The sequence below is a fragment of the Myzus persicae genome, unplaced genomic scaffold (assembly GCF_001856785.1).
Source record: "Myzus persicae strain clone G006 unplaced genomic scaffold, MPER_G0061.0, whole genome shotgun sequence".
Lineage (NCBI taxonomy): Eukaryota > Metazoa > Arthropoda > Insecta > Hemiptera > Aphididae > Myzus > Myzus persicae.
In genome coordinates this window covers 447,658-591,836 of record NW_019100847.1, presented here as the reverse complement: position 1 = coordinate 591,836, position 144,179 = coordinate 447,658, and the positions used below count along the sequence as shown (strand labels likewise).

General features: G+C 28.4%; 10 protein-coding genes and 1 pseudogene across 22 annotated transcripts in view; 5 read left to right on the top strand and 6 right to left on the bottom strand.

Annotated features, from left to right (window-relative positions):
* Positions 1-34,834: 34,834 nt before the first annotated feature.
* On the bottom strand, positions 34,835-35,722 carry LOC111026439. The gene has a single exon (XM_022304535.1). It carries the CDS (start codon positions 35,720-35,722, stop codon positions 34,835-34,837), a length of 888 nt encoding a protein of 295 aa, XP_022160227.1.
* Positions 35,723-40,744: 5,022 nt separating this feature from the next.
* LOC111026413 (T-complex protein 1 subunit delta) lies at positions 40,745-56,188 on the bottom strand. Its single transcript, XM_022304486.1, has 10 exons — positions 55,920-56,188; positions 54,541-54,593; positions 53,910-53,999; positions 52,954-53,301; positions 52,731-52,892; positions 41,648-41,884; positions 41,345-41,583; positions 41,048-41,282; positions 40,867-40,980; positions 40,745-40,786 (listed from the first exon to the last, which is right to left on the bottom strand). The coding sequence occupies exons 1-10, from the start codon at positions 56,023-56,025 to the stop codon at positions 40,766-40,768; spliced, it is 1,605 nt and encodes a 534-aa protein (XP_022160178.1). The 5' UTR covers positions 56,026-56,188; the 3' UTR covers positions 40,745-40,765.
* Positions 42,664-44,888, bottom strand: LOC111026412 (lysosome membrane protein 2-like). Its single transcript, XM_022304485.1, has one exon. It carries the CDS (start codon positions 44,338-44,340, stop codon positions 42,703-42,705), a length of 1,638 nt encoding a protein of 545 aa, XP_022160177.1. The 5' UTR covers positions 44,341-44,888; the 3' UTR covers positions 42,664-42,702.
* Positions 56,189-61,302: 5,114 nt separating the features above from the next.
* On the top strand, positions 61,303-69,808 carry LOC111026430 (proton-coupled amino acid transporter-like protein CG1139). 2 transcript variants are annotated; one of them, XM_022304522.1, is made up of 10 exons: positions 61,303-61,591; positions 61,708-61,785; positions 65,449-65,540; positions 65,888-66,040; positions 66,692-66,842; positions 66,919-67,125; positions 67,185-67,460; positions 67,532-67,713; positions 69,032-69,204; positions 69,425-69,808. In XM_022304522.1, exons 1-10 carry the CDS (start codon positions 61,586-61,588, stop codon positions 69,670-69,672), a joined length of 1,566 nt encoding a protein of 521 aa, XP_022160214.1. In that variant the 5' UTR covers positions 61,303-61,585; the 3' UTR covers positions 69,673-69,808. The 2 variants fall into 2 exon arrangements, with proteins under 2 accessions (XP_022160214.1, XP_022160215.1); XM_022304523.1 differs by lacking the exons at positions 61,303-61,591; positions 61,708-61,785 and adding an exon at positions 65,039-65,163.
* A 6,437-nt stretch (positions 69,809-76,245) lies between these two features.
* On the bottom strand, positions 76,246-78,687 carry LOC111026416 (DET1 homolog). 2 transcript variants are annotated; one of them, XM_022304497.1, is made up of 6 exons: positions 78,312-78,427; positions 77,461-78,235; positions 77,250-77,399; positions 76,927-77,060; positions 76,659-76,865; positions 76,246-76,578 (listed from the first exon to the last, which is right to left on the bottom strand). In XM_022304497.1, the coding sequence occupies exons 2-6, from the start codon at positions 78,148-78,150 to the stop codon at positions 76,383-76,385; spliced, it is 1,377 nt and encodes a 458-aa protein (XP_022160189.1). In that variant the 5' UTR covers positions 78,151-78,235; positions 78,312-78,427; the 3' UTR covers positions 76,246-76,382. The 2 variants fall into 2 exon arrangements, with proteins under 2 accessions (XP_022160189.1, XP_022160188.1); XM_022304496.1 differs by having other exon boundaries at positions 77,461-78,687.
* A 170-nt stretch (positions 78,688-78,857) lies between these two features.
* On the top strand, positions 78,858-87,622 carry LOC111026414. 3 transcript variants are annotated; one of them, XM_022304489.1, is made up of 13 exons: positions 78,858-79,040; positions 79,643-79,696; positions 81,088-83,594; positions 83,652-83,830; positions 83,889-83,954; positions 84,017-84,236; positions 84,312-84,467; positions 84,541-84,693; positions 85,354-85,524; positions 85,586-85,745; positions 86,005-86,273; positions 86,362-86,498; positions 87,405-87,622. In XM_022304489.1, the coding sequence occupies exons 3-13, from the start codon at positions 81,099-81,101 to the stop codon at positions 87,562-87,564; spliced, it is 4,167 nt and encodes a 1,388-aa protein (XP_022160181.1). In that variant the 5' UTR covers positions 78,858-79,040; positions 79,643-79,696; positions 81,088-81,098; the 3' UTR covers positions 87,565-87,622. The 3 variants fall into 3 exon arrangements, with proteins under 3 accessions (XP_022160181.1, XP_022160180.1, XP_022160182.1); XM_022304488.1 differs by lacking the exon at positions 78,858-79,040 and adding an exon at positions 79,495-79,505; XM_022304490.1 differs by lacking the exons at positions 78,858-79,040; positions 79,643-79,696 and adding an exon at positions 80,774-80,883.
* LOC111026438 (serine--tRNA ligase, mitochondrial) lies at positions 79,750-80,880 on the top strand. The gene has a single exon (XM_022304534.1). The coding sequence runs from the start codon at positions 79,750-79,752 to the stop codon at positions 80,878-80,880; it is 1,131 nt and encodes a 376-aa protein (XP_022160226.1).
* LOC111026437 lies at positions 87,510-96,398 on the bottom strand (annotated as a pseudogene).
* Positions 96,399-97,782: 1,384 nt separating this feature from the next.
* LOC111026415 (protein numb-like) lies at positions 97,783-132,487 on the top strand. Of its 5 annotated transcripts, none has more exons than XM_022304493.1 (10): positions 97,783-98,239; positions 128,970-129,149; positions 129,376-129,426; positions 129,659-129,730; positions 129,795-129,872; positions 129,929-130,069; positions 130,138-130,363; positions 130,494-130,769; positions 130,831-130,998; positions 131,946-132,487. In XM_022304493.1, the coding sequence occupies exons 2-10, from the start codon at positions 128,991-128,993 to the stop codon at positions 132,449-132,451; spliced, it is 1,677 nt and encodes a 558-aa protein (XP_022160185.1). In that variant the 5' UTR covers positions 97,783-98,239; positions 128,970-128,990; the 3' UTR covers positions 132,452-132,487. The 5 variants fall into 5 exon arrangements, with proteins under 5 accessions (XP_022160185.1, XP_022160183.1, XP_022160184.1 ...); XM_022304491.1 differs by lacking the exon at positions 97,783-98,239 and adding an exon at positions 108,149-108,725; XM_022304495.1 differs by lacking the exon at positions 97,783-98,239 and adding an exon at positions 123,468-123,472.
* Positions 132,488-137,269: 4,782 nt separating this feature from the next.
* On the top strand, positions 137,270-140,348 carry LOC111026424 (protein numb-like). Of its 4 annotated transcripts, none has more exons than XM_022304515.1 (5): positions 137,270-137,594; positions 138,661-138,839; positions 138,944-139,105; positions 139,734-139,874; positions 139,945-140,348. In XM_022304515.1, exons 2-5 carry the CDS (start codon positions 138,729-138,731, stop codon positions 140,008-140,010), a joined length of 480 nt encoding a protein of 159 aa, XP_022160207.1. In that variant the 5' UTR covers positions 137,270-137,594; positions 138,661-138,728; the 3' UTR covers positions 140,011-140,348. The 4 variants fall into 4 exon arrangements, with proteins under 4 accessions (XP_022160207.1, XP_022160204.1, XP_022160205.1 ...); XM_022304512.1 differs by having other exon boundaries at positions 137,274-137,594; positions 139,962-140,348; XM_022304513.1 differs by having other exon boundaries at positions 137,274-137,594; positions 138,649-138,839; positions 139,962-140,348.
* A 302-nt stretch (positions 140,349-140,650) lies between these two features.
* The window catches only part of LOC111026423 (tigger transposable element-derived protein 4-like), an 8,469-nt gene continuing 4,940 nt past the window's right edge, over positions 140,651-144,179 (bottom strand). For both annotated transcript variants that reach the window (XM_022304510.1, XM_022304511.1), the window contains one exon: positions 140,651-142,399. In XM_022304510.1, coding sequence (XP_022160202.1) covers positions 141,489-142,399 — 911 coding nt within the window. In that variant the 3' untranslated portion in view covers positions 140,651-141,488. The remainder of the gene's footprint in view (positions 142,400-144,179) is intronic.

The window sequence follows — 144,179 nt, the reverse complement described above, 5'->3', positions numbered from 1 at the left end:
TCCCATTAAAGACGTCATCTTCAATTACATTTTTTTTTTACCTAATAATAACATTTATAACATTATGAGAAAAAAATACATCGCCGATTTGAAACAAAAGTAGGTATTTATTCAAAATAAAAATATTTTTACTTTTTAGCATTATATTTAAATAAGGGTACAAGCGCCCTTTATCATATATGAAAAAATAAAAAAATAAGAGCTAAGCGCCAAAAAATGGTAAATTTTAACAAAATCCATTGTGTATAAAAATTAACGATACATTTCAGTATAACTAATATCAAGCCATCAAGGTAACATAAAATGAAATACAAATTTACATTAACCTCATTCCTGGAGCTTAATTAAACACCGAAGCCCCAACGCCAAAGTTGAGAACACGTGAAAATTTTGTTTTTGCTCTCCCGAAAAGTTGTAAAAATGTCGCTTGGCCCCTTTTGCCTTATACCAGTCGATATTTGGTTTATCACTGTAGTTTGTATGGTATGACACTCGCACCTGTTCAAGTATTTATAGATTTTGAGATTGCGATCTAACGGCCTGTTATCGAAACGAAACCATCCTCCGATGTCGGGTAAAAAACCGATGGGTCAAACTCTGTAATTTAAAAAAAATAAATTATTTTTTAAGCCATTCAAAATGTATTATGAGATATGACTTTTAAATTTGTATGGATATTTCTTTAATCGAATGTACGTTGTACTTAGTTGAATATTATTGGTAGTGCTTAATTTTCTGAAACTTATATGTTTTTTTAATTTTAAAATTTGAGCCACTACTTTTGACATAATAAGAGTATCTACCTTCATACATTTCGACAATTCTTTAATGGTCTAAAATCTAAAATTGCAACTTACGGTATAGCGTTTCTAAGTTATGCAGTAACTAACTCAGGAGAAAAACTTTCATCAGCGTCATCATCAACTCCAACTGCATAATTCCTTTTAATTTCAGCAGGTACAAAACTTTTATTGGTACAATTATAATTTGAGTTCAATCGTTTTACTAACGTAAATGATCTTATTATATTTGATTACATACAATATCAAAATCTATATATTTTAAACACCGTAGAACACCAAATCTGTATATACGTACATATCAAAATACAATATTTATATCAAATAAAAAATGATATTTATATAACATTTAGACTGGCAACTGTAGCCTTCCATAAAGGAATCACAACAAAAATATCCCGGAAAAAGAAAAGAAATTTAAAATAATGCAATTACCTTACATAATAATATATTAATAACATATCTTTCTTAATATTGTGTCATGACTTACGGCTGTACAAGTCTGAGGTCGGAGAATGTTTGATACAATGATACATCTTCCACAAAAAGTTCGAACAGGCAAATCGCTACGTAGTTTAGCTTTTTGGACCATGAAACATTGTATTTTTGTCGTAGAAACAAGATTATTATTTCTTGCATGCACATCATGGTTATTCACAGACATAAAAATTGAATGAGTTATGTTTAAATATGCAATTCGACTTCGTCGGAACGCCGGCAGTAAGAATCCTCATATCTGGTAGGTTGGTAGGTACGATGATGAGCGGCCGTAGTGCGAAACTTAAAATCATAATAGTATTAGTATTAATAAACGAAAAAGATACTGAGTGACTAGCATAAAGTGACCTCCCATGTTTGTAAAGTAAGTTAATATAATGTTTCATTATTTTTGTTATTATTATCAGTATTTTTAAATGTATTTTAATGCTCTATGTAACTATTGGTTAGTACGTTGTGTCAATAAGTGTGATATTATGGTAACTTATGTTTTGTAGGCAGCTCGTTTTAAATTAATAAAGTTGTTGCACACCGATAAATAAACTATATTTATATTAATCTCTATAATGTTCGGAAATAATGTAAAGCTGGTATAATGTAAAATTTAGATAAAATAATAATAATATGTTTTTTTCTTATGCTACACGGACAGTTAAGACCTTCTGAATGCATCCACCATACATTTCCATCATATTCGTCCTATTTTATCATCCAATCTCTTTGTTTCGTTGGTATTTGAAATATCAATTTTCAACATGTTTGACAAGATATTCTGTTTTGTTGTTTTTTTGATAAATTTCTGATAAGTTAATCGTACAAGACTTTCACATATTTTTATTAAGTTTTCGGAATAACAATATCAATAGTTTCAATTTTTAAACTTCAAACTTCTGAGCAACAATGAAAGTCCAGTGGTATGAAAACAGATTTGAATTTTTCGTCAAGATTACTAGAGATCGACTTCCCCACATTTGTAATTATTTGATTTTTACTTATCCTAAGATGAAAATACGACAATGTTTAACTACTCTTTTTAATACAACAGATATTCAAATGTGGAGGATAATTTCAAAAATGTATAAGAGTTAGTCTCAAGACGTATAGTCTTGATGACAAATTCAAAACTGTTCTTCAGTTCTTATAGCTTCTTTAGATTAATACTGGTACGTTTGCAAAAAACACTTCTTAATTTTTGTGTCAAGAGTGTGTAAAAAAGGCAGAAAATTGCGGTATTTAAACCCCATAATATACGTTATTATTATAATTTATATTGACCTATTGTATCAACAAGCGCGGGGTGCATGCCTACAATATGTGAAGTAACCTTAACACCTCAGGCGACGTCGAGTTTCTTTTAACTCGTTAGACAGCGCCCCCAAATTTAATACGTACCTATTTTGCCTATCCTATACGCCGTGTAAGAGTTAAGGTTTAGGCGAAATATTAAAAACAATTTATTATTAATCTTTATTTTTTATGTATACTTTATACTTATTAGTATTTATGTTACGGACAAAGTGGGAAATTCGGGCAATGTATACAATGCCCGGGCATTGTACATAGTGACCGGGCATTGTATACAATGTCCGAGGTATATTGTGAAGTATTTATATAAATAATCTGCATAATATATTTTGTTAGATGATCCTGATAAACTAATATGAACTTATATTCGCCATCTGATTGTGCTTGCATGTCGATCAAGTCAATTTGACAGCGAGAATTCATTTTAGAAGATATGATTGGTTTTACAACCAACCCTTTTTTAGTTGTACTTCCCTTCTTTTTATACAATTCACAATTATTTAAGTATAACATTATTACATCTCTAGTTATAATTTTGTATTTTTATTAATCTCGTGTTCCATTCTATTTCTACCTCCATGTCCAATTTACAAATGAACTTCATGTATAATATCATATAACTGAACATTATGCACATAATATTTTATTGCATTACCTTTAAATACGTTTAAAATTTAATTAATTAAAAAAAAATTGTAATACTCTTATATAAATAACCATAGATACGAGTATAATTAAATTAGTATATAAAATCATTGATTAGGTAAAATAATATTATGCAGATTATTTGTATAAATAGTAAATACTTCACAATTTACATTGCCCGAATTTTCCACTTTGCCCTTAACATTTACACCCATTAAAGAGTAGTTTGTACTTTAGACATTGGTACCAAATATTTTACTATACCATTTATAATAAATCACCTTACCTAATATAAATTGGTTGTTATCAACTCACGAGTCACGGTCTCACTGTTTTTCAGAAGCAGATTATTACTAAAAACCTGCACGGTTGTCGTATCAATTGCTACTTTAACTATCAACACAGGAGACATAAAATAGGAATTATTCATGTTTTTAGAATTATCTAACGATGAATGTTTATGAATTGTACTTATTTCATAATATTAAGCATTCATAGCTCATACATATATATATATCATATTGTACGTTATACTTCAGAAATCTTGTATGATTTAAAAAGCATGAATAATTTAATTTATCAATTAAATATCACGGGCATTCATTTTATCATACTGTGTCTAGGGTCAGCTTTAATATTTTTTGTAATTGTATGTTTTTAAAAGTAAAGTGTCATAGATTTATTTGACTTATTTCTATCATACATTTTTATCAACCTCATAGCATGCATTGGCGCAACAAGGGGGGTGCAAAAGAGTCTTTAGCACCTCCAAGTTCCAATTTAGCACCCCTTGATTTTTTAGATCTTACTATTATAATTATAATGAAATATGTACTATCAATTGTATGTTTTTAATAGTATAGAGGTCTAATTGGGCTTATGATGAAATGTTAACAGATTGGAAATATACAATCATAATTTTAAATGATTCAAAAAATTTGTTCTAAAAAACTAGAATAAGTAACAACAAAAAATATTTAAAAACAATATGTAAAGAAATAAAAAAGGTGCCTATCTCTAATTTTGATATTTTAATCTGCATTTTACCAAAGTAAATTTCGAGATTCTCGAGTATATTTAACACTTAGCAATTACTAATAATTTCATAGTCACCACCAGGCATCTATGTGTTCGCTGCAAATTATTATTAGTAAGGCAGACTTAAATCGGTTTGAATAGGTTCATAGTATAGGTAACCAAGTAGGTTAAAATTGATTTAAATACTTGTAAAATTACATTATGCCATTATGAAAACTTATAATTGACATTGTATTAAATTTCAAAGTATTTTGACCAAACATTAGAGTTATATTGACATCCGAAGAATTTAAAACAAATGAAATTCCAAATTTCAAATATCTTTAAATAACTCAAAAAAATCAGAAAATTTTTAAAAAAAGTTTAATTCATGATAAATGATAAAAATAAAAATGTTATGATAATGTCAAGTACCGACTTCCGATTTATAGTTTTTCAATAACAACAAAATATGAGAACCATTGAATGGGGATTTGTTTATTCACTGGTGAATATCCAATGTCCATTTTCGAACGCTTGTAAAAATTAATTTTAGTGTCCGTTAAACTGTTTGTTTGCAAAATATAGGATAACTTATGGAGAATCTTGTATTAAATTTCAAATTTTTGATATACGTAGAACCAAAGGTGGACAAGTTAATGAAAAAAAATTAACTCAAGTTAAGTTAAGAGGACACAAGATCGATAAGTTAAAAGTTAACAGTTAACAAATTATAAACTTAACTCGATAAGTTAAAAGTTAATATAGAAAAAAAAATTAACTTAACTCAGTTTAAAAAAAGTTAATCTATTTATTTTTTTAAAGTAAATCACATAAAGAGTGAATGTGTCTTTCTAGTTTCTAATTTATAAATTATAAATCAATATGATTTAACTTTTATCATAATGTGCACTTTATACCCTTTTACTTTTTTATTATTTATTAAATTAAACTATACTCATCTCAAATTACTAATTTAACATTTAACAAATAAATTGTTTTATAGCAATTGAATGTCATAATACGTGAAGCCGAGTACATGACCTTCCTATATATAAGTTATATTAAAAACATTATTGCAACTCGCATACTATATAATTTACAACATAATTTCTTTATATTTAAATATATAAAACAAAAACTTTAAAACCTTTAATAATATTGTATTGTATTATAGTCTACAAGTATAGACCAGCATAATATTATCAATTATCATGTATATATTATACACAACAATAACGTCTATACTCTATACCTATTTACTTTAAACGATAATTTAGTTTTCAAATTATTTTTAGAATTTTCTTTCCAATTTTCAGAATCCGGTGGTCAGCTGTATTTCTCTTATCGATAATAAATTATTGTTATTACTTATTTGTACTGCAAACATCTAATACTATAAAATGATAATAGCTTGTTGCCTTTTTAATAAATAAAATATATTAATATACACAAAATTATGCTATCAAGAAAAAGTACAGAAATGTTTGTGTTATTATAGTATTGGATTATTTTTATTTTATACTGATAAAGTAATATTTACGTATAAAAAAAAAATGTCAAAATGTTTTTAACTTATTGGTTTTTTTTAAAAATCAACTGAGAATAGCTAAGTTATTTCAATAGTAAATTAAACTAGTTAAGTTCATAAGTTAATTAGAAAACAAACTAACTAGTTAAAAAGTTAAAAAAAAATTAACTTTTTACCTAGTTAATGCCCACCTTTGCGTAGAACATTGTTTATACATTTCTAAATCAAAATAGTTTTGCTAATTTTCGTGGTTCTGAAGAATATTATCAATATTTTAACTTTATACTATCTTGAAAAATGATTTGCGAATTTAACTTCAACCTTTGTTTAATTTTGATTAAAAGCCACAAAATTCTCGAGTATTTCAACGAAAAACTTTTTTCTTATTAGTTAACCAGTATTATAATGTATATTAGGCGGTACTGTTATTATGTATATGTATTGCGAATTGCGATATACACAACATGCAGGTATTACTATGGCAAGTTAAACTTCTTATGACATTTTTTTGATATGATTTTATTTAATATTCCAACTGTTAATAACTTAACTTATACGCTACATAAGTCATATACCTGCTGCGTACCGTAGAAAATTTTAAATATGTTCACGGTATAAATGAGTTAAAATTGATCTAAGTATTGTTTAAGCTGTATTATGCGCAAGGTTGTTTTTTCCATACAAACGCACACTTTTCAACCCACAGAAGTCTAATATAGTGTATAGACATTTTAATTTTGGAAACAGATGTAAATAATCGTTATTATACGTGGCTTAATGCGATAGGTTAAATTCGTTATTTGTATAAATTAAAATAATACACTTGAACACTTGAATGCACTACAATTTTCAAGTACCAAACTACGAGAAATTAAAAATACAATATATCGATAACCAAATCCCAAAAGCTCCTAATGGCTAAAGAGAAACCACCGCAGTGATCATTTTGCGGTGTTTACTTAACCTTTAATCACTTAATAACTGAATGCCATAATTTTAAAGAAGTCCTCACATAACATGACATCCCAAAAAATGTATACATGGATAAAGGTCCCGGCACAGAAGACATCAACGACATGATAGACTTCAAGAAAAACCGCCCTGTTCAATAAAATATGAGATAAAATTAGAAGATTAGTATCACAACACAACTCCTTACTGCAGAACTACATATCGCATTTAAGTGTAATTAATTGCTTTTTAGCAGACGTAATTAAGATCAATAAAAAAAAAATGTCATAATTTTTTCATGTAATTTAATATAAACATAAATAGAAGCACATTAGAAAGCTTAAGAAAGCTCAATTTTTCAATGTAAAAAAAAACAAGTTGTGTGTGAGATATCCACGCAATTTTTTTTTATTTTAAAGAACGTTATATGACAATTATGTATGGTATATAACATCGTTTAAATGTCCACCACGGCTTTGCTTGGTGGCACGTTATCGGGGTGGTCCAATTTTCTACTACTTTGTTGCATAAATCTGGTTGAATTTTCTGGATGGCGTTGGTTATGTTGACTTTGAGGGCATCAATTGTTTGCGGTTTATTTGCATAGACCTGTGATTCTCCGACCTCAGAAGTGTACAGCCGTAAGTCATGACACAATATTAAGAAAGATATGTTATTCAAATATTATAATGTATGGTATAATTGCATTATTTTAAATTTCTTTTCCTTTTCCTAGAGTGAGCTCTTTTTCCGGGACTTTTTGTAGTGATTCCATTATCGAAGGCTACAGGTGCTAGTCTAAATGTTATGTAAATATCGTTTTTTATTTGATATAAATATTGTATTTTGATATATACTTATATACAGACAAGGTGTCCTACAATTTTTAAAATATATAGATTTTGATATTTGTATGTAATCAAATATAATAAGATAGTACGTTAGTAAAACGATTGAACTCAAATTATTATTGTACTAATAAAAGTTTTGCACCCGCTGAAATTAAATGGAATTATGCGGTTGGATTTGATGATGATGCTGATGAAAGTGTTTCTCCTGAGTCAGTTACTGCATAACTTAGAAACGCTGTACCGTAAGTTGCAATTTTAGTCTCACAGAATACTTCAAACGGATTTTCCACCTTCTTAAGTCCCACTATGTCTACAACATAAATTGGTATTAGATTTTTTGATTGGGTTGATTATAATGAATCTAGGACAAAATATCCAAGGAAAAAATATCCTGTACTAAAATATCCAAGTCAAAATATCCAAGGTTAAAATATCCAACGGATAAAATATCCTGTACTAAAATATCCAAGTCAAAATATCCAAGGTTCAAATATATCCAACGGATAAAATATCCAGGGATAAAATAATCAATATATGGGACAAAATATGCAAATAAAAAAAAATCATAAAAATGTATTATTAATAATCATATAATTTTTTTTATTTGAATTCATTATATTGTTGTTTTTTGAATCACGTTTTAATATCATTTAATATCAATAATACTTTATAATACAGTAATAAAATAATAATAAAAATAATATGTTGCGTTATATATAATAATTATATCTTTAGTTATAGGAATTGTGTATTACACTATATCATCTAAAAGTTTTTAATAATATTTAAAGAAAATTGTTTGAAAAGAGGTAATAAATTATCGTATTATATTTGCTATTGCAATTAAAAAAATATCTAATTCTTTTTCACCATTAATATATTCAAGACAAAGGAGCTTAAGTTGTATTATTATTTTTACTATTATTATCTTATTACTATATTACAAAGTATTATTAATGTTAAATGTGATTTAAAAATGAACAATGTATCTAAAGAAAAAAAGGGGGAAAAATATTTTTTTATTTGGATATTTTGTCCCGTATATTGATTATTTTATCCCTGGATATTTTATCCGTTGGATATTTTAACCTTCGATATTTTGACTTGGATATTTTAGTACAGGATATTTTTTCCTTGGATATTTTGTCAAAATAACAATTATAATATTGAATAATACCTCAAACTCTAAGATTTCAACTGTATACCTAGTAAATGTCATATGAGTAGTAATTTTTACAGGAAATTATACAACATTTTATTCAACGTAAAGCGATTGAAATTATTATTTTTCCATAATATTCTGAACTCGTAAATATTAGAATTGTAAGCGAGGTCTCGAGCAACTCGTTCATAAGTGGACTGTATGTGTATATTATTAAGGCCCCTGCAAACTCTATTCATTGTTCATCAAATCGACCTAAGCGACTGACAAAAATTTAAGTACTTCTAGTTTTTCGATTAAAAAAATGTAAAGATGTTTTAATTGGTCAACAAGTGTACTTTGCATCAGTCGGACCATATTTGTGATATTTTTGAAAATATTCAATACTAACAATTTATAAATTTATAAAATGTAAAATATTTATTCTCGTCAAGAATTTTTCTAAAATTGAAAAAGTGCTCCGACCGATGCAAAGTAAACTTGTTTACCAACACCAACATATTTACATTTTTTAAACGGAACTTATAACACACCAAGAAATATAATTGTACGATATTACAATACAATATTACACTATTAGAACAAAACTATAGCAATGAATAATGAAAAAAATATAGCAAACAATTGCTTAATTATTATTATTATAAAACAAATTCTTACCACGTACTGCGCCACTGCAACAGCCGACAATAAGTTTTAAGCGGCAACCACCAACGTAAAATAGATGTCACGAAATAATTATGCGGAAATTTCCAACGCAAGAAAAACATGGTGACTAGCCACTAGACAGACGTAGTAGCCTGTATATAGAGACCACCGTGAATAGATCAAAAGAAGGGAGGGGGTGTCGCGGTGACACAGGCTCAACTATAGAATGATCGAGAATATTCTCGATCATTCCAGCGCTGTACACAACAAGTATACTTATGTCTACAGCCGTGCACAAGATTTTGTGTGGCGCGCTCCTTACCTAACCTTCGGACCAATAAGTGCTGAGAAGCTCACTTTTTTCCCGTAATCAAATTGTCTTAACTCGTTAATAATATTAAAATTACAAATAAAATAGAAAAATCTGTTATGAGATTATGACCTATGGGCATCTATTTCGAATACCTGCTCTGGTTGATTGTTTATATAACTTACAAGTTATATTGCTCTTTTGATTTTGTTTCTGTATTATGTATATGCACATCTAATATGTACTTCAAATTTTTCCTTTCAATATAAAAAACTTCTATTTTTAGGCTTATACTGATAAAATATTCATTATATTTTTTGAAAAATATAATTTTGTGAATTCATAAAAATGTATTATTTTTTATTTCATTAACATTGAATATCTATAATTTAATTTAATTTTAAATTTAATATTTGTTAAATTATTCATTTTTTGTAAACTTTTCAAATAAATATCCACCGCCTGCCCACTAAACCCAAAATAAATAACTAGGTGGTGCGAAAGCAGGATTCTATACAACCGTGCGCTCACCTATATATATATATATATATATATATATATATGTCACCCCTGGGGTAACTTGTATATCTTGTTACTCGTCATTTACTTGACATATAAAAACCATGAGACAATTCACACCCAAAAACCCATTGAGGTTAAATATACTCAACAGCCAACAACGGGAAAGCAATAACTGGATTGCAGCTTTTATGCCTTATCCAGTATCTCTAACAATAAAAAAAATTGTTGAATTGTAGACCACTGGTTGACACAACGTACCAAACTCAGCGAAATTAAAAATACGATATGTCAATAGTCAAATCCTAATCTCATATTTTTAAGTATTCAAAATTCAAATTTGGAAAACACGTATAAAAATTACCTAAGCATTTAACATTTAAAGCGAGGAATATCCTGATAAACAGTTCATGATGTAGGAATTTAGCCAAAAAATGTTTAACCACAATAATTGTTTACAAACAGTTTGAGTTCAAATTTGGGCGTAATTACATTACAGAACCCAGAATAATTATTTTAGGTATATTGTTGGAGCTTAAAAATATTATTCGTGTTTTCTTGAAACTTCTAGTGTATTCAAGTGTATAATTTTAATTTATACAAATAATTAATTTAACCTATTGCATAACCTTAAGTAGAATAACGATTATATACATCTGTTTCAAATATAAGCTGCTTAAATACTATAATATGCCGCTAAAAAAAAGCAAACTAACAATGTAGAATTCCTATAAACATAATACAACATTAAACTTTTTTAGATTAATTTTAACTGACTTGTACCATGAAAATATTCAATCCGTTCTAAGTCTGCCGTAGTAATAATAATTTACGGCTAACACATAGATTAGACTAGTAATTGCCTAAATGTTGAATATGCGATATTCAATAGCGATGTATCAAATTTTCAATGTTTTCAACATGGTAACATAAAAATTCATCAACTAACGATATTGAGTATACTTACCAGCTAAGTAAATTATAAGTTTGTAAATTAAACATTCCACAAATAGGCTTAAATAAACAACTTGTTTTGAACAGAATTTTTTTTATGCTGAAGAATAAATTAGGCATTTTCATGTCTGAAACACATATATATATTATAATCGTCTTTAAACGTGGTGTAATGCAATAGGTTAAATACATTGTTTGTATAAATTAAAATGAAACACTTGAATACACTAGAAGTTTCAAGGGAATACGAACAATATTTTAAAATTCCAACAATCTACCTAAAATCGTTATTCTTGGTTCTCATATGTAATTACTCCCAAATTTTAACTCAAAATTTCTATAAAAAATTACTTTGGTTTTATATTTCATATTTACATTACGAACCGTTTATCAGGATATTCCTTGCTATAAATGTTAAATACTTAGTTATACCAATGTTGAAAATGTACGAAATTCATATAAATGTTTTCAAAATTTGAACTTTGAATATTTATTTTTAAATAAACAAGGGGACTATAAATCTGTAATGCTAGAGTGAACTGCTATGATAACAACTTATAATGAACTTTGTATGAAAATGCCTAATACTAAAATGTGCCTCTACAAAAAGAAACAAACAATAAAAATAATGTAGAATTACTACTCACATATTACAACATATTATTATACAAAATATTATTCGTGTCCCCATGAAATTTCTAGTATATTCAAGTGTATTATTTAAATTTATGCAAGCAATGTATTTAACCTATTGCATAACACTAAGTAGAATAAAGATGCTATACATGTGTTTTACAATGTCGCTTGAATATGCCACTAAAAAAAGCAAACAAACAATGTAGAATCCTATACACATAATACAACATTAAACATTTTTAGATTTATTTTAACTGACTTGTACTATGAAAATATTCAATCCGTTCTAAGTCTGCAATATTAATAATAATTTACGGCTAACACATAGATGAGACTAGTAATTGCCTAAATGTTGTATAAATGCGATTATCTCGAAATTTTATATGTATTAAAGTTGAAATTGGGATTAAATCAAACCTAAACAATGGGGTATAAAAAAAATATCGATTATATATTTTGTGTGTAATAATAACAATGTTAAAATCATAGAAAGCGCATTATATTAAATGTTCAATGTTTTCAACAAGGTAACATAAAAATTCATCAACAACAGAAATCGAATAAACCTACCAATTGATTAAATAATAAGTTTTCAAATTAGACATACCATAAATAGATATAGGTAAACAACTTTTTTTCTACATTATTTTTTAATTTTTTTCTGTGTTGATGAATATTATGGATTAGGAATGGGACGATTATAAAAGAAATCGAGAAAAATTATTTTCCATCATTTCATGTTAGTATTCACTTTGATCAACGTTCACATTGTTTTTATTATTTTCTAATATTAAATCAAAATGATTTCTTTCAAGCATACTTTAATAACGTTTACTATTTTAACTGTTGCAATTTGGGTTATGCCAAGTGTTTCTGACTTGACCATTCAGCAGCAAATGGGTAAGGCATAATTTATTGATTAAAAATGATTGTATTTTATATTATTATATTTATCAGCAGTGATTTGTAAATTCTTATAGAATGCATATATAAACTGAAACTAAATAATATCATGGCATGAAATAAAATTTTAGGACAACAAAATATGTTATTTTAATTGTATGCATTAATATGGTATTGGTAGACAAATTATTAGGGATAAACTTTTTTTTAAAGTTTTATATTTTATTGATTTAAGAGGAAACATGACTAAGACTCATTAGGACTAATGTAATGTTTTATTTTTAGAATATTGTACAGGTAATATTTTTAATTAAAAATTAATTAATGGTGCCCAACTTAATATATTTATGATATTCTGCATAATAAAAAAAGTTCAAAGGTTGGTGTATTATATATTATGAAATATTGGTTTATGTTAATTAATAATAATTGTACATTTATTCTTTCAAAATGTAATAGGTCTTTTATGTTATACTAATTTTGAAGGTAAGTTAATTGTAATTAACAGATAAGTAAATTGTATTATCATCACATTCTTTTTTTGAAGCATTAAAACTTAATTCTAATAATTTTATGAACTTAAGGATAGATTTAAAATATTTAAGTTTGACATTATAACTTTATATTTTTGGGCTTATCATAAAAAAAATAGTTATATTCTGACTCTAAAACATTGCATGCGAGGTAAAATATATGCTGTTTTGCGATTACGTTAAAATTATCGTCCATCATTTGTAAACACAGAATTAAGTTTATTATTTCATCAGTATTTAGATTAATCTATAATCGAAAATCCGCATTTTTTACACAATTCCTTAGAATATATATATAACTTACAATTATTTTAATGTAATACTTTAAATGAATTTTTTCCCAATTCATACAGTTCACCTAATCTCACTTTTAAAGTAAATTTCTAAGATACTTAATTTTATTATTTTTTTTAGTTATTTATAGTATCTTCATTGGTTGCAAAACAGCAGGTGCCGATTACGCACGTAATTTATAGCATTTAAACCATCGAAAATGTTTTGTTTAAACTAAAGTTTAGTAATGTGTAAAAGGTTGAAAAATTGTTGGCCCATTAATTGGTTGGATATTATTATGTATTTATTGCACGATTATTTGTTTTTGGTCATAATCGGGGTAAAATCTAAATTTATCTCAAAAACCGAAAGTCCGGATTACAGAGCGTTTTCCCTACATTATACACAACTCTAGAAATCACTTATACTCAACTAGTATCTATAACACAATTTCTAAGCGAATATTCTCAAAAAATGTAATCTCCAAAAATCGATTGAGAAAAAGAATTTATCAGGACCGTTTGAAAGTACTACATAATATTATGTACCAGTGATAACAACCAGTTGTATACAATAAAATACTCATTTTTATAAGTTACAGCTATTACTAGTGTGGTCTGTATCAATGGAAATGATTTATAAGCAGAACACATGTATTTCTATTTTCATCCTTAATGCTGGCATTTGCCCATTTTTGAACTCTGAATTTTATAAAAATGTTCATTAGGCACCAAACCATGGTGGGATGAATGTACATTGAAAATCTTAAGCCTTATGCTATCAAAATAATTGCTTTTTGCTAGCGGAGCGAGCTGCTGTGTGTTGCTATCTGTTTTAACTATTTTCTTAAGTTTGTACAATGCATTGGGTGGGTGGGCTTGTTTAGAATTGTATCACCATTTTTAATGAACTAGGTTACGGCGAAAATCTTTTGTTACAGTAATGTAGGTACGTAGTAATGACAGACCTTCATCACTCAGAATCATTTTTCGTACATATAAATGTTATTAACTACAAATAATATTATAATATTACATAATGTTTTAACAATTATTGAATGAGTAGCTATGTCACTAGTGCATTGCTATATGAAAAACATTTAGATAAGATAAAAGATAACTATATATTTATCTAAATATATCTTAATGGGTACTGAGTACCTATGTACTAATAGACTAATAGATGATTATCATCAAATTTCAGGTGATCGTAAGGATTACGATAAACTATTTATAAAATGTTAGTATTTGAAATTTAATAATTAATCCGATTTTATGAATTTAATTTAATAAAAAAGCAATAATAAGTTACCGAATTCTATTAATTTAAATTGTATAATCAATTTTGAGAATTAATACATTATTTATTGATAACTTAACATTTGAATGTTATTTATTTAACACTTCAATGCATCTCTATTTTATACAAATGTACATTTTTAGTATTGTAATTAATTGGTTTGATTTGTATTTTAGATGGCATATCAAGTAGGTATTTTCATAGTTTTATTGTTGTTAAGTTATATGAATTAATATGTTGAAATCAGTTTCTATATAGTTCTATAACAGTTTTCCGATTACAGTATTATCATATCTCAGTATCATGTGCATATTATGAGCATGAGTGTGGCAATCTCACAGTATAATATCAACAGTAATAATAATTTATATTATAAATAACAGCTAAGAACTACCCCATAGTCCCCATGTGGTGATCACGATTAATTGCCTGATATGTTGTCCCCTAAATAAAAGGAATTGTACCAAGGTTTTTTATAAGGTTCATAATTTTTGTTTACAAGTAATTAAACTAATAATACTAACAAAAAGAGCAGGGTGGCCAGTGGTTTGCTGCCCCCCCCCCCCCAAGCAATCCACTGCCGAAAACCTTGGGCATGTAAATAACCGCCATTTGAATTGATTGTGAATACAATTGATCATGTTTACGGGAAAGATGTATTTAGTCATAATTTTGATACCTAGTTCATTTATAATGAACGTAATATACATCATACAAAATAAATAATATTGAGGGCATTTAGGCTAACAACATTTATTACTTTTTATATTCATTGTTCTTGTTCTTATTAATATTTAACAGTACTTTTTTAAATGACTAATAAAGAATTAAAACAATTAAGCAAACATCTATTCCCACCGTTCAACAATACATCCGTGTTGACCGTTGACTACTATTCTCGAGCCACTGAGCGCTCTCTCAGTCGACCGACTATAACAGTTAATCATTTCTAGTAATATTACACATAATCAGTGAAGACGACAGGAATTTAATGTGGAGTAGGGCGGGTTGTCATAGAAAAAAGAGTGAGCTATATAAAAGTGGCCACGGATGTATTTACGAGACACAACTGCAGGGGGTCACAGTAAGCACTGAGAGTTTATAACGCCATCTGTAAAACACACAGAATAAGGTACAAAAATAAATTTGACGTCCATAAAACCACCGCACCGGTTGCGCTGGAAACATTCGGTATCTAGAGTGAGAAACGTTTTGCTGGCCGCCTCCATAACCAAACATTTTTTGGACATAATATATAAGAGTTAATTCAAAGACTCATAACTTATTATACATGGAATTTCCATTAAATATTCAGAGAAGCGTTGTGTATACAATACTATTTGCCAAAATGTTAAACCATTTTTGAACTGTTTATAGTCATACAAATTATCTAACAGTTTTAAAATTGAATTCAAGGTTCCTTGTACATTTTCATGATATTAGCTCGAAATTATTAGGTGTAGGTACCTACGAAAAAACAAAAGATGGGTTTTTTCAAAACCATTTAAAATTTAAAGTTCGACAATATTTATCTAAGTCAATAACATTTGCTATGATTTTGTATTTAATAAATCTGTAAAATGTTCAATTTTTATGGTTAAAATATTTATATATATTATATATTGTAAACAAATATAATAAAGTAATTATATTTATAACTATAAGTACTTAATGTTTTAACTTTTATTGTATAACTACCTTTTTCACTATTGCATCAATATGTATGTAGGAGATTAGATAGAAGATAACTAAATATTTATTCAGACATTGAGTATATAATATTTGAACAATACAATTTCAGCCCAAGATAACGAAAGCACAATAAGGGCAAAATGCAAGTATTTAAAATTTAATAATTAATCCGATTTCCTTATTTTAAATTAACACTTAATATTCAGAAACCACTTTGAAAATGTTTAGAGCCACGAATAACTAAAACATTTTATGTATTATAATATTCACCCAAAATCTGTTTTTGTCTAAAGAAATTTATTTATCTAAAAATATATGAACCTTTTTATTATTGTGATTAAAAAGTTTTATTTATTTTTATTTAACATAGTAACGAGTATGTATTTTCATAATTTTTTTTTTTTTTAAGTTTATTAATTGATTTATATGATACAATTTATTATAGTTTTGCTACAGTTTATTAATTTACTGTATTGATTATATTAATAAATAAAACAGGTGATAACACCTATTGGTGTGTATACGATGATATTTAAAAAATATAGAGTTGACTGCTGCCTCCACCAGTGGCGACTGGCGAAGCGTCATAGGAGACCATGAGACAACGTCTCCCTTCTTAGAAACACGGGACACATAAACAATAATTTTGTGATGTAAAATTTTTAAAAATTTGAATTTATATTTCATATTATAAGTATGATGTATGTTTCAATATCTGTTATAATCGGTTTTTCGTTATACAGTTATAGAATTCTTAACTTAGATTAGAAGCGCGCGATACGGCTGAGCTTTGACGCTGGTCATTACGGATAATATGGTATTACATCAAAATATAGACTTTTAGATGCAACGTAGTGCGAATATGAGGGAGCGAGTACGGCGGGTTTTTAATGTGAGGGGGGTTCACCATCTATGCAGTGAAACGCGCATCGTAATAATACCTGATGCATGATATCTCGGTTAGGTTATGTTAACCATCGTGGTAGGTACATCGTACGTGTTTCTTACTATTTATTGTTTTTATATTGTAATTTTGAATTTGTCGTCACGATTTAACCATTTTAAACGGTGAAATTATTAACTAGTCATGAAAAAATTTGAATTAAAAATAAAAGACCATGTCCCAATTTAATGCCATTTACTTATTTTATAAGACAAAAATAGAAAAATAAATTTAACTTAAATTTAAATTAAATTGTGTACTAATACATAATTAAATTATGGGAGTTGCATAAATACAGTATATTATATTACATTTTATTTTGTTTGGTACAATAAATTATTATTTTAAGAACAAATATAATATTTCATTTGGTTTTTTTGAACATTTATTTCTTATTGTATACATAAAATAGAAATAGGGGAGTCCAGACGCATTAGTGCAATTTTTTTCAGTGTGTCCCTCACTCCTTGCTACTGGATTCTACTTCGTGGTCCAAACAACTGACTATTGTGTATGTAAATAATATTATATAGTTACATCTTTTGATTGATGTATAATGCGTTCAGTTATGTGTTCAAGGGGGCAAGAAATATTAACCTAGGGAGGAAAAGTCAAAAATCTCCGATAATACAGCACAAACTATTTTTTCAAGTGATTAAACCAAGAATAGTAAGCAAAAAAGCAAGATGGGTATAACCGCCTCTAGCATTCCACTGTCGGAACCCTACGTTCTGTTGACCTAAACGAACTTTCTAAATGTGACATAACTTAAGGCTATATTTTATAAAGTACTCTTAAGTCTTGACATTTATTGTATAACTACTTTCGTTACTAAAGCATTTATATGCAAGTACCTAGTAAATGAGATAAAAGATAACTAAGTACCTATTTATCAAGATAAATATTGAATTTATAATACTAGAATAATCAATTTTCAGATGGAAAGATTGTGAGACCAAGTAAGTATTTGAACTATACTCATTAAAACAATTTTATTCCAATAAATGTCTGTAATGAAGGAATCACAAATTAACAAATACCATTATTTCAAGTTTACATTTAATATTAAGATAAAATTTGAAAACTATTGATCCATGAATAATTAAAACATTTGAATGTTTTAAAATTATATCCATAAATTTAAACATTTATTTAACAATTCAATATTATAATATTCACTAAAAATCTGTTTTTGATATAAAAACAAATTTACCTTTTTATTATTGTAATTCATTTTTTTTTTTGTACTTAGATATAAAAAAACGTAGGTATTTTTATTGTTATATTGTTAATTAAGATGTAAGTTTTATGAATGAATATGCACAATGTAGTTTTATATAGTCCTATCTTCTATAACAATTTACTATTTATACTATTAAAGTATCATCATTTCTCCACATTTAAGACACGTTATTACACCTATATGTGGCATGTTTTTATCATGGCGAATCATATACCTTTGAATGGTTTGTTTTTTTTTTATTTTAATTAATCAGTTATAAATACAGTACTAAGTAATTTTTATAATATATTAATGCATAAAGTTCCCTATTCAATTAATAACCTGTATATTACTAAAACTGATCTTCAATGCTTTTGTGTAATTATATCATAAGCCAATGGCTCCCTCAGAATTATAAGCCTAGAGGGCAAAATTAAAAGCTTATGTTATTTGTCTAAATAACTTGTATCTATATCAGTGCCGACGGCAGAAAATTAATGTTTGGTATTATAGTAGAGGTAAATTGCACAGTTATATTCAACTACTTTTAAGTGCTTATACCCATAAATTAATTTACCAATACACCACAGCCTATATGCCAGTGGCAGATGGTTATATAAATATGAATTACAAGTTTACTATAGTAATGATAAGGCATTTATAGCCCTACCCACTACTAGAGCTTTAAAGATGTGGTGAAAATATCTACTAAAGAATCCTAACTTTATAGGACCACGGACAAGCGTACAAATGAATACGGCTTTTTGGTCTCTTTTGGCTTCTTTTTAAATGGCAGATGTTGGCTTCACGTATTATCACAGTTAACAATCTGGATTATTCTATGTATTTGTGTATAAAGATTACTAAAAATATATTGATATAAATTGTAAAATCGATGCCATACAATCTACAATACTAGTTAAACTTCACATTATTATTAAACAATTTAAAGGTATCAATTTACGGATGAAATAACCGTAATCGTAATCTCGAGTCGCGACCCATGGTTTGGGAGTCAATAGTCTAAACCTCGTCCAATGTCGAACCCAAATTTTAAGTTCTAAAATAAAATCACTGTCAAATATATATTATGTTGCTTTTCAGTTTGCATCGTTAATGTCAACTATAAATTATTTATTACTTTTTATAGGTTTTTTCATGTTAAGATACATGTCTAACATTTTTCATATATTTTTTTAAAATTTTATTCTGATTAATATGAAAATGATAAATAGATCATATTATATATTTGTATTTTTTCTAGAATTCAGACGTAAGTGTTGTGTTTTTTAATAATATACTATTGGGTATTGAACTGTTTAATAATAATAATTACTAATTAGTTTATATAATACGTTTTTCATACTATATTTTTTGATGTGAATTGATGATTTTTTCACCTTTGATATTCAAACTACTCAAAAACAGAATACTTCCTTTATAAATAAATACAGTCGTCATTTTCGTTGCACTTCTGTTATTATTGTTTTTAAATTTGAATGCAAGATTTTCACAATAAAATAATTGTCCCCTATTTTATTTATTTAAGTAAGATTTTTTCAAATCACATAACAAAAATAACCTAAAGTAACTTAACTTACGACATATATTATACATCTAACTTATGTTAATGAAAACAATTATTTTAATACCAGCATTTCTGAAAAAGATTATTAAAAATTAAATTTTAAAATAAATTACCTTTATTGACATTTTTTAATTCAGTTTTCTATGATAATGCATAATAATGTATAATTAAAATATTTTTTTCCAGTGTATACTTGTACGTACATTTTTGTTTTGTTCTATATTATCAAAATGTAATATTGTATTCTGTGTATGATTTCAAGATTGTATTATGATTTTATAATTAAATATTAATTATTTCGTTCATAAGAGAGCTGCAATGTCCATTTAAAGATAATAATATAGTTAAAAAATAAGAGTGAATCGACGTATTTTGAAACTTAGTAGTTGGTGGTCAAGAAAATTATCTGTGTTTGTATGTAACAAAAATATTTACTACCATATGAAGTTGTGTTTAATGGGTAGGAGTGGATTGCACATGGTACCATATTTCCCCATACATCATAAACAAAAATATAAGAGGTGCCGTGCAGCATCCTCTTAAATAACTATATGAGACATTCTTCGGTATTTCAATTTTAGTGTTGCTATTTTTAATGATTCTATAATATAAAAATAAATAATAAGGTGGATTCCATAAAATAAATTTTAACAGCATACTCCCTTCAAATGTGAAACACACAAAATGAGAACAGTATTTTAACAATACTCTCAAATATGCTTAACACAATAATGTAAATATGTAATATAGTCAATATATATTATTGATATCCACACATCAGAATTCATACATTTTCACCAGTGGTGGAGAAAATCAAAGAGGACCATCACATTCAATGTCATGTTGTACCTATGTATAATATTGTATCATTAGAAACTACCTATTTTATATTCTATATATATATATATTGCAGATGAAATTCGTAAGTCTATATTTTTTATTAAATGACATATTTTTAATTCTCTTTTCTGAAATGACGGGAAGAAAAATCAAAAATCAGTTAGTTAAAACATAGTGTTTTAAATTGGTCAGATTCTTATTCATTTGAAACACAGTACTTCCTTAGATGATTAAAACGTCAGAATATAATATGCTATTACAAATCTAACTTTGTTTTAACGGACGTTAAATAACATTTAATATCATAGTTTAGTGTTTTCATCCACTAATATCTTATAACGAACATTTCAATTTTTTTTTTAAATATCTAAGATCCAATACAATGTATTTCTTAATAAGGCATGAGTACTCTGTGGATCGTTTAGTATTGAATAGTTTGTTTTTATTAGTTTTGTATTTTATACATTGTCATTTATTGTGAACATAAAAAATCAAAATCCATATAATACGCGGAAAAATCAAAATATGGTCATTACACAATATGATTTTAAAGTATATAAGTACAGGGACTTTGAGCAGTTCAGATTGGTTTTAAAGCTATAGCTGGTAGGTATAACTCTTGGAATCAGATGTGATTGATAATTTCAAATATGACTAAAATAAATTTTAATAAATATTCATTAGAGTTGTCACTTATCAAAGTTGAATAAAATAACATTTTTTACCTATAATATAAAAGACGTTTTCCTTTAAATCTAGAACTCTTATAGCTTAAAAATAAATTACACATATGTATATAGTCCATTGTCCATTCATTTAAAATATAATACAAATAACTAAAATAAATTAAATATTGCCGTTTACAGAAAAAGCATGTACGTATAATTTACTTCTTTTTTATAAATAGTAATATTTTTAAACAATCAATGTATTTCGAAGTTTTCACACAATTATCGACCTATAAGACCAAGAATAAAAAATGTTATTCTGCACTTTTTTTAGAAATATTTCAAATTCATACATAAATAACAAAAAATTATAGTTCTGGTATTTTAAAAATTTCATTGAGTATAATATAAAATTATAATTTAAATATGTGATACATATTATGTTTTATTTTTCTGTAATCAATATTTTTTCTTCAATCACTAAATAAAATAAATTGGGTGAAAATAAATCTGTATTATATAGTGAATATGTTTGAACTGTTCTATATCAACAATCAATGTATTTTAAATTTTTCATACAATTATCTACCTTTAATACCAATAATAAAAAATTTTAGGTCAATTTTACATCAAAATATGTTTTATGACTCCAGTGACTGTAAATTTATCACTTAAATAGGAATCGAATTGCGTTATTCGAATAAAAAGAAAAAACCGAAATGATTACTAAATAAGGTATCCAAATAGTCTCCAAATAAGTGCATATTTTTAAAATTTGACAATTCATATTAACTCATAATTTACACTAAGGTATCACATGTCATGACTTATAGGAGTAACAATAGCATAACATTTTTTTTTTTTCAGTAAATAAAAGTAAGTAAATTTATGGTTTGACCGTATTTGTAGTTTTAATAAATTATGTGTGAGAAATTTCAAATTTGTATTTTAAATTAAATTGTGTGTGAAAGGGGAAAACAGGTGCTACATATTTAGTTTTTATTAAAATCCATTTTTTAAATATATTTTTTTATAACGGACAAACAAATTCTAAAATGGTATTTCTTAGCACTATCAAGAAACAAAGGTACAAAAAATACCCCCCGGACACTCGATAACATAAACACGGGGCTAACCGTTGACTTTATGGAAACACATAAATTATTTGTTCGAACCCACACTGACCATTCAGAACCAAAATCTAATGAACAATAATTGAACACGCCCAGAAGCTAGAAACCTGGTACTATATTATCAGACGACCAGCACAAAGCAATGCAAGCACAGGACACGAACACATCACTTCTATGCAAATTATTCAAATTTTCTGAAACAGTAGAAATATAAGCATAAATAATAGCACTATCAACTAGCAAGCATTTTTTGTTTTTGAACCAATGCAGCTGATATAGCTAATGGGTTCAATGGGCTTAGGATATATCAATAGGGATGATATTTTTTGGAAGACGAATGATGGCGAATCAGCAAATGTGCTTGAAGAAAAAAACTTCGAAATAATTTCATAACAAGTGCAAATCCAAAAATAACAAAATGCTGCGTTTAGAAACGTTAGGCACCACTCGTGCCATAACTTAGTCACAATCTACAACAGAGTAAACTCCCTAAACTAAAACGTCTGGCCTAAACCACCATTTACTACCGCAGAAAAAAAATTCTGCACCAGTCTCTCTTTAATCTTCAACCAGTAAACATCAGCTTAAAAGACCAAACGATCCGAAGAACTATGGCCATTGAATCCAGCAGTCGATAAAGCCGAAGACGTACAAAGTAGCCGAACGCCCAAAAGTGTGGACGACGACCTGGCGGAAGCAGTACCGGAACCAGCGCCGATACTAAAAATAAAACACAAGCCAAAGAGAAAACTGAGGAACGGGCATACACAAGCCGCGCTATGATAATAACTGTGCCAGGACAATCGACGGAGAACGTACTACCCGAGGATACCCGGTCTCGGCGAGAATGGACGCCGATACGGACGAAGCATTACCAAGGACGAGGACAGTCGACTCGCAGCACCACATCCAAATAGCAATTGCAGACCAGCAACGCCACCACGAGCGACGAGTAGCGACGTACATGACCCAAACCAAACCTAATCAAATTGTTGACGTTTTTTTCAAGTCAACATTTAGCGGTCAATTGGCAAACATTTTGAAAGACGATTGAAACAATTTGCAAGCCATTGATCTACTTAATCATAAAACCAAAAAATCTTAGGGTGTCCGCCCATACTATCAACACAAATTAAAATAATTATTCAATGTGGTACTGGAGTCATGTGCGAATTTCGGAAAATTCTCTTGCGGACGAAAAATTGCTTTGAAATTATTATGACCCCCTTGGAAATCGTTGCTAATTGGCTGCTAAATTATGGTTCAATAATTATTTTAAAATGTGTTTTCAATAATACGGATGGCTTTGGACATGAGTCTCCAGCCCCACCCTTAGATTTTTGGTTTTATTATTCTTCTAAATGGAGACTTGATTAATGAATAATTTCAACATTTTGATTGGGTGGTGTTGAGGACATGAACATACCAGTCCACATACCTGAATATCGAAGCGTTAGATTAACGTCCCGTTGTTCCGCAACGACTATTTGTTCTAGTACCACGTCACCGAGTCCGATTTACCGATCAGCAGCAACTTCAGTGGTGGTGGTCCACTCCATCCCATATATCAGTATTATCCACGAAGATCATCGTCTTTGCATCGTACTGTAAGAACCGGCTCGCCAGGACAGTCGTGTACGAGCCTCTATAATAGTCTGGCCAACGCACTCACGACACTCGATGCTCCAACATCTGTTTATACTTTATAAATTCTACATAAATACTCATCAGATATATGGAAAAGAATTCCAACGACTCTTCATTTCCCAAGGCAACCGGTCTTTCAGACCAAACTACTTCAGAATATTTATTAATCATTTTTAAACACATAAAATGAAATGATATTAATATGATTAATATTAATCTTGTTTTTTTTTCTTTTTATCCAGTTCATGGTATGAAACATTTTTGGTGTTTATTCTCTCATCGATCTATATAAATCATTTTTGTTAGAAATTAATAGTCATTTTTATTTCTTAATGGTTTTTTTTTAATCAAATGATAATTTAATTAACTTTCTATTTGAATTACTATTGTATAGTGATTATGATACCAAGTTGTATATCACACAGAAATACAAAAAATATAATTAATCAATAAAATAAGAAATTGCAATACAAATTAAAACCAATTTAATTATTTCGATCAACAACAGAAATGGCTTAAATATTTGTCTTCAATTTATTAAATACTATTTACATAAATCACTAGATTTATTATAAATCGTAATATTTTATGAATATTTTATAATTTTGTTATTAAACTTATGAATTATAACCGAGTATTTTCTTTTGAATAGAAGTGGGTAAGTTATTAAATTTAAATAACTATGAATTAGCGTATTCTACAGGGAAACAGCTGGTTTAAAACACATATTGTATTAGCAACGACGGCGGGTGTGTACACCCAGTGCGAATAAGCGACTGAATGTAGACAGACACAGCGTTTCACACTAAGTTTCTTATTCAATTTATTTTTAGCTATTATTTTATATTATTAAAAAAATCTAGATGAATCTTACATGTGTATAAACCATAAAGTGTAAAACTCCAATGTTTACTGTTTTTTAATATCAAATATAATTTAGATAGTACCTACCTGTGCATTTTTTCAACATTCAATTTTCATGGCTTTTAAAATAAAAAATATCTGATTAGCATAACTAGATAATTCAATTTCAAAATTGGTTTTAAACCATTGTTATTTTTAAATCATTCTATGGTTTTAGAGAAAAACAATATTATAAATATCTTATAATTAATAATTCTAATTAAAATCAAATAAAATATAAAAACAACCTACATACAACTTTTATTCTATTACAGACTACCGTAAGTTATCTGCTTATATATTATTGCCAACAGCTGATAGTATTTTTGTCCTGTGAAATTCAGCAATACTAAATTAAGGCCGTTAGTGAGTTGCGGCCCGAGTGATAATCGATTAAATCATAATAGTGTTTGATCGTAAATGATTAACTAGATCTCAAAGTCTTGTTACAAGCTATTTCTCATCACATGATATTTTGGAGTACCTATTTCATTTTATTCAAGATCAGGTTAGGTCAAGGCCAGGGTCTGGTAAATGTGTGCCTTTTAAATGGTCATTATAGTGTGTGCGGCTGTATGTAAAAGAAATAGCGAAGTGCACCCGCGTGGGGTGTAGAAGTCGACGATTCTTGGTTGAAATAATTGTCCGTTAGCAATCCCTTGCATAGATGTAAAGTGTGAACTATTATGGCCGCGATTCGGACGTCCCTCCCATAATCCTCGGCGAAATGCATACATTCCTTTAATAAACGAGGGTCTCAACTCATACTTGATTTAGAAATTGAGCTGTAACTCATTATCACCGAAATTAAATTTTTTTTAGTTTTTCATTTATCAATATTTTGATCAATTTCGATTCCATTAATTTAACTAAATACTCTGTATCTAAGATTTTACGGTAAGACCATTTATAGTATCACATAAATAACAAATTATTATTTATCTTTTTTACTAGCAATACTAACAATTAGTACGTATAAATTCAATTTATTTTAATGTAAAATGTACCTATTTATCTAACCATTTAGTTTAATTTTTAACTATGAAAACCATAAAAAAAATTTTAAAAATTTTAATTTATTGAACGGTGATATAATTTTAATAATTTAATTTAAAATTAAAATTATTTGATTATTTAATTTGATGATTCGTGTAAACTGTCCGTAACAATCAAACAATAATATTTACGTAGTACAATTTTGATTTAGATAATAAATAAGCAACTGGAAAGAATACACACACTGGATAAATAAATATATTCTAATTTAATATTATTCTCTGTTTTAACCAATAAATGCATATAATAAATACACAAAAACATTTAGTATTATTTCCTGTTTGATACAATTCAGTATGGAAGTCATTGAAGGGATATTTATTACCTACTAAACACTTTTAGTATAACATTAAAATTCTTTACTATAATTTATTTATAATCAATGGTATTAGCTATAAATAAAATATTAGTTATCATTATGCGTAGGTATAGCCAAGTAGATTATCATTGGATTTTCGTTTTTTCATTCCATAAGCTTTATTCGGTATTTGGCATATGCTAATGGTCTACTACCTAAATAGGTACTAAGGTTACTTATACTACCTATGAGGGTAACTAAATAAAAATGAAGTTAATAATATTTTTTGAGTCTGGAGGTAATTCGTAAGCGCCCATTCTAACGGCCGGTTATCGAAACGAACCATCCTCCGATGTCGAGTCAAAAACAAATGGGTCAAACTCTGAAATTTAATAAAAAGAAATTGCTTATTTTTTTAAGCAATTCAAAGTATATTATGAGTTATGACTTTTAAATGTTTATGGATATTTCTTTAATCGAATGTACGTTGTACCTAGTTGAATATTATTGGTAGTGCTTAATTTTCTGAAACTTATATGTTTTTTTAATTTTAAAATTTGAGCCACTACTTTTGACATAATATGAGTATCAACCTTCATACATTTCGACAATTCTTTAATGGTCAGTATAAATAAATAATTATTCTCTAAATTATTCTCTATAACTCTAAAAAACCGATAAAGTCGAACTTTTCTATAGTAAGTTTTCAATGAAATAGATCTTTTAAAATGGTATACTTAAGAGAATGAATCACTGAGTGTTGCTTTAATATTGCACTATTTGAGTTCACACCAAACGAAAAACTATTCTTAGTAGAGACAGACTCTAAACTAATAGTGAAGTATAGGAATATATTTATAGACTTTGATGTTTAAAAATACATTTTGAGTTAACTTCTAACAATAATGTAGAATGTATATGAATCAAAATAAATTAGAATTTCTCACAATAAAGTTTATTTTTTATAGAAATTGCAACACAATACTGTATGAAGTTGATACAAGGTATGTACAAGAAGTGTGTATTAAAAATAAAAATTGATTATAAATACCGTAATAATAGTATCTACTTATATTTCAAAATTGCAACAACCTATGTAATGTCTATATAATATATTACCAAACTTTAGTGGCTGGTTTTCAGAGGAATATGGTGTTAGAATACTGATGTTATTTATGTTTATATTAAATTACATGATATTATCAGGTAATTAATTTATAATCAAAAGTACTCAATTCTACAGTAGTTATCTGTGTTGTGATACTAATCATCTAATTCTATCTCGAATTTGGTTGATCATTTCGGCTTTCCTTTGGAATTTGATCGTTTTGTTTATTTTTTTATGTCTCCTGTGTCTACGTTGGTTCCGATGTTGAGTTTTTCGAGGTGTTCTTCAAATTTATGGCATTCAGTTATTAAGTGCATAACTGAGCAGACACTGCAAGTTGATCACTGGATTGCTTTGTCTTTAGCCATTAGAAACAAATGAGTTTTCCATGTGTGACCTATAAGGATACATGCCTAGGTGTACTGCTGAAATCTAAGAGTTTGCGGTATTATTCAATATTATAGTGAACCCAATAAAAAATCTAATAAAAAATTATGTTGCAGACGTACGGTTATTTACTACGGTGGACAATCCGTTTCAAGTATTCTGTGAAAATAAAATTACAACTTACGGTACAGAGTTTCTAAGTTATGCAGTAACTGACTCAGATGCACCACTTTCATCAGCATCATCATCATCATCAAATCCAACGGCATAATTTAATTTAATTTCAGCAGGTACACAACTTTTATTAGTACAATAATAACTTGAGTTCAATCGTTTTACTAACGTAAATGATCTTATTATATTTGATTACATACAAATATCAAAATCTATATATTTTATAGAAATTATAGGACACCTTGTCTGTATATCAAAAGACAATATTTATATCAAATAAAAAATGATATTTATATAACATTTAGACTGGCAACTGTAGCCTTCCCATAATGGAATCACAACAAAAAAGTCACGGAAAAAGAGCCCATCCAGGAAAAAGAAAAGAAATTTAAAATAATGCAATTACCTTACATAATAATATATTAATAACATATCTTTCTTAATATTGTGTCATGACTTACGGCTGTACAAGTCTGAGGTCGGAGAATGTTTGATACAATGATACATCTTCCACAAAAAGTTCGAACAGGCAAATCGCTACGTAGTTTAGCTTTTTGGACCATGAAACATTGTATTTTTGTCGTAGAAACAAGATATTATTCTTTCTTCAATGCATATCATGGTTATTCAGAGACATAAAAATTAAATGAGTTATGTTATATGTTTAAATAAGCAATTCGACTTCGTCTGAACGCCGGCAGTTAGAATCCTCATATCTGGTAGGTTGGTAGGTACGATGATGAGCGGCCGTAGTGCGAAACTTAAAATCATAATAGTATTAGTATTAATAAACGAAAAAGATACTGAGTGACTAGCATAAAGTGACCTCCCATGTTTGTAAAGTAAGTTAATTATCTTTTATATTTGATGCAACATCGCACTTTCTGGAAAAATAATGTTTTATTTTATTAATGGAGGTAGTGATAGTGGATTAAAGTTCCAATATCTCGACTAATTTTAATAAAAAATGTAAACATATTAATTAAACTATACAATATATTTACATGATTCTATTATTATGTTGTTAGATTTTTGATCTCTCGGCATTGATGTATCGAAACATTTAAGCTAATAACAATTCACTGTCTTACAGGTTCAAAATGCATTGTGTTTTAATGATATACCAAACATATAACTATAGTTTTTTCGTACATAATGATTAACAAAAAAAAAACAAACACTCATATGATGGAGAAGAATAATGTCCTTGTCTTAAACTACGTAACTTGAAATAATTATATCTTACATATTACAATTAAATATTAATTTACAACGATACTATTACTTACATATTGTACCACAATTTACCTATTTCAATTTATAATGTTTCATTATTTTTGTCATTATTATCAGTATTTTTAAATGTATTTTAATGTTTTATGTAACTATTGGTTAGTACGTTGTGTCAATAAGTGTGATATTATGGTAACTTATGTTTTGTAGGCACCTTGTTTTAAATTAATAAAGTTGTTGCACACCGATAAATAAACTATATTTATATTATTCTCTATAATGTTCGGAAATAATGTAAAGCTGATATAAGGTAAAATTTAGATAAAATAATAATAATATGTTTTTTTCTTATGCTACACTGACAGTTAAGGCCTCCTGAATGCATCCAACATACATGCCCATCATATGCGTCCTATTTTATCTGTTAAGAACAACTGAATACTATTAGTTATATTATTCTATAGTTCTTGTAGTATAAATGTAATAATATTGTAAACTGATACGTGTGTGACACAGGCGAGTAGGACTCCCTTCTCCATACGACTGGTCTAAGGAATCTGCTGAATAAACCCTTTTTGAACGGGCGACCAGCTCGTATGCGGGGCTCGCACACGTAGTAGTTAGTGTTGGTGTTACAACAGACCATTACAGACCATTTTCAGAGTATTTATTATAATTAAACGTCATTACAATTAAATAAAGAATATTATTTTGAGCCAAAGTAATTTAAACTCGTTTTATTTTATTTGTGTGGAATCGCTAAGTGGTGCGTCCATAACATATCATCCAATCTCTTTGTTTCGTTGGTATTTGAAATATCAATTTTCAACATGTTTAACAAGATATTCTGTTTTGTTGTTTTTTTGATAGATTTCTGATAAGTTAATCGTACAAGACTTTCACATATTTTTATTAAGTTTTCGGAATAACAATATCAAAAGTTTCAGTTTTTAAACTTCAAGCTTCTGAGCAACAAAGAAAGTCCAGTGGTATGAAAACAGATTTGAATTTTTCGTCAAAATTACTTGAGATCGACTTCCCCGCATTTTTAATTTTTTGATTTTAACTTATCCTAACATGAAAATACGACAATGTTTAACTACTCTTTTTAATACAACAGATATTCAAATATGGAGGATAATTTCAAAAATGTAAAAGAGTTAGTCTCAAGACGTATAGTCTTGATGACAAATTCAAATCTGTTCTTCAGTTCTTATAGCTTCTTTAGAACAATACTAGTACGTTTGCAAAAAAACACTCCCTGTGTCATGAGCAGGGCTAGGATTTGTATGCAATAAAAAATTGTAAAATATGCATTTATTATTTACCAAAATATGCAAAAATATGCATTTTAATTTTTATAAGATAAACACAAAAATATAGTTACAAAAAAAAGATTTATTTATTGAAATACAGGTTGGCTGTTTGTCTTAAAAATAAAATAAAATAATTTAAAATTTATAAAATTTATAATTCGCATTGACTACGTGTGTTACATGCTACAACCGCATATTTTTTCAAATTTTCGAAAATGAATGCTCGGCGATTAGATCGTAGTATGGCTTTGTATTGACTGAAGCTCCGTTCAACGTCACATGATGTAGTTGGCTCGTATTTAAGTAAAGACATTTGTCCTGGTGTTAGGTTACAACTGAAATTGTCCTCATCCGATTCACCATTTAATATTTTATTTATTGATTGTAGAGTTTTAAATCCTTTATTTTTTTGTAAAATCAAGGTTAATTTGTTCTTAACTTTATCTGCGACTCTTCCGTTACACTCAAGAAGTCGATCCCTTGCGTTTATTATAATCTGTAGACTTTCATGAAGTGTTAAACTCTTGTTTTGTAGTTTAATTATAACTTGGGATAAATAGCAAAAATTACTTTTAATATATGCTAAATCATTTTTTAAATTTTGATTATCAAATAATTCTTTAGCTTTTTTTATCGAATCTGATTCGTCATCTAATTCTGAGATCACAGATTTAATTGAATTGAAATTATCTACATAATACGTTACTGCAGTCAACCACGTTGCCCATCTTGTCAACACTGGTTTTGGAGGTAAAGGTAAATTTGGAAACATTTCACGTAAGGTTGATGACTCATGAGTGTGTAAAAAAGGCAGAAAATTGCGGTATTTAATCCCCATAAAATACATTATTATTTTTTTTTTTTTTTTTTAATTGATCCTGAGCCCGGCAACTGTGGCCATAAGCTATTAGTAGGTACTGTGGGTTTTTGTATTGATGGTTTGTATGTTTTTGGTACGGTAGGGGGAACACGTGTGTGTTTGTTTTGGCAGAATTTCGAATGGGGCACCCGTAGGTTTCTGCCATGCCCCGGGGGTGGGGGATGGCAGCACTTGTTCTCCGGTCACCGCGACTTGTCCGGAGAAAAATGCCGCCCGGTGGCCGAGGATCGAACCGCGACCGGCTGCGTCGCAGCGGAAGAGTCAGACCACTCGGTCACCTCGTCCCCCACATTATTATTATAATTTATATTGATCTATTGTATCAACAAGCGCAGAGTGCATACCTACAATACGCAAACTCGAAGCAACCTAAGCACCTCAGCAGTGTTGGGAAATATCTTGATAAATTTATTTAGGTAAAAATGATTTTTCTTTTATCTTATCTAGATAAATTTTAGAAAAGTTATATTTATCTTGTATCTAGACAGAATTCTAGTTATCTATGAGTACATATCTAGATAATTTATTAGTGGACTTCCAACTCCTATTACACGGGAAACAAACGTTTGGTAATATGTAATATCATATCAGGTATTCCAATAAGAATGTTTTTTATAATACTGGAATCTCACATCGTAAATATTGAAACGATCTAAAAGTATAAAATTATAAATATGTCATGTTTCTTAGTAACTTTAAAGAGCAACTAATAATAGCAAAATCGAAAACATCTATCCCTGCTGCCCGTATGACGATGGTCGTCTTCATTAGCTGATACTCATTTCTTAGAATTGTGTATAAAATGTAAACAAATAATAATTATCAATAGGTACTCATTGTGTTGAGCCGACGAAAATAAAACAACCTTCATGGACACACCACACACAAGCATAATATATTTATAGACTTTATATACTTATATATTTTATATTTATAATATCTACATAGTGATCATTACTCATTAGTGGTAGTTATTTATATTATTCCCAGTATTTAGAACTCGCCGTTCTCAGTTATCAACAAACTCAGTGACTTACTTTCTTGATTCTTCGTCGGAGAAAAATTGTTGAAAAACTACGATTTTCTTGTTATTTTTATTTCGTTTATTTGTTTTAATTATGAAACGGCTTGTGCAAGTTCTAAATGCTGGCCCATCAAAAATCCAAAAAAAAGACAATGATTCAAGTACGCAATCAACCGAAGAATCAACTAATCATCTAATAAATACTTCGAAATTGAAGTATTTCTAAAATAAAATACTACTATTCCATCCTCAGTACCAGTTTTGGCAATCCAAGTTTTGACACCCTGGTGTAATAGGTCAAACAATAGAACTTTGGATATGATTTTATGTTGTAGATCAAATATGTTATAAACCATTTTTTTTTTCAAATGTAACCTTATTTCTGTAATTATTTATCAAGTCAGAGAATGGCTCTTATTATATTCCTATGGAGTTTATTTAAAACATAAATTATTTTTTGTTAATTTTTAAAATGTTTTAAATGAGTTTAAAAAAGACATTTATTTGATTTTTTCAATAATATTATCCCATTTATTTAACTATTTATTAGGTCAGAAAATGACTCTTCGTATATTCTTATGAAGTTTGTCTATAAAATAAACTAGGTGTACTGTTTTTTAAAATGTTTTAAATTATGTAATTCTCTTTTTAATACCAGTACCACTGAATATTTTCAAAATTAAACATGAAATTTTCAGATATTTATCTGGATAAATATTTATTCATTTTTATCTTTATCTAGATAAAATTTAGTTTAGTTATCTTTATATTTATCTAGATAAAATTTAGTACTGTTATCTTTATCTAGATAAATTATTAGTTATCTATTCCCAACATTGCACCTCAGTCGACGTCAAGTTTCTTTTTACTCGTTGGTCGTTAGACAGCGCCCCCTAGTATAATACGTACCTATTTTGCCTATCCTATACGCCGTGTAAGAGTTAAGGTTTAGGCGAAATATTTAAAACAATTGATTATTAATCTTTATTTGTTATGTATACTTTATACTTATTAGCATTTACACTCATTTTAGAGTAGTTTATACTTTAGATATTGGTACCAAATATTTTACAAGTATATATTTTACTATCTAATATTTTATTGTACCATTTATAATAATTCACCTTAAAACCCTTTGACGAGTGGATATAATTTGGTATCGATTGCTCAGAGAGTGAATTTTTTTTTTTTAAATATTGGAATTTTACTTTAATTAAAGACGTCATTTGACGTTTTAGGTATTTGTGTTATAATAGTAAAGACGTCATTTGAAGTTTTAGATATTTGCCTTCAAATAGTAAAGACACACAGCTGTGTTTGACTTATTTCTATCATACATTTTTTCTCAACCTAATGGCATGTTAACAGATTGGAAATATACAATCACTGTTGTAAATAAGTCAAAAAATTTGTTCTAAAAAACTAGAATAAGTAACAACAAATAATTTTTATAAACAATATGTACTTAAGTATTAAGAAATAAAAAAGGTGCCTACCTCTAATTTTGATATTTTTACCTGCATTTTACCAAAGTAAATTTCGAGATACTCGAGTATATTTAATATTTAGGCAAACTAATAATCTCATAGTCGCCGCCCGCAATCTATGTTTTCGCTGCAAATTATTGTTAATAAGGCAGACTTAAATCGGTTTGAATAAGTTCATAGTATAGGTAAACAAGTAGGTTAAAATTTATTTAAATACTTGTAAAATTACATTATGAGTATTTTAAGTATTTTTGGTATTTTTTTACTTGCAATTGCACACTATTCAACTGCACATAGGTAATCTACGGTATTTGTTCGTTTTTTATTTAGCGGAATATTATACTATTTAGGCCTTTTTGTTTTTCCTTTCCTTGTTTTTATTTTATTTTTATTTTTTTCTCTACCTGTTTAATGACGGTCCGTGATAATTCCCAGCTGACGCGTCGAACACTACGCGTAATTTACTATCATCAACTTCCGGCCGATACACGGCGTGGTGCGGGATATAATACGTGCCCGGTGACGTTGCAATCGACATGTGTCCTAATGATAAATAATCGCGCATGAAACTAATATACAATTCCCGGAGTTTACGGTCCCGCGATAACTTGCGCTCTAGCGATTCGAAACGTCGTACAGCAGTGTCCCGTGACCCGACGAATACGTCATCGCATACTGGAGCACGAAACGGTAACGGTACCGAGAACCGACCCGACGGTAGGCGCACGTGTTCATTGCGGAAAATAGACTCACATCGCCCTTCATCTGTAAAACTCTCGGGTGCGGTAACCGGCTCCTCCACGTGCCAGAATTTTTCCATTAACCCTTCAATAGATACTGTCAAGGATACCGGCATTGAGTGATAGGTAGGTACATCGACATCAGATACGGGGCCAATCAGTACCCAACCAAAAACTGAGCTAAACGCTGCGGGAAGATTTTCGTCTACCACCACTTTTCGACCGTCCATTATCGACGGGAATACGTCCCCACCTAACAACAAATCTACGGGAGAGGGAACGTCGAACGACGGATCGGCCAACGCTAGATTTGTATAACGGCCCTTCTCGGTATGAGGCAAAGCACTGCGCGGCATATCAGCCGTAATCGACGGTAACACCCATGCATGTATTGCTAATACGGGTTCAATCGCAAAACGAGGTTGTACGGACAATTCAACACGACCTTGTACATTTACAATAGGCGCGCCACCTAAACCAGTCACCGGGGAAGTCCACCGCTCACATTTTAAGCCTAGACGGTCAGCACACATCACCGTAATTGACATTTTGAAAGACGATTGAAACAATTTGCAAGCCATTGATCTACTTAATCATAAAACCAAAAAATCTTAGGGTGTCCGCTCAAACTATCAACACAAATTAAAATAATTATTCAATGTGGTACTGGAGTCATGTGCGAATTTCGGAAAATTCTCTTGCGGACGAAATATTGGCTTTGAAATTATTATGACCCCCTTGGAAATCGTTGCTAATTGGCTGCTAAATTATGGTTCAATAATTATTTTAAAATGTGTTTTCAATAATACGGATGGCTTTGGACATGAGTCTCCAGCCCCACCCTTAGATTTTTGGTTTTATTATTCTTCTAAATGGAGACTTGATTAATGAATAATTTCAACATTTTGATTGGGTGGTGTTGAGGACATGAACATACCAGTCCACATACCTGAATATCGAAGCGTTAGATTAACGTCCCGTTGTTCCACAACGACTATTTGTTCTAGTACCACGTCACCGAGTCCGATTTACCGATCAGCAGCAACTTCAGTGGTGGTGGTCCACTCCATCCCATATATCAGTATTATCCACGAAGATCATCGTCTTTGCATCGTACTGTAAGAACCGGCTCGCCAGGACAGTCGTGTACGAGCCTCTATAATAGTCTGGCCAACGCACTCACGACACTCGATGCTCCAACATCTGTTTATACTTTATAAATTCTACATAAATACTCATCAGATATATGGAAAAGAATTCCAACGACTCTTCATTTCCCAAGGCAACCGGTCTTTCAGACCAAACTACTTCAGAATATTTATTAATCATTTTTAAACACATAAAATGAAATGATATTAATATGATTAATATTAATCTTGTTTTTTTTTCTTTTTATCCAGTTCATGGTATGAAACATTTTTGGTGTTTATTCTCTCATCGATCTATATAAATCATTTTTGTTAGAAATTAATAGTCATTTTTATTTCTTAATGGTTTTTTTTTAATCAAATGATAATTTAATTAACTTTCTATTTGAATTACTATTGTATAGTGATTATGATACCAAGTTGTATATCACACAGAAATACAAAAAATATAATTAATCAATAAAATAAGAAATTGCAATACAAATTAAAACCAATTTAATTATTTCGATCAACAACAGAAATGGCTTAAATATTTGTCTTCAATTTATTAAATACTATTTACATAAATCACTAGATTTATTATAAATCGTAATATTTTATGAATATTTTATAATTTTGTTATTAAACTTATGAATTATAACCGAGTATTTTCTTTTGAATAGAAGTGGGTAAGTTATTAAATTTAAATAACTATGAATTAGCGTATTCTACAGGGAAACAGCTGGTTTAAAACACATATTGTATTAGCAACGACGGCGGGTGTGTACACCCAGTGCGAATAAGCGACTGAATGTAGACAGACACAGCGTTTCACACTAAGTTTCTTATTCAATTTATTTTTAGCTATTATTTTATATTATTAAAAAAATCTAGATGAATCTTACATGTGTATAAACCATAAAGTGTAAAACTCCAATGTTTACTGTTTTTTAATATCAAATATAATTTAGATAGTACCTACCTGTGCATTTTTTCAACATTCAATTTTCATGGCTTTTAAAATAAAAAATATCTGATTAGCATAACTAGATAATTCAATTTCAAAATTGGTTTTAAACCATTGTTATTTTTAAATCATTCTATGGTTTTAGAGAAAAACAATATTATAAATATCTTATAATTAATAATTCTAATTAAAATCAAATAAAATATAAAAACAACCTACATACAACTTTTATTCTATTACAGACTACCGTAAGTTATCTGCTTATATATTATTGCCAACAGCTGATAGTATTTTTGTCCTGTGAAATTCAGCAATACTAAATTAAGGCCGTTAGTGAGTTGCGGCCCGAGTGATAATCGATTAAATCATAATAGTGTTTGATCGTAAATGATTAACTAGATCTCAAAGTCTTGTTACAAGCTATTTCTCATCACATGATATTTTGGAGTACCTATTTCATTTTATTCAAGATCAGGTTAGGTCAAGGCCAGGGTCTGGTAAATGTGTGCCTTTTAAATGGTCATTATAGTGTGTGCGGCTGTATGTAAAAGAAATAGCGAAGTGCACCCGCGTGGGGTGTAGAAGTCGACGATTCTTGGTTGAAATAATTGTCCGTTAGCAATCCCTTGCATAGATGTAAAGTGTGAACTATTATGGCCGCGATTCGGACGTCCCTCCCATAATCCTCGGCGAAATGCATACATTCCTTTAATAAACGAGGGTCTCAACTCATACTTGATTTAGAAATTGAGCTGTAACTCATTATCACCCAAATTCAATTTTTTTAGTTTTTCATTTATCAATATTTTGATCAATTTCGATTCCATTTATTTAACTAAGTACTCTGCATCTAAGATTTTACGGCAAGACCATTTATAGTATCACATAAATAACAAATTATTATTTATCTTTTTTACTAGCAATACTAACAATTAGTACGTATAAATTCAATTTATTTTAATGTAAAATGTACCTATTTATCTAACCATTTAGTTTAATTTTTAACTATGAAAACCATAAAAAAAATTTTAAAAATTTTAATTTATTGAACGGTGATATAATTTTAATAATTTAATTTAAAATTAAAATTATTTGATTATTTAATTTGATGATTCGTGTAAACTGTCCGTAACAATCAAACAATAATATTTACGTAGTACAATTTTGATTTAGATAATAAATAAGCAACTGGAAAGAATACACACACTGGATAAATAAATATATTCTAATTTAATATTATTCTCTGTTTTAACCAATAAATGCATATAATAAATACACAAAAACATTTAGTATTATTTCCTGTTTGATACAATTCAGTATGGAAGTCATTGAAGGGATATTTATTACCTACTAAACACTTTTAGTATAACATTAAAATTCTTTACTATAATTTATTTATAATCAATGGTATTAGCTATAAATAAAATATTAGTTATCATTATGCGTAGGTATAGCCAAGTAGATTATCATTGGATTTTCGTTTTTTCATTCCATAAGCTTTATTCGGTATTTGGCATATGCTAATGGTCTACTACCTAAATAGGTACTAAGGTTACTTATACTACCTATGAGGGTAACTAAATAAAAATGAAGTTAATAATATTTTTTGAGTCTGGAGGTAATTCGTGAGCGCCCATTCTAACGGCCGGTTATCAAAACGAACCATCCACCGATATCGAGTCAAAACCCGATGGGTCAAACTCTGAAATTTAATAAAAAGAAATTGCTTATTTTTTTAAGCAATTCAAAGTATATTATGCGTTATGACTTTTAAATGTTTATGGATATTTCTTTAATCGAATGTACGTTGTACCTAGTTGAATATTATTGGTAGTGCTTAATTTTCTGAAACTTATGTTTTTTTAATTTTAAAATTTGAGCCACTACTTTTGACATAATATGAGTATCGACCCTCATAAATTTCGACAATTCTTTAATGATGTTGGTAAAAAAGTCTAATTATTAAGGCGTCTACTCTAAAAAACCGATAAATTCGAACTTTTCTATAATAGGTTTTCAATGAAATAGATCTTTTAAAATGGTATACTTAAGAGGATGAATCACTGAGTGTTGCTTTAATATTGCACTATTTGAGTTCACACCAAACGAAAAACTATTTTTAGTAGAGACAGACTCTAAACTAATAGTGAAGTATAGGAATATATTTATAGACTTTGATGTTTAAAAATACATTCTGAGTTAACTTCTAACAACAAAATATTTTTCACATTTTTGTGATTTTGGAGAATTTCAGCAATGCAAGCTTTTGTAAGCTTAAAAAAAATGAAAAACACCAATAGGTGTAATACTGCTGTATGATTCTGATATTTTTTCTATTGATTTGACTTACAAACAAAAATTTTAACTATCAAAAAATGATTGTAAACAATGCTGATGGTTTTAAATTTAAATACCTGTAAATAGTACCTATAGAGAATCAAAATATTATGACAATTACATCGTGTTTATTATTGTATTATGTCTATCAATTACTAACATAAATATTAAAAGAACATTTTAAGTTAGTACCTTGACAAAAAAATCGTTTCCTAAATATTCCTTTCTTTCTGTAATTTAAATTAACCTTCCAATATGGACGGTTTTCTATTTACTATAGGAATCTTATCTCAGAGTTGACGATTAAATAACTTTTTAGTTTTACCAATTTAAGGTGAAGAAAAAAAATTATTGTAAATTCAATACTTTCGTGGCTCTCTATTTTTCTTACATACCTCGTTGGCAAAAAACGCAAAATCAAACTAATCGGTTGTCAAATCGTTGTACTAATTCGCAAGATTTTTAAATTTCCTTTGTAATCTATCTCATATAGTAACAATCATCCTATACACAGATTACTTCAACAAATTAGTTTAGTTTTTGGCCACTATCATAACCTTTTGATTGTATCTAACAGTTTATGATTGTTACACAAAGCGTGTAAATATATTTGTCAAATGCTTTATAACGAGAAAATAAAATAAAAAAGGTAATGTATTTTAATTATTGAGTTATAAATTATGTTAGTAGTTTAGTACTACAAAAAAGAATAATGTATTATTTTATAATGCTTTTGAAATTATTTTATTTTTTATGTTTCAAAAATTAGCAGAAATTAAATAATGTAATATTTATTAATCATTAAATTCATAAAATATACATTTGATCATAATAATATAAATAAAAAAGGCGCTACACAAGAAGGACATAAATAATAAAATATTTAGATAAATAGTAATTTGTATGTGTATTGTTATTAATTATTATTAAGTAAAAAAAAATTCCAACAAAAAATTATTTGCACAGGGCAAACTTATTAATTATTAAGCTTGTGCTTAAATATTTTACTTTTGATCCAATTAGATTATTAGGATGTTAGTTATATTATATGTGCAGTCTTTCCTCTGGATCTGAAAACAAAATTTATTGTATAAATAAGAATTATAATTAAATAGTTGCATAAATTGTTACTTACCGGAGAAATTAATACATAGAAACTTTTAATATCCTCTAGTATTGACCTAAAATAAATTAAATTATTAAGTAAACAACTATTCAACTATTAATTGAGTTATGTTTTTGTACACAAATCATTACTTACAATATCATCAATTTTCAAAATGCTGCGCACGGTCTCTGAAGCCAAAGTTATAGCACTAATGGATACCAACAACGGTTGTACAACATTTTCTTCTAGAATATTAGTTATTGCTCCCTCCAAAATACAATTAAAAAGTTAGTTTATGCATATACTTCAGATATTTATTATTTTTAACACCTACCTTTCGGACATTAATACCCGCAGTAACTTCGCCTTGAGAATGTCTATTACGCAACTCAGTAACTGTGGTTATGGGGTTAAGACCAGCATTTTCAGCCAATGTTAAAGGTATGACTTCTAAAGCTTGGGCAAAAGCTCTATAACAGTAAGCATCGACCCCAGTAACTAATCTTGCTAGTTCAGCTAATTTTAAACTGATTTCGATTTCAGGTGCACCACCTCCAGCTAACAATGCTCTAAAATGATTCAAAATTCATACAAAAATACAAAATTGATAATACACTCTTCAATGACTCACCTGTGTTTCACTAAACATCTGATAACACACAATGCATCATGAATTGATCGTTCAGCTTCTTCCAAGACCAATTTATTAGAACCTCGCACTATGATACTAACTGTTCTACCTGGATTGTTGATGCCAGTGATTTGTACAAAATGACTATTACCAGTCATGACATCTTCCACCAGGTCTGCTGATACAAGGTTTTCAGCGACAAAGTGATCAAGACTTGCAATTGGTCTACAATTCAATGTCTAGAATATAATTATAACAAATTATTTTCATACAGATTTATTTTTTTAAATTTCAATAATATACCTTGCAGACATAATCAATATCCTCTCTCTCTATATTGTTGATAACCATACATTTAATCTTGTCTAAGAAATGTATAGCCAATTCAGACAATGCATCACGCAGTATTGACTTTTGAATCAATAAGACATTACAACCAGCTTTTTTAATTTGTTTAACAATGTTCAAAATGTAAGCACGTTCTTCACGTAATACACGATCCATAGCAGTGTAATCGGAAACCACTACATTATAATCCATCTAAAACAAAAACAAAGTTAATTATTAAAACATTGCTTAAAATAATCATTTAATGACGTACAAATTATATAACCTGATTACATAAAATAATATTATTTAATAATTATAAGCAATTATATTCACTTAAAGACTCAATAATAAGTAATAACTCCATAAATATTTTAAAATATTTTTAATGAAATAAAACCTCAACCAAGATAATTCTTCTAAGATCTATATCTAAAAGTTAGTACTCCGATTACGTTCAGGAATCAAATAAATAATATCAGTAAATACAATTTCTAATCAGAAATATTTATCTATTTATTTCGTCGAATTATAACATGGATGATTTGATTATCATGTCATGTAATTAGTAATTTATGATAAACATTATGTACATTAAGTAATATAAGTTAAAATTAAAATCATTGATATAACAATATCAGAATTTATAAATTCATTATCATTGAAATAATAGCTTTAAAAAAATGGATTATTATTTGTTCATTGTATATTAAAAATTTTTTTTATAAATTATTAGTTAATATATTATGTATAATCAATTTGATCTAAAGTAAAAAAAAATAACAATAACAAGTTCAACACAAAAAAACGCATTTTAAAAATACAAAGATATAAAATATAACAGTTTTTACATTACCATAAAATAAAAAGATCAAAATCATAGCATAGTTTGAAGTATCACATAATTAACTACACATGAATACAATATATTACACAATTACGTAAAATGTAAACTATTAATGCATTTACATTCAAAATAAATAATATACAAATTATAGTAGATAATACATATTTTATTTAGTACATAACAATTATTTATTCATAGGTAAAATTTGTTTCTCATTAGACATAAAACAATCTTTTAATATGATTTTTCTGACCAAAAAAACCATTGACAATGTAAGAGTCAATAACGACGTCCACTTCAACAATATCTCACCAAGGTTGATACTAATAGAAGTCTGTTGAAGAGTTCTCTTGATGTCGTCAGGAAGTTTGTCAACTTTCACTTCTATCCATGCTACTGGCAGTATTATTCCCTGCTTGAAATTTTTGAAATGTGATATCCCATCGGCTTTCTTTAACATGATATTGACTTGAAACCTGGACCGACCTCCCAAGGATACTCCTAACTTCGAATGAATATCAATAAAGGTCTCGTGCAGCTCAGGATCTGGCGACAGCCCGAGAATGTCTCTTCTCAGCTCCGGGTCGCCCAAATAGAAGTGCGGGAACGACATCATTACCGGAGCGCCGTTGCATGGCGACGAATTGAACACTCCCGATGGAGGAGACGTTTCCGAGGTGTAATAACAGTCGTTATCCGGGTTTGTGTTGGGTGTATCAAACACGTTTCTGGGCGCCTGGAAACGGAATGCTGTCACCCCGGGCACCGTTTCGATGTCTTCCTTGTAGACCAGTGGGAACCGACGACACAAGTCCATGTGGAACACGAACAGTTTCGACTTGCGATTCAACGTGGTCGGTGGAAACTGGGACCCATCGCTGCCGTCCAACCGGTTGCACTCGTCTGTCTTCCACACGTCCAGTGCGTCCAGCCCGTTGTAGCGGGTGATGACGCCGAGCTCGTTCAGGTTGCCGACTCCACTGTGGATCGTGATCCGGTCGGACGACGCGCCGCGCCGCCCAGTAACTATGCCGAATTTGGACAGCTGGGCGTCCCTGTGCACTGTCGACGCCAGGCTTTGAGCCAGAGTGTATATGCTATCCTCGTAGCCCCAAAAGTAGTCGTCAATCTTTAGATCCAGGAACGGTTTCACCTTGAACCCGTCCAAAAACAACGACATGAACTTTTGGGTAAGGTAAAACGTGTCGGCGCTCTTCGATATGGCGCTGATTAGCGGCAAGTTCGGTACGGTTATGGTCAATCGTTTCGGGTCGCCTTGCGACATCTCTGGCACGAACTCGTTACTCCGCCGCTCCTGATATGTGACCGTACCGTTGGCGTTGAACTCCACGTTAATCCGTTCGACAGTCTCTTTGTAGACGAACGGTCCTAGCTCTTGGACTATGGGCGTATCGCCGTATTTCAGCACCCGATTGATGTTGGTATAGTTGAACGGGTAAATCGACACGTAAGGCTTGACGGGCGGGTTTTGCCACATGTTGTATGAGGCGCTACCCTGCGTTATGGTCACGAACTGTAAGATTTGGAACATGTAGAACTCCGTGAACCACATGATGATCGTAAATATTCCACTCAGGCCGATCAACACGACCAGAAACACAAAACCCGAAGGTATCGAATTGCTGCCGGTTTCATAGAGCTCCTGATTTTTGGTCGACGAACGCTCGCGCTCAAGAGTGCCAATTTTTATAATACCGCTGTTGCAGAATTTCAGCTTTTCGAGTAATTTTACGGCCGACCATCCGCCACTAGCGGCGTTCATTTTTAAATCGTTTGATTTTTCACACGTTCCTTGCAACATTTTAAACAATCGAGTCTCCTACGACGTATAAATTTGTACTCGGTAAGATATTTCACGTATAAACACAACACTGTAAAACTTTCTCGGATACCCGGAATATTGCAATTTGAAGTGTTAATTCATTTTTAATATTAAAATATGTTTAATGGAACATCGTTTCTTTACAACAATACTAGCAGTCTTGTTTCAGTAAATAATAAATGTATACTGTGGTTAATTATCACTAATATTTTTTTTATTTCCTACGTGCTACATAGATAAATAGACATTGGACTTGATGATAAACATTTACAGCTCAATGACGAATGGTTCGTTTCGGAATAGCTCTCAATAAAAACAATGTAGAATAATAGTTAGAACAAAAGATTGAAATTGAAATCTTATTCAAGATCAAAGGGTATCGAGCGTACAATAATAAATTATACGTTTTTAGTCAACATTCACACCTTGTGAAGTATTTCTGTGTAATTCTATCACATGCATAAAACCAATAACTAAAATGTATATCGAATGAACATATTTAAATAGATAATTATAAATCAACATAACCTATAAAAACGTTTTAATACGAATAAATGTGAAAAATGTAAGAAAAACTTCAACCTAAAATGTATTTATAAGCCTATTATTTATAAGAAAATTTTTTTAAAAAATATAAAGGTAAAATTATTGAATTATTTACCACCCAGTCAAGTGTCACAAATAGGTGGCTTCTTATTCAAAATTTGCTTTTTAATTTTATTCTGTCATTGCATATGTATACTTATTGTGCTTAAAGGTACAAGTTGTGCATTTCTTTAAGTAAAAAAAATAATATATTTCCAATTAAATTAACATTAGAACAATGTTACTTTAGATGTAAGTTTTAACCATAAATCACATATATGATATATCGCTAATCTAGCATGTTATCATATGTTACAAACATTAAACATTATACATTAACGGTAAAAACTACAAAAAAAAAATTATTTTATTTTCAAACAAATTATTTAATACTCAGATAAAAAGCACAAATCATTCGACTTGAGTCGTAATTAGGTGTCCTAAGGCTTTTTGTCATCATTATAAATTAAAATCATAATTTTTTTATAATACACCAGATTTTCTGTATAATGTTTCTACTCAATCATCTAATAAGATGTAGTACAGGTGTCCTAAGTTCAATTCATCATTGTCGTTTTAACAATGTTAAATGTGTCATCATACAGAAATTGATTAAAACTCGTAAAATAAAAATTGAACGTGTAAAGTTGTACTTTAATTTGTTCTAATCAAGAGCTATGACAGTAATATTTGATAATATTTAAACAAGAATCATAATTTTCAAATGTCCGTCTAGCACAGTATTGGTAATAGCTTATAAGTAATAACTGAAGACCAAATTTTTATGTTTTTACACATTGATAATGGGTCTATGCAGTCTTAAAACATGTGGATGATTCGTTAAAGTCTGAGTTCGTAGAAAAAAGTTTTTTTTGTGTAGTTGAGAATATTTAACTCTATAGCATACTTTGGACTATTTTTCATAAATTGTGGAAAAAAATATTTATTTATTATTAATTTTAATATTATGGTACAAGAACATTTTTTTTATCATTTTGTTAAAAGAAACACAGTGTTATAGGCTTATAGCACTTAATCATAAGTTTTTGTACCGTTCACTAAACATGTTGGCTATCCTGCACAGTTATATTCATACTGTATAAGCATACGTGTATCAAAAATTCAAAATTCAAATGTCCAAATTTTGTTTTACACTTTTCAACTTTTATAAATACATATTTTTCCATGACAATTGATTATTAGTTTTTAAAATAAACAAATTAAAAATATCAATCACTTATAAATACTTTTAACGAAAAGTGGAACCATTCAACAAAAATACATTGTTTTAACAGTGGACAGCAATTGTGATTATATTCCTACTCTAGCTGAAGTCCAATAGTTTACCATTATAATATACATATGAATATCTCACAATTAAAACAATGTTGTGAAATAAAAATTGTTAAAAATGCATATTAAAGCATAAATTGATGTATATTGATTATTTTGGCACATATTTCAAATTTGAAGGAGAAAGTGAATATTAGAATATTAGCATCATATATTGATATAAATCAATATAAATAAAGTTTTTAATAATAATTAATTATTAATTATTGTTCATTAAGCTCATTGTTAAATATTTAATGATATAACAATTATTACTCAGATAAAAAGCAAAAATCATTCGACTTGTGTCGTAATTAGGTGTCCTAAGGCTTTTTGTCATCATTATAAATATTTTAAGGTCCATTTAATTCTCAGTTCTTTTTTATTATACGAAACACACAGTTTGACTTTTATACTGAATCATCTGCGAAGATATTTAAAAATCACAATTCATTTGACTTTTATATTACAACTAAACAACTAAAATCTTTATTCCTTGTTTAAAATAATAAATAGTTCATAGTACCCAATAAAAAATAAATATTGAGTGTATAGAATATATTATTGTTTATATATATTTATATTTAATATAATCCAAGACTGAAGAATAAACTGTAATCAACTAAAGGTTGTAATGGGTACAAATTATGTGTAAAGGGGAATTTATAATAATTTTAAATGCATGCAAGATTTCTATAGTATACACTGCAAGCAACATAGTAATTTATAATATTTAAATACTAATCACGGAGATCATAAGCATCCGCAGAAGAAAGATAAAAAAAACCAAATCTAACCCCACAAGATCCTCCATCAAAGTACTTATATAATACAGTTTTTATAAATATTTTCAGCAAGCAATTTATTTCATATTATTAAGAAATACAATTATATTGTATAAAAAAGATATTGTATAGTATTATATTATACATAGGTATATTATATATTTTTAATAATAACAGATAAAACATTTTTAACTATGGTTACTGGTTTATTCTGTGACAATACTAATTTCTTATACGATACCTAACAACAAATAAGTCCTAAAATCCTACAAATTTATTTAACAAATAAGAACAAATGAAATGGTTCACATTTTGTGGTGGAAAAACCATTTTTTTCAGTGTCTGCTTAGGTTTAAAATTATTTATTACTACGCCAGTAACAGGTTGCACTGATAAAAGATCCATCTCAAAACCAGATATTGATTAATTCTCAAGAAAGATTAGATGGACTTCTAATATGTTTATTGAACAGGATCAAACATATAGTGTTTATTATGAAGATTTCATAGAGTTTAATAAAGTATTAAATCCTACTGTCAAAAGATAAATGGATATTTAGTGAATTAAATTATTTTAAAAGGTAAGATATTTAAACTATGTTATTTTTAATAAGAAAACTATTGTTATTAAAAAAGGGTACTTGTTGAAAACTGTAATTAGTATATTTAAACTAAATGTATAGTTTGTATAGATCAATATACTAGGAATAATAGAATTACAAAACTACAGCCATGAAGGAAGTGGAGTCCAGACGCCTAGACCTCCACCTCAGCTACAGTATTGCCTCACGTGTCAAGAGAAACTGTCCAAGAATATGACTAAGATACTTATTTTAAATCAAAAAATAGTGATAATGATTAAGTGCCCCAAGGTGTATAGTATGTGTCATCTTACAGTGATAAGATAAAGCAAATAAAATGAATCAATTAAACTTAAAAACGGCTAGTCAAATCTATGTTATAAAAATCAATGACTAATGGTTGTAACATCAGAAAAAATTTTAATTAGAATCATAATTTTCATATGTCCCTATCTAGCATAATGTCATCATGTGTCACAAACATTAATAGTAAAAAAAAACTAACATATTATTTTATTTTCAAACAAATTTTTTGATAGTCAGATAAAAAGCACAAATCATTCGACTTGTGTCGTAATTAGGTGTCCTAAGGCTTATTGTCATCATTATAAATTAAAATCATAATTCTCTTTATTTATACCAGACTTTCAGAATAATATTTATACTCAATCACCTGAAAAGATGTCGTACAGGTGTCCTAAGTTCAATTCATCATAGTCAATTCATTAATATTAATTTGTAATAGTCAACATTAATCAAAAATAAATTTAAATCTATGATAGTAATTGTAATTAGGTGTTCTAAGCTTAACGCCATCATGCAGATATTGATTAAGGCTAATAAAATAAATAATTTTCTTTTAAAGTAGTACTTCAATTTGTTTTAATTAAGCTTTAATGGTAGTAATATCAGATACAATTTAAATTAGAATCATAATTTTCATATGTCCCTATCTAGCATAATGTCATCATGTCATATACAATATTGGTAATAACTAATTATTTATTATTGTTCATTAAGCTCATTAATAAATATTTAATGATATAACAATTATTTCTCAGATAAAAAGCACAAATCATTCGACTTGTGTCGTAATTAGGTGTCCTAAGGCTTATTGTCATCATTATAAATTAAAATCATAATTCTCTTTATTTATACCAGACTTTCAGAATAATATTTATACTCAATCACCTGAAAAGATGTCGTACAGGTGTCCTAAGTTCAATTCATCATAGTCAATTCATTAATATTAATTTGTAATAGTCAACATTAATCAAAAATAAATTTAAATCTATGATAGTAATTGTAATTAGGTGTTCTAAGCTTAACGCCATCATGCAGATATTGATTAAGGCTAATAAAATAAATAATTTTCTTTTAAAGTAGTACTTCAATTTGTTTTAATTAAGCTTTAATGGTAGTAATATCAGATACAATTTAAATTAGAATCATAATTTTCATATGTCCCTATCTAGCATAATGTCATCATGTCATATACAATATTGGTAATAACTAATTATTTATTATTGTTCATTAAGCTCATTAATAAATATTTAATGATATAACAATTATTTCTCAGATAAAAAGCACAAATCATTCGACTTGTGTCGTAATTAGGTGTCCTAAGGCTTATTGTCATCATTATAAATTAAAATCATAATTCTCTTTATTTATACCAGACTTTCAGAATAATATTTATACTCAATCACCTGAAAAGATGTCGTACAGGTGTCCTAAGTTCAATTCATCATAGTCAATTCATTAATATTAATTTGTAATAGTCAACATTAATCAAAAATAAATTTAAATCTATGATAGTAATTGTAATTAGGTGTTCTAAGCTTAACGCCATCATGCAGATATTGATTAAGGCTAATAAAATAAATAATTTTCTTTTAAAGTAGTACTTCAATTTGTTTTAATTAAGCTTTAATGGTAGTAATATCAGATACAATTTAAATTAGAATCATAATTTTCATATGTCCCTATCTAGCATAATGTCATCATGTCATATACAATATTGGTAATAACTAATTATTTATTATTGTTCATTAAGCTCATTAATAAATATTTAATGATATAACAATTATTTCTCAGATAAAAAGCACAAATCATTCGACTTGTGTCGTAATTAGGTGTCCTAAGGCTTATTGTCATCATTATAAATTAAAATCATAATTCTCTTTATTTATACCAGACTTTCAGAATAATATTTATACTCAATCACCTGAAAAGATGTCGTACAGGTGTCCTAAGTTAAATTCATCCCAGTCTACCAAAGCTTTATTGTCACCAAACAGTAAAAGGTTAAAACAAATGAAATGAAACAGTTCAACATATAATTAATAGGCATTCTAACTTATTCCAATATAATTGAGGGTTAATAGTATAATCAGATACAAATTTAAATTAGAATCATAATTTTTATATGTCCCTATCTAGCATAATGCCATCATCATTATGTCACAACATTATTGGTAAAAATTACTCATAAGTTATTTTATTTTCAAGTAATTTATTTAATTTTCAGATAAAAAGCATAAATCATTCGATTAGTGTCGTATATATCATATTTAATTACAAAATAATTTTCTGAAATTCCAACATTAATGAAATGTTACAATTTCACTTGAGAGATTTTTTAACCTATGCTTATAGAATCAAGAGTTAATGGTAGAATCATTATATAAAATTTAAATTATAATCATAGTTTTCATATGTCCCTAGCTAGCGTAATGTCATATCTCACAAATATTATCGGTGAAAATAACTGACGGTTTATTTTATTTTTTAGGAACAACTATTAATATAAAAACATTTGACTTTTATCGTAATTAGGTTTCCTAAGGCTTTTGTCATATATTAAATAGTTGACATTTTATTCATGTTCTACTTTATTTTAGTACAATTAAGATTTGATGGTGGTAACATCCATTAAAATCATATAATTTATGTCATTGTTAAGCATGCTGTAATTATGCGCCATGAATTATTTTTTTTAAAGCATTAGGTTTGTAATTTACAGAGTTATTTATTAATATTGATTATTGAAATACATATTGCTCAGATATAGAATTCAAACTATTACAGATAAATTGTTAATTGGCGTTTTCAAGCTAATATCTTACATAATACAATAATATCTGTACGTAATCGGTTTTAACGAATTATAAGAAGCATTTATCATTTTCATTCTTGAACTTAGAAGTTTTACTTCTATATATCACAGTACAATTATATAGAAGTACCATAGATATTTTTTGTAAGTAAAAATTAAGGTTTTTGGTAACATCACATAATATTTAAAATTTAAATTCTTTATTTAACATAATGTTACATAACTTCTTATTGGTAAAAACTATGTTTGTACATACATTTTGTTATTATGTAGGTACCTTATAAATGAAATATTAACATAATTACTTCCAGATGAATAGTGACATCACTCTATATCATTCCAAATTAGGTATTATGAGTTGTTGTAGAAACGAAAATGAATAATTAACAAAAAACTAGTAATGGTATGGACTAGAAACTTTTGTTCATTATGTATATTATTATATCTATGGTATACTAAACAATGGAATTAAAACTATTCTTATGTATGTATGAATTCTCTAGCATTTGATATTTGATATAATATTAAAATTATAAATAACATTATAGTTTATTTTACTAAACAATAATTAAACATACCTATCACCGTACTCTTAAAAGAAAAAAAATTAGTAATAATAAAAATAAGATGTTAAAAAATCTAATTGATTTCTAATTTGTATATGAAAAATGTGCACATTGTCGTCAATATTCAATATTGTAACAACTTTTGTTCACATTTTAGCTTCAAAATTTTATCATTTTTATTTGTTATAATAATTTGTAAGAGCCTTGTATTCAATTACAAAATTTTAAGATTTTGGACAGAGCATTCAAATTATTATCAACATTCATAAAAAAAAAAATACCCAAGTATTTTTAATACTTAATAAATAGCTCAAAAATATGTATTATATTTTGTCCAGAAAAAGTTATTAATAATTAATGAAAATTAAATTATGAGAAATTCACAGCACAAGTAACTTATAAATTTTCTGAATATCAAGGTTTTCACCAAGAGAAAAAGGTTGACCTCTTAGCCAAAGAAAAATTGTTTCAACAAATACATTTTTTTTTGGAGCCTTTCTTTTATTAAGTAGCCCCTTAAAAAAAACTGATCCACGGGCCTTTGGTATGCCAGACACTGGTGACTAAACTGAATTTTATAACTACTTAAAGAAAAAATAAATAGCAATTTACTAATATTATTGTTTTACTAAAGGATAAAAATATTATTATGCAGTATCTATATAACAATATCTTTATAACCAACAATTTTATAATTTTATTTATTATATCAATTTATGTTTTATTATTATTATTTATAACTAACATTGTACTTGTTTTAATTATGTTAAATATTTTCATAATCAGTATTCTTTAAAAACAATATTACTTAGTTGTAATTATGAATTCAATAGAAATAGAAAGAGTAGGTTATAATTTAAAATGTTTAATGTTTTTAAGGAGTAAAAGTTATGTTAAAATTTTTTTATGGTATTATAAGCCTTTACTTAAAGGAATTTTAAATTTATGACCTTAGATACTAAATAAATTAAAATAATAAATTATTAATAATTAATAATTATTCAAATTTTATTTATGGAAAATCTGGTCTTAAGATTTCAATATTAGGAGAAGTTATTATTTAATTATTTATACTTTATGTTAAAACTTACTTAACAATATTTATGCATAGATACAAATTAAATTGTATTTTTTAACAAACATCGTATTTTGATTGATATAATTATCAACTCATAGTTAAAAATTAGAACACTTATAGGTTATATACAAGGTTATATTACTTAATATATAATTGTTATCTTATAATGTGTCCTACGTAAATTCAGCGAAACCAATGATTTCTATTCTGATCCAAGCCGTTCTGCCGGATTATAATGCAGAATTGTACAAGGTGTTTTCTTTATCACAGGACTCGCCATATTTACGTAGGACATATCGATTACTATGTACACTATGTTACTTACATCAGTTTTTGGAGGCGAAATACAAAATTGGATAAGTCCTATTTTAGCTTTCTCAATTTTCCTAGGACCATTTACATTTGAAGATTTTTGTGTAAACACTAGACCATCAATTAACTTAGTGTCTTCAACAGTTCCTCCTAGTTTTTTGATAACTTTTATATCCTAAAACGAAAAAAAATTATGAACATAAGTTTATTTATTCACAAATTATGATTATTTATACTTTCAGATCAACATTGGTATCTTTTGCGGGATCGACAACTTTTAGAACTGCGTCAACAGCTAAAGGAGCTAATAATGACGATTGTTGAGAAACAACCTTAGAATTTAAAGCAGTTGAAGCACTTTTCACTAAACTTTCTCGGTCAGTTAGGAGTATTGGAGTAGCCATATTTTTTATAATCTCAATAGATTTGGCTGCAGCTTTTTGGAATCCGTCAGAAATTCCAGTAGGATGGATACCTTTTTGCAAAAGTTTTTCAGAAGCTTCCAATAGGGCTCCGGCAATAACAACCACACTAGTTGTACCATCTCCAGCTTCAACATCTTGAGCATTCGACAATTCAACTAACTATAAACACAAAAAAAAATTATGATACTATTTTAGATAAACATAATAATATTATATATTGTTTTAACTTGTATGGTTAGAATTATAAATACCAACCTCAATAATTAACAGGAAATCATAAACTTATGTTAAGAATCATATCTATTAATAAAATAAATTTTCCAAAAGTATTTAATTTAATATTTAAGTTATTCTTTAACAATAGAAAAATTGAGTATTCGTTTTAAATTTATTATATATTTAATATATTTAAATTATTTTCTGAAATCAAATTTTAAAATAAAATAATTATACTACAGTTTATTGTAATATTGTAAGACTATTTGAATTCATGTAGGTAGGAGTACTTAAATTGTACCAGACCTAAATCAACTTCATTAACCTAAGAAAAAATTAGGTTTACCTATTAAATGATTTGCCATTTAATTTCAGAGTTTGTTCATAAAATATCAGTTTCATAGAAATGTTAACTAAGCTCAACAGCAAATACTTTAAAGATGATTTAACTACCTACAAATAAATACTATGGTAAAAATTATGAAAAAAATAAGTTAAAAAAGTATTGATACAAATTTTCAAATTTGTAACAAATAAACATAATTAGGTACCATTTTTGCTGCTGGATGTATAACATTCATTTGCTTCAAAATTGTAGCACCATCATTTGTTATAGCTACTTCGCCATTTGCTGATTGGATCTATAAATTAAATTAAAGAAATAAAGATTAAATAATATAGTGGTATGTAAAAATTATGGGTATTTATAATGATTAAGTTATAATTCTAATAAAATTGTATTCATAAATATAATTATTTTCTCAGATTTTTGTTTCCTTATCTTTGAACTTTAATTGAATATTGTTACTGCAAGTATATGAACATGTATAGAATATAAATTACAATTGTTGATCTTACACCATTTATTTTAACATTAAAAAAACTGAAGCTAACTTGTACAGTCATACTCCACAGAAATTCATTTTTTTAAAAGGTATTAAAAACAATATAAAAAGATGTATAGATACAAAAACAAAATTAAGGATTCATCCACTAGCTAAGTATGTTTAACGTTTAAAGCTTAATATATCAAATAAATAATATATTATTGGCACGGTTATTTTAAAAAATAATATTTTTAATTACCATTCACTGAAGTAAATAAATTATAACCAAATCTAAGTAAAGTATATTAAATAAGTCATAATTATTAAATTACATATGTAGATAACATATATTTACCATTTTATCCATTCCTTTTGGACCCAAACTTGTACGGATAGCATCAGCAACAGCTAAAAATAAAAATAAAGTATTGATCATTAAATTAATAAGAATGATACATTTATTTGGGTTCAAACCCCTCCGTAAATGTACTCCTATATAAAATATCATAATACAATGCCACTAGATGTAAAAAAAACTAATTTACTCTTCAAATGGGAATCTTAGAATTACAAGTATAAAAAAAAAAATTAATGTATAGTTATTCACTTTATTAAATAATATGTAAAAATGAATATATATATGATCAGTTCTTTAGAAATAATATAAATTTAACATTCTTAAATTTATGTTTTACTGTTTCGTGTTTTTCTATGTGATAATCTTTAAATTTAGTTGTAATATTCAATAATATTTATTTGTATCTATGATTATATAATGTAACTCTCTACTACCATCACAAGCATTGTGCTTAAGGAGGTAGATACTTTATTGTAAAATTTAAATATAATGTAATTTGTTTTATTTATGTTTTCTTTACAATAAATATTTTGAAAAAAACAAAAATATACACGTTACAGCATTTCAAGATAAATCAACAGAGCCGAATTAAGGAAAAATTGCTTAAAGACAATGAGTTTACTTGTGTCCTGATAGAATAGGTAGGACACTACATTTTGAAATTAATTACCTTATTTTATAAAATCCTATGCATGTATCATACATGTAACATACAGTTATCACAATGTAATATGAAAATACATTATCAGTAAGTTATACTTATACTTCAAATATGAAACAAGTGAGTGAAGTATAAAAAATGAACAAAAGTAAGTATTTACTTTATAGCTACCTATATTACGTAATATACCTAATTAGGTACCAAATTTAAGTTGATAAATTATAACAGTATTTAGTCATATTAAAAATAATTCAATATAATACTATCTAAAAAAATGTGCATTCAAGTGCAAAATCCATAAATAAAATATTATGATTGAGAGATAGTGGACTAAGCAATAAGCATCTATTTGTTGCCTTTAAATATTTAGCTCCATATCGCTATATTGCCTATACAGCTTGAACATTACTCTGGATAATTTAGGAAGATTTTAAAACAATAAAATAGCATATTGCATTCTACATTGACAAGAAATCCAATCAACTCAATTAAGATAATTTATGTTTAGATATAGGTGCGATTTTAACTAAAATCACACTTAACTGAACTACGGATAAGTAGAAAACACTATAATTTTTTTTTTAACTACCGCTGATTGACGAGGTAACTATAGTTCAAAGTTAAAATCCCGAACACAATATTGGAGTTGGTTTCTAATGAAAAACTTGAATAGGTATTTCGAAAAATAAATAAATGTCGTATGTTTCGTTCAAACCTTTAGCAGCTGAGATGTTGCTTTTCCTTATTTCAGCCGGTTTGCTCTTGTCTTTATAGGCATTCGTCGCCTGTTTGGAATCGCCAGATCCCGAAAACGCAACCATGGTGGAGTTCAAGAACGACACTCGACGGATTGAAATGGATGAAAACTTAAAACCGTGAGAACGCAAATATTCAGTCTTTCAGTCAGTTTACTGTAGAAATGTAGTAGTAGTACAAGGCGGGCTGTAAAGGGGCATATTTTCATAAGCATCAACAAAAAAGATTGAATTAGATAACCAAAGTGAGCTACGATATGTTACGGTTACGGTTTTACGGGATGATAGTTTGAAGTTAGATACGAAATAATTGTAGTATGTTTTTAGATCACTAGATGTCGCTGTATAAACATGGTTCGAAAATAAATAATATTAATATAATAGGTATTACAACATTATAACGAATTCCTTTTAACAAAAGATGTACTGTAAATATTTTTTTTAAATATTTTTGAGAACCAAATTCATTTGATTCTATTTAACGAATTCCTCTATTTTTTTCCCCATCAGTCTTCGCAGTATGGAAATTTCACTGTAGGTATACATTTCTGTTATAACCAGGATTTTCAAGAACACAATAATCATTGAAAACTGAGAAAATGTGTATAGTGTATATCACAGGTTCTCAAACCTATTCCATCCAGTATCCATCGCTCACTGAGAATCAATAAGTTTCTAAAGCCCCCCCCCCTCCCCAAAATGTTTTAAACTTACCATCTGTAGACTCGGGGATGTATTCAAGAGGGATTTGTGAGTCAAATCCCCCTATATATAGGCATTTTTAAAATTCTATAAAATATTATTTTTTATATATGTACTTTATAGTGTAGAGAGTTCCAAGGAAACATTTTATAAAAAGGATAGAATTTTTGAAAATGTTTATTTTGTCACATCCAAGAGATGGCACTACATTATATTATTACACTATATGACTAATTAAAATTTCTCCGGGCTTTAAACCTCCCCCCCCCCTGGAGGCTACCGAAGCCTACAGGGGGACGCTATCGTAAACTTTGAGAAAGACCACAATCAATGATTTCTTTAGATTTCAAACGTGAAAGACCTATTGTTTGGTGCCAACATAGTTTTATATAAAGAAAAGGAGACGCCTGACATAGTTATTGGGGCTAACTTGAAATACGTCATATCACTCATATCGCTACTGTTTAAATTTTCTGGTATATCCAAACCTATGTTCACTTTTTCACCAGTTAATATTTTTTAAATATTACACATATATTGAAATTCTTTGTTTTTTTGAGAACTGTTTGTTATTTGTTATAAATAACAGTTCCAGCTGTACTTGTTAATTTACTAAACTTTGTTGAAATATCTTATGCAATTTCAGTCAATAATACACGTTAAATACCTGAGTAAAAATAAAATAGTTTCCATTAAACTATACAAGTCATAGTTTATATAAATACATTCAATATTTTAATGTCAATTTGGAATAGGTTAACTAAAAAAATGTAAATATTACAAAAAAAAGCATTTATACAAAAAAATTATTAAAACATGCAATTGTATGCCCTAACCCATGAAATATGCAAAAATATGCTAAATAAGATTTGGTATTTTAACAATAAATAAGTCAAAACAAATGTTGGACGAATACATTTTATTATACATTGTAGCAAAAAAAACATGTAAATGCATTAAATTCGCGGCCCTATTCTGATAAGATATATTATATTTACTGGACCGGTGGACGCTACACATAACACTCGCCGATATTCTTTACTGTTAAAAACTTAAAAGCAATGCACTTGGGATTAAATGGATGCAAGGCCGTAGCCAGAAAAATATTTCGGGGGGGGGGAGGTAATCTTAATTAAGATTAGATACTGTAGGTATTATGTGAGCTATACATTAGGTTTTACAAAAGTACATTAAGATTAGTTATCGCTTATCTAACACAATATAAATATAAAATATACCGTTAAACCGTTTTATTTTTTTATGTGTTATAATCACAGTGACACGTATCAAATATAACAGGCATTTAAAACTATTCAATATTATTTCAAAAAAAAAATTCGGGGGGGGGGGGGTCTGAACCCTAAACCCCCCCTGGCTACGGCCTTGAATGGATGCTATGCAAACTGTGAAGGTGTGTACACGAATTTAAGTAAAAATGTATTACATACATTTTTTATTTAATAAGAAGTATTGGTCTTTAATTTAACAATGTTTTACATATACCTAAGTATTATATTCGTTTTACATAAATGGTAAATAAAATATCATTATTTCAAGTAAAAACGTAATAAATTACATTATAGGTACTTGCCACTTGGCATAATAATAGTTATTAATTGAGAACAATTTTTATGATTTAAATAAAGAATTATTCACATTTTTATGAATACACTTCACAGACTCGAAATCATGCCTGTTTTCCATTAAAACTATAGACATTTTCCCGTAAAAATGGTACATTTTTTCTAAGTGGCAGTAAAAAGTCATGCACTTAGGATTAAATGGGCACTTTGAACACTGTTATAGAGTACTGTGGTATATTTCAGGCACGGTCTCAAACATTGTACCAGAGGACGGAATATGCGGTATTTCTAGACGTCACATACACAATAATTGTCAATTTGTATCTATTGTGTACCGAAACGGTAAAATCAATCTAATGTGAAAAACCAAGGTATAAAAATCGTATGTACGACATTATCGTGTGCTGTGTGTAGTCGAATAAATCATTGAATACGAAAAAATAATCTGTGAATAGGAGATTGATATTTTAAGAATAGTTTCTAGGTAATTTAAATGATAGTATATTTATATTACTATTTATTGCTAAATTAATTTCTTAATTCGGTGTAGCTTGATAAAAATAAAGGACCTGAATAAATGTATACCTATATGGTTAAAACTTCATTGCAACAACCCATTGGGCCATTGCTTTTTCCCTGTATAGTTAATAATATTCTAATTAATAGCACAGAGTATACGGAATTTTTATGTATAGGTTATCATTTTATAAAATCTGTGCTTATAGCAGTATCATTATTCTATTATATGGTAGACACTGGAATATGCTGTCCATCAGTTATTTTTAAGGAATCAAAAATCCTCAAAAGTTTGATTTCTATAACTTTCCAAAGCTTTTGACTGAAATTTTTTTAAATACAATACTTCATACATTATTTTTCTTATTTTAGTCCACAGACTTAAGCGCGAACGCGGCTTATTATAATTATAATACCTACCTATTTATTTTAAATATACCTACTTGTCCTACTTAGCATTATACATTAATACCATAACAATTATGCTGTTTATAGTATGATACAATTTTTTAAAATAAACGAAATTAACATCGCGTCATTATTGGTGAATTAGTATATTATTATAGGTACACAAACACAATACATTTTAAGTTAACAATTAATATGTATAATTTTTCGTAATTAAAATTTAAACGATAAATAATAAAATGTAGGTAACTAGTTAGTAGCTAACAAATAGAATATTTACCTGGCATTAATATTATATCATAAATAATACTAGTATTTATACCTAATCAATGGTGTTACATAATATAACGATAATAAAAAAAGAATGTATTTATCGAACAAACATATTTTATGTAAATATCAAAGAATATATAATACATCTTGTTACCTATATTATTTGTGTATTAAGGTAAATACAAATGTATGCCTGTTATTTAAAAAATAATATAATAATTAGTATTATTATTTATTATTTATTCATAATTAAAACATTAAAAATTAAAATCCATGTCAATAAGCATTAAAACGTAAATTGTAATACAAGGTTTTTCATAAGTTTAAAATATTGGAATAAGCAAAAGCAAAAATTAAAATTAAGGATTTTTTCTAAGTGCCTAATTTAGGTTAACAGAATCGCTAACATCCGTATATAATGAATAATCAATTTGTTATTGAATTAAAATTTAACACATCCATTACAACACGTATACCGGTATACCGAATGACATGTTATACTCGACACCTACCTAAAGTAGTAAGTAGCTATACAGATGAACATATTTCCGGATTTTTATAAGGTGTAGGTAAATAAAAAAAATAACAAAATAGTAGGAACATATTAAATTCATTATGCCTACAAATAGCCAATAGTTTAACAAAAATATTTGTACATCCAATTTCAACTCATTCGATTTAAAATTAGTTAGGTAGGTAATCTAGTTTGTATTGGTTGGAGGCCGGAGTTTATAGGCTGAAGCATTTTTTAAAATTTTTTCAAATAATTGTTTAAGAGTATAAGACGTTTGCAATGTTATCAATAAGTAAATTTGCAGTAGTAAGTAATTAGGTATATTAACAAATGAAAAAGTATGTAAATTATGCTCAAACCTGTGCGGCTGTGCGACGTAAAGATGCTATGTAAAGTTAACTGCTTGTTTATAAATTCAAACATCTTAACATTATTAAAATCAAATCAGGAAGAAAAAGTACCATTGGTACCATTGATGGGGTTTATAGAAAAAATTTTTTTTATTGGAAATAAAATTGTTCCATTGAGCTGAAGCCTGAAGTCCAGCTGTATTACCCTCATTATTAAATTATCGGTGTATTAGAGTCATTCAATTTTGCTATTTATTTTGTAATATATAAATAAGAAAATATTATATATTTTAATACAATAACCAATAATAAGTTCTGGCTGTTAAGTTGAGGTTACGGGACATAACTTTTATATGCATATTATTTCATAATTTATTTCCTATTAATTTAATATAAATAATAACTTTATACCATAATAGAGCATAATATAAAAATATATATTATACCCTAGCTTAATATGAATATTTTATTTATTCATAATATTTAAGAAAGTGCATTCATGATATAAAATGTTATGATTTGATGACTCAGATGACCTACTTAATTAAACAACAAATAGTTATTGTATAAAAGAATGTCCTTCCTATGTTTGGAGGCGTTTTATCATTTTATTAAGTGCGTGGGTTACGCTAGTGTTGTGGAACAATTTTAATAACTCGTCATTTCGTCATCAATCATCATACATGGTCTATACGTACTTCATCAACAATAACATATGCTGAGAGTTGAGAGTAGAGGAGAACTAAAAATAGGTCCCACAGCTCGATATCGACTATTCTATAGTTGCGAAATAGCGAATATCGAATAATAAATATGCAATACACATTATTGTACGTTACTTTAATAATAAACATGAAATAAAATAACCATAAATGCATGAAAATAATAAACAATAATCATATTATCATTTATCTCAAAGTCTTATCAAACAGCTGGTACCCTTTCGTACGCATAGATAATACATATAACGAGATAACGGAATTGGCACTTGGCAGTGTTACTAATATTATTACTATTTCATATTTGCCATTTTGATAATGCAGGAATGAGACAAAAATTGATCTCTATTGTGTTTGCTGTTGTTAAGTAAATTGAGTAATATTTTTTTTGTTCCGTCAGTACTCAGAATCCTTTTCATCGTGTGATTTATTGGTTCGTTAATGACGGAAATAAGGTCGAAAACTTCGAAAATGTTGAAATTGGTTGATATAATAGAAAAACATCATTAATAAAGAATTGAATACTTCCGAAATTTATTCAAACAATTTGTGACTTTCAATATGAATGTGAGTAATGTTTCAATATGGTATGCATTTATAATGGCATCATATTACATTGATGCTAATATACATATGTTATTGGTAACTAATTGCTAATTCACATTTGTATTATTATATCTAAGACTGAGATCAATGGGGACTTCAGCATTAATGATAATCATATCAAAGTCCAAGCAGCAAAGCCAGCGCAAGCGAGTAATGTGAGTAATTATTCCTAATTATTGATTAACTAATTATTATTGATAGTTATGAAAATTAATTAATAGGACCTACTATTACCTAAATAAACTATAATTTTTATCATCAAACACCCAAAAAAAAATACTAATTCTTAAAAATGTATACTACTTAAACATAAGTTATTAATGTAAATATAGTACATTATAATATTCATTATACAGTACAATTGACAATAGTGAGTTATGATGCCAATAAATGATTTCAAATGATTTAAGTATTGTGTATTCACTGTTCATGTTTTTTTTTAAATTTATATTAAACATTTTTCTAGTAGAAAACTCATTAAAAGGTTAAATTACGTAATTATAACAGTATGGCAATTTTTTTTAAGGTTTATATTTCATAATGATTACATTTTAACCAATAAGTAGTACTAGTAGTAGATACACAAATTCATAAATTCAACAAACCATATGCTAATTAAAACAGAGATAAGAAGCTTATTATAATAGAGTGGGGTAAAGGTTAGGATATTACCTTTCTTTATGTAATATGTATACTGTATAAAGAATATTATAAAACCAATTTCAACAATTCCTTTTACTAACAAATACAATGTAAATACATTTGAAGAAATAAATAATATTTTGTGCACAGTCTTCTAAAATAAATTATTACTTTATAATTGATAACCATCGATAAAATAATTTTTATTAAAATGTTATTCTACTATCGCTTACAAATAAAACTTTATTTTTTGTTTTTTATTTTTATGTATAATAAAGATACTGTATCAGTGTATCATTAGCTAGACACAATAAGAGTATGTGATAAAAGTTACAATTTCCTGGTCATGTGAATTTTGTTGAAAGAAGCCACCTATTGTAGACACTTTCTGTTAGTTTGTTAATTAATTAAATTGAATAAATCACAACACCACAAATAAAACTAAGAATATTTGTGTTCAAATAAAATAATTGTAATATAATTTTTTAATTGTTTCAAATGTTTTAATTTGATTTAGTTAGTAGGAACCATTATTATTGTTTTTTTAATTGAGAAAACTAACAAAGCACAATTGAAATCTGGAATACATTCACAACACTAGTTTTTGAGATGATGCATCATGTTTTTACTTGTAATTTAGAAATAAATATCCATAGACTTACCTAAATAAAAAACATTTTATTCAACTTTTGAAAATCAAGTTTTGACAACATTAGATGTTTAAACAGAAAATAAATAAAATAGAATGCTTAAAGGTTGATTAATACAATATGATGGACTGTCTATAATTTTATTTTTTATAACTGTTGTACAGCTGTAATAGTTATAATATACTATATTTTATTTTATTTCATCTCTATTGGTACATCTATGGGGGTACAAAATGGTCTTTAGCACCTCTTTATTTTTAGGTATATATTATTATTGTGTTACAATACCATCAAATGTATGTTTTTAAACTATGAAATATTTACCGAAAAAAAAAATTAAAACTTATGGCTATAATTATGACTTAAGTCATAATATTTCTTTGTTATAAATTATTAGATATTCCTATAATTGATAGCATTAAGATACACTTAACGGAAAAATTAGTGGTTTATGAGTTACGAGCTATTTTTAGCAAATTGGTCACATCTCAAAAGCACCATAATATAGATAAAAGCTGTGGTGAATTGTGTATCACCAGTAAACCTGCATGAGTTTTTTATAAATGTTTTATCAGTCAAATCTTAATATATAATTAAAAAGATGTTCAAATATCAATTATTGTAGATTTTTAACTTGTAAAATTGTTATTTTAGTAGTACGGGTGTGAGGGGCAAAGCTCTTCACACACTGTTAGACATTTACTATTATAACGCCCCGAGTTTTAGATGCCTAGTTGCTCCTATTTTAATCCTTTACGTCTTAATCAATGTAACTAATTAAAGAAACCAATGTTTTTTTTTCTTTTTAATTATGTTTATATGTATTTATAATCTTGGATCTACATATGTATATCACAAATTAAATACACATCATATCTGTATGTTTATCAATTATATTAAGGTCACAAGAATAAGAAGTTGAGAAATAATCATGTTGGCATTAATTAAGAATTAATAGTTGTATTTTTGTTTAGAAATGTTGATAGTTTTAATTATTCTTGAAATTGAAATTTTAAATATTAGAATCCAAAATTATAGCTTTTGTCTCTATTTCATAATTATTACATTGTAATCTTAGCTTATCACAAAACTGTTAAAAATAAATAAAATAGCTTTATTTTTATTTCTTTAGTATACATTATTTTAACATTCTTGAAAGATTTACAAAAAGAGTTTTCAATAAAGAGATATATTTTACAAGAATTTTATATAATTTATTAATTTTAACATCTAACATCTTTTTTTCATATATTTATTACTTTAGTATTATTGTATTTTAAGTACTCCGGTTATTTCACCAGTAATCTCATCCTAAATTAAAATATGTTAAATTATTTTTAATAGTATTTTAAGTTAAGTATAATAAGTTAGGAGTTATTTAATTTTTTCATTACTTTAAATTAAAAATAGTTGATGTAAAAATATGCGACAATCAAAATTCTGAAAAAGTATTTTGTTATTTTGATTTATAGGGATAATGATGACACTTGACCACTCAGCAATAATTTATGAAGATTAATTAAAATGCAATATTCATATACCCTTAGAAATTAATAAAATGCAATAAATTACCATAAAGTATAAAATGCCCCCACAATTACAAAAACCCAATATCAATATTATACCATTACGTTTTTCATTTAAAATTATGCTATTTTAGTAACATAATAAAAACCAATAAAAAAAAATATTACTCAATATACCTAAATTTAGGTGTCATATTCCCAAAACCACCTTATTTACTATTAAAATTTATCTATATCATTAAAGTTATACTTGTATTGACTAAAATTTACAGACCCTCAATTAACTAGACATCTTCTATCAGTTTTATTTTATTCACCTTTTTTGTAGGTGAGTAAAAAATTTTAATACTTTTAAGTTTTGTTAAAATCAATTATAGATTCTTTTAGACAAAATAAAAAAAATGTATATCACTTAATTTAAAAAAATATATATTAGATACATATTTATATAAATCATTACTAACTTAAATACTGTGTATTCATTACTAGTTTTTTCTACATTGTTCACTTACGTCACATAATATGTGATTATGATATCAAATAGGAGTAGGAGTATACAAATATTTATGTATATATTTCATCCAGTTACAAAATATAATTATTATTTGAATTACAACAGTCAAACTATGAACACTTGTTCAGATTAATTAAATGCTACAATCAATAATTTATGATTGTAATGTCTTAAAGGTTTTTTTAACAATAAATATAGAAAGTGAGTTCATTAAATTTTTTTAAAATGATTTAAGACTTAATCTTATTATATTTTATATTTATGAATTAGGATTAATGTCCCAAAGTTAATACACTATTGTAATTTATAAACAAGTGATAACTCACTTAATTAAATGTGTCCTCTATTTAATGCTAAGAATCCGTGCAAAAAATAACTTATTGTTAATTTATATAAATACTTTGTTTTTTAAACTATTTATGTTATTTAAAAAAATTTTATAATGATGATTTACATTATATTGATTTCACGCTTATTATATTTTAGGTAAATTGTGATAAAATGACTTTAAAAACTTCTAGAGTAAATGAAGACAAACCACTATTAACTGGTACAGCTACACTCTACAACCAAAATGGGTAAGTTATTACACATTTTGAACTGAATATAATAAAGATATCATTATTAAATTTATTGTGCATAGTAGTACCTACATCTATCTTTTTAAATGTTTTTTTTTATATATATTTTAAAGGAAAAACATTTTTTTATGATGTATTTTTGCACAAATAAACCTTATTGTGCATTTAAACATTTAAAATTTTTAATTATCCATAATATACTAATTTAACTTATTATGCATTAATGTAAAAATAATGTAATAGTTAAAATAATTATTTTTTTCTTATTAATATACATACACTTTCTTAAAATTAAAATTACCTATTATAAATGTTTAAAATGTTTACCTTTATCGATATTCTAGAAGTAATTTTCTTTCTCCATCTCCAAGAACATTACCTGATACAAACATTTCTAGTGGTCCAATGAATGAATCATTGGAAAAAAATGGTGCTAATGGTGGATCTGCATCAGATTATAATCCATTGCTAAATCGACAATTAGAAAATCCAACATCGTAAGTTTTTATTGACATTTAATTGTTTATTGTTAATTATTGTATCTAGTTTCAATGTCCTTAATAATATGTTTATTATTAATGACAAACAAATAATGCTTTTAAAATGAGCAATAATTGAATGACTAGATGTTATGATCTAAAATGTTTGTATTAAGTTATTTGTCAAATGTAAGCAATAAAATAGAAAAGAATACACAATTTTTAATCACGTGAACTAGGACTTATGATTCACGTGCTATTTAATCATTTTATAATAATTTTATGAAGGTTTGATATAAAGGTATAAATTACTTATCATAATGTGTACAAAGTTGAATTATTTGAATAGGTGGAAAAATTCCAATAAGTACCTAATAGTTATCAGTTAACATATACCTCAACTATTTATTGTTTATATGCAATGGGTTAATTAAGTTTATGTTAATGTGTGTGCCAATTATTATTTATCAAGAATAATTTATCTTAATTTTAAGTTGAGATCACTAAATGTGATATGCAAATTATATTGATTTTATATTGTAATTTAGTTTCCAAATTAAAAATCATTGTATATTAAATTATGTACTAAAAGTTATATTTTAGTGCATTATATGAATGTGTTTTGTTAGTTTATTTTAAATATTAATTTTCTTGTTTTTTTTTGTTAAGGAATTTTGACACTATGGTGCATTTATTAAAGGGAAATATTGGTACTGGAATCTTAGCTATGCCTGATGCTTTCAGAAATTCTGGCTGGGTTGTAGGTTTAGTATGTACAGCACTTTTGGGAGCTGTTTGCACACATTGTATGCATATATTGGTATGAATATATAAAACTAATTTCAATAGTGAATTATATTAAATTTACAATAACAAGTTGACCGTCCTTTGTTTAGGTTCGGTGCTCTCATGAATTGTGTGTCAGAACACAAAGACCATCTCTTTCATTTCCTAATGTTGCAGAAATGGCTTTTGAATATGGACCACCCAAATTACAAAAATATTCATCAGCTGCGAGTAAATTTATTAATACTTTCCTAGTTATGACTCAACTGGGCTTTTGTTGTGTATATTTCTTGTTTGTTGCCACGAATTTGCAAGAGGTAAATGATTAAAAAATATTTCTAAGAACTGATTAATTATAACTATTAAATATTTTTAGGTGATAACTCATTACTTTTCTGTAAAATTGTCTGTTCAATCATATTTGCTTATACTACTGGTGCCAATGATACTTTTAAATTGTGTGAAGAGTTTAAAGTACCTGACTCCAGCTTCTTTTGTAGCAACCATATTAACTGTGATTGGATTAGGAATAACATTTTTCTACTTACTTCAAGGACTTCCAAAAACATTAAATGTCAAAGCTTTTTCATCTTGGCAACAGTTGCCCCTTTATTTTGGAACTGCAGTATACGCATTTGAAGGCATTGGAATGGTATATTATAATTTTAAATCTACAAATAAGATTCATTCGACAGTTCATTGTAACTATGTGTTTATGAATAGGTCTTGCCATTAGAAAATAACATGAAAAACCCAGAATCTTTTGGTGGAATGACTGGGGTTTTAAATACTGGAATGGTCATTGTAACATGTCTGTATACGTCAATTGGATTTTTTGGATACTTACGATATGGAGAAGCTGTTAAATTAGGAAGTATTACACTGAATCTCCCCTCTGAAGATTTGTAAGTAAAACATATTCATTTAAACTTCAGTTAATGTAGAATAAAAGTGTTTTATAGTTTTCAATCTATATCTATCTAAGTTACATTTATTATTATAGTTCTTTTCATTTATTACTTAAATAATTAATTTAATATTATGTGATTAAAATAGAATGATTCTTATTCTTATTTCTATCTAATTCATTTGTAAATTCACATTAAATATAGTGTATGTTTAATTCTGTTTCAAAATTAATCCTTAAAAGTCACAATTGAACATTTTTTTTGCTAACCTGAATGTTAAAAACTTATAATATTAATAAATGTTTAAATTTGTTGAACTGTGTGTACAGTTTAAATATACAATCAGTACATATGGGCAATAATAGATAAATTTTTAAGTTTTAAACATCACATAGAATTGTCTATTTTTAACATTTTAACCTTTAGGCTAACCAATGATAAACTGATGTAAAAACAGTCAACTCTAAAAATGTACAGATTAAAAATATTAAATATTAAAAACAGTAAGGTTTAAGTTATATTTTTTTGTATTATTGTCCAATTAGAAATTACAAGTTTTCTTATTAGTTTTACTAATTTTAATAATTGTACCTTCAAATTGACAGTTAATTATGCAAGTACTTATACTAATTTAATTATAGTTCAGATAACTGAAAATGTACAATGCATAAATATCTAACATACTTCATTATACCAATTAAAAAATATTGTTCGACAATCTTGATAAGAACCATTTAACATGTTGTAATAAATATTTTAATTAGCATAAAATGTGTAATACATGATTAATGTTTTTTATAGTTTATTAGGATAAGAAAACTTTAGTGAGGCAGATTAAGAATTTGTAATTTTGAAATATAAATGTATAATATAAAAAAAAATAGCATTGTATTACTTTGTTTTAGCATGTTTATTCGGTGTATGCAAGGTATATTTCATATTTTTTATTTAAGTTATAATTTTTAGTAATATTTTTACTTACTTTTTGTTACTATACTATTTAGTTTGGTTTTAAAATATTTTTTTTTATTCTGAAATCTCTTAAACAAATACTATACTCTATTCCAAATAAGTTTGGAAAAAAATTACGACAAAAACACATTCACGCATGTGCCGTCCCGTTAGCTCCGTCAGTGCGCTGGCAACTACTGGCCAATCACAGCGAACCTGCCTTTCCGAGGCTGTGTGATTTTTCCAAACTTATTTGAAAAAAAAGTATAAGTTAAAATCTTTTATTATTATTATTAAACTCCTATTGGCATTTAAAAAAATTAAAAAATAATTGTTTTAATATTTATTTACAACAATGTTATAGGTTAGCCCAAAGTGTCCGAGCAGCAATGGCATTCTCAATATTTTTGTCTTATGGTCTTCAATTCTATGTTCCAATTGGTATTGTATGGCCTGCTTTAAAAGGATATTTTCATTCGCAGTCTAGTCAACGTAATGCTGAATTGAGTATCAGAGTGTTTCTTGTCACACTAACATGTAAGTATTAAATATTATATATAATATACTTATACTTTATTTATGTTCTTAATCTACATTCTTTCCGACGAAAGAACATGCCAGAGCCCTATAAAAATGGTTTGTTCCCTCGCAGGACCAAAGATAATTTATAATTGTATATTATTTATATGCAGGACATAGTTATGGTAAAACTGTACAACTTACTAAATTCTAAAAGCTCATTTTATATATTTTATAGTCGCTTTAGCAGCTGCCATTCCAAACCTATCAGCAATCATCTCATTAGTGGGATCATTCAGCAGCTCAGCACTAGCTTTGATCTTTCCACCTATTATTGAACTCATGACATTTTGGGATCATTGCTCTGGTAAAGAGTTTACACTGATGTTTGTTAAAGATATTATTATTATTATAATTGGTTTCCTTGGATTTGGTTTTGGATCGTATGCTAGTTTATGGAATATTATTGAACCCATCAGCAGTTAATTTAGTTTTGGGTTTAACAATGATTTAAGTATCCTCCAGTATTTTAATTATTGATCTTAATAATTTATTGTCTTCCTATATCAATTATAGTTTTAATTTTTTTTAATCATATGGAGTAGGAAATTATTTTTTTTTTAAGTATTTGTTTAAAATAGTCTAAAAAACCATTTTTTTTCAAATTTTTTATTTGAAACGACAATTGCATAATATTATACCTTATATCTGACAATTTTTTTAACCTTTAAGTTTTACTGGTATCAAAATGTATTTTAAATGGTATTAATTATCATCTACTATTATATTTTTAAAGTGTATTTTAAATGTAAGACTCATGAAAATGTATCAACAATTGAGTGCATGTATACATTATCAGTGCTTAAAATTGTGTTCTTTGTTTTCTTGCCTGTTTAATTTTAATTAAATTATTAAAATTTTATAAGTCATAACCAAACATTTTACCTTAAACAATATAATCTCAATTTTTTTAACCACATATGTATGTGATTTTTAGTTTTAATAGTTATTGTTAATTAAAATCTTGAATTGTTTTTAGACTAGGTAAAAGAAATCATAAGGCACTACATTCCTATGAGACCAAAAATCTATTGCTTAATTGTTATACGTTTTAATTAATATTATTACTGCATTATTTATTACTTTATTTGAGAATAATTGATATATAATAAAAAAAATTATATATATATATATATGATACAATTTAAATTATGAATACAATAGAAACTCAAAATATCCTAAAAATAAAGACGAAGAGAACAAATTAAACACATAAGTATCAAATATTTAAAGGATAATGTAATTTTAATTGAAGTAATGATTATTTCGAGATATTACATTCAACGAACTAATATAGGGAGATTACTATATTCAAATGCATGATAAATTAATGTATATTAAATAAAATATGTATAACTTGTAATCAAACTAACATAATATTTCATATTATATTGAACTGTCTATCATTATTTTCATTATTCTAGTGTTCAATGCATTGTATTATAATATAATATCTTCATTACTCTGTCCTAAGCTTTATATGTTTACCATAATATAATTAGTATAGCATAACATTTATTTTAAATTACTTTTGTTATAATAATATATAATATATAAATATAAAAATACGTTATATAGTTTATATTTAAGACTTAAACAAATTTTACTAAAATATGTTCAAGACAATTTTGTCTTTCATATTAGTTGTATTATTGGTTAATAAGAAAATCATGACAATAAATTCGCAACTAAGATATTTTTTTTTCAATTTTTTATTATACTTGTCCTTTTATTTTTGATAGTAAATTTTAACAAATATCTGTTGGTTGAAAAATAATACCTCTTTAGACAATCACAGTTATTTCTTATTAATGATTATAATACAGGTTTTAATGATTGATTTGAGATATTTGCTTTTTGTAAAATATTCTCTATTACTTATTAGATATTAAGAGACTATGAAATGTTGGAGAATTTTGTATTAATAAATTAATCGCATAGCTAATTTTTGACAATCTGACATAAAATCAATTAGTGTAAAACAAATAATTTGGGTAACAAAAAGTCAATAAACAAACAATACACAATTTTCAATAGAAAATAATTAAGCTAGTGACAAAAGTTTTTTTTTATTATTGATCTTCAGCCCAATAACTTAGGCCATTAGCTGTTTGTAGGGGGAGAACATGAGTAATAATTATATTGAAATCTCTATAATAGTTTAATATTAATCCTAATACAGTAAAACACCTAGTAAATTTATATTGACTTGTAAAACTTTTTATTTATGTTAGTAATAATTTTTAAATAAATGAGTTTTAAATCTTTAAAATTTAACTAAATCAAATTTATTGTTTTGATATTTTATTTGATGCATTTCTGGTTATGAAAATATATAAAATGTTAGAAATCTAGAATACTCTTATCAATGTCACATAGTTAATTACAAAGTTTATATTAGCTCACTTCTAATAGATTGAATATAAGTTATAAACCACTATTTAAAATAGGCTTATACTATTAACTTAAATTGTGTTACAAACATACAATTTTAATAAAACAGAACAATTATTTAATATTACTACTTTTATCTATTTGCCAAGCTGTATTTTTCTCAATTTTCTTAATTTTGACAAGATTCTTAATCTGAAAATTTTGAAAGGTTATCTTTACCTAGTTTAAGACTTTAAGAAACAGTCAGCTAATATAACATGACTCATATTAAAATATAAATAATTGTTAAGTTAGGCCAATAACTCTGTTGATGCCATCAAACAGAAAAAAAAAGTATATTGTTCTATCAAAGAAATTTCAAAATTAATATGCCTTACATATTTCATAGTATAATTCTTAAATAAGCTAATAATTATTACTAATAATTCAAAATATTTTAAACAGTTTTTATTCTGTTAATTTTTAGTAATAAAAAAATTAATTCTCGGTAAATGTAAACTGTATTAATAAATAACAAAAAAAAAAAACTTAATACATGTATTTAAATTAACAATTAAAAAAATGTATTACCACTTGGATAAACAACTCAAAATTTTCTTTGATTTTATGCTTGTCTTCTTTCTTTTCTAACTTATCTTTCTGCATTTCTTTTATAAGGCCCTAAACAACTCTAGTTTCTATTAGATTTGTTTACATTCAAATGACAATTTTAATCCTCTTGTTGATGGAAAATCTAAAGCAATAATACATCCGTGTAGTATATATTCAAACCAAAATCATATTACTGATATGTATTCATGACTTTTAAAAATTAGCAACCTACTTGGGTCTTAGAAGTTTTACAAAATCATCCACATTTATGCATACTAAGTACAATATTTCTTTTACTGACATAAATAAATTATAATACAGTATTAAGTTATAATATTGAATGACTTAAATTGTAAAAAGCGGTAAGTGGATGTCGTTGTGCTGTACATTAGTTGTCTAAGAGGTCGCTGTAATGGATAGTATTAAATTTGAATTCAACGATATTAAATCATTATATATGAAAAACAATTCTGAGCGGAGACAGTATGTCAGTTTAGGATATTTTAATATTGTTATTACTTAATATTAATATGGTAGCCGGTAAGTTGAATTCATATTATTCTTAAATTATCAGTGATGCTAGAAAAATATTAAATATACCTATGTAAAATTGGGCTGTTTTGAAACCGAATGACAACAAAATGATAACCATTATTCCTTGAGTGAATATGCAATTTTGTCCAAATTTGAACTTAAAATGTCCGTAAAAATAACTGTATTCATATATTTTTTAGATTTCTTATTTATGAGAAAAATCGCTTAAGTGGAACCTTGTTTTAAATTTTCAATCCTTAGTTATAAAAATTGAATATTTTATACATTTTTAACTACAATATAATTTTCAACTTGATAAATATTGTCAAAATTTGAACTTTAAATGCTTATAAAAAATTTACCTATGTATTTTTAATATTTTTCAACTGCTATTGTAACAAGTTATCAAGAGTCTTCCATTAAATTTGTATGCTTTTGACCCAACCAATAAAATTTTATTGACATTTATAGAAAAAAAAGAGAAAAATGGAAATGTCCATCAACAGCCTAAAACGAGTCAGAATACTTTGAAAATTGTACCAAGTATATGAATTGAATATTTGGTGTAAATTTCTAGTGTCTACAGTAATTCATTTTTGAATTACAACAAAATAAGAAAATCACTACAAGAGATATCGAGTGAATATCCAATGTTGTAAAAATTTCAACTTCAAACACTCAAAACAATTTGATTTGACTTTGTGGTAGAAATTTTTTTTTATGACTAGCTTTTGTAAGGAATCTTGTATTAAATTTTTAAATCTTAGACATAAATAGAAACAATTTTATGAATTTCTAACTAAATATAATTGCTAATTTTCATGATTTTTAAAAATGTTTTCAAAATTCTAAGTTTAAACACTCATAAATATTATTGTGGATTTATGCTCAACTTTTTTTTTTAATTTCCATTAACAACAGATTACAAGGAACATTGTATTACATTTCAAGTTTTTAGACCAAGCAAACATTTTTTTATCGACTTGGGTTTAAAAAAAACAAATAATAATTGACATTTTCATTTGCCTATAAATAGTTCAACACCAATCAAAATATTTGGAGCAACACTAATGTTCAGTGAAAATTTCATGTATCTATGGTCATTTTTGTTAGAGTTACACTAAAAACCAAAATCAATTTTTTTCGAAAAATGGTTTTATGTAAAAATTCAGCTTTTTCCTTATTTTTTTGTTTGTTTTCCCCATTGCTTTTGAAAACTATTGGGAATTTTAAATGTTGATCTCCCGAATGCACCAACTAAATTCACTTTCCTACCACGAACGCTGCTATTTAAGAAAATCAAAGCACTTTTACTGTGAGAAAACGTGATGAATAGAAAAAAAAAACTAAATATAAAAACACACATCATTGTAAAATCAATACATTCATCGCTTCGCTCAGAATCTAAAATAAATCATGATGAATCAGCCCCCAGTTTCCATACTCAAAAGCTTGCTATGTTATACTAAGGTACAAAATAAAAAATGTAGTTTCGCTTAGACCTTATGTTAAAATGATATTACAATCTCTAGTAATGGCGTAATGCAACAATGTTTACCTAACATCATTTTGAATTTAGAGCCACCTCTTACAAATTTTTAAAGGGTGATAATGAATTTAATACTTTATGAATATGATGCTGCCTGTATCTTATTTTCTACATCGCCAAAAAGCAAGAAGTTGTTAATTTTACACAAAGTGGTGTACTAAAAAATAAACAATCCTAACTCAAACATAGAATTTTGCTCATTCATAGGCATACCACACACCCGTACCAAAAGTTTACTGAAGAAAAATGGAAAATGTAATTTAAAAATATGTGCATTCACAAATATAGGAAACAAATAAAGAAATAACATGTTTAAAGTGAAAAATAACGTAACCACTTATTACCCTTACCCCTATTCAACACCAAAAATATCCTCTCTTGTCAGCAAAAAATATCATTGATAATATTATATTATCTTTTTTAAACTATACAGCTTTTTAAATTTAATGTCTTCTTGTCTTTTTTTTAAATAGCTAATATATTATCACTCATGTTTTTAATTTGCTTGTTAATACTTAACTGTTGAAACTAATTGTAATAACAAAGTTTCAATAAAAAAAAAAGTGAAAAATAAATGTTATATATACTTTTATAAAATTTTCTTTAAGAAAAACAAGTTTTGATCAAATAAATGGAAATTGGTAAGCAATGTATCACGAGGATTTGTTATAAGACTCAAATACTCGAACATAGTTTGGGCTTAAGTATAGTTCCTACATAATCAAATTGTTTAACGATAAACAAATTTATCCAGTAGAAAAAGATCAGATTAAATTCATAGAAAAACTTAAACAGAATAGAGGTAATATGATAAAAAAATGGAAAGCAAAATTAAAATTATTTTTGGAGAGTATCAAGAATATAATGATGCTAATAATTATTTTTAGTTTTAGTATGATTTTTTTTTTTTTTAAATTTTTTATTAAAATAAAGTTTTACTGACATATGTCATCTTAACTTAATGTTGATTAGATACATTTTTTTTTTAACATTTGGAAAAAAATATAACAATTAGTAATAATTAGAAAAATTATTAGTAAAAATAGAAACTATCTACTACGTTTTAAAGTATTTACAAATCGGAAGAAAAAAAAAACAATAATAATAATATAATAATAAATAATAGTTATAACAACAGGTCATGTGGGCGTCCACGCTTGAGTCGGCATACAGAAGGTGGGTCACTTAGTTTATAAAATTTCGCACTGTGAGCAGAATTGATGTGATCGAAGAAGTTGATTGTTAATTTTTTTATGTACTCTGTTATTGTGGGTGTATAATAATTTAGTTTATTTAGACTCATTCCCAAGGTATTTTTAAATAATTTTAAACCTGCGTTAATGAGATTGGACAAGGACAATTAAAATTATAAATTTTTCATTTTTTGCGTCGACCAGGAAGAATCAGCTACACCAAAACGACTACAAGGAATTTCATACATCTGGACTCGTGATTATTTAGCCAATTTTTTATTTATTTACATTTTTGTAGCTCATAAATATTTGATATTTAATATTAATAGTTTAGTTTATAATACAACCACATGGGTTGAATAAAAATACTATAATCATTAAATAAAGAATTAATATTAATATTAACAACATTTAATTTTTCTAGTCGTTAACTGATTATGTCGCATGTAGATTGTTAAAAAGAAAAAGAGAAAATTCTACAACAAAAATGTTGAGGCTTAAAAACAAGATGGAAAGAATTACAAATTGGAAACTATTAAATCTGTTATTAATGTAATAAGTTTTTCATAATATTTGTAATTATTTTGTTCAATTTAAACAATCTATTACATTTCCTGAAAATGATTACAAAATCTAATGTAAAATTAAAAATAAATATAACTTGTAACGGCATGTTTGTATTTCTTAAATAATTTGTCTAAAAATATAATTTATATTGTTCAATAACTGATAAAATTATTCAAAATACAAAGTCTAGACATTTTCAACTCTAGATGTTTTATTTACTTTTATGAGCTCTGCTTATAAAATTTTATATTACATGATCCAAACGACAATCTTACTGAATTGAAGTAGTCAACATTTTAAAATTTTCATTACTCTGGCAAGTACACCTTTCGTATATGAAAATTAACAATATACTCCAAATTATCTCTCTGTACGCTAATAGCAAAAGGATCTGTAGGATGGAATGTAAATGCTACCAGTCTTCTACGGTCTTGTGTTGGTCTATTTCTTGAAACACTAGTATATAGATAAAAGCTTAGAGTTCCCGATTCCCTTGAATAGAACCTTTGTAACATACAAATAAATAAATATATAGTGTAAATAATATAACTTTTAGGAAAAAAGAGAAAATGATTTGATCACACCTTATTGGATATTCGCCAACTACTTTAGGCCTTTCCATAGGTGACACCCACTTTTCATCGTAACTATAAAGGGAAGTATCCAAATATGGAGAGCAGGAAAATGATTGTGCTGCTATCGGTAATTGTCCCAATATTCGCTTGTTAGCCTCCATTGTACCACCAAATCTGGCATTTAACATTGTATTTTTAAATTTTTCATGAGAATCCCTAAAAGGAAACATTTAGTAAGTTCAAAGTAAACTTAATGCTGAATAATAAATTAATATACCTTGAATATATATTATTTGATGGTGAACAAGGCATGAATCCATTTGGATTTAGACAGGGATTACGAAAAGTATCACAAAAATATTCGTATCCACGTAATAAATCACTAGATGTATTTTCATAAACATTTAAAACCTAGATACAAGAATACAAAAAAATTATTATTACATGGGTGCTACAAGCAATTTTTAAAAAAATCGTTATTAATTTATTATATTTAAAAATGCAATAGTTATTATTTGTTTTAGATGTAATTATGATTATTATAAAATCATTCTAAACTATAAATTATAATGACACATTATTGTTAAAAGTTAAATTTACCGTAGCTGTAGTCATATTATAAATCATAAAATATGAAGCTTGAGTACTTGGTTCCTGTATTTTAGCTGTGACCACGTCTTCTGATGCATATCTGATGATCATATTGTCTACATCTAATAACTGCATTTTCCACATTCGTAATGATATAAACTGCAAAACAACAACTATTAATGGTTTTCATATTAATTTAGTTGTATAATATTTAGCTCACTTGATCGTAATATTGATAAAATCTCCTGAGAGGGTATTGTGTTCCAGCTACTTCAGATTCACGTTCAGCTTTTTTGTACAAAAACACCATTAGCTTGTTTTTTAAACCATTGATAAAAGATTCATTACGAGCTTTATAATCTTCTGCAAGTATATCTGTGTGCACAGATGAAATAAACGCAAGATCATTATCAAAACAAAATCGACCTATTTTTCTCAACAAATAGAAACGGCTTCGGAAAAGGTTATAAACATGAATTATTTGATGTTGAACAGATAAAATTGCAAGTTTATCTTTAAACAGGTAAACGCCTTGGTTATGAGATAAAGATATTTTATCAGCCTTGAAGTGTATGCGTTGACAAACGACCCCCTTTTTTATGTTAATTAAATGTATAGTATAATTTTCTAAGGGTAATAATAAATTAGGAGTCACTGCTTCATTATTAGTAAAAACGTCATTGTATTTAAGAATTACATTACGAGGAATAGGTCCTACAGAACCCAGAATAACATAGGAACTACGGTCTGAAAATAGACTGCATTCTCTGTTTAATTGTTCTCCTTCCGCTGCAACTAGTACCCGGAACTTCAGTTGAAAAAGACTTTCAAATATTCGCTTACGGACAACATCACCATTTTCTTGGCCAATACAATTTTCTTCATAGTTCTTTAGCAACTTAGCTGCCATGGAACATCCTAAATAAGCATACACTTCAATGTACAATTGGTCTTGAGAAAAAGCTATGAAGTGGCTGCCATCAGGAGTGAATTTTCTGAGAAAACAAGGAGGTTTCTCAACGTTTATAATAGTGCAATTGGGATTAATGACTTGATATGCAGATTTCATACAATTCATGCGTGTCTTATTGCCGTTTATTTCCCGATCGTACAAAGCATGAAGTATAGTACGACGAATCACTTTTTTTTTATTCATAATCTCGTTCTCTGGGTTCATGTTAAAAATTACTTGGATAAAATTAAGTATTTTGCACAGGGCTTAAGACATTACAAGTTTGATTATGAACTGTAGTACGTAGGTACACTAAATGAACGGTATTGAATACATTTTTGCAACAATGATCCATAAAAGATATTGTTAAATCAAAACAGTTATACAGTTATTACAAAAAAGCTGTACTTATAATTGATATTATTAAGAAAAGATTAACACCATAAGTCTATAACACATTTTAAATAAATGGATAATGGGCCAGTAAATACTAAATTGTAAAACTTTAAACTATAATAAGCAATTATTTGATAATATAATCAAATACAAATTATATTTAAAAGAACGGTCATATATAGGATCGTGTTTTGATATTTTGTATTTACCTATGTTACTAAAATACTAAGTAAGAATATCAAAAACTTTATTATACAGTATAGACGTACAGTAAATGTTAAACAGTGTAGTGCAACTAGTGCGGTGTTGAACAGTGTTTGTTATATAGCTATAATAATATAAGCACAGAATAAGACAATATAAGGATAATATCACGGACTAAGATCTCAGTCCGTGCATAATATTAAGTATATTATACAATTATGGTCTACATGATTTTGCCCTATGGACAGGTATTTAAAACGGACTAAGAATTAGGATAAATTTATTTTGACTGGGGGTAGAAACTACCTTTAATCGTAGCTAAGGCCTATTTTTTCGGCGTTTAACTCGCCATGTAAGATAACGTAAATTCATAGTATTATCAAATATAAACATACATTATTTTGTATATTTTTTTACTTCCGGTTGCACTGTAATTTTCTTAGAAACAAGTGGGTCCATATCTGATAAGAATCCTGAGACGAGTAAAGACGTAAACTGTAAAGAAAATATTAAAATAAGTAAATACTAATAACCAAATATAATGCAATAGGTAATGCATACAAAAAATAAAAAATGTAATTTTATCATTCAACAATAATAGTTATGATTATAAAACTATAGTTATTTGTATTAATATCTCAGCACGTTTTAAGACAGTTATTATTTATTAAACTTGTATTTTTGAAGAACAATAATTTTTATTTACTCAATTAGTAAGTGTAATCTTCTAATATTTAAAATAAACTTGTCGTACTTCTTAGTTGTATACACCTTGAAGACAATAGTCACTAATCCAGATTTAGGTGTTATTTATGATTAACAGTTAACATATTTTGTATTTATTTTATAGGACAATTTAAGATATATTCATCAACGTTTTTGTGGATCTATTTATTGAATATAGGTGAGTAATTTTATAAAAATTCCCTAAACATTATGTCACGTTTGTCACGAAAAATGTATTCAAAGAAAGTGGATTTTAATAAGCAATTCATGAAATTTCATTCTTGGCAAAACAACCTATCGACCACGTTAAAAACCTTTAAGAAAACAATGCCAAGTTTGGAAAACCAGCTTAACAACGTTCCTAAAAAAACTCACCCTTGTGTAGAACACATCCAAGGTGATTTTGAAATAGTTAAATCTATCGGTCAAAAACCTGTATTTAAATTCAAACCATTACCTTTAAGTATGTTGAATAAAGTCAAATATTGTCTTAAAACTGAAAATCTATCTAATTATTGTGGTGATCGCAGCTATTATTTCATTGGTCCATTAGCTAAAATCGAGCATGCGCTTGTCCAGTACACGTTAGCAAAATTAATAAAAAAAGGTTTCAAATTAGTTTCAGTTCCAGATATATTGCCAGATGAAGTAATTGAAAGATGTGGAATGGATACAGCTGGAGAAAGAAATCAAGTTTACACATTTGATAATAATTATTACGGCAATAAATGGTGCTTATCTGGAACTTCTGAGATGGCCTTAGCTGGATCTTTAATGAATAAAAATGTATCTAAAGATAAACTTCCCTTAAAATTGTGTTCAGTCAGTCGTTGCTACAGAGCTGAAGTATCCAGCATTGCTGAGGAAAAAGGAATTTTTAGGGTTCATCAGTTTACTAAGGTTGAAATGTTTGGAGCATGTCTACCTGAAGAATCAGAAAACATGGCTCTTTATTTTCGAAATATTCAAGAAGACTTGTTACAACCATTTAATTTACATTATCGCATATTAGATATGGCAAAACACGAGCTTGGAACACAAGCATATCGGAAATATGATATTGAGGCATGGATGCCAGGATGTAATAAATATGGAGAGATTTCAAGTTGTAGTGACTGTACAAATTATCAATCTGAACGACTGGGTATTCATTCAGATGGAATTCTTTTACATACTGTTAATGGAACGGCATGTGCAGTTCCCAGGTTAATTATTGCTCTTGCCGAAACTCATCAAACAGTTGATGGATCATTAATATTACCCGAGGAACTTAATGATTATGTTATAGAGAAAAATTTGTTTAAAAGTGGATCTACTTTCCCAAAGTTTACTTCTGTACAAGCACATCGATATAAAATGTAAAATGTATGTTTATGCATATATACATTAATGTTCTAAGTTATAACCTTATAGTTACTATTATATACACTATTTTAAATATTATGTTAGTCATATATATAATATACTATGTGATGTAAAGTACTATTTGTTATTTAAAAATATAAATGATTAATATATTTACATTTATTTTTTATTTTTTACTAATTTAATCAATATTTAATTTTACAGTTATACATAATATGGAAGAATTCACTATGCTACGATCGATGTTGGACATATTAAATAGTAAACATTCCAAAAAAAAAAGAGCCATTATAGAAGCTCTGCCTATACTTTTAGATACCTATAATGTATATGAAGAAATAGAGATTTATAATTTGATTGTGACTAGTGCAAAAAGCTTATGTTGTAAAGTTTTTGATCCTCAATTAGAAAGCTTAGCATGGAAAGATTCTGATATTTCATTTGATGATTTAAACTCCTTATTAGTTTATTTCATTAATATTATTAAAAAACAAAGTAGTGATGATATTATTCAGTTATTCCAATGCAGTATAGAATTAACAAATAAAATTGATTTCAAAAATTGTTCCAATGAAAGAATAAAAAATATTGGATATTATATGCAAAACATATTTATGACGTGTAACGGTAATATGGATGATAACACACAACTTAATCACTTAAGAAATACATTAATAAATTTACTTAATGAACCATACTTAAGTAAAAATAAGTTAGATGCTGTAATAATCGTATTAAACAATATTGTGTCAACTAATTATATACCAATTTTATGGAACCATATGAAATCTATGATTGAAACTCATCCTAATCGTGTTATGAATTTACTGTTCAACTTGCAAACTCTATTCTTTGATTCTTCATGTGTTGCTGTTATTTTGAATGATGACAATTTTTGGAGTCTAACATGTTATTTATTGACCTGTGAAAATAATGTTATTAGAACTCAAAATAATGTCATACTTAAATTATCATGTTCCCAATTATTAAACGAAAATGTTAATTACTTCCAAAAATTTAATAAAGAACAGTATGTAAAAGTATGGAACGATTATATGGTTGTAATGGAAACTCTGGAAAATACTCAACAACATTTAACTTTACCAATTCTGAGTACTGCTAAAAATCTTGCATTAAGTAAAACTGATGATGATTGTGATTACTACAAGTTACCCTTGAAATGGATTACAGCTATGTATTGTAAAATGTCTAAGCACAGTTCCAAATATGTAGTCTTGGCAAGTATAGACATCATCACAAATATGTCGATAAAATCATTAAAAACAAATGAACAACTTTTATTGTCATTTGTAGGTTCATTAAACAACGTTTTTTTGTACAAAATGTCCAGTGACATTTTTGTTAGCCAACCACAATTGGAAATTATATTGTCATTATGGTTTAATAAACTTATGATGTCTAATGATGGTCGTGATGTGTTTGGCAAATTTTTATTATATCTGCCAACTATTAAGTGGTCAATTGTACCTTTAACATTTTTGACAAAATCATTAGCTGATATTTCACCAGATCATCCTTTAGGCTTTAATATCATTAACCATGTGCTCAAAATAAAGTGTGTTGTTGCAAAAATGCCAAATTCATATTTGAAAACTGTTGTATTGACATTTTTATTTACATTTACTTGTAAATTTAGTTGTGACATTAATACTGAATTTAGTTGTGATTTATTTGATTGCATAGTTGTATACAAAAATGAAACACAATCTTGGAATTATATAATTAATTCAATCCAAAAAATAAATGATTTGAATTATTTAGACAAGCAATTATTACAACGCATAAATGAAAAACATACAATTTATTCAACATCAATTGGATTATTTGTTTTATCAAATATTTTTAGTAGTTCTTCAATGAGCATAAAGAAGTTGGATGAAATTTGTTTTGAGACAGTACTTATGTCAGATCTATTGGCATTTTTAGAACGTTTATTGGAAGTTGAAGATCACTTTGGCAGTTATGAAACTTGTGTAAGTCAAATATTGAATAAACATATCTGGCCACTTACAACACGTTGGGTTGACAAATGTTTTCAAGTATTAGAAGAAAATTCTTGTGATGATCAAATTATTTGTCGCTTTCTGGACAAAGTTTTATCCTCAAACCGAATAGTAAATGATACAAACTCTATGAATATTTGGCTTCATAAATGTTATTCTATTCTTATGAAACACTCTGGCAATTATTCTATTTTAACAATTTATAGCTGGATTGGTAAATATGCGACAAAACATTTATTTGAAGATACATTAAAAAACCATTGGCTATCCTTCACTAAATATTTCATTGATTCTGGATTTTTTTCTATTAAAAATAAAGATTTTTATCAATCAAGAAAACCCGGAATGCATCAAATTCCCCAATTGGATATAATTAACACATTTTTCCAGCATTCTACAGTACCTAAAGAACAAATGTTGGATATCTTTGAATGGTTAATGGATAAAACTTTGGAACGTCATGATTTAAACTGGACTATATATTTTTCAACTGCAAAATCATTTTTGTGTAAATTTCCAGTACAAGAACATTCACAGTTAATAATACAATTCATTGAAAACTGTTGGGAGTTTTTAGTTGATTGCCGGGTATCTTGTTTTCCTAATGCTATCAAAAGTTTTATTAAAATGGCATTTAATTCTAACTTGTTATTAGAAGAAAAATATACAACATTTCTCAAGAATCAGGTAAACTTTTTAAGTTAAATATAATATGGGAGATGGTTAAGATATTTTATTTTGCAGATTATCCAAAATCTTTTGACTGAAAAATACCGTTATAAATTTAGTGTTTGTTTCTCATTACTTCTTCTTCAATTTTTGGAAGAAAATCAACCCATTAAAATTTTAGAATCAATTCATTTAATGTCTGAATTTTTTGCTAAATGTATATTATTCAGTATTGATCGATATGGTGCTATTAAGTATGTTTTTAAATGAATAATACTATTGAAACTTTTTTTAATTCTTTATTATTTTTAGAATTGAATGGGACACAATTGAATATGTACGAACCTTGAAAGATTTTCCATTAATCAAAGATATTTTGTAAGCTCGTATACTAATTATTGATCAATTATGCATCATAAATAGTTCATTTTTATTTTCAGAATTGAGTGTCTACCTGATGATAAATATTTACGGTTTAATACAATTAAATACTTGTACAAATTAAATTCCATCATGTTATGGAAAAATGTTTTAGGTATAATTATTGAAACAGAGTCTTCATTGAGAGATAGAAAATTTTTTCATAACTCTAAGGCATACCGCCTAAAACAACGTGTAGTACAAGTTTTACTTATTCTTGCTTGTGACAAACAACATGAGGTACTAATTAATTATTAAAAAATGTATAATTATAAATAAATCATGAATATTATTATCTAATTGTATTTTTTTTAGTTATTCATATATGACGAAAATATATATAAATGGTCAATAACAAGTTTAAAAGAAGTTTCTCACATACATAGTGTTGCATATCAATTAATATGGTTATTGGTTTTAACATATAATAAATGTCAAAATGTTTATGACTTTTGGAAAGACTTCAAAAATGTAATTATATATATATTTTCTAAGAAAAAATAGATATAAAAACCTATGATAAAAATTTGAACTTTATTTATAGGCGCAAGATAATCATAATTATTTGTGCAGTTTTATATCCATAGTATATCACTTGCACAAAATAAAGAATAACAAACAATTCGAAATTGAAGCTAAAAAAAATCTCTTACCTTTATGCTTTTCAAATGGCTATAAAATACGATTTTTCGCTCAGGTAAATATTTTTTATTTTAATATGCCAGGTGATTCATTTAATATAGGACTATAGCCTATAGGAGTGTAGAACACTCTTCACTCAAGAAGTATTAATGTTTTTGGAAATAATTTTTTTACATGTTTTGAAATTGTTACAAAACAACAATATTTTTAAAATATTAATTTTTTTTTCAAATTTTTATCCTTAACATTTTTTAATTTTTTAATATTTTAAATAAAAACAACTTACAGTTTTAATTTCATATTCCAACGCAGAATATATTGCTAAGTATTTAGTCACCCTGCTAAATATTGGTCCACTACTCCTCTCATCTAAACTTTAAATGATTATAACTCATAAATACTCAAGCTATATTTGATTTTTATGTATCAAAATACTTAGAAAAATATTCTGTTTTGGATTATGAAATTAAAACCGTATGTTGTCATCCAAAGAAGTTAAAATCTTAAAAAATGTGAAGAACAGAAAGTATTAAAATATATATATATACATTTAATTATAATAATCAACAACTAGAAACTAAGAAAACATTTTTTTCAAACAAATTTATACTTTTTGAAATAATGAGGATCCAATGATTAAATAATGGCTCGTTATACAATTAAACAACTTATTATTTAGTATTTATGTTAGTCTGACTATTATTTTGTGTTCTAGGCAACAATTGTTAGATTATGTTCTAATAACTTTGAGGAAAATGAATGGCCATTATTGTATGAAACTATGGGAAGTATAATAAATCAAAATGAACAAACTAAAAAGTATGAAAATCCATTTCATGATTTTTTCTATCAAGAATTAGATATGATAAATTCTTTGTCTATAAAAGTAACTAAACTTTGCTTTTCTTCATTAAATAATTAAAATTGAATGCGTTTTTTGTGTATAGAATGTATGTGTAGAGGTACCTAGATTATTAAATATTGTTTATGAAGAATGTTTCCCAATGGAATGGTTAAATGATTTTTCAGAGACCACAAATAATAATGATAAATATAATTTGACACTCTGTGCAGTCTCATCTTTTATTGAAAAAAATACTGCCCCAGGTATGTATAAGTTACATATTTATATATTTTACATATCCTTTCCTTACTCGCAATGAAATATGTTATAATTAAACTAATCAACTGTTTATTGATGTTGAGTTTAAGTTATATCTGTATTTAAATCTATTTTCTTTGATTTGATAAGAATCATATTGTAGGTTCGGCAATTTTCAAAAGGACTGTTAGCTTCTTACGTTTTAATTACCTATTAAATGTTTTTGTTTCTTCTGTTTCAAAATATATATTTGTTATTTTTTAGTATCATCAAATGAAATTATTGTCCAAGATAATGCTCAGAATGCTCAAAGGAAGTATATTCCATCTCAACCTCTAGATGAGCACACAACTAAATCAATGCTAATAGTTGTTGCATCTTTGATAGATAAAGTTACTAATTTAGGTGGCTTAGCTAGGACATGCCAAGTATTTGGAGCCTCCACTTTAGTTGTTGATAATTTATCATGTGTAGAAAAAAAAGAATTTACTGCATTGAGTATGACTGCAGAAAAACATCAATCCATTATTGAGGTATTTTTATAAAAATAACTTCCCACATTATAAATAGTATTATAATTACTATACTAATTTTTAAAAATTTATACTTACACTACTTTAGGTTAGAGTTAAAAACTTAAAATCTTATTTACAAAAAAAGAAAATTGAAGGATATCAAATTGTGGCTGCGGAACAAACAGTAGATAGTGTTAAGTTGCATGATATCAATTTGCCATTTAAATGTGTTCTACTTCTAGGGTAAATATACCTACTTACTTCAAAATAATGTGCATCTTAAAGTATTGTTTAATCAACTTACTGGTAGTAATATATAGTTGTATTTAGTTTACTTTAACAGTATAGGTGTTGGAAATTATAGTAACACAATAATGAAAAAAAAAATTTTTCTTACAAATTCAAACTTAAGTATACTAGGAATTAAAAATACTGTTTTGATAAATTATATTAAAGTCGTATTTGAATAAAACAAAACATGACTTAAATACAAGTAGTTAAAATCAAATTAATTAAATTAAAAATTATTCCATGTCTATTGGAATCACTAAACACCTAACCATAGGCGTAACTAGACTTCATCTACAGCTGCAGCCTAGCTATAAACCAGCTGAATGAACCAAAAAAAAAACATATAAACCATTTTATATACATTAATTATACAATCAAATTATAATATTTTTAATATTTTTTTCATGGCACGCTCTAAAAAAAAAAAAAGAAAGGTTATTACTAATTTTGGGCACGCAGTGTTCAAAAGGTTTGCCATCCCGGCCCTGGTATAGAGTTTAGTGATTTCAATGGTAATTATTCCTACTTATTAGGCATTACCAAATTTTAATTTATATAATTTTTTTTCTTTGAAATAATAATTTTCCAATTGGTTGCTCTCCTAGCAAAATATAACACGCCTTGAATGTGTCACAATTAAATGTTTGGCCCAGCAAATGTTTAAATTAAAATTGAAAGTAAATTTTGGTTTTTTTTTCTGATCAAACTAATTTATAATTTATATTTGTAATTTACTATTGATAAATAGTTATATCTTATATGGTTTTATTTACTTACAAAACATTTTGTCTTTGAAGTAATTTTTTTTTTCATAAATTTATAATTTTGGGAAACTACTATATATATTTTTTATTTCAGAAATGAAACCTCTGGTATTCCACATGATTTGTTAAGCACCATGGACACATGCGTAGAAATAGAACAATTGGGTATCGTCAGATCATTAAATGTGCATGTGGCTGGTTCATTATTTATTTGGGAATACACTAAACAACATTGTCTAAAATTTTCTAATTGATATATTTATTTCATCAAAGATTTGATTATTAAATAAAGAATTAATAAATACACTTTTAGATTAGAAGGTGTTTGATGTATTTATTGCAACAATAATGTTTTTAATTTTCAGATTTTGAAACAATGATTAACATAAAAAATGTGATAGATTATAGTAGCCTAGCGAGGGTTGAGAGTGAGTGTAAGCAGAGGTACATACTAACTAACCTCCTACCTTCCATACCGATACACACAAGTTAATTCAGTTACCTATGAGTTTTAAAATTTTATTTTTAATAAAAACATTAATAATAAAAATATTTTATTTGTATATTAAATCGATTCTTTATGTTTTTTTTAGTGTAATCATCAGTTACATCATAATAAAATGAATTTTTGTTTTGAATTTTAGTCAACAATCGTTTCTCAATTGATAAAAAAAGACAAATCTGAAAGTCCATTTTGAGACTGGAAGCTTCCGAGATGTGTTTTTACTCTTTTTAAACAGGAAAATGAGCTTTCAACAGCTGCACTTGTTACTTAAATGGTTACAATTATGCATATTATGCTAATTTTGTAACCTGAGATAAGTTTTCTAATAAGTCAGAAGATTTTAGATACATTCAAAGTTTATGAATGTTTCCTTTATGAAATTCATTTGATGAGTATAAACTAGAAAGTTCACTTTGTAGAATTGTAATATCAAAATTTTTACCATGTTTATCTTTCAACAAATTCATTGCATTTGTAGGAAATTGATTGATGCACTGTTCAAATGTTGAAAAATTTAATAAAGAAAAAAATGCCAGTTGAGTTATGCAAATCTTTCATTAGTTTTTAAAACTAATGCTTCACTAAGACATGTTTCTGTTCTAATATTCCCAAACTTCTTTAAAGTTATTAATGATTCAATATGAGAACGATTTATTTCATGACGATGTTTTAAATTATGGTAGTAATTAGTTGCTTATGTCACTGCAAACATTCTTTGACCAAGTATTTGACTAAACACTAAACAGACAACAGTGTCCTGTGTGCGTCATGAAAAATGCTTACGAACAGTGTAATAATACCCACCCGGCGCCCCCCTTCATATCCCCCTTCATATGGTGCTTTGCTTATATCAATTCAATAGGCTCGCGTAAGCAGTTTTAATTCGAATTGCACGGCATAAAGTCATAAAGATAATTAGTAAAGTAATACGCAAATAAATCGCTGAAAGTGCTATTATGGTCATCGGCGGTGGGTGGCGGTGACAAAAAAAAAGGTATGTCAACAACATATTCAGCACAGATTCAATTTAAATCTTGTTTGAGCATCCCCATTTTACACCCATGTGCAGGCAGCCATATTGCTTTTCTCCGTCATTACTACATAGATACCTATATAGAATAATTATTATTCTATACCTCTGTGCATTACTATAATTTATTTATTACCAGTGTAATATGATAATGCATTCTGGAGAAAAAAATATATCCGCCAATATGGTGGATATGCTTATCACAGAGTTGCTGACATATCTTTGTCTTAATCATAGGCGTTACTAATTTACTACATTAATTATAGCATTTAATAGCATATAGAATTATGTAAATAACCATCAAACATGTCACGCGTCCTAAAAAATTGTTTGAAGTAGAGTTTTGAAAATCCAAGTCCAAATGCGCCCTGTAAGAAGTATTTTATTTAAAAAATTAAAAAATAAAATTTTCGAAATCGTATGACTACTGTGAGAGTTTTTCTTGTAAGGCATGAGTTTGAGAAAAATAACAGGCCACGTGCAGCGGTACAAGCCTCTTAAATTGATTATTTGACTTGATTTTATTAAAAAAACTTCATTTTGTCTTATTGTTTTTAAGAAATGCTTACATATATGCTACGCTCCTATTGGCAGTTACAATTATTTGCTTATTAGTTATTACTATTATTAGTTACCTATTATCAGGGATCGGGACTATAGCTTTTGCAATATGCAAATCTCATCATAGATCTAGTAAAACATAGCTAAGTGGCTTAGAAATACGTTTCAAGGTATAGAGAATTTAAATACTAAGTAAAATTTTGCATATTTTAGAGATTACCTATTGGCTATTGCATATTTTAAAATTGCTTGCTATATTAACGGTTGCTTAACACTATTTTCAACAATTACCACCATTATTCAAGAATCATGATCATGGATTCATGGATAAAACTGATTAGGTACCTAGGTATATTGTGTAGGCCTGAAAAATATTGCACAACAACATGATCAGCGATCGACGATCGATAACATGTAGACATATAGTGATACCTATCTAAAAAGTACACATCACAGAAAAAAGATCTATACTATATCCAGGTATACTAATTTTCCTGGGCTTCTACACGAGAATCTCAATAAGGGCATGGTGCCCAATATTCTTGTTTCTGAGAAATGAATAATAAATATAGATTGATTCTATAGAATATAGATACAAGATTGAAGATACCAATGTATTTAGTGTACTAATAAATAAAAACAATAAATGTAAATAAACATAATTTTGAACTTTTTTAAGTTTAGTCTGTACAAAAAAACCAAAGTTTGTAACATCACGTCACCATTATAGCACATAGCATTATTGTAACATAAAGTAAATATGCATATAAACTTTTTGGTTTGGCTGAAGAGCGAATAAGCCAAAAAGAGAATGGCACGATTTTGGTCGAATACGATCTTGCCCTCATGGCCTCATATATGTAGGTTCATATGTTTAATCCCACACTAATGTAAAAATATTATGTATATTCTTATATAGTTTAAAAAAAGGTGCGTATCAGTGGCGCACAGAGGTATTTTGACAGCACATGCAACTAACAAAAGTTACCCACCCACCCACCCACTTTTTTATTTAAAAAAACGTTCTTTTGAACTGTTACTAACCGTTAACCTATACTTTATCTAGGTACCTATATCCATAGGCGTCTATACNCACCCACCCACCTCCCACGAGAGCACATACAGTTGCACCTCTTGCTAACCTATCTGGGCGCCACTGGTGCGTATGTTGTAACTATGTAAGTTCATACTTCCGAGTGTTTATACGAGGCAGAAAAATATACTATTATAATATATATATTATAATTATACTTCATAAATTAATATTATATGAAGCCTTGTATATTTTTTTAAAACAAGTATAATATGTATACAAACCATATAAAATATAAAACATTTTTTCTACAATTATGAAATATTATATACTAAAATGTATCAAAATAAATTAATGTACCTACTTATAACTGTGATGTATTTTATAGTAGGTACCTATATTGAATTATAAAATGTATCAAAATTTAATATAATTATATATAATAATATTATTTCTGCCGTATAGGAACTTACATACCTATTTCACGTGTAGAAATTAAAGTATGTAATTTTTTTACTTGCTACTCATTATGTAGGAACTTACGATTTAACATATATATAGTGTCGGCACTTTTTATTTTTTAAGTCATAATTTACATAGTTCTATCTATGTTTTTATAATTATTATTTAGTGCTTTAGTGTTATAAATATCGGGTGATACCTAGTTATTTAATTTAATAGGTTTATAGGATAATGAAGATTAAACAATATCTAAAGTCATATGAGTATTAGTTGAGATATACAGGCCACAAATCAAAATGTTAATATAAAAACACTTCTGGCATTGTGAGATAATAAATAGTATAAATAGGTAAGAATGTACTTTAAATAGATTACAGTTGAATATAATATATAATATATTATATATTATATACCTACGGGCTACGATGTATCAACTACCTGTACATATACCTTTTTCTTACAACTTACAAGTTTCTAATCTAATCTAATTTCCATGTTATGAATAACAGTTAAAACTTAAAATATTATTTAATTTTTTTTTTTTTGGCTAACTACAGTAGCCTTGGCGGCGGGAGGGAGGTAAGGTTGGTTGGAACACGTTTGTTTGTGTGTGGCAACGATGTGTTGCTAAAAACCCGAATGGTCACCCATCCTAGTGCTAGGAACGACGGTTGGTACGTATACGCTCAGAGCGTTGCCGCTGATTGAGCGTACGACCGTGCCTCATCAAGCCACACTTTATTTATTATTGTTTTGCATGAAATTTCCATAAATTTACCTCACATATATTATAGCATGTCTTAGGTACCCTTTTAAAAATCTCATATCACTATTTGTTTATATATCTACAAGTCTATTGCTGTTTAAATAAATAAACAAATCAGAGTCGGTAATCGGTACCTATATACTAGCTTGTGAACTAATTTCATCGAAATACACAACTACTCGGCCGAGGTGGGTGGTGGATTGGATATGGTACTTGGTTTCGGATGTGGTACAAACTACACTCCAAGCTTTTCTGATATCTCTAAGAAGTAAGAATAATTTGAAATAATTTAAAAAATCAGTCAAGTAGTTTTTAAGTATAAACATATATTAATCAACTCTCATATTTGTTTCAAGATATATAATTTCTTTATTTGAGGCCATGAACGGTCAAACAGAGAATTTAATGCATGTTTCTAGTTTCTACAGTAAGTATACCTTATCTTGGCGAGTAACCAATGTGGCAATGCAACTACTTATATAATTACAAAAAAAATCTAATTTATACTTTATTATTATAACCTGTAAAATACTAAAATGTAGCCAATGGTAACCATTTAAGTATTAACAACAGTAAGTAGTAACATTTTCGATTTCTATCTTAAATTTCAAAATCCTTGGTGATCGCACCTCTTTAGAATGTGAATTTTGGAAAATTCTTCCTTAATGCACCCTTACAACCATGGTGGTATCGAAAGTACCATGAAAACGTCAAGTATCCATCGCAGCTGCCAACTACTATTAATAGTTTAGACTCTAGGTTGATCAGCCAGCCACCCAGTCATCAGTCAGTCAGTCAATAAAGCAGTTTCAATTTTTCCCAAATTTTCTATACAACTTTTCCAGTGTTTATTTCCGTAAAAACCTTATTTAAATTGTTAAAAAGTATAATGAACAAAATTAGTTCATCTGTTCTTAAGGGATGTGATTATACCAAAGAACATCATACTTAATATTTATTTATATACAGATAAGTTACGGTCAATGTAGTCCTGCTCGGGCAATGTAAACCACACATTTTTTTTTTGAAACAACTAATTTTATTTTTTATTATTATTATAAATTATAATCATTTACTATTTATAGTATTGATTTATTTTTAAAACAATCATTATTAATTTTATTCATGTACCATAATATTACGAGTATTTTGATGGAATAACAAAAAAAAATTAACAAGTATCATCATTTTATTTTTATAATAAATTATAATTTTATTATTGTCTATTTATTTTAACAAGATTTAGAAGCATGGAACTTGGAAATACATAGTCTGTCTGCTTTTCTAAACTTGGTTTTTAAATAAGCAGTACGATAAATAACAAAAATAAGTTTATACACTGTATTTCAAAAAATTCATATTTTATTCTATTATGATTTATGATACATGAATAAAATTAATGATTGTTTTAAAAATAGATCAATACTATAAATAGGTAATAATAATAAAAAATAATATTAGTTGATTAAAAAAAATGTGTGGTTTACATTGCCTAGGCAGGGCCACATTGACCAGGAAATGTACACATTGCCCGTAACAGATATATTACGACAAACATAAATAATTGGGCCCAAAACAAGGAAAAAATACAAAAGTTGTTAAAAATATTTTTTTTAGTTTAATTTATATAGAATAAATAGGTAATAATTAATAATGGAAAGTAAACAAATTAAACATTTTAAAACAAAATAATTACCTTGGTACTCAGTGGTCGAAGTGGCTTAAAGTAAGTGAAGGGATGCCTTTCATGATTTATGTAGTTCTCATACCTATATTGCTTAAACATTCGTACAAAAGTGGGGGGATGGAAAATATGAACTATGAAAAGTGGAGGGATGCCATCCCACTGTATATCCCCCCTCATTTGACCACTGTTGATACTACATTAAACAATTTGTCACTACAAATTACCAATATTATTAATACAATTACAAAATTATTGAAAAAGAAATATGATCTTTATTTCAGAACAGGAAATGATATAGTTCCTTTTTAAGAAGATGAAAGGGAACGTGAACTACTTTCTTTTTTAAAGGAACTTTCCAATCACTGCTATAGTGCTATATATAACTACTCATTAAAATGCATCATCTAACATTAATTGTTACCAGAGAATTAAAACGGTCGGGTTTACTCTTTACGTGTATGGGCTTTTAGAGTTAAAGCTTCTGGAGACTTGCAGATTTGTTTAAGGCTCACTCACATATTTTGAGTAAATGAGTACACATTATACAGTAAATTTATTTTTCCTATTCAATTTTAATAATATTTATTAAGTTTAAGATTAAGGGTGTTGGTGCTAGTTTTTCCAATTTCTCGCAATTCAATATCATTTCAAATTTTATTCCATATTTCAGTTGCCACCTTATTTACCTATTTATAATACTGATGATAGTATGATACGGTCTATTAAATTAACAGTTATGACTACACAAGAAAAAATCTCACGCCTCATTGATATATTTAATTTTTTTTTTTATCTGAAAGATAAGAACTTTTTTCAGGTCATATCGAACTCCGAATTTTTTATTTCGTTTAAATAGTGCTAGAAAAATATGTTTGAAAAATAAAGAATATTGTGCATTATTCAAGTGCATATTTGAGCTTCTTTAATTTTGAAAATCGAGCTTTAATCCAACCTACAAAATGTTTTCTTCTTTTAAATAAAAAAAAAACTAACGAATCTAACTATTCTACAGGATATGATAATTTTTCCTGTAATACATGTTTCTGTACTAAAAAGTAAAAACACACTGACCTCAAAGCCCTAAATATACACTTATACAATAAAATATTTCATTGTGAGTTTATTATATATGACTATATAATAAGTACCTTATACTGTCGGCAATATTAACTTCCATAAAATTCCAATCTCACAATTGAATTTTTGATTACCTGTTATTGTCGAGCTGAGTTTATAATGTTTATATTTACACTCATTTTTCAACTTTTTAAAAATAATTTTAATTTATGGTATATTGGTATCTATATATATACATACCTATGTCATATAATATGTAACCTATGTACAGAATATATTTAATTGTAACATAATATATTATGTATAGGTCATAGGCGTATGCTTGGCGATCACTGATATATTTTGGAGGGAATGGAACCCGTCTACACACTTTCAATGTGGCATTTAGTGGGGGGGGGGCTACGCTCCACACCCCCTTTGGGATATTTTGTATCATGTAGGTCAATAAGAATAATATGATAGGTTATGGGTGTGGCATTTATGTTTAACTAATTACAATAACAGTAGCTTCTTCAACAACTATTCAACTATTGTTGAATTAAGTTTTTAATCTTATGGTAGATTATTTTACTATTCATATCTAGTAGAGTAGTTGACTGCGGTCGTTGGTACCTACTTGGTATATTGTTATTCCTTACGCTTAGTAAATAATATTATAATAGTAATTTAAGATTTAATAATGTAGGTATAGGTTTGTAATATAAACGTATAACATTAACTATTGAGTGTTAAGAATAATTATAATATAACTCATAAGTAAATAATAAGTCATATACTCGTATCTACTATAGTAGGATCATTTTTAAATATTGTTATGCATTTAGGTAGTTTGTTTATTGTTAAATGTATACAATATACCTACTTAGTAGCTAGTATATATCTACACGCAATGGTAATTGTAAATAGGGACTATAATAATATAAGTTATAACTTTGTAATGTAGGTATTTAAATACGAAAAGAAAATCAGAAATAAGTTTTTTTAATTAATATTATTTATCTACATGCTAGTATTATACACGCAATGGTAACAGTAAATAGGGCTTTCCTATATACACAATAATTTATAACTTTACGATGTACGTATTTAAATAAGAGAAAGAAAAATATGAATTAAATTAATTTTAACTAAAGCTGTTGTAGGTATAAGGTATAACATCATCAACATAAAGTTCGATTTGTTGAACCTATTCGACTAGAGTTAAAATTGAACGCCAGTTCATTCATATATTATTTACCAGTGGCGGCTCGTGGTAGTTTGATATGGTAGTGCGATACAATATTTGTTGAAGGCGCAGTAGCCCCACGGCCCCACGGCCCCACGGCCCCACGGCCCCACGGCCCCACCGGTCTTAGATGAATACTAAATCTATGATTGATCATGCACACCTGTACTATTTGACTAAGATTCCACTGAGGCACTGACGAACAATAATACTTATATTACTCATTTACTCATAAAAGTATATCTTTATTTACAAGATATATTCATAAAAATAAATAATAATAATGTAATACATTTTTATTTTATTACAAGTCAACTTTTTTTTTTTAAACTAGCTTTCGTTTATAATTATAGGTCAACAATTGCATTACATTAAAATATTTAACAATACAATACAAAGTACAAACAGAATAATAATAGAAATTGTAAGTTATATAAGACTAACGATACAAAATAAATAAACCAAAAACATTCAGATGACAAAACCAGCCTCCTGAATAAAATACTTCAACTTTATTTATAAAATCAATGCTTGACGTATCATCCTACTCCTAGGCATGATTATTACTTATTATTAAGGGGGACGTTACAAGATTCTGACATGCACTTATAATTACTTCTCTCCTCAACAACACCTCTGACACACCTGATATCTTCAATTTTATCTTTGTGTCCCTTCCTATTTTTCTCCATAAATCATTCTCTTTTTGGAAAAAAAACACTCTATTGGCGCCGAAGCCCATTTTAATGTCGGGCCACGACCAATAGAAAATATTTTATTACATCTTACAACTTTATTACGAGCATTAGTTTATTTAAATCATTATTATGAAATATGAGTATCTAAATGTAATATATTAGGCTACCCCTTTAACAAATAATTAAGAAATTGAGGCCGCAAAGTTTTGAAATTACCCGTTCATATTTTGAAAACTTTGACGCCACTGATTCACTTTAATGGACATTGGACATATAACCACATTTGTGTATAATATAAAATGCCTAAATGTCTGAATATACATCGGTATTTAAATAATCATTTTAATATTGTATTTTCAATGTGTGTTATTATACTTAGGACAGTTGTTTTTGCTTTTTGAGACATATTTTAGTTGATTTTTGCACATTTTCCTTATGTTATTCTTAGTTATGTTTATTAAAAACGAGAATTCGTTCTTTTTTAATTTAAGGTTACTGTTGATCAATCAATGATAACCTAAATTGTCTTTTTCTTAATCAATATAAATGAAAGTTGCAGTTACATTTGGATAAAAGTTTTCTTATTTATTTGACATTGGTAAATAGTGCAAAAGTGAATATTTTTAGAACATATTTTAGGATTATTAAGTGCTACGAGCTTGTATATCGATTATCTATAGTGCGTTTTAGAGCGTCAAATCCTCTGCCCTAGTTATACGTTTAAGTACGTGATATTATACATTAACAGTATAATATAAAATATTATAATAAACAAAAAAAAATAGTAATATTATATTATTTATGGTAGTCTTTGTTTTTTGTATGCATATTTTTATATTTACTTGTTGTAATAATATAGGTAATCATTATCTGTTTCTAAAATTTCCGCTGACCCGTTTGGCGTTTGTTAATTCAAACAAAACAAAAATGAAATATTTGGTGATGGTCGTTCAGTAGGTAAATACGTTCAAATATCGTTAGGTCAAAGTTTCTAATCCAGCCATGCGGACGACGACGCGCGACGTACTGCCAAACGCGCGCGTTCCTTACAGCAGCTGAGGCCGGAGGCGCCGCCTTGCCCACCGTCATTTTGCGGCGCACTGTTCAAATATCGAGCGTCCCGGCGGCGATGCCTCTGCCCGCCCGCAAACTATAGCTTTGGCCAGTCCGCCCAAGGTCGCGGCGTCTGCGCCGGTACTGCCCAAGTTTCGCGCTCGTCGCCGCCCGTACGCGCCACGCACGTTGGGCACGGCCGCGAGAGAGCGATCGAGCGACTGGGCGGCGGCGGCGGGAGACTTTGGCGTGAGCCACCGCTGGCCGTGAGCGTGTCGCGTGACGGGCAGGGAGTGGTGACGGTCGTAGTATATAGTACTATTATAATAGTAGGTGGTGGCGGCGGCGGCGGTGAAGTTACTATATCGCGGCGTTACTCTCGATTAGTAGAACACGAGCTCGCGTACTCGGTGGCTCGCGAAGTCACTCGCCCCAGGTTGTGTTATGTTCTTGTAGGTTTATGATGGCACAATATTGTTGTGCTCTATGGTGTTGAGATTGTATACAACAATAATATTATACAATATTGTCTGCGGGTAAAGCCTGAAAGTCCGAGGCGAGTGTTTCAACAATTCGTCAACAATAACGTTTCGTTTGAATAATAATATATTTTCCGTCCGCAGCCTGTCGTATATCGTCGTTAAGATATTAAACTATATTATTATATACGTACCCCGAAATATTATAATAAATCCGATATCAGTATACATTACGTTTGGAATAAAGTCCATGAGCTATTTGAGTGAGAAAATGAAAAACTCGTCGGAAAGCGAGATTGTGCGGATCGAACAAATCGCTTGCAGACATACACATCACGCAGCCGGAAATTCGTGTAAGTTGACAATTTGGTCAGTGAGTTATTTTACTGCACAATATTACGTACAATTCATAATAATATTATTTTATAAGACATTGGTGAGCTTTGAACTTGACCTGGTACCGTTACATGCCCACGATAGGTATTTCGTGTTTAAAACGGCCCGATATTTAAAACAGTCGTTCGACCTGATCGCGTTTTTAAGAATACTAAAAAGCACTATCCAGGAAAACGATATATGTATGTATGTTCTATGTACCTATCTAGGTACACTACCTACGTCCAACATACACTCTGGGAAAGTTATGATTCTAATCGTTTTTCAAATAAATAATTATACCACCCGAATAAGAAGTAGTCGATTGCTAATCCTACTTACTATACAAGACATTGCTTGTCAATAAAAAGTTTATACTATCCTTATACAATTAAAACCCATACCTAGGTGGCTAGGTAACTAAATTATTATTTATTATTATTTATGTAGGTAGGTATAATATGAAGGTTAAAGGAAATGTCTTGATTGGTTTTTCTATACATCACTAATGTAATTCAGCATAAGAATAAGGGAATCTTTTCGTTATAAGAACTAAGTAGTAACTAGTAAGTATCTACTAAAGTACAAGTTGTATTAACCGTTGACAAATCTTAACTTAAAGGAACATATATGACTGTTGGCTGTTGCCTCGTGCTTATAAATAAATAATAAATCTAATATATTATTAGTTATTAATTATTATTATTGCCTGTATTCTAATTATTTGCAAATCTGAAATAAATTGTTGACCTATAGATATCTTAAGTAATTTGAATAAATGTGGCTTTTCTAGTCTACACAGTTTGAGAAATTGGAAATATTTTAATACATTTTTCATACCTAGTACCCATATTATACAGAATACATATAGTCAGACAGGAATAGGGAAACAGTACTTGGTACAGGAATATTTTCAATATCTTGTTCTAATGGCATTTAAATACAGAGTTAATAAATCTTAATTTAATTTAATTTAATTGTATTTTATTTTTTATTACCATATTTTATATGTATATATTTATCAACAGTTAATTACATTATTGATAAAAAGTATACCTATGTATGATGATGAAGTACTATAATTACCAATCATCGGTAGTTCAAATAAAAAAAAGTTCATAAAAGTTTTTTTTTAACAGTTGTTAAAATGTGTTAGTTCATTTTAGATATAGGTACATATTTTATTATACAGGTATAAACGGTATCAACGTCATGTAGAAAAGAAATGTTCTAACATCGGATAAATAATTTAAAAAAATAAATAAGCGCTTACCTAACGATATTCATCTGCTTTAATTATTTAAACTATTAGCAATAGGACTTATGTGCATGTTATCTTTTTTCTTCTTATAAAGTGGATCATCTAATCTTACCAAAATAAGCATCCGTCGACCAATTTCATAATTTAATAATATAATTTGTTCGTTAAATATATGCATGTTGAAATAGTACCTAATTGGGCCACTGTTTTATTTTTTTTTTGAATATAACATAAATTAACTCATATTTTGTTTATAATTACTTTCGAACAATCGTTTAAACTAAGCATTATATTATAAATAATAACATGACATAAAAATATTGCAGTGCGAGGTGATCTAATTTTTGTTATAACCTGTATATTAATAAGTATGACTTCAATTTATTTGGTAACCTTAATTATTAGATATTTTATTTTTCATATTATTTGTTAATGAATTATTTATTGGAAATATGTAAATAAGTCCTATCAAATTCTTAATCACCATTCGCCACACTAAAGTAGTGGTTAGTGGACATTTAATTAAAACATTTTAACTACCTATGAGAATTTATACATAAGTTGTATGAATCTACATAAGCCAGTGGCAAATTCAATAAAAAAAAAACTGGGGATGCTGCAGAGACCCTTTTTTCAGTTATGAAATGTTATTATGAGGGTAATAATTTCAAAACTAGAGGTACTTATCATCCTCAATACCCTCTAATTACACCTATGACATAATATACTTATTCATACTTTAGACGATTTATGTTTTAACTAATCTTTTGGTAAATTCGAATAGTACTTCACTAAACGTAGGTTTAAATTGATGATTATGCTAATTGCTAGTATTCTTTTCTTTGTTTATTAAAACTTCAACAACACGAATGAAATGCAGTTTGTTTGAATTTGCTTGAATTTGTTGGTTGAAAAAATCAATAATTTTAAGTTTAACTCAATTTTCAATATAAAATTATTCATCATAAAAAAGGCATATTATTTTTGGTTGCCTATAATTTTGTCAACATTTCAGGTTTTTATTATATATTATTTACGATATTAGGTATTATTTTAAGATATTTTAGTGATCTTCTATTATAATTTATATTATGACAATTTTGCTCGTACTTTATATGGGCAGCTTATAGGTAGTTACTAGTTTTATTTAAATTAATCATAGGTAAATGAAATGTTTATTGTTAGTTGGTAAAAAGCAGTAGGTGCCTAAACTATTATAACAGTATAGCGTGATAAAAATTGAACTGTTGAAAATTTGTTTGTCACACTTGAATAAACACGTGATTATTTTCAAGAGTTGCTTTTACACTATGAAGGTACACTACCTATTAGGTACCGGTACCTATTTTATATGATTGTACATATTTATTAAGCTTAACATTTTTTACAGTTAGTTCAACATAATATACCCATTCATTGATTCATTTATAATTGATAAACAAAGCTTAATAATATGTATTCGAGATTGTTTTAATTAGTTATTTTCATACGATATGCTAAATTTTGTTTTTCAGTTATTATAAAATTATATACAGTATGAAATTACAAATTATATTTTATTAATCATTTTTTACAAATTTCAGTAGTAGAATATACATTTTAAATTTACATTTTTAAATTTTTTATCCAAAAGATAATGACAAAATCAAAAAATGTACCTATATATTTAATAAAAATAATTTATTATTTGATGTCGTTATATTTATTGGATAAATCTTGTTAAAGTAATTTTGTATCAGAATTAAAAAGGAACTCATTTATAATTTGAGTAGGTCTGTAATAAAGTATAATCGTTAACAATACAAAGGACTGAACTACTGAAGTCAGACATTTTGGAGCAAGCTAAAGTCAGACCATCAGAATCGAATCCGTTAATTTTTTAAGAATCGACCCTTCCCTAGTCCATCCAATTACTATAGTATTAATCAAACCATTATAACAAGTTATGTGTTATTGGATCATATTTATAATGGCGCCTACACCCATATTAGCCGTATTATATAATACGCAGGTCGTATAGTATATTAGTCTATAGTCTATATGGTAGATACTCAATCATATTTTGTTTATTAACAACTAAATTGAACAAGTCATAAATATAATTGAATTGTATCCCTGTAAAAAAAACTAAGCAATAAATTATATTAATGTCAAGCATCAAACTAAGAATGAGTTTAAACATATTATATTCGAATTCGATTGTTGGGTTGATTTATTCATAAACATTTTAAAGTTTAGCATTTTATAATGAATAAAAATTAGTTCAAAATCAATAATTTAACAAAAAATTTTGGTATATTTGATCTCGAAATATAGAAAAAATAAAATTGTATCTTATTTTAATCACTATCTGTTTACTGTTGTGTTATTGATTATAATGTAAAAACTTAAGTAGGCATATTGCCTGTAAAGGACAATCTCAGTACCCACTTGAAATAAACATTCATAACAAAATAAATTAAACTTTTTATCGAAAATACGACCTTGCAATATTTTCTTTAGAAAAATGTATACACACATTTTTTTCATAATGTAGACTATTTAATTGTTAGTATAGGTATCTACGAATGCTAATACGATTATTATATAGTATATTACTATACTAGAAATTAGAATGTATTCATTTAAAAGTATTATGCGTGGGATGTCTGTATTCTGTACTCTATTATATGATATCTAACTTATTATATATTAAATTCGAAATGCCCAAGTAACAAACTATAAAATATTACGCGTTAATCACTACAAACAGTTAATAGTAAATATATTATTTTGATTTTTCCTGCAGCAAGGTATAATTAGAAGTCAATGTCTCATTGAATATCATGTTATGTTTAGGTATATTATATATGCATATAACGCTATATTTGTGGACTTTCTTAGAGATAGAAAAATAACAAAAATTATTTATCCACACCTACAATGTTGAAAATAAAAACAATAATTTCCATGCATTGTTTTGGGCCTTAGTAAAAGAAAAAATCTGAAGAAAAATGTGAAACGCGTTATATTTTGGTCAAGGCCATTGGTTGTATATCGTTTCAATATTTATAGTTACATTGTATAATGTAATAATATATATACCTATATAGTGTATCATATAGTTTTTATGTGTGTAATATTAAACTGTACATGAAGCAATAAACAATGTTTGAAAACAAATCTCCCCTCTCTTATTTTGTTAGTTTTAAACTAGATTGGTTTCTGGATATAGGTATTGACATTTTGGATTACGTCCATTGGATAAAATGTGCACGCCGTTGTGTGAAAGTGAATTTATGCTGTTCAACTGTCCAAGTCATTGCACATACTTAATTTAACGATTCATATTGAACGATTCATATTGAATAAACAGCATCAGGATTGATATCAGAATGTAAACAAAAGAAGTTTATAAATTATTTGGACAAAGTTATTTAATTAATATTTTTTTTTAAATATTAAATGTTAGAAAGAAAATCAAATTGTTAAATATTTGACTTTTAAATGATATTGCTTTCTTTCTCCAGTAAAATAAATAATAATTTATTTACTATTACCTACACCTAGCTACATAAATATAAGATTAAATATTATTATTTTGATAATGACTGAACAGAAAGAGTGGACGTTTAGGAGTAATTTTTAGTAATTTTTTGAATTTTTAGAGTAATCTGAACTCTCCATCTCAATTTTATTATGTCTTTTTCATTTTAACCTTCATACTTGGTAAATAATATAATTCATATAATATAATAAATTATGATGACTAAATTGAGTTACGCTATAAATCTTAGTAGCATACTTAAAAGAGTAGCGATAACAATAAAAACATATGCCTGTACAAGGCCTTGTTTGGCTCTGAAACTCTGAATGCTCTGATAATAAACGATACTGTTGTCGTGTCGTTGAAATATTAGATACCTATATTTAATATGCATTTTTACGTAATTTTTCTTCTGTAGAAACCATAAAGACTAGAGAGAAGGTTTTAATTACTTTAATCAGTATAAATTAATTTTATTTAAAAAATATAAGTGTTTATATAGTATGAAAAATGGTGCAATACACCTACGTAAATTATTTTAAATGTTGTCTTCTTTGTAGTGGAACATATCTATAAAGACCTTGAGATAGATGTAAAAACAGTATTCCTACAAAAACATCTCATTTTTCGCTGTATTATAAAATCACTGACCCGTGCGATAATAACAGTAAAATGGACTAATAGTAAAAAAAAACGGCATCTGTTCATCATTCTTGGAAAAATTCAAAAATTACAGTTTTAGGTCCAACAGTGTATACATTTTCTATATTCTTGCATGTCTATAAATAACTAGCTGTACGCCTATACCTATAATCACATAACGTGATTATTGTAAATAAAATGTATATGATATGTATTGTATAATAATTCTAATAAGTTTTAAAAATAATAATATCACACCTATATTATTGTAAATAATAAATATTGTAATTCATATTTATCCTGTTGGCCGAGAACAGGTAACCAACGACCGCAACATTTATTAAATTCGCTTCTTATTTCTTTATGATTCGTAATTTGTATAGGTATATAAAAATCTTGCCTCGTACATCAAGGTGGATTTTATATAGTGGGTCAATATTTAAGTAAAACCACCTGGTATCAATCATAAACCTTATAAAGTGTCGCTTATACGTACTACTAGACCAGAACTTTACAGCGTATCTGTTCACAACAGCATTACGAGCGGCGGTAAGACAGCTCGCACTAATGTATAGGTGTCTTGACGAAAAAATACAATAATCTATAAATATATCGATGTCTTATTCTACTACCCCACACTAGCAAACATATTGAGTAAACGAGTAAACAAAGATCGCCCTATAATCTATATGCTGTTACGCTTTCCATACACTTATTGCTTGTCTAGTGGTCCATATAGTATCAACTGTCAAATAGAAATTTCTTATCTACCTATAAATAATAAATCTATTGTGGCTGCTAGAAAATTGTTTTATCGCAACAAAGCTGCGTGGAGTGCGTACTGGGTGTATAATATAAGTATTAATATGGGAATATCGCCTCAGCCCTCAGGTGAAGATGCAATTTACCAGCCAAAACTATAATAATTTTGTGAACTCTAAAATAAATAGTACCACAATAGCACAACTAAGTATATGGGTACCTACATGATATTATAGTGTCGAGTAAAACAATACAAATTTAAAATGAAAATGCTATTTAAATTTGATTTAAGTACAATTAGTATTTAGTATTTTCCTAACAAAAACAAATATAATGACAAGAAAAATTATTTTGTAGGGTGTATGGGTGTTACTAATTTAGACAATTTTTATTTGATCTCACATTGACCAAAAACCACATTCTGGTTTATAATTTTAAATTTAATTTAAGTCGTTAAATTTAAAATACCTTCATATTATTGTTGTGATTGGCCTCCTATAAGGTCCAGGACTTGGAAGCCTTTGCTAACGGACGAGACCGCCTCTGTATTTAAATAAAAGTAAAATTATTTAAATTAAAATTAAAATATTGGAAATATGAATTTTAAGTCCAAAATAACACAATGAAATACTTTTATGATTTCAAATGTTGCTCAAAAATTGATAGTAGATGCTTGATACCTATATAGGTCACAATTTTTTTATACTTTCCATTTTCTTTCAAAATTATAATTATATAGCTTGTTATTAGTACTAATGTATAATGTATAATTCGATATTTTTATTTATAATATAACATAATTTTTAACATAATCTTTATTTGAATTTAAAATTGCAGCAAGGAATAGGGATCTAATATAAATAATCGGGCATAATATTATGGTATAAATACATGACCACGCATTGAATTACAAAATCACTACAAAGAAAAATTGATTTTAAAGCTATTGATTTATATTCTGAAAACACTGATTGGTTTTTGTAGAAAACAAACATGGTTAAAATTGAAATTCGTATAAGGAATACAAAATGTGGAAAGTTGATAAAGTTGAAAAAACAGGATCACAATTTTGGAGTACCTATAAATTATAATGGTTCGGTAAAATAAAATAAAACAATTTTACGATTTGTATTATTGTATAGCCGTATAGACCGTATAGTAATAACTAATAAGTAATAAGTACATTATTAAGATCCTATATGTCTATATACTGTCAACGTATTTGATAATTGTTAAATTTCCGATTAAGTTGAACTAATTAATAATGATTATAAAGGTGAACAATAGTTTTTTACTAATTATAACAGAGACTGATACGTATGATATTATGATGAAAATAATTAATAACTGTACTTATTTATACACCTAGGCAGTAGGTATATGGCTATGACCTATGGCTATACCTATTTAATGTTAATTAATTTTTCTAGTGCACGAAGCAGGTTGCACAAGTTAACTTATCCGTTCGTAACAGTATTCCTGTTGAAAATATGTCATCGGAAACATATATTGTAGGAATCGTATTTTTGTTTAATCATAACATTATACATTGAAAACGTAATTCGTTTGAAATATATTGTGTCACCACTCATCGTGTCGGAAACAAATCAGCTAGGAAATGTAATTTTATGGAACATATTCTATTGGAAACATCGATATTATGTTTTGGTGAGTTGGAACTGTAACATATTGAACTATATTTTATTGGAATCGTATTTGCTCGGAAACTTATTTTCATTAAAAATATTTCGTTGGTAATGTTCCTGTATTACATGGTAATCGGTAAAAAAGCCTGGACTCATTTTTTTTTACCATTGAACAAAAATCCCAAGCACATTTTTATTGTCAGACAAAAAGTCCAGGCGTACAAAATATTCTATTACATTTTAATTTATGATTGTATCAATAATTTATAATATTAAATCATTAATATTAATATAAAAGGAATAATTATTTTCTTATATACCTACAATATTATATAATATACTAATTGATTACTATTCCTTACACAGTTATACTTATTATTCAAATTAATGGTCAGTAATGGTAAGTTCTAAAGTAAATTCTAAACTGCATAGGACATTGCTTAAGAAAAAGGAACTTATTCTAATTATTACTATTATTACCATAGTAGAGTGATCGATATTCGTATGGACTATTAAAAATTATTATTAACAATTAAAAATTGTTTATACTATTTGTAAAAGCCAAAAGGTTATTTATATTTGTTCATACATATTTTTGAACTTATTTTTTTTTATGACAATTATTTAAATTTTTTCATGGAACTATTAATATATGTTAACTCTAGGTAAGTATAAGGAATAGTAATCAAATATAATATTATATTAAAACTGTATATTTATATAGGAAAATTAATTTCATTTTCTAATTGTATATTTATATATGTATAGCCATAGGTATACCTGTATACTATATTATATAATTATTAATCAAAATGCAACAGAATATTTTTTACCTTCGGAATTTTGTTTGAAAATTAAAAAAATGAGTCCGGACTTTTTATCCAACTTTTTTCAAAACAGACTTTGTCTAGAATTTACATTATATTGAGTTACCGGGTGACGGTAAACGGTTCTAAATGAATACTTTTTAGATGAAATACGGTTTTGAGCTGCTTATACCCATTATACCGTTTAGTGTTTCGTCAAAATACCTTTCAAATATGATTCCAATATAATATCTGCAAACGTTTAAATTTCCAAATACGTCGAATATACATATTTTCGAATAAACACGTTTCCTAGAAAAAAATATATTTTCCGAATTTTTAAGTTCTGACATTCCGGCCAATTTATTTTCCGACAAATTTAATTATGTTTCGGGCAAACTTTTATGACGAGGGCTATATTTTATTGGAAAATACCGATGAAAGTACCAATTTTGCCATAGTGACGGTTGACGGCGAGCGATGCTAAAACGATGTCACATTGTCACATAGATTATATTGATTATAATATCTACGTTCACATGTGCCCATATGATAATTCTATCACATAAGGCTATGAGCCCATTACCAATTTTATCAATAATATAATATTATGTTCGACTTGCATTAGCGTAAGTTTTTCAAACTCGTTTCTACAATCCTTAAGTCGTTTCCGATAAGTGCTCAATCTTGAGATTGTCGCCGCTTGGGACTTGGGAGAACACCAACGCCCGCGTCGTCGTCTCGTCTCACCCGAACAGCACAATAATTAATAATGGTCAAAAAGTCGGTTGGGCGTCACACCCCTTTTTGAGCGCGTACAGAAATCCGTTGAAATCGCCGTCGTCGCCGCACCGTTATTGGTCGGTTACATCCGACGCTGGTGTAAAAACTAACAACGGTCGGACAGTCGGACCACGCCGTCGTCGTCCCGGTGCTTGTGGAGGAGGTTAGAGTGCGTGGCTACCACGGTCATACGGTGGTTGTCTCGGAGTGGTTATGGTGGGGACACACGTTGAGGAGCCGCGTCGTAGCCTATTATAGTACTCACGGTGGTGGTCCGCGAAAGAGTGTACGCGCAACGACGTGACGTGTGTGAACGCCGCCTGGTCGGTTCCCACCGCGTGCGCGTGGAAACCGGTTACTCACCGCCACCGCGCCATTGGGGTGCCTGGCCGGGCGGCACATGTGGGGAGGGGGTCCTCCGGGAATGTACGTTACGAAATTTTCTACGGCGTCGCCAGTCGCACGGGTCCGTTTGCAACCGTCGTTCCTCAGTCGCACTTCGCCGTCGCCGTCGTCGTTGGCGCGCGTCCTCGTATCACTCCGCCGCGTTTCTTTCCCTTTCCCCTCTCACCTGCGAAACCAACGTCTCTGATAATAATAATAACGCGATTTCGCAGCAAAATTCCCGTGATTTCGCACTGGTCTTGTGCGCGCCTTGTCGTCGTCGGTTAACGAAAATCATCGTTAAAATATCAAAAGTTTCGTCCGTTACCTTTTTTTTAAATTTTCGCCGATGAGTCGTATAGTTCGGTTTGCTTTTCGTTTATTCGCAAATGTCTTCTGACGTGTTCAAATCGTGACTCGTTTTGTGGTCGTCGGCGGTGGTGTGCCGTGCCGTGCCGCGCGTGAGTGTGTGTGTGTGTTTTTTGACGTGTGATGCCGTTGTCGTTCAAAAAAATCTTTTCGCGAAAACTGCTGTTCAGCCCGAAAGTCATGGGTAACGCGGCGTCGCATCACGAGCCGTTGGACCGGGTCGCCAGCCACGCGGGCTCGACGTTCCGGCGTTCGTCCAGTTGTCGGCATAGCAAATCCTCCAAGGTACGACGGTCGTCCGCAACGGACGGTATCGAAATAATTTAATCATAATACTATCCAGCTGTATAACCAGGGATGGAAGGGGAGGGGCAAAGAGCCGAATATAACGACTGTCTAGAGATGTTGACAGATCTTATAACAAAATCACCCAGAAGAATGAAAGTTTTTGATTGGAATTTGACACAATAGTAATAAAAAAGTTGTTTAACACATTATTAACTCAGTAGGATGAATTTAATATTATACATCTGGTCATATACCTAATATAATAACTAAGAAGTAGGTACACCAGTATTCTCTAGAGCTAACAATAGAAATTCAATTTTTATAAGGTCTTTATAAGGCCCCCCCCCTTTTTCCAGAAATCCTGGCCACACCACTGCTTATTATAGGTACTCATCGATTATTGTATGGCCATATAGTAACCATGGCCCGCGGACACGTCGTCACGAGTAACGAGTAACTACGTCATTTTATCGATGTCACCGACGGACGATGAAAAATCGAAAATCCGCATGTGTTCAGCCGTCGTCCGCGTGCATGATATTATTTTTTATTTTATTTTATGCGCAAACACGCGTACCGGTTGGTTGCGACCTTGTGTCCCGTAGTCCGTCGTGCAATAATATTATTATGCTAATAATATAAATTATTATTCTGTGTATTAATATAGGTACCTGCGTTATAATATTATTGTGTTCACGTTTCGAGAATACACCCAACTCACAGACGCACATTGTTTGTGTTATGTATACCTACATACCGTGTGGTGGGTGGGCGTTTTATCGATAAATAGTAATTACAACGTTTTTTTTATTCGCGATCCGCTAGGGACAACAAAGATAAATCGGCTACGACTCAGCAGTCCCCCACCTCCTGTGCACTTCGCATTACGTCGATCGCTTTGCTCGATGGTTATGACTGAGATAAAGAGTTAATTTTTCTTTTGCTTTTCAACTCGGAATAGATAGTTGAAGAATCCATTGTAACAATCAAGCTTTTTCCAGTTAATGTATAAAAAAAAACAGTACGTTAAGTTAAAATCACGTTCTAAACAAAATACCTATCTATATAACCATTGTTAAATCGAATTATCTGATTTGTTTAATCATTCTGTACAATATACAGCAGTGGTTTTAAGTATAATATTAATGATTCAGTTGACACAGACATGGGCATTTCTTTTACTACACAGATTCCGTACCTGTAAGAAAGTTAGAACTGATAGATAAGATGCATATTTAAAATAATTTTAAAGTTGCGCAATCATTATTCATTAGATATATTATGTGGGAACCTGCAGGGTTGTAACTTAAATTTAAAATGATAATCAACTTCTCTTTTACCGAGTTAATTTTTCTCCATACCTATTTACTTTAAACTTTTAGAATTAAACATGGTATTGTTTTTTAATTATTAATTTGTAAGTTAAGGCTTAACGTTGACTTAGGAAACTCAAATTAATCTTTTCAAACCACTTTGAACTACCTTGGCTGTGCCGAGAAATCGCAATTTTTGTTTTATAAAAACTGAAGATACCGAGATAGGTTGTCTGTGTAATATTCGTGGTAGTTGTGCAATAATTTTTCTTATTTCTTTCAAACCACCTTAAAAATCGCCTCGCGTGCAATGTCGACATTGTTTTGGGACCATGTGAACAACGTTGTATCACTTGTATTATTATATATTCAATAGCATGTGCTGTGATGAGAATATTACGAGGAATATTATACACAATATATTATTATTGTTATACGTCGCGTGGTTCGTTTCGTTTTTGTTTTGCTTGATTTTACGTAACTGTGTGCGGAATATTATGTCGAGGTTCCTCTAGTTGTTCTATTTTGTCTTTCTGTTTTTGTTCATGACATTATAAGTAGTTATCACGTACAACGTTAGCGTACTCCAACGACTTGGAAAAGTCCATTGGTATTTTTTTGTTCATTTCTATATAGTTACCTCTGTATACTTGGAATAGGTAACCTCCGTCTACTGTCCAGGCAAGTGACGCCCAACCATTAACCTTATCAAATAGAAATATACAAATTAATACAATCACCTATTTATTTCCAAAATATTCGTATTCTCTTTTTTTATTAATTTAAACACATCGATACAACATATGTCACTTAGACAGGTACAATGACCTATAGTGATGAAAATGGAATATTTATTTAATTTATATTATTGTTCACATTAAGGCAACATATTTTTACTATTATGGTCCCCTGAAAAAAAAGTTGGGCATCACTGGTTTAGCCTCTGTAACGACCTGCTAGTCGGTATAGTATGGATACCTCGAATAGTCTATATAGATACCTAGTATAGTAAGGTATTTTAATGCATTATATGCATCGTTTATAAGAAACTATTGGATTTTTGGACACCTGTTGTCCATGTTATAATAAAAATGTTATGTTGTTTACGAATTTCTTGAACAAATACATTTTAATTGAAATACTAGAATACACCTTGTAGTAATATTATTTGCTTAATGAAGTTTGGACTCGTATGTATTAAATTGTACTTCAAAAAATGTGTAATATTCACGGTCAGTCCATTTATACATCACGTATTACGTTTACATTTAGGTATAATGTTATCATTTTATTTTAATTGAATATAAGTGATATGCATTATAGCCAATAGTAGTAAGTTGGTGACATTTCTTTGTCTTTTATCACGATTACTGCAGATTAGTAATAAAGGCTTTACACATTATGTTGTCTTAAATGCCAATACGATTCGAATAGGTACGCTTTAAAAAAAGTATACGTCCCTACAACCAGTTAAATGTTAAAATGATAAAATGATTATATAAACGAAAATTATCACTAGACCACAACTATCAAAATATTAAAAACTGTGTAGTGTGTAGTGTATATCATAAATCATAATGTAAACAATTCAATTTAAAATTTAAAATTAAAAATATCTTTATTTAACAATGTACTAAAGAATGTTCCACGGCCGTGGCGTTTGGATTTTGTCATATGGTAGGGATTCTGAAAACTACGACGTAACCCCACCACCATAAAAAAGTTAGACATTATGCTCACTATGCGTATTATTGTGATAGTGACTTCTTAAGGTAATAGAAATGCTTACACGAATATGTCATTTATAAAATACTTACGGTTGATAACAAACATAAACACTTTAAACGATGATAATTATTTTATACGCGGCATATATTGCCTAATAATATATAGTATACATAAATGTATACAAACAATTATACAATATAGCAATCGATTATACCTACGTAATTGGGAACGTCAAATTGTCAATTCATCATAAATATTTTTACAGATATTTTTATAAATATCATCTATCTCAACGAAATAGATTTGTTTGTACTTACCGCAGTACAATAATTATAGTGTACAGTATAGTGTAGACGTTAAAAATTAATCTTTTCCACTTCCGTGAATTGTGTTCCGAAAATGAATTATAATATAAACATTGAGTATAGAAATTGCAAAGCAATCGTTTCTCAATGCACCTAATAATAGAATATTTTGAGGTAATGCGTCTAAAACGAACAAAAACGATGACGTATTCGCCCAAGTATATATGAGAACCCGCAGGATATCCGCCGTTTTTTTTCCACGTTTCCGATTCGTTTATCCGAAACAGCTTGAGATCGCGATGTGCAAGAAAACAGCGTGTTGCTATAGGTGTATGGGTACCTTCAACTACTGTCTTACTTCCCCCTTTCGCCCAAACGACTACAATGGAGAACAATATTATAAGGGTGAGTGTGAATTCCCCTCGTAATATACGTATAATGTATGTATTAGATATATTAGGTGGAAAATGTTTAGGGGTGAGTGTACAAAATCCGTTGCCGTCCGTGTCCGTCGCATATATTCCTATATTATTATTATTATAACAGGTTGATCAATGATCGTTTCGTCTCCGAGATCGGTTTAGGAATATAAATGTAGGTACTGGTCTTAATAAATGTATATGTCGCCACTGCAGCAGTCTTTTGTGTTACACGTTTTAGAGTCGCACTCACACATGCTCCATTCAACCCCTATTGCATAATTCACAGTTCACGTCCTGTCTCGAATGTAGCGCCTCTGACGGAAAACATCTCTACATCCGTTAACGTTTCCGCGCAAACAGCCTCCTCTTCCTCCTCTTCCCCGTTCTCCTATATATAGGTATGTCTAAAAATGTTTTTCTACGCGTATCTTCTGGTCGAACATTTCCGGTCGATTTGATGAAAAAAAACTATTCGCCCTGGTACTGTGGTTGTACTACCATTGATTTGATCGCAATCGGTTGCTTGCAATTAATTTAATAATTAGCCGACAACCGATCTATCTATATTCTAAAATATAATATAATATTATCGATTATCGACGAACTGCTGGCTGAAAAATTAAATAGGAAAAAACCCAAGATCTATAATTGCAGAAGTAAAATATATTCTTCTTGGTCGACAAATTTTTATCACATCTCTCTCTCGTTCTCTCTCTCTCTCTCTCTCTCTCATTCCGGTCCATCGGCGTCGTTGGTCTTTCTGCAATCGTGTCTCAACGTGGAGCTGATATTCTCGTTTTATTATTACATACGTATATATATTTATATATTTTATTATTTATTCTCCGAGAATGTTTCTCCGCCGGTTGACCTTGCGCGCGGGGGCTTTCACGAGGTCGTTCACACGGGGGGGAATGGCTGGCTGTGATGTGGCTACACACGTAGGTACTGTATTATATTATTATGCGTAGGTACGTATCTACGCGTACGGTAAAATCGATTTTCGTAGTTTTCTATTCTGGGCGGCGGGCCCGTAGCAGGTCCACACGAATAAAACCTTTTACACAACCCTAATGGTGGCGGGGGGAGGGATGCTATTTTTAAAACACGCCACCGGTGCTGCAGTTTGTTGTGTATAGGAGCAGCTGCGCGACGAGTGAGCATCGCTGCAGAGCATCTGGTCTCAGCGTCGATATATTTTGTAGTAATAAGGCCGTGTGTTTATGGTATTATATATTTTATTATGTTATATAGTCGTGGACTCGTGGTGTAGGCGTAGTATGATATAGAAGTAGTCTGTAGTTGTCGAGGTTTGTTGTACCGGCTTGCTTTCGTTCGGTTTATACGCACACGACAGTCGGTACGACTCTATCTATATACTGACGAAATAACATATAGATGCTCGTACCTTACAGCTAAATGTAAAATATTCTTATACGTATACGCATGTAACGCGTTATAATGTCGTTGTCGTCGTCGTCGTCGGAGGCAGAGGCGGTACACCTTGTTTCGATGGTTATACTTGATCGTCGTGTTTAGGAAGCGTTCACGCTCGGCGATTATGGTCATCGCGTAATCGTTCGTTTCGATTGAATTCGAATTAATAATTAATTATTATACACGTACGTTATCGACCACCGTTTACGATCTAACGTATGTTTATTATATATTAATATATTATTATGATAGTACATAATACGGTGAAACTATTGCAAATTATGTCTTTTGTGGTCAATATCATTACCGCGAGTGCGAGCATGAGTACATTTTATGAACATTTTGCACGAAATAAAAATATATTATGCACAATGGACTTGGTAGTATAGGGCAATGAAATAAACAATACTTATGTAGTGATGTGCAGACCTTCGAATAGTTTAATAAATCTACGTGCGTATACTTTTGTATACGATGACGTTCAAATGTACAATAATTGTGCTTAAATATGGCTAAATAAATAATTATTTTCTAAGTGCATACTGAACTTCAATGTGTAAAATATGTAGGTGCATGATAATTTGAAGTCTTCAGAGATCCATAGACTGTACTTTAGCCTCTGAATCAGCTGTCCGTTACCTATAAAAAACTTGTTTCTATATACTTTATTGTTATATAATACATATAGTATTGACGTATTGAAGTTATTATACATAAATATATAATTAGGGTTAAATCAAAGCAACAAAAAGAAATATTTTGTTTACCCATATGATATATGATTATTACCTTTGTATTAGTTTTACAGTACTATGGCCACTTTTAATAATGTTTTAGTTTTTCAGTTTTCTGTGTAGTAGTATTCATATTATTAATTTATAATAAAGAATTAAGAATTAAGAATATAATTAATTTTTCTTCGACAAACTCTTTCATTGTATTTTTATTAAATATTTGTTTTATTATATAATATATTTGTACGTAATACGTGAATATAACACAGTACGATGTAAGTATAGGCACAATCAGTCTTCTTTTGTTCTACCAATGTATGGAAAAAATATTGATAAGTATAACTTAATGTCATACATTATTATCTTGTACGTATACTATTCCAAAATGTTCCTCGAAATATTCTATTTAGACTATTACAAATATTTTATTTCTATTAAATATGAGATTATGACATTAAGCTTGGAAACTTCTAGCATATGTTTTTTTTTGTTACAGTCAAATAAGTTACAGGATAAAATTAAAATCTCATTAGGAATATAATAAAGAATTTAAGCCTAGAATTTAATTTTGTACAACTATCTTATTAGGTTTTTGTTTATAAAAGCATATTATGCATTATCTAGTTTTCTCTGCTAAAATTACTATGGATATTTCCGTTTTTTAGAGCTATTTATAAAGTTCTAAGTCTAATCATGACGCAATCCAGCAAATATCCATGAATAATTTATTTATTCGGGTTTTCTAACAATTATTTATTTCGATTATAGTGTAGAGGTGACATCAATATCTGTAAAATATTTTTTATTTAAAAACATAACAATATGTTCATACTTAATTTGTTTTTTTTTTCAAAATCCTGATCGCCATCAGTATATTATAATACGTTTTCGAGTATATTGTTATACGCCATTTAAAATAATCGTTATCGATCGTTTTATTTAAAATAAACTACGAAATCATATATATTTTTGATACATACCTACTACAATTGTATTTGACTAACTTCAGAGAGCAAGTATTCAAATTTCAAATTGTATAATGCTTACACCGTGTTTCGACAGCGTGTAAGTACGTAACAATTGTTATTATTTTTTATACCTACTCATACACTTCGTCAAATGCATGAAAACAAAATACAATTCAATATAATAACACTGGTTGTAGAAACTCACACCGATGACTCATTAAATTGGGAGAGATTGGTCATAAACTCATAAGTCATAACTCAGTATTGCTAAATGTTTATGATGGCTTACACTGCACTTGACTATTAAAAAAATTATTGAAATCGGTCTATTCTAAATATTTTGTGGTAAGTGATAACATTTATAAAACGTAATTTTTTTATTTTTTATTCCTCATATTATTTTACCATACGGTGCATATGTGTATACCAAATCAATATCAGATTATCACTACATACATAATTATACATGCTTTGATTCACCAAGCATGCTCGCCAATTTTTCCATAATATAATTGTTAAAAATCTGATTTTTAAAATTTTTAAATATATCATGTATTTTCAAATTCTTGAGATTTTTTGTAATACTTAAGGGTATTTTATTAAAAAATAGAAGTTTGTATCGCCGCAGGGCAATTTCTTAAATAATATTTTTTTTAAATGTCTTAAGTAAGAATATTTTAACTTCAAAAATCAGAAATTGAATAAATTCATTATTAAAGGAAATATTGGGGTGAGCATGCTTGGTAAATCACGCTGTATACTGAGTCACAGCTGGTTTATATGCAGAGTGATTCATTGAATGTATTTAGTTTTTAGTAGTTTGGTGAACTGTTTACGAAACGTGTACTAGCTACTAGCTGTAGGCACCAAATATCGGACATACCTGACCAATGAATCGTCAGTGCTGTACGTTAATGTGTCTGAAAAGGAAAAAAAATATGGAACATTTTTTTTGCCGTTTTCATTGTCCATATTTACTTATTTTTGGTACTCTGTTAAAAAAGTATCATTATGTATATGGTATATTGGTATGTTCCTACATAGTTTTTAATATTTAGGTATAATAATAATATGAGCATTAAACATTTTAACGTATTTATATACCATAAATATGTTAACATAATAATTGGTAATAATAGGTACAGGTATATTTTCACAATGTCACTTGTAGTCATTGTCGTTAAACAGTCGTTGACAAAAATTACAATAATGTCTACAGTATAGTGTTAATACTTAAACCTAGTAAATGTTTACGAAAACTAATACTTGAAATTAGTTCTGCTCCATTATATTGTACTATAGTAGTGTTGATCTCGTTTTTATTTTTGTGTTTTAATGTTAGGCTAATAATTACACCTAGACCTAGGTACCTGAATAATTAATTTGGTAATTTTGGCGTACAGAATATTATTTGAACGATGAATCATATAAATTAATAATTATGTCCAATTATGTTAATTTACGTCAGTATGTGTAGTGAAATTCGATGAGCATAACGACATTTACATCTATAGTGTCTTACATTTTTAATAGATATGTATCATGCCTGGTCACATGAACAATCACTAAATATTTAACGAATCGATATTGAGCTAATTGTCCCTTAAACAAGATTTGGCTACCCATCATTGGTCTATTCAATTTCACTGGACAATTAAATCAATACATTTGTTTATATAACCCGGCGTTAGTCTTATAATATTTATTCCGCCGACTGTATAATGGATATACCTATTGCAGACACTCAGTAATGGAAAAATAATATTACTACCTATGTCTTATTTGATTTAATGCACAGTGCACATATTTGCTCGTATAGCTGGGTGTATAAGTTATTAGTATATTATCTTTATTGTTTGAATCAATCATCATAATACAATATATGTTATACAATTATTATTGTATAGTTTACATATACATCAAAACAATAGAAGATTATTAATACTCTTTCAAAAGCTAAAAGCTATAATATAGATAATTAATAATTATATTTATATAGTCATACATAAACACCTTACACTTTGTTATTCTTTCAAAATTACAACCGCCGGTGGTCGATATACCTACCTAACATATAAGGCATAGTTCAAATTATTATTGGAGAGGAATACAATTTATATATATATTTATATCATACATTATAACATGTATATAATGCACAAATGCTCGTGTGATTAAATTTAGTTGGGTTGCATAATTTTTCACACGCCATTCATACGGCAGGTAGCGTTTCTGTCCCGTGTCGTGAAGACACCGATATATTTACGTATTATAATGGTTCTTTTTTGTTGTTGGCGAGCCCCCCTCTTATGGGAACACGAACAGATGCATTTCTAATGTTTTGAGATAGCTATAAGGGTCCAAACCAAAAAAGGACACTTTTCTAGTATTTTCACACAGTTTTTTTTTACTGTGTCCACTGCCTGTGCGTGTGAATTATTATAAAATAAAAAAAAAACATTTTTTCTTATATAAAACCATTGAATTATCTATCTTCAGACTATCGTGTGTTTTATCGCAATAATATCAAATATTATTTAAATGTTCGACAACTTATAAAAACTGTTAAGAACAATGAAAGTTTCTAATGTATTTGTAGACATAGGTATGTAGGTACCTATAATGTATATTGTATATATAGGTAACATTATAAAATCTACAAAAACCTGTCGATTTTGTCTTTGCTCACGTTTATATTGTCATGTATTAATGTATAAACAGGATGTCCGGACAGGTAGATAATAATATAATATACATACATACATACATTCATATACTTTTACACTAAAGTGTAAAATGTTTTATTTACCATAAATGACGAATTCATGAATTATTTTATGCACGAACAACACATTACGTAGTTAGACAAACGAATATTGTCTAATATTATATTTAGATCCAACACAACAATAACATGTCTATGGATTGAATTTAAAAAATAAAATAGTGTATATATTTATGTTTCACGTTTTTTAACGTCGAATGAATGTTATTATGAATAAAATTGGTTTATAACCATTCCGTTTTACGAAGAGCAATCGCCTCGATCTGTTTATATATCCGGAGACCACAGCAATCCTTTTTTTTTAAATAATCATTCGGCTGAATACATTACACGTTGTATTCACGGCATGTTACCCAGATGTTACTATTTTCCCGTTTGGAACACTATACATAATATTATAATACATACAAGTCGTATATTTAACTGCAGCGTCGTTAAGTGCGTATTAAATAGATTGTCTGTATATAATAATAGTATCGTCATCTCGTCATGCATATTATTTCGTAAGTTATAGATATTGAGTATATTATAAGTGTACTGTAGACTGGGATTTTGGCACTAATCCGTCGGAACGTCGGGCCAACGCGTGCAATAAAATCCATACAATATAAATAATATATTATAGGAAGCGGAAATTGCATGCGGTCGTATGCAGCAGTGCCGCACGCGTACGCGACACGTGTTTAATACTCTTTAATGCTCTTTTTCGTGTGCCAACTCAAAGGACGAAGATAGCTCGTGGGAACTATATAAGTATAGTGCGAGTTTAAAAAATAAAAAAACCCTTATCGCGGTAGCCGTTATTATTATCTCCGTTGTGATAGGACAGTCCGTTTAAAATAATATAAAAAAAATCATCCAATTAAAACGAGAACGATCGCCACCCTTACGCGTGGTCCCGATCTCGTCGTTGCAGTGATTTCATGAAGGTTGGACGAATAATATTATATATTATTATAGTATTGCGCGATACGCTTTGATAACTAATGGTCTTTATACAATATAACATACTTATTAAATAGACAGGTCGTGCTATCTATCCTTCCTACTACATCGCAGCACATAATATAGAATCGGTGAAAGTGTAGCGCGTCTTTCGTGTTTTAAACTGACGTAGCAGACTTATAGAGAAGAAAAAAATACATTATAGTATAATAATATAATGTGTTTGTCTATGTGTGCATATAAATTATGCGTTTAAACGTTTTATAATGTCACAGTCGAATCTTATCTATTATAAAAATAAAACCTACACATGGTAATATAATATATAAAATAATGCATATTATAATTTATATGTGTACAATATAATACTATGGGGTATATAATATTGAATGCAGTTATGAGACTGCTAAAACGTGTTTGTCTCGACTCTCGACGTTATTATATTGTATGAAATGTTTACGATCCATAATATATATATATGAGTGTAGTGGTTGTATAATGAAATATCTAAAACAGATAGGTACATTCGATACGAAGTTAAATTTGAACACACCCGGATGTGGTAAATGGTGTACCTAAACAATACACCTGAAGCTCAACAAATATTTAGCTGGTACCTAATAGACAATAATAATATAATATATGAGGGTGACTGTTTAACTGGCTACACTGTTGTTCCTCTATTGATTTCGGCTATTTTTTTAAAAATAACATCAAAAATAAAAATGGTTACGAATTATGTACGTGTATATTATAATATAAGTGATACTTGAAAGGTATACCTTCCCTTCCGTGTATATAATATTATAGGTTATAGGTACGTGACCGTGACTAGTATGCTCTTAGAGGCACTTGTCCTTTCGTCAAATACGACAATATTGCGATACAATTGAATGGATATTTGCTAAACAGGACCTAAGTGGATTAATACGTTTTTAATAAATGTCCATGCACGAGAAACAATAAAAACGCGTGTTTTGCCTACTATTATGTGTTTAATTAATTTGTACTTAATGACCCATCATCATAATCTTAATCAAATAGTAACTATAATCTAATTCCTATACTAAATTACAAATTCAAGATTTCTTTTTTACATATTTGAAAATCTGTCAATTATTTTATAGCTGTAGGTAATATTATGTTGATTATAGTCTCTGTGAACATTCAGCAATGCCAATTAATTTAGTTTCTCTTGCAGACTTGGCCCATGCTTGATCTTAGCCATATCTTAAATTTACATAAATATGTGAAAAGAATTCCAAAATATATACAAAAAGCAAATATATAAGGCGAAAGTATACAAGTTCAAACACTGCAGCGCAGCGCTGACACTCATTCCAATCAAACGCCACTTCTGGGAGACAGGTCGACTTTCCCAGCTTTATAATACACTACTATGCCATAACTGTATGGCTAAGGACGACTCGTTTGTGTTATAATTCACCATTCTCGTATTCTTCCGCCTTTCTGACAACACAGATTGTGACACCTTTGATCTGGGGCACAGGCCAAATTACCAACATCGACTCCTAGCCAGGACTTACTGTTTCGAGTTCTGTTCAACATTATAAGACATGTGATACTACTGCTATCCAAGTTATCCAACTATAAATATTACCATGAACCAATAATTATATATTTATCAAATTTAATTCAACATTTCCCTACTTTTGATGAGATTTGTATTACTAATTCAAACATTTTTAATTTTCGTAATTTATAACTGCAACCTTTATCTGTATGACATTATGTTGCGAAGTTCATATTTTATGGATTCCATTTACGTATCGCATTCCTGGAATAATAATGACATTACTCAAAAAATGTCATTATTAGGAAAATGTTTACAAACTAAACGTTTCAGAATATTACACATGTATAATCTTATATCAAGTGGTTATCAGCAGTAGCCGTAAAAGGCTGTTTCTCTCTGTGCACAGAAATTACGCCATTATAATAAAAATAAACGTCCGCTGGAAAAGTTTCTTGATCATTCGGGACCCAGAGTTTTTCTTCGATTCCCAACACTAGGAGGCGCCAATTTAAATAACAAAAATTTAAAAACATACCAGCACGTGGCGCACCAAATAGTAGAAAAGATGGCATCATATCGTATGACATCCCTTGTGAACATTTTTCTGAAACTATTCGACACTGCACGGGCATAGCACCACCAAACTTAAAAAGTCACGGTGCATTATCTCAGTTCATATAAATCATGCTATAAATAATTCAACATAATGCTAGACGAACTTCGAAAATATTTTATCATCCTAGTGCAATAATTGGAAAATATTAATAGATCCCTTAAAAAGTGTAGGTAATCGTCTTGTTTGCAGCCACTTCATTATTCACAAATCAACAGGTTTAAATATGTATAGGTACTACCATCATAAGGCTACCATTCCAACGCCGCCTAAGACCAAGACATCTCCACGGCTTAACTACTTACATTCCATTTAACGTATATAGTATTAAACTATACTAATCACTGACTCAACGTCTCCATTAAATTTATGTTAATTATTTATTTATCGCAATTAGTATAAAATTACGAACTATATATGTATGTACATAATATCGCATCACTCCTACATTTTAATCAACACGGATGTCGGATTCATATCTTCAATAGCGAATCACTTGGGGGGATGAGGAGAGAATCGCCGCTCCCCACCCCCGAATAAGCCACTGAGTCGTAGTTATATTCGGTTTACTTGTATATAATGTATATAGTATGCATATACACTATACGTATTATATACCTACTATATGTATATATATAAACGTAAAATAATGTTCGGAAATATTCGCGCTCTGCCGAGCGTGAACGCGGAAGCGATCCGCCCAAAGGGTTTATCCCACGGTCATCGTCGTTTCGCACTGATCTCTTCTGTTGACGGCAACTGCTGCTGTACACCGTGTTCCATGGTATATACGTACGGTATAACCCGATAATATTGAAACAAAAAAACGATACCGTGACGAAGCCGCCGCCGGTCAACGCACCATAACTATATATACATGTGCAGTATCGTATCATATACACAGATATAAAATATCATATCATTATAATATAGGAGGCCGCCGCGAAGGGGTGCGTGATGCGTGTTATATAATAATACCTATGTATATATGTGACCGTCATACGTTCAATTTTCCTTCGAGTGGGCACTCGTCTATACGGAATAGTCAATAGACAATAGAGGAACAGATAATACTAAAGCACGAGTGATGGTTGATAAAAAAGAGCGATTCAATTTTTCGGGGGGGAAAGAACTCCGACCAATAAATATTAGATGCTGTTCTAATAAGGAGAAAAGGTTTTTTAGTAAAAATAATAATGTGCAAAATGTATAAGTGAAACAAATATTAATTTTTCTTTAGTTTTTATAAATATTAATACTGTAGATGCATATTATTTTTTCTAAATATGAATTTTAATAAACTAAAGCTTGGACTGCCTTTTTTCGAAAAATATTCAGGTAATCTGGACTTTTATCGACAACAAAAATGAAATCTGACTCTCTCTTTGGATTTTTTTCCTCATACTATTCCGTGTAATGTTATCGTTATTATAAGACGGTGCCTAGCCCACTCGAAGTGTGCGACCATTCTGTACATAATTATACATCGGTCGTGACTCGTGATCCCACGGGTTGGTAGTGGATCATCATGGTGAGTAGGCACACACGCTCCAGTTGCGCCGTCACTGCAATCGAATCAGCGAAATATAATAATGATTCCGTGTGGACGTGTGGTGTTTGAATCGCTCTCGAATTTTTATCAGTATTCAGTAAAAGGGTCAAAGGGATGACTTCTTTTGTTGAACCCAGTACGACACACGCCCTTAAATTGTTTGTAAATATACAGTTTCGTTTAAAAAAGAACCACTAGAAGTGCGGATTACAGTCATAGTTGAGAAACAAAATGTACATACCGCACGATATAAAAGACAATATAATTATATTTGGTGTGATGTAGTGTTTTTATTTTTTTTTTTTTGATTTCATTTAGGGGATTGGAAGTGGTTAAGGTTTGAGATTTTTTTGCGAAATTGTGTTGATTGTAATTTCAGCAGCACAGGAATAGGTGGAAGTTCGTGTGATGATATTAAATTGTCGCACATTTTAGGCGGTGCGTTACGATTAGGTAGGGATTGCCGATTAACGTAGACAATAATATGTCACAAGCATCTATTTTCGACAATTTATACATTTTTCATACCTATTTTAAGGCATTTAATAGCATAAGAAAATGCGTCGACGTCTGTCGACAGGATGAGCCTTTAACCGATAAACCTGGAAAAACGCCCCTACGACTACAGGCGGCCCACTGGGTAACTCCCGGTATCCTGCCTGCCCAGTCCAGCCCTGGATGAAATCAAAAATGTGGGAAAGTCGACCTCAAGTAGACAAATTAAATTCTGTTGTAAGATATTAATATTTTAAGAATTTGAACACTTAATATTATTATTAAAAATTAAAAAATTAAAAATTGGTTAGTAAAATACATTCAAATTCTCCAAATAATATGCAATCATTTTGTATGAAAATATTCGTTTTTTAGGGTTATGTTTATAGGTGTACCTAAGTGTATCGATTTTTTTTCCCAGTAAACATTTTTGACCCAGTCCATCCCTGATTTTATCCCAATCATCCTAAAAAAAATCGTACTAAATATGAATTGTTTTATTTTTGGCGCATAGCTATTTCTGTGGTATAGATATTCAAAATCTTTCAATGTCTTATTGAGCCCAATAAATAAATTGTTAAATTCAGTCCTGACGTTTTCTCTAATAAAATGTAATTGATTTTTTTACCAGATTAATTTATCGAACAGCTCCCACTAAATCAATATTTTTATTTTTTAAATATTTTTGTAAAGAGAATTTGTATATTGAAAAATTGTGTTATAAATATATCAAGGGCAATTTTTTTATTTCAATATTTAATTATTTTAATTTAGCTGCAATGTGATTTAATTAACTTTTTTCGTAAATTTCATAATAACGAGCACAGAGAGCAAATTGTTCAACACCTGATATATCAGATGTTTTATTGACTATTGTTGAAAAAAAAGTACTATCATTTATTTTTAAGTTTTTTGAAGAATTTATATCAAAACAAATATGAAATATCTCATTTTGAATTATCCAACTTATAATATTCGGTTTTTTTACTGTAGTTTTCTCGAACTGATTTAAAAACTTTCATCACCAGATAAAATGGTACAAAAAACGCATGATTTTCTTTTCTGAATAAAGCGTTTACTTACTATAGGAAATATTTTTAATTTATGTTAAACATTTTTAGTATCATATAAATGGGTTCAAATAATTAGCCACTAATGCAGCAAATATTGTCTTCTTTTTTGTAGTACAGTGTATTGTATTCAGGCCAAGGAGATGAGGATAGATGATCTTTTTTCGATATTTATAATAACTTAGATATGGCCATATGGGCATAAAACGGTATTCGCGGTCATAAATTATATTTTTAATGATCAAATAGTGTAGGTATGTTAAAAGATCGGCCACATCCCCACTCACATGACAAAATCATGTGACCGCCATTGCTGTACAGTTATTAGTGGTTCTTTTTTTCACGGAACCGTTTTTCTATGATATACCTAATCTCGAATTACGCAACAATCGACAATGCCAGTTACTTTGTTTCAAGATTATGTATATGTGTATCGTCCGAGAACCAAGGTTCAAATTCAAAATTGTTCCCTAAATCGTTTCATTAAAATTGCCTACATCAAACCTCTTAAAAAGTTGGTGTATACCTACTCTTAATCGCTTTTTGACACTTTCGTGTTTTGACCAGACGAAAGATCAGGTTCGGCGATCTTATAATTATAGATAACATACCTTAGTTTCATCTAATCTTGATAATATCTACGAGAATCAATAATTATGAATAAGGACATAATACAATACACATTACGAATAAGGTATTCTGTACCGTCTGACCATACCAAGTTAAATATTATTGACTTATGATGGTCTGCGGTGCGTGTCAACAGCACCCGATGTACAACACACTACACACCTCTGTGGTGGTGCAATTTTTTATTCGTAGTTCGTACACACCTGTTTAGGACGTACAATTATACGTACAATTAGGTGCAGTTAATACACAAAATATAGTCATATGATGAATTTTTTTGCACTGAGTTTTCGAACGAACGATGGTGATCGTCCACAAGTTGTTATCGCGGTTGCGAGTTCATTATTTTTATATTTTATGGTTCGCGCGTTTACCGCAAGATCCTTTTATAAGTAACATTGATTTGTCGACTATGCGTCTTAACCTGTTATGTTATTATTACGATTTTTCAACAACTTAGAACTTGGACTCATCTTACAAACGAACGGAAAATGCCACTAAGTATAAGTGGTAGTAGGTACCTACACCTATAGGTACTACCAACTCATGTATGGTATATAATATTATGTTTACGTTTTGAATAATACTAACTATATTTCTTATACTTAATTGTCACTTCGGGTCCTGCATGTTGTCTGCTTTGTTTTGTATGCTGTTAATTATTATCGCCATAAAACTATATACACGTGTATAATGTTACGTGTACACACTACTACACATATTATGTATTATTATTATTATTATTACGTTATTAAGCATCTCAACTCTCAAGTGTTGATAAACGTTTAATGATTTAATTGGGCTTTCGAGAACATAATCGTATTCGAACCGATAAACGATACGTATATTTTGTCTAACATACTGTCATGACATTCGTTATAAGTTATAATACCATAGTAATATATATATATATATATATATATCATATATGTGTTATTCGAACGAAAACGTTTTTTTATCGGCTCGATAGATAGATTAATACGAACAATCACGGCTTAGGGTCGATGTTTTCCGGTACCGACGTTCTGTAGTAAAAATTATAATATAGTACTGTGTGGTAGGTAGGATAAAGAAAAATTAAATTAAAAATTGTCTCGTTCCGTGTTCGATCCAGAATTAAAGACTTTTTGTGAACCGTTCCTAGAGCAGTGGAGACGCGGATTAGCGATATAAAAGAACGGGAATATTAATTTAATTTAATCATCAAATATTTTGACCATTTTAACTAATTAGTAATTTGTGTTATCATTATGCCAATATATTTTACACTCGACACTGTGTAATGTATTGTGTTGAATTTTAATTATAAATTATAATTTATAGTACATATTTTAGGCGTATGGAATATTTTCTCAAGTCTAAAGATAGTTACGTCATAAGTCCCCACCCATCGCGTTACAAAAAACTGAAGAACGACACTTCATATTTTCGAACGCCGCCGCGATGTTTATACCTAATCATAATATACGGGGTGATCCATTTATAACGTAAGACACTTATTTTTGAAAATATCTATTTAAGTAATTTAAAGTCGCAAGTTTTTATTTTTTTGAAAGACAAATCCTGAAGCAAAATTTTTTTGGAGTATTTCGATTTATAAAAATCAAATTTCAGACAAGTGGCTTATTAAATACTTAAAGTTTAGATGAGCGAAGTACAGGACCAACATTTTGCGGGGTACGGCCGTACCCTCCTCCTAGCTCATCTAAACTTTAAATACTCATAGTTCATATAGTTTATAAGTTATAACATTCGTCTAAAATTTGATTTTTATATTTCGAAGTACCCCACAAATATATTCTTCTTTGAAATAGAGAATTAAAAAATTGTATTGTCATTAAAAACAATTAAAAAATCGTAATAAATAAATTCTTACGCTTTATGAGTGTCTTACGCTAAATTATAGAACACCTGCTGAACTACAGACTAAGTATTATAGATTTATAAAAGTAAGATAAAAATATAAGATCCTTATCACAAAAACTATTTTTCCGATCCGTGGAGCCAAGCCGTTGTTTTACTCGATTAATGCCACGTTTTATTGTTTGTGTTTAATAAATACTTTTGCATTTGGGCCTTTTGGTAATATTAATAATATTAAAGTAATTAAATAAATACGAAACGATATTCGATATTCACACTTATGAACAACAATACATAATGTGTAAAAATATTGCCGGTAAAATGACCATCGTCTAGTCTAACAGTATACAACAACGAATATTATTCGTATAATATTACGAGTATTTATCAGTATGTCGCACAGCTGCGGCAGATTCTTGTGTGGTTTTAAATTTAGATTATTAAAACAAAAGCGTGATGGCGACCTTTGTGTGTTTAGATTTTCACAGTTTAAATTCGTTCTTACGCATTATTATGATATATGTATTTTAATCGTTTAAACTTATAACTGTTTGACGTGCTAGAATTTTTATATATTTATACCTATGTCCTATAAATAATAGTAATATTTACTCTCGTGCGCTGTGTTGTGTTTATATTTTCGTTTACGACGTATAAAGACGATTAACACTTTGTACTTAATACTTATACCGTTGGCGTCCGTTGCGTTATTATCTTTATTAGAAAATAGAAACTATATTATAAGGTGTATCGAGTATTGGGTATACTATTACATTATACAGCGAATGTTGGGCAAATTATAGCAGATGGTTAACCGATAATAAAAGATAATAGGTAATTAGGTATTATAAGTTTATATTTATAATTACAAATTCATGAATTTCATTAAATATGTAATATAAAATCATTGAATTTGTCAGTACCTATTGATAGGTTAGGTATATGGATCAATATAAATATATAATATTTTAACAATTGCTTAAAATATCTTTTAAGCCTAATAAAAATTAAGCTGAACAAAACGAACCATTTTGTATGAGATTAATTTCACTAGTTGTTTTTCATACAGTCAAATTGTATATATATTCCAATCATCTTAATTCTGAAGTGTCGACTCATTCGATGAAATCGATGAATGTATATTTGATGAAATTAATGCATTTTTATCCGTGGATATAATCCTTGCAAACTTCAACCAACAGTTGACATTAATATATAAAACGTATAGATAGATAGAGTGTTTTCGCCCAACTCATTTATTCACTGCCGAAGAGCGAATATAATAAAAACAATACATAAAATGTGCAGGCGTGCTTAAATGTTGAAACATTATTCGTTCGGAACCGTATTTATTTATTTTAAAAGTAAGTTCAGGTACATTCGATTCAAACATTTTGTGTGTGTGTGTGTACGATCCAACCAATTATTTGTCAACAAAGTAAAGCCACCCGTCGGCAACCATCCAATTTCGTGCGATATTTTGCTATTTCTTTCGAAACCTGCAGGGATTTCAAGTATTGGTCTAATCAGAGAGTGTATCGTATAATAGTTATTAATAATATAACTAATTACGATCTGTAGGTAACTTGTATCGTGTTATATTGTCGTATAATATATATTTCAATTATTTCATGTTTTTTACAAGTGTTATAAAAATTAATCTTACCGCTAGAGAATCGTCGTAGTAGTTTTATACTTTAATGTTATTTTGTGACTCGAACGTATTCGACAAATGGTGTGTTAAAAATTGTATAGTGTATTATCATATTCCCATATTACCTATGATGAAAGTCTATTGTGCCAATAAATAATAATCGAATTAATTTTTTCTTTTCAATTTATAGAGTGGTCGGTCGCCGTCTAAAATGGACCGATTACGGCGGAGTTTTCGAGACAGTTTCAGACGCCGTAAAGATCTGGGAAATACCGCCGGATCGCCAGGCCATCATTCTAATCCTAAGCCTCATTTGTGGGCCATGGACGAGGCTGAAGTCCGGGCTGGGATATGTTCCTTCCACGTTAAGGTAAACTGAGTTTTAAATTGTTAACGATTTTTTTAATAATAAAAAAAAGGTCATCGTAAGATTTATATTTATTCGTCTTAAACATTACATTCAAAATGAATAGAAATGTACATCTTAGATATTTGAATAATACAGCCGATACCCAAAATGTAATGTAGATAATAGATCAAACTTGTAGAGTTTATAAATTATGGAATTGGAGAAATTAAATTTGGATTCTCTGTAGGCGAAAATAATGTGTTCTGAAGATGTGTGTGGAATGAACTTCCTTGTGGAGGTAGGATTAATAATTATTATAATATAATTAAAATGTACAGTATTTACACATAATTAGATGACATGCAATTACCAATACTTACTGAGTAAATTTGATAGAAATTAATTAAAGTCGATATTAAATAAAAATGTATAAAAAAACGGTTTTTGTATTAGTTAATAATTGAAATAGCAATTATAGTCTAACAGCATCTATATAGCAATTGTTTAAGTAATATATTTTTATTTAACAGTATTTGGGCTGTGTCGAAGTCTTTGAATCGAGAGGAATGGAAGTATGTGAAGAAGCTTTAAAAACACTGAGGGTAATGTTATCACTTATTCATTATCATTAAATTAAAATTTTTAATTAAAATTTTTTTTTTGTAGGCATCACGCCGCAGACCAGTCAGAGCTATATTTTACATATCAGGAGATGGACTGCGAGTTGTTGAAGAAGAAACAAAAGTAAATAGTTGTTAAAAACCTTATAAAACTGTTGTTATATGATTCTTGAATTTCAGGGTTTGATAGTAGATCAAACAATTGAAAAAGTTTCGTTTTGTGCCCCAGACCGGAGTCACGAAAAAGGATTTTCATACATATGCAGAGACGGACTGACTCGTCGATGGATGTGTCATGGTTTCGTAGCTTTAAAAGAATCGGTAAATGTAAAATAAAAATAAATTTTTTTTATTTATTTACATTTATACTAATTATGAAATTATAATAGGGTGACCGATTAAGTCATGCAGTTGGATGTGCTTTTCAAGAATGTCTGATTAGAAAAAATAAGCGAGAAGAAGATTGTTCTGTTACAATGAACTATGATCCCAAAACATCTGTTTTTACTAGAACTGGCAGTTTTAGAACTCCATCTTTAACTGAACAACAATCTGAACCTAATATTCCGCTCAATGCTCCACCACAACCTCCCCCTTTTCTTCAGTTAAATAAAGGTATATATTTTATTTAGATAGCTTGATGCATAACATTATTATTGTTTATTAATTAGTAGAATTTAATTTAAAAATTAGTGAATTAATCTTTTTCTACCGGAATTATTTAAAAATGTAATATTTATTCCAGATATACCAACAACGGTAAAACCTTTGCAACAAAACCCTACAACACCAAAAGTTAGCACCAATGCGATTGAAAGACCGCATGCTACACTGTCAATGTTACAACGACAAGGATCATTTCGTGGGTTTACGCAACTTAATCAAGCATCTCCATTCAAAAGGCAGTTGTCACTTCGAATATCTGAATTGCCTTCTAATTTGGAAAGAACGAGATCAATGAGTCTACAACCAACAGCAAATTCCCGTACATCTAATAAACTTTTACAGATGAATACTCCAGGTACAGAGTCAAAGTCAAAACTATAAATATCAATACATAACAATATTTGTATTTATTTTAGTGAGTCCTATACTTGAAGCTTCTCCTCGAAGTGAAAAACCAATGTCAACAACAGATCAAGTAACAGCTATGTGTCAACAAATGTCATTAGAACTGGCGTTTCTTACAAATAGTACAGCCAATGACGATTTCTCTGAAAAATTTAAATCAAATGATCCAAAAAGTATAGGTAAAATAATTTTTAATTGTTTTCTTATTTATATAATATGTAAGCATTTGTATAAGTAGTAACGTAACGTAAATTACAAATTACTCTTACAAAATTACTTTTTAAAAGTAATTTCTATGGAGTTACATGTTATTTTCCACATTCTTAAAACAATTTATAAATGTAGAATATATGATAAAAACTAAGGGCTAGGATATTCAAGAGAAATTAAAAATCAATAAAATTTATTTATAATTCCAAAAGTCTTAGATAATAAATAATAATCAATAATATTATTAAAGATCTTAGGAATTAATACTTTTACTTTTTGTTCATGTATAACATTGAGTCATTAACAATGTACCTACTACATATTAATCATTATGGACTAATTTGTATTAATTAAAAAAAAAAAAAGTAATTTCATTTGTAACATCTTACTTTTTGAATGAAACAGTAAAGTAACATTATACAAACAATAATATAATATTGAGTAACAAGTAACGTAATTTTGAAACTTTTCATTAGTAATTTTACAACACTGTTATATATAATTTATTAATATGTATATAACATATAAATTGAAGACACCATACCAATAGGGTAATATCCAATAAATCTTTGTTTCTCACATGCCATACAACAAAGTCCAAAATATAATTACATAAATTATTTGATGAACTTTTAAAGTTGAAATATAGAAAATAAATTTTTTGTTGAATATGTTTCATACATATTTTTAAAACTAAAATTTGTATGTTACTGTAGATTATTGTAGTACCTAACGTTTTGATGAATATTTTAAAGTGTATTTAAAAAAAATCTGATCTAGTTCTAAAAACACTTCCTAATGACCTATTTGTATGGTACTCATTGTTGCTATATTACTTGAGTAAAAAAAAACTTATCATATAGTCTTTTAATAAGTATCATTATATTATATAATATTGTGAGTATATTTTTTTTAGAAAACAATTCAAAACCAGGCCCGATTTCTGGAAGTGAAGCATTTCTTGCTAGTATATCAAAAAAAGCCACTTTATCAACAGAAACCCAAAGCAACCCCTCCACTCCAAAACCAGAGAGTCGTATTAGCCCTCAACAGGATGAAGGCTTTGATTCGGGTTCCAGCTTATGGAATATTAACAACAAGGCAGTTACACCACCAACTCCCCCCGCTACTCCTCCATCATCACTTCCAAGGCCAGAGCAGTGGTTGGGTAAAGTGGCAGCAGTTACGTTACAGTCAATGGAACCCCAGGTCACACCTAAAAGAAACCCACATTTAGCAACACACAGTCGTGCGTTTTCTTTAGACACTGCTGAGGATGTATACCGCACGTATAATAATATTTCAGCCAATCCATTTGACCCTAATTATATTGCCCCAAAACAAAATACAAATCCTTTTTTAAGTAGCCCAATATCAAGTAGCCAAAGTAAAACTGTAAAAACTTTTGAAGTTCAAATGTGATTAATTCTCAAAATTATCATCGTTGAACCAGATAAAGTAAAATATAATTAGAGAAAGGGAATATGCGATTACCATAATACTATGTAAGATTGGATTCATGATTGTGCAATTAGTGTTCAAAATTAATACTAACAAAACTTCATATTGATGCTATTTGATCTAGTGTACTATGTACTATCTCTAAAAATCAAAATCAAAATTTGAATTGATCAAACAAAATTATTTGTTTTCAGTACTAGTAACCTTCTTTTTTATTTTTATTTTTTAATAACCTAAGTATTACTAAGTGCATTTATGATAATAGTTTCTATTTTATATTTAAATAGTATTCTCAAAAAAAATCTGCAAAAAAATTTATTAACTCAACATAATTTTTAGTTTCAAGAAGCACTTAAATAAAATATATTTAGTAATGAGTTATACGATTATTAATGAAAATGGTTAACCTATAATAATTGAATAAACTATTATTAATATTTTTTTACATTTTTCTGTAACTAAACATAAACTTAATATTCATGCACTGTGAATTTAAACTAAATTATTAATTAATGTTTATATATGTTCATTCGCAACCTAATACATATCAATATTTTTTTAACGTTAGAATACTTAGTATATTATAATATTTTATGTTAAATTTTGTGTTGATATAAATATTGACAGTTAAGGGTACCTACTAACGAATTTGAACTTATCGCACACATATAGGTAATGGAGAACAATTCACTACTATAAAAGGTTATTATTTATTAACAACTAATTGAATCAAATAGTTATATCAAACAATACAAATTAAACATACTTCTTATATTTACTTATAGTTCCAAAAAAGTTATAATATTTCAATTTTTTAAAACTATTAATAATAAATTATATTCATACACTCACAACTGAATAGGCTACAGAATTATAACATTTTTCGAATAAACTTCTAATAATGTATAAACCAACCCTCAATAAACAAACAGTATAGATTCTTAAAAGAGTTCTTAAGTATTTGCCAATTTTTTTAACCCAAGTATTATTTAATGATTATCTATAACCATAAGCATAAATGTATATATTGTGTATTTTTCTAAGATCAAAATGTTGATATATGTATTCTTCTATATACCTGTTAGATTGAAAATGATTCACCTTGCATTAATTTTACCTCTTTATTGGCACAAGACTGTATTTCTGTTGTCCTTACAGTTATCTAGATAATAATAATTCAATTATTTACATCCCTCATTTTCACATATTATATGTAGATGTTACTTCTTTTCTTTCGCTTTCAGTTTAACAAGTCAAACACTTTCACAGTTATAAGACAACCTAAAACTGTATTATGATTAAAAAAAAAAACGCTTATAGCTGCGTACTGAATAGGGATTGCGTGTTCTGTGATATTCGTGTATTCAATAGACTGCATTTTTTTTTCTATTGATACACAACAATGTTTATTATTATTATTATTATCATTATTATTATTATTATTATTATTATTGTATATACTGTACGCGAGTATCTGTGGTAACACTATATTATAGTACTACCCGTATTGCTCTCATAGAAAATACGGGAATTTTACTAATACTTCTGTATGTTATAATTTTAAAAAATATCATAATAACAGTAGTATAAATATTGATGAATATAATTATACTTTTCATTATTAATATATATATATATATATATATGTATTACTTGTTAGTATTTTAGTTTGTATTATATTTTCTTATGATTAAAAATTATTTTTAAAACAATATTATTATGTATAGATTATTATTATAAACAAATATTATTACACATAGTATTAATCATGTATGGATTAGACATCATAATTTATTTACTGGTTATTCGTTATGCCTGAGAGCAACTATACCCGTAAAAAAAAATATTAAGTAGCTAACACTTGATTGAAACTCAATTTTTAAAAAATATTTCTCGTACCTATTGACTAATTATTAGTACATACTCTTATCAATAATCATGCAGCACCTTATTATGTTATTGGTATACGATTAATTTTTATTGTTGTTATTATTTGGACTATCCACTTGGGAAGGATTGGTGTTTGTATTATGGGACACGTGTATATCATTAATTGTATGTATATACCTATATATATATATATATACATATCAGTGAACATTCTTATGTTATACGTACTTACTCAACTGTATATAGATGTAATATGTTGTTTATGTTTTTGACAAAGAATAGTAATGTGTACGAAGATCTTAGACATATATTAAGTATTGAAATTACAGTATTGTTTTTAAATGGCTTAAGTGCAATTAAAAATAATTCTCATTTTTCAACCAAAATTTTATGAAAACGACTAATAATAAATATGTAAGACATACGGATAAGAAATAATTATTTTATACAATATTATTGTGATTTTAGTGGCCTCTAAAAAGTATATCAATATTATGTTATCATTTTATTATTATAATATACAATATATCATATTATATGTATACAAGGTGTCCTATAAAGATTTACTAGTTTTAAGTTATAGGATCAATACAAATTCTATTAGCCAACCACTCAAAATTAGTAAATCCTCGTAGGATACTGAATAATAATATGCTACTAGCTTTGTTATGACCAAATTAGAATTAACTTACCTATTACTTTGTATTGTACTTAAAAGTTAAAACAAATTGAAACATGTTTGAAAAACCTTTATCTTATTGTTTGTACTTTGTGGTATAAACATATTATTAGAAAACTTAGACAATATTTTTAGATGCCTAAGAACCTTTGTACTTAATTATTGTTGTCGTATAAATTATATATAAATATAAAAAGTATTGATTGTTTTTATGTCAAGCGTATTAAAGGTATTTAATTATTACCAATAGTTTTGTATATTATTTTTTTCCCCAAAAAAATGTTGGTTTCTAACTCCAAACATTCTATTATTTAAACTTTATTGGCCATTTGGTATCGTGGTTTCTCAATAATGTATGTAATATTGTAATACATAATAACTTATAAATTATAAGTAATAACCACCGGTTACAGCTTAAAATATTCACCTAACCAACAGTATTATCAATCACATCTGTCTAACCTAAACAATGATCCTCCCTACCATTAGTATTTTCCCTATATAAAAAATAAAAATGATCAATGTTAAAATAGTTTTTTTATCTAGATAAAAATTGTATTGTTTATCCAGCGATAGTTGTGGCTGGTGTTAAACTGTAATTAAATAATAAAAACAAATGTCTAAGTTCACACAAGCTGCTCACTTACAAACCGCAAGGCTATCATTGTCATTGGACAATAAATAATAATCGTACATTATAATTTATATAGGTATAGAGTCATAGAGGTATCAAATATGGACCTTTGGACGTCAATTTAGCTAAATGATACCTATCTGAGAATAACCACGGACTAAGATATATATTAGTCCGTGAGAATAACTAAATTTATAGGCATGATATAAACAATATAGTATGATCGCAAAAACTAGATTTTGTTCAACTTCGTACCACGTCACTTGCATACCCTTATTAGAGATTATACCTAATCCATATTGTCATTAAATTATCATTATTAGGTGCCTATACAGTGTTCAGTCAAAATATCCGGAATTTGCTCAACAATAAACGATGGCAGCAGAGGAGCAGTATTGTTCACGCAGGGCCTCCACTGCTGTCGAGTACAGTAATCACAGACCTAGGTACTCATCTCCACTGCATATTCATTTGTTTATAAACCGAGACTAGGTTAGCGTTCGACGGAGTGATACTGACATAGTGACACTGACTGACACTGTATTATATATTAATATATTATTGTGACTTATGAGTAGTGACAGTCATGAGTCTAGTAAGTGAGCAGGCGTGTGTGCGAATACGTAGCAACAACACAAATTCTCTCGCTAAATAAAAACATAATAATATTTGCACATTTTAAGCTAATAAGAATATTTTATCTTGCGTACTTCTTAGATTTTTTTTTATGTTTTAATTATTTTTGTTTTCATTTTATCGAACTTGCTTATTGTATTACATTAAATACCGATAAACCTTCTTTCGCAATAATAATAAAAAAAATTGTCTACTGTTAAATTTAGTTGTCATTAAATTTCTCGTATCTCTGAGGACCCGACTTCAAAGCACACAAAACAAATGTTGTGTCAGACATGGTGGCGCATATACCAGCTGCGTAAAATATAAAATACATACTATATAAATATTGCTTTATATTCTACCGATGGTCGGAATCAGACGTCAGTGTCACAACTTACATACAACAGTCTACATTAGATTACTAATCGTACTATTATACTAATAGTAATAAACATAAAACTATTCAAGTGAGAACTATGTTTCTTTATATTATACCACCTACTGACCTAGACACCTAGTTAAAATCATACTTAGACCTACATGATCTTTCGGTGGTAGGTAAACACATTAGACCAGTAGTTCCCAATCTGTTCTATATCCTACATTTCTACTCTCCCTTTCTTGGTTTTCAAAAATTTCGCAAACCTCACCTTATTTATAATTGAAAAGGTGGATCACCTTTTTTGTATGGATAGTAATAAATAATAATTATAAAATCGTAATCCTTAACCGGTCGTTATAATTTTTTTTATTTTTTCCCTGCATTGTAAAACAAATAATCAAATAAATAGACATTTTCCTTGCCGACGATTGCTTGCGCCTCTCCAGAAATATGTGTTAAGACCCATCACGGGGGGGAGCCCCCATGTTTGGAAACACTGCGTTTAGCGTTATACCAATCACTCGTTAATTGAGTAGGAGAAAACAGGTTACTGTTTTCTCTTCGAAATCTTGGCAATTTAGCCATGACTGATCAGTCCACCGTCGGGCGTCGGATTGGTGCTAGATGTTGTTTCATTTTACACGATCTCGGTCAACGTCAACGGCTCGGCGTACGATTCGTCGTATTTCCGATTTCTACTACACCGCTAATGGCTAATCGCTATCAACATTTTATCATTTATTCGATTTAAACTTTAAAGTCGTTATAATAATATTATTTTATTCCTCAAATACGCGCGATACGTGATCCGGTCACCTCCGTTTTAGTTCAGTAGGTACTTCATCACAGTGCCTGATGCAGACCTCTGCAGTAGTTGACGAAGATACTATTCCATAGAAAAGTAAATAAAACAATTGGAAATATTCTTCCATTTTCAATACACGAAAACAAATATTAATTTGTCATGTATAGCCGTATAGGTGCCTATATTTTGTATGATATATTGATATTACTGTAAATTAAAGAGCATGCCGTTATGTCCAGCCGGCCATTCAATATGGCATTTTCGAAAATTAATAATTACTTCTACAGTTATTTGAGTTATTCGTATAAGATATAAAAGGTATGATTTCCAAAGAATAGAAATAAATTGAACGATCACATATTATTATGTGTCTATAACCAGAAGTCTGGACACACGCAACTGTAATATGTCAGTGCATTTTTTAAACTATATATTATAGGTGAAATTTGTGTCGCTTAGTTGACTATTTTTAAAGACTAGACGGCTCAATTTTTTAAAAAAAAGTATAAAACTAATACTACCTATGTAAAAAAAAATAATCAAGTATAGAATAAAATATATCATATTTTATTTTAAATAAATTATGAAGGGCGAGCTTGAAATAACTTTATCGTACTCACTATGATTTAATATTTTTTTTGAGAATATAATTTCCGTCGCCCAGTGAAAATTCCTTAAAAAATGCACTATTACATAATATGTTTATAAATTATGAATGATACATACACCAATCATCAATGTCAAATTAAGTGTGGTAAAGGTTTTTAATAATTTATGTAATTTAATAGGATAATTCACGGTTAATTAGGGACCTATTATAATTATACAAATAACTGGAATTTCCAAGCATTATCATTTATCACCATACGCGTCCATACGCATTTGGCCTATACCTACCAATGTTCGGTCGGTAGATACCTCTAGTACCTGCTTATAGTACCTATATTGTACTTTAATTTGTAAGAAAAAGAAGGTAACTTGTTTTTTAAATTTTCGAAAAATATTATAATATTATTCCGTATTGTGACACGTGTACAACACCACGACGTGCCCCCACGTGTTCCCATCATAATATAATAATAATATGGCTCGTATTGTATACAAAGATTAATAACAATTAAATAATCCTATATTTTTGATTAACACTTAGTACTTACTGTAGTTGGTTATACAGCCGCCCAGCCACTGCCGACTTGTTGTCAATTCAGACATAAGTTGTGTAAAAATAAAATGACAAATTACATAAGAAGAAATTGTGAACCTGTCGTGAATCATACGATTAAGCGATGGCCCCAAGACGAAATCGGCATATTGGATGGAAATTGTTCTTTTAACGTCGGCGTAAGTATAATAACTTAAGCATAAAATACTAGCTAATAATAAGAAGGTGATATACTTATATACGTAAGTGTAAGATAACACATTTTTCCATTTTATTTTTCTAGTATTTGGGATGCGTTGAAGTATCGGAACCCACAAATTCAAAAATATGCCGTGAATCGTTTGCTAAATTATATCAGGAATATAAAATAGGAATTTCTCATCCAAGTTCTGCTATTTTATGGATAACAGGATATGAATTAAGAATTGTTGACAAAATATCAAAGGTTATAATATAATATACTTCAATAATATTTTTGGATGTAAATTAGGTATATCTATATAAAAAAGCCAATATATATAATATTATGTAGGTATGTAAACTTAACATTCTACTTATAAATAATAATTAATAAGCATGGACGAAGATTTAGTCAAATTATTTTTAAATTTATAATCCTTTTTACCTTTCACACACAATGCACACAATGCTCATGATTACCATAAGCTCAAATAGTTTAATATTTTCTAAACATTATATGATATGCTTAGTTCCAAATATTGGTTTTTTATGGGGGTAAGTACTTGGTCAATAGTGGTTACTTCATACTTGTAGTTGTACTTCACAAGTGCTGGAGCGCTCCACTGTATTATACATTTATACACATTGCCACACACATGTATGATTGCTTACTAGTTGCTAAGCGCATGTTTACAAGTCCTGACTCACAAATGCAAGCTCATAAAAAAAAAAATATCAATATTAAACTCCTTAAATTTTGTCTGTTTTCAATCCCTTTAAATAATAACATAGTTGCATGCTACATAATATAAATCTTAAAATATTCATAGAATTTAAAATTTCTAGTCCATACTAATGATCAGATTTTAAATAAGAAGGTGTATATTTTTTAGAATTTAATTCTGGCTCAAACTATTGAAAATGTAATATTTTGTGCATCGACCACAGACAATGCAGATCAGTTATTCTTTACTAGCAGAGACTCTCGCAATAACAGATGGCTGTGTTATTTGATTATTGTTACAGATCTTTCGGTACGTATTTTTCTTATCCTTTAAGAAATATAATATAAGCTTATTATATACTTGTAAAAATTAATAATAGTTAATCATTTTAAATAGAGCGACCGACTATGTAGGGCAGTGGGATTTGCATTTAGAGTATGTCTGAGGAGGAAAACTATACGGGAAGGATCTGCAACGAATACAACAAGTACCAGATCTATAGGTTAAATAAACTTAAGTGTAAACAACAACTAAATGTCTTGTAAAACGTTTACATATTATAAACATGTTGTTAGAAATGTATAGTTAAGACTGCAGTGTTGTCATAATGTTTTAATCATTTACTTTATATTACTACTATTAAAATTACAAACGTTTTAATATTTTATCAATGCAGGATTTACCACCTATCATATGTACTTTCAAACCAAAATATTTTTATATGCAGATTTCTGTGAAGACATGGTATCACTTAATCCCATATTATATAATATTTTTGTAATATTTTTTTATACAATTAATACCTATTGATTGACATTTTATTTTTAACAATAATGTTAAAAATTCAAAATATTTAAGCAATATTTTATTAATGAGTGATTTCCACTTATTTCCTAATAGTTAACAATATTTATAAGGGTGGGACTCTTATCGTCCAAAAATATTATAGCACTTTTTGATCACATTTTTAGTATACACAATTTGGGAAACACTTACTTGAAACCATTTTTTAGCATTACCCTGAGAGTACCACGAGGATACGGTTGATGCTGAGAAACATTGATTGTTCTTATTTTTTATTGTACTTTTTTTTTAACATTCAACCAGGCACAGACCATTGTAGATGGGCATAAATAATTTTAATTAAGTGTTTCCCAAATTGTGTATGATAAAAATGTGATCAAAAAGTGCTGTAATATTCTTGGGCGAAAAGGAAAAGTAGTTTTAAAATATTTGGGCGAAAAGCGAAAGTTTATTTTTGGGCGAACGAAGTCTTGTCCCATTTATATCAGGGTTTTGCACCTAAATTAATCTTATACCCTATATACCTAATCTTGTACCTGAAATAATGGCAATAGCTGACACCAATTAAATTGGATACTGGAAATAAAAATATTGTCAAAAATCAGAAAAATTAAAAACCAATTTCCAGAAATACGAATTACAGTTTTCAATGTGAACACTTTTCCATGCTGAAATATAAAAATTATATTATTAATTGTTACTATTTTAATAAAACTATGAACAATATATTAATATTGCTAATAAGCATTAATAAAGACATTAATCGTCATTCATAAGTATTGATATTTTGTATTTAAAAATGTAGCACAGAAAATAGAAAATAAATATTAAATACAGTTTTAAAATAACAGAAAAAACAGCAAACTAACAAAATAGTACAACATTTTTAATATAACACAATATCTCACATTATTTCAAAACACGCAATACCTGAGTTCAATTATTGTAAGTGTTGTTTATACACGAAATATTAAAAAATGTACCAATTACCAATACTGGATTTCAATACCAAATACATTATTTCGGGTGATAAACTCTGATTCAAACATCCAACGTTTGATTTTTGTTTGTGACCTAAGGTCTGTTTTATAATTAGAAATTACTAATTTAACAACAAAATTATATTAACTTTTTGAAATAGTTAGTAATTTTGGTTTGTGAATTTAGTTGTTTGTACAGTTTATTTTCTAATAGTATTTGAAGTTGTTTAGTGTGATCATAACTTTTTGGAAAATGTTCATTAGTTGCTAGATATTGTTTTAATTTGTCTAGTGCATCAAATACTTGACTCAATGTAATTTTTTCATTTCTGGTATCTACTTCCTCATCATTGTCTGTTTCTTCTCCATTATTACCATGATTAATATGTTCAGCACCCAATAATTGACTAGAAGTAATAAGTTCAGAGTCTACATTTTCAAATTGTTGAAGTGCTTCGGAGTCATAAACAAGTAGATTTGCTGCCCAAGAAACTAAACTTTCTTCTTTACTTGATTTTTCTTCTACTTCTTTTAACTTGGCACTACCAAAACAATTTGTAATCATTTGTGGCGAAATTTGCTCCCATGCTGACTCCAACATGCAAATTGCTTGGAATATATCAACTTTTGCAATTGATATATTTTCAATTTGTTTAGCATGGTGAAGTATAAGTTTTTTTTTAAAGTGAAACTTAAGGGACTTGATAATGCCTTGGTTCATAGGTTGAATTGATGACTTGTAGGGAAAATAGACCACCTTAATTGATCTAAGTTTGTTGTGCCCTGAGTGAACTGGACAATCATCAATTAAAAGCAATGCTTTTTGAAATGTTTGAAATAAATCCATATCCCACTGCTGCAGAAAGTGTTTAAAAATTAAACTTGTCATCCAAGACTTCTGATTATGTTCATATTGAATGGGTAAATCTTTTATACCCTTACAACTTTGAGGATCTTTAGGTTTTCCGATTACAAGAAGTTTTTTCTTTTTGGTTCCCGTCATATTTGCCGTAACTAAAATAGTCAAACGTTCCTTCGAGAGCTCTCCATCTATAACAGAATAAAAAAAGGTAAATTATATACATCATCAACTGATTTAAGTACTTAATCCATTCAAAAGTTAAAATTGTGTGCATATATTTATAATTTGCACATGTAGGTATTATTTACAACAAATAATGTGAGAAGGAGCTAAGATTTAAGAAGGATGTCAGTTCCCAATTTATTTTCTCTCTCTGCCCCACATGCAACATAACAAATTTATGTTTAGCAGAAACAATCCTGTGTTGTTACCTTTAATATTGGAATGAATTCACCTATTGTCAAACTTTAAGCTACCATTGCTTGTGCATTGGCTGCATTGGCTATGCTATTCGTAAATTGATTATGTTACGTGTTGGTTAGAGAGAGAAAACAAATTAGGCGCTAATAGTCTGCCATCCTTTTAATATATCTGCAGCCACAAGAAATTGAGAAATACAACCATACAAAATACATTAAACAATAATAAATTTACATAATATTATGTTTAATGGATTTCAAAAATTAATTCATATTTCAAATAATTTGTGAACGATCTAAAAATGTAGGTATGCTAATGTATCTTCATCTGAGAATTCTATCTTAGTTCAAGACGACCTTGATAGACTTAAGTGATTGGTGACCAATCATTGGTCCCTCAAACAGACTTAAGTTAAATACAGCAAAATGTTTTTAAATGTCATTCTTTCGTTCCAAAACTAAAATAAATAATGTTATTATATCTGTGGTGATCAAATAGTTGAAATTAATACATATCATGATTCGGGGGGTAGTATTCCAACCTAATTTATTATTTTCTCCCCATATTTAATATATTTGCTCTAAAGTACTTACGAGTCATGGTTTCTTAAGAGGACGTGATACCCGCATGTGTTGTCTCCGTCTTACAAGTGCGTAACATAGTAAATTTTACGCTCAGCAGAACACGTGTAGCTCCGTTAGTTTAAAAATTAGTGCGAATTGACCTCTTATAAAATCTAAAGGTAAGATTATTATCTAGTCGACCGCATAGGTTTTTTATTATATTTTAATTTTAACGCGAGTTATGAGTATTTTAAGATGTATAAAAAAATTACAATTTTAAAATACTCATAATTCGCGTTAAAATTAAAATATAATAAAAAACCTATGAGGTTGACTAGATAATAATCTTACCTTTAGATTTTAGAAGAGGTAAATTCGCACTAATTTTTAAACTAATGGAGCTACACGTGTTCTGCTGAGCGTAAAATTTGCTATGGTACGCACTTGTAAGACGGAGACAACACAGGTATCACGTCCTATTAATCCGTAATACGAAAGAGTATATTAATGAGCTGTGTTTTACAACACTATATACCTTTTTAGTTGGACCAATTTTAGAGTTCTGTTTTGTCCTTTGGAATCCCTCACAAATTCTAGTTGAAACCCTTGAGAGAGTCCAAAGGTTTTTGCGTCCCATCGCTTAAAAGAGAAAATTGCTTGTTAACAATAATTTAACATAAAATATTTCTTCATCGTGTATTCAGGCCGGCCTAAATTTAAATTCCCTTACTTCTAGACGAAAATCCATAGATATTTATTTTATGAACAAATTAATAAATGGCATTATATCCTGTCCGGAATTATTACACTCCATAAATTTCCATGTTCCTCAATGTAATTCGCGTTCCTGCCCTTCGTTTTCAATTCCATTTCATAGTACTATATTACTACTTATGGCTATAACAATACCTTGGATCGTATTGCCAGAGAATTTAATGATTTAAAAGATTATGATTTGTTATAAGTCTCCCACAAGTTAAACCAA

Coding starts and splice junctions, on each gene's coding strand:
- LOC111026413 (XM_022304486.1), bottom strand. CDS start 56,025: ATGGTTGCGTTTTCGGGATCTGGCGATTCCAAACAGGCGACGAATGCC. Junction 54,594..55,919: donor CAACATCTCAGCTGCTAAAG/GTTTGAACGAAA, acceptor TTTTATTTTTAG/CTGTTGCTGATGCTATCCGT. Junction 41,885..52,730: donor TTTCGCCTCCAAAAACTGAT/GTAAGTAACATA, acceptor TTTTTGTTTTAG/ATGGATTATAATGTAGTGGT.
- LOC111026415 (XM_022304491.1), top strand. CDS start 108,564: ATGCCGTTGTCGTTCAAAAAAATCTTTTCGCGAAAACTGCTGTTCAGC. Junction 130,070..130,137: donor TCGTAGCTTTAAAAGAATCG/GTAAATGTAAAA, acceptor AAATTATAATAG/GGTGACCGATTAAGTCATGC. Junction 130,770..130,830: donor TTTACAGATGAATACTCCAG/GTACAGAGTCAA, acceptor TATTTATTTTAG/TGAGTCCTATACTTGAAGCT.
- LOC111026416 (XM_022304496.1), bottom strand. CDS start 78,417: ATGAACCCAGAGAACGAGATTATGAATAAAAAAAAAGTGATTCGTCGT. Junction 77,400..77,460: donor TTTATCAATATTACGATCAA/GTGAGCTAAATA, acceptor GTTGTTTTGCAG/TTTATATCATTACGAATGTG. Junction 76,866..76,926: donor TCAAATAATATATATTCAAG/GTATATTAATTT, acceptor GTTTCCTTTTAG/GGATTCTCATGAAAAATTTA.
- LOC111026430 (XM_022304522.1), top strand. Junction 66,041..66,691: donor CAATTAGAAAATCCAACATC/GTAAGTTTTTAT, acceptor TTTTTTGTTAAG/GAATTTTGACACTATGGTGC. Junction 67,714..69,031: donor AATCTCCCCTCTGAAGATTT/GTAAGTAAAACA, acceptor ACAATGTTATAG/GTTAGCCCAAAGTGTCCGAG.
- LOC111026424 (XM_022304512.1), top strand. CDS start 138,729: ATGACAAATTACATAAGAAGAAATTGTGAACCTGTCGTGAATCATACG. Junction 138,840..138,943: donor ATTGTTCTTTTAACGTCGGC/GTAAGTATAATA, acceptor TTATTTTTCTAG/TATTTGGGATGCGTTGAAGT. Junction 139,875..139,961: donor TTATTGTTACAGATCTTTCG/GTACGTATTTTT, acceptor CATTTTAAATAG/AGCGACCGACTATGTAGGGC.
- LOC111026414 (XM_022304489.1), top strand. CDS start 81,099: ATGGAAGAATTCACTATGCTACGATCGATGTTGGACATATTAAATAGT. Junction 84,468..84,540: donor TTTGGAAAGACTTCAAAAAT/GTAATTATATAT, acceptor CTTTATTTATAG/GCGCAAGATAATCATAATTA. Junction 85,746..86,004: donor TGAAAAAAATACTGCCCCAG/GTATGTATAAGT, acceptor GTTATTTTTTAG/TATCATCAAATGAAATTATT.
- LOC111026439 (XM_022304535.1), bottom strand. CDS start 35,722: ATGTCAATTACGGTGATGTGTGCTGACCGTCTAGGCTTAAAATGTGAG.
- LOC111026438 (XM_022304534.1), top strand. CDS start 79,750: ATGTATTCAAAGAAAGTGGATTTTAATAAGCAATTCATGAAATTTCAT.
- LOC111026412 (XM_022304485.1), bottom strand. CDS start 44,340: ATGTTGCAAGGAACGTGTGAAAAATCAAACGATTTAAAAATGAACGCC.